General features: G+C 43.1%; 1 protein-coding gene across 1 annotated transcript; it reads right to left on the bottom strand.

Annotated features, from left to right (window-relative positions):
• Positions 1–38,933: 38,933 nt before the first annotated feature.
• LOC146856094 (chloride anion exchanger-like) lies at positions 38,934–143,878 on the bottom strand. Its single transcript, XM_085654114.1, has 21 exons — positions 143,774–143,878; positions 141,394–141,612; positions 128,794–128,933; positions 125,933–126,043; positions 125,338–125,510; positions 124,225–124,389; positions 120,301–120,453; positions 106,933–107,015; positions 100,100–100,247; positions 94,047–94,160; positions 92,061–92,138; positions 89,182–89,277; positions 86,879–86,985; positions 80,159–80,228; positions 79,976–80,068; positions 63,500–63,595; positions 61,773–62,009; positions 57,711–57,765; positions 56,429–56,574; positions 48,320–48,391; positions 38,934–41,791 (listed from the first exon to the last, which is right to left on the bottom strand). Exons 2-21 carry the CDS (start codon positions 141,522–141,524, stop codon positions 41,768–41,770), a joined length of 2,292 nt encoding a protein of 763 aa, XP_085510240.1. The 5' UTR covers positions 141,525–141,612; positions 143,774–143,878; the 3' UTR covers positions 38,934–41,767.
• Between the last annotated feature and the right edge of the window lie 301 nt (positions 143,879–144,179).

Genomic DNA, 144,179 nt, shown 5'->3' with positions numbered 1-144,179 from the left:
TGAAACTGATGAGAAAATAGATGGGTAGCACAAGGAATGAAAACCAAAAATTACTGAATAGTCAAGACTAGAGTAAATATACATCCATTGGAAACCAATACGAGGCCTCGTGATTCTATGCAAGCTTTGATAGTAGGATGCTGCCAAACCAATGCTCCGGCTGTGCATGCATGGTATGACCAGTAAGATGTATGCTGATGAGGTCTCATTAGCAGCCAACTCTTAGTACATGGATCAAATACCTCTTGTCGCTTCTCCTGCAACCTGGTGTGCAAGTTGTTGTGTACCTGAACCCACAGCCCTGATGTCAGTAGAAACATAAAAAGTAGCGAAATTCTTTGTCCATCTGTGGAAATATGGATTTTTCTGGTCAGTTATGTCCCCTATCTTGGACCCCAACAGTTCTATGTGCATGTCACAAGTACCTGTGTGTTCCCTCCAGTTCCAGTTATAAAGACGCAAACGCATGTGCGTCCACCGTCAACATGTCCTCTGTCAGATCCGCCATGAATAGGCCGGATATTCCATTCCTAAGTATGAAAAGCCATCGGCTTTATATGGTTCACTTATGCCATTTTTCAGTCCAGGCAAGTAGGCCCTGATTCTGTCATCAAAACTCCTCTTGCCTTCTGCCTCTGAAAGCTCCAGCCCGAGCCTGCATCTGTGACCATGAACTTTGTCTCATTCTCTGCGCGGCTCACGAAGCCTGACATCAGCCTACTCTCTGCCAAGAACTGTATTTCACCTTCGAATTATCTGCTTCCCCCTCAGCCGATGCATTCCTGCCTAGTAGTTTAAGTAAACATTCCTCCAGTTACCAAGCAAAAAGGCCCAACTTCTCTGTCCTCATGCAAGTAATTCATAGCCCTGTTACCATGGAATATTCCTACCCCCTCGCATTCAGTGTAGACACTTAGACGCTTGTACACGCACGCACAGTCAGTATAGAATAGATTCTGTCCGAGAGTCCTTCTTTTATGGATAACATAGTTCTTTAAACATAGGATGTTAGATATGATTTGGGATTAGGTTGACTTGACCCCCCAGACTTCTTGTCTCCACATGTGGAGCTAAATGTCAAGTCCCCGTCACCCCCTAGTTACACGTCAATTACACGTCATGCTGCTGCGCGCGCATCAATGCCAAATATTATCTTATAGATCCACCTATGTATTATGTCATAACCAATCATGTTCCTTTCTACTCATTATTACACCCATTTTTCGGTTACGCAAACCAAACGTCAATGTCCTTATCAATTGTTACGCCTACTGTATTCACTTCATTATAATGTATGTACTATAAAAGTTACTTTTTGTCAATAAAGTATGTACTTCACTTCCTGAACCCCCGTGGTGATGGAACTTGAGGCATCCGATTATAATCGTTTATTGGAATAAAGCCCATTCCGAAACTCTAATATCACGGATTCTGCCTCTCATTTTACTGAGCTATTTTATAATGTTTCTGTATCAAATTCAGTCCCGGTAAAGGAATTTTTATTTACCACATGATGGCGCCCGAATAGGGACACTTTCTCATCTCACGCGCCGGCGGTGCGTTGCAGGCCCGGTCTCCTACCACAGCTGGACGGACAATAACGCGTACCAGCAGGATTTCCTGTATCTCCCTCCGGTCAAGCGGGGGCGACTGAGACTGCGATCAACACCCAGACGAGGCGGTGAGAAGTGCGAAGTATCCCGACCAGAGCCTAGCTGAGAGAGCAAGATCCGAGGTATACAGAGACCCACCAGTCCGAAGTCAAGCCCAGTGTCCGACGAGTCGAGTCGAGTCGAGTCCGGTCCGGTTCAAGTTCAAGTTACTGAGGCCTTCCGTTTCCGAAGCTACCCGGTGAGTACCATTGCTGGGGAGGCATTTCTGACGTGCACATAGGTTGTGCCGGTCAAGACGGGTTTGGGTACACAAATCCGGTCTGCACTGTTTTAGCAGTGTATCTGTACTGTTTAGCAGTATATCAAGTATTCCGAAGTATTCCGAAGTGTCTAGTTATTGTCTAGTTATTGTCGAGAATTAAGCTTGGTGATTAGTTATGCAGACGATCATCATTGTTGTTTCAGTTAATGGTTTAATGTTAAATGTTTAAAGTGTTTAAGTATGTTCTGAATATCGTGGTATGAATGACTGTTCATTATCGTGTTTATTGTATTAAGTCTGTTCAAATTCAAGTATCAGGTCAAAATCAAGTATAAGGTCAGTTCTCAATATGCCGCTCTTTTCGAAATTAAGACAGATCACTACCAGAAAAGGGGTTCTTGAAGAAGCAGTCCCTATTCCTCCTAGGGACACTCCAGGGCACTTTATGTATCACAAACATGGCTTAGACGCTATATTATTTCTTGATTTATGGGTAGACTATACCAAGGGATTACCAGAAAGTCAGAGGTGGCCCACAGCGGGGACCTGGGATGCAGAGTGCATCATGAAAGTCGAGGAAGAGTTATGGAAAAGGAAAGTCAGACAGTCACAGAAAGACGCCGTTGAATTATGGCGTAAAGAATCTCATAGACGAACAGAAAAAGCACGTAGACAGGAAGAGAAGAGTAAAGAGAATTCCAATAAAGTTCGAGAGAATCTATTAATTGAGGAAGGTATCCGAGTGAAATCAGAACAAGTAGACAGACAAAGAAATGCCCTTATGAATGGTATGTATCCCCTTCTGGCCGAAGGATTACCTAAGGCTACTCCAGAGATACCGAAAGACTTGCCACCCCCATTATTCCCAATCAAGGTACATCCTAAGGGGCATCCTAGAACCGCAGAAGATGTTTTTCTTTCCTCATATTTAGATGACGCAGCTCCCGAGTATGCTAATTCCGCCCCACGTAGACCGCATACCAGGGAGGTTCAACGCCAAGATCCAGTGCCCGTATCCCTACAGCAACAAATCGAGTCACAAGTTCCGGCAAGCACATCTGTTTCTGTATCCGCTCCTACAGCTACTTCTATGGCTGTGTCCACACCTATAGTTGCTGTGTCACGTTCGACGAATCCTTTTACACCCGACGCCCCAGATGGGGCCGCGGGAGGAGCTACCAATATCTTTTCTACGCCACCCAGAATAAATAAACTTACTTTTCAAGAGTCAGCGCATTCACGTACACCCAAACTCCTTAGTGCCCGTGCGCTTAAGGAACTTCTTATAGATTGTAGATATGACCCGGTGCCTGGAAAAGAGGACGAAATGACCCTAGCATCATTGCGTATCAGACGAGCCGCAGTGTATTTAGCGAAGTTACCAGGAATGACTGCGCATCTAGATAATATATATCATTTTGTTCAAACAGGGCGAGATCCAGAATGTATTAACAGAGCTATGGAATACCAGAAAGTAGAGATACAGGGGGAACTGTTGCGTTTCCTCATAAACTGTGTGATCAGAAATCAAGACCGACCGGGGGTAGACCCGGAAGCAATGAAAATTCTTACAAGATGGAGCCAGAATATATCGGAAGGGAGACATGATAAACAAAACTGTATAATAGCCATGTGCCGAAAGATCCGTAAAGAAATAGAACGCCTACACGAAGAGCGATTAGAGGTAGACGAGTTCGAACAAAACGAGGAAGAAGGGTCAAGACTGCCCACAGGACAGTCGGACACCATAGCCTATGTAGGTAAAGGAAGATCTTGTAATAGGAATCAGACTAGATATCATACTGACTCAATACATCCGATATGTCCAGATAATAACAGGAATTTTCAAATACCTATAATTAATATAAGGTCTAACGAGCATTCGTTCCAAACCGCCGACAAACTACTCCGAGAACGAAGGGGTTATCATTTCCTCGATTCTATGGATGAACAAGATTTAGCCAGGGCAGCTGTCCATTGGGTGGACAGTCCCGGAAAATATAGTGATGATACAGTAGTACGCACATTTTTGAATCTTACCCCAGATGAACAAAGGTTAGCTGGGATTTATATGATTCAACAACTCATTATACTATATCGGAGTCAGCATTCGGACCCTGGTCCCTTGCCTGACATACTGACTGAATTACTTATGAATAAATGGAGAGGTCCAGGTACTGAATTAATTAAAGAAATTCTAGAATCAAGAAAGCAGTATATTCTTTTTGTATGTTCAGAACATGTTCCATTGTCCGTCAAGGAAAGAACTACGTATCACATAGATAGACAGAATCCCTTACGAGAAGTGCACCCAATAAAGGGTGAGGACAATCAGTTTAAACGCGTATTTGTATATACGCCCATATCGAAAATAGAATTGTTAGAAATGAAGAAAGTGGTACCCAGTCATGACAAAGACCCAGCGGGTTTTCACCGAGAAATTAAAGACATGTTACTCATGGGAGAGTATACCTACCCCGACATTATGACAATATTAAAGGTGTTGATGCCTGCTGGCATTTATGAGAAACTCAAGGAAAAAGAGTGGGAGATAGGTGATCAAAAGATAGAATGGTCAGCATTAGAAGCAGAAGAAAGGGCCCGAGGTCCAGGTTCGGGGCTTGGGGACAAAACTAAAGCACTACCAGGTCTACTAGTACAGGTACTGCCACGTTTATTAACTACGAAAAAGGAAGATTGGGGTACAATTTCAGCCTGTAAGCAGAAGCAAGATGAAGACACTAGTGATTACTATGCCCGATTTGAAAAATGTTTTGGTATAAATAGTGGCATAAAAGCAAGTAGCGAATCATACCCACATCTGTTTGTAACAAAATTAGTAGAAAATGCTCTGCCCCCAGTAAAGAATAGAGTATTAAAATTCGAGAGTACCTGGCAAGGTAACACTCCAACACAAATGTTACAAATGTTACAGTACCACCACAATAGAATTAAAGAGGAACAAGAACATGAACACAGACGCATGAAAGACACGAAAATGAAAATGCTAGTTTCCCAGACAGTTCCTGCTGAAGGACATAAAAAGGGTATGACACATTCCGATTCAGCAGGACCTGTAAAAGGGACATGCAATTATTGTAAAAAGCCAGGCCATTACGTACACGATTGTCCAGTTTTAAAACATAATATCGCCATAGGTAAAACACAAGAAAGATCACGGCCACTTAGACAAGATCAGAATGAACAAGGAGCTACGCAGCATGCCCAGGCCATACCAGCCGCACAACAGCCAATACAGTTTGTGCCAGCTGCACCACCGTTGCCTGCTGCTGCCACACAGACAACAACACGACAAATGTATCAGACCGCACAGTATGAATATCCCGAGTATCAGCGTTACGCATGAACAAGCCTAGAGAGGGAAGTTGACTTACCCCTTATTGAAATCCCGGTAGACCAAGAAGGACCTTATGTACATAGTGAATTATTAGGCCAAGATAGAAAATTTCTACTCGATACAGGGGCAAGTCGAACGACCATAAAACGTAGTGAAGTTCCAGGGGCACCCCTCTCAGGCTCACAGAATATTTCCCTTGGTTTTTCAGGAAAACCTATTGTTAATGAAGTGTCACAACCTCTGCCACTTACGATAGGACCTTTGACCCGAACTACAGATTTATTGCTTACTAAATCATGTCCAGAAAACTTGTTAGGAATAAAAACGTTGAAAGCCCTAGGAGCCATAATATGTTGTTCTCCGGAAGGAGTAAGGTTGTTTTTACGTGATTTTAAAGGTCACTATGTATCTAGAGACATGGATCCCCGACTGCAGACTTTACCTACACATCTATGGGCACAAGGCCCTACTGATGTTGGTTGCATGAATATTACACCATATCGAGTCACACTAAAGGCAGGAGTGGTGCTACCACGAATGCGACAATACAAGTTACCACCAGATGCTGTAACGGCTTTACTACAAATCGTTGACGAGCTCATTGCCCAAGGAGTAGTTGTAGAAACAGACTCCAATGTATGTAATTCACCGATAATTCCGATTCTTAAACGAACAGATCCTACAGCTCCGCCAGTATATCGATTGGTTATTGATCTGCGCGAGTTAAACAAATGCATTGTGCCACAATTCCCTGTGGTCCCAGATATCTCGTCATTACTGACAGCTATTGATTCCGAAGCGACATTCTTCACTGTAATCGATCTCAAGAATGCCTTTTTCAGCGTCCCAATAGATCCGGAAAGTCAATATTTGTTCGGATTTAGTTTAAATGGGCGTAGCTTTAAATTCTCCCGCGCACCTCAAGGATTTACAGAAAGCCCCAGCATCTATAGCCAAGCACTGAAACGAGAACTTGACAGTATCCACATGCCAGTTAACACTGCTCTGCTTCAATACGTCGATGATCTGCTGATCACCGCTAGAAGCGAACCTGAATGTGAAAAAGCATCACTGACAGTTTTACAATTTCTAGCCGAAAAAGGGCACAAGGTGTCCCCTTCTAAGCTGCAATTCTGTGTCCAGCGAGTTATTTATCTTGGACACTCGCTGTCCAAGGAGGGAAGGCAGCTTACACCAGACCGCATTCAGTTGATAGCTAACATGCCAATACCCAAGACACAAAAGGAGGTGCGGGCTTTCATAGGCCTCACTTCATACTGTAGACAGTGGATCCCGCAATATGCATTTCTAGCAAAACCACTCATTCAGTTGACAACCCAGGAGGCAGCCACATCGACTGTTCTCCCTTGGACTCAAGAACATACACAAGCTTTTGAAAGCCTAAAGAAAACTTTATGTCAAGCACCTGTTTTAGCAACACCATGTTACAGAAAACAGTTTACACTCTTTGTTACAGAACGCGAAGGTACTGCCTTGTCAGTACTCACACAGGAACAAGCAGGAGCACACAAACCATGTGCTTATTTTTCTAGTACATTAGATCCCGTAGCTCAGGCTTTGCCTGCCTGTCTGAAGTCAGTGGCAGCGACAGCTTTGGCAATCAGACAAAGCGATGCCATAGTGTTAGGACATCCATTGACAGTTCAAGTACCACACGCAGTAGAGGTTCTTGTAAATAGAACACAAACACAACACTTGACCATAGCACGACTTACAGGGTATGAACTTACATTGTTTCAGCCACATATAGAAATCAGACGCTGTAACACATTGAATCCTGCCACACTTTTACCAGTAGTCGGAACAGACCCACTAGCCCATGACTGTATTGAAGTTATTACAATAACAACAAAACCCAGACAAGACTTAACCGATGTCCCATTGTCAGATCCAGACCTGACCTTGTATGTAGATGGTTCATGCATGAGAACAAGTACAGGAGAGTTAGTAGCCGCCTACGCAGTCACAACAGATACTGAAGTCATTGAAACTAATCGTATAAATACTTTGTCAGCTCAAGCCGCAGAACTTATCGCTCTGACACAAGCCTGTATTCAAGCAATAAATAAAAAAGTCAACATATACACTGACTCGCGTTATGCATTCGGAGTTGTACATGACTTCGTAGTACTGTGGCGAGAGAGAGGTTATTTAACTTCCCACGGTGCCCACATTCAGCACGGACCCCTCATTCATGCATTATTAGATACAATACATCTACCCACTAAAATATCAATTATGAAATGTAAGGCCCATACAAAGGTTACTGATATCATTTCCCAAGGCAATGATCTAGCCGACAGAACAGCTAAACTGACTGCTCAAACTCAAACCCCCGATATGACAAAGACAATAGTCCCGACACCGACACATTGTATGACAGTTAAAGATCCTACTCTTGACGTAATTGACATACAGACACATGCTACACCAGACGAAATAAAGAAATGGACTGAATTAGGAGGGATCCAAACGGACCAAGGATGGATGATGAAGGAAAGGTCTGTATGGTTCCTTCCTGATTCAATGGTCCAAGTCATAATTAACACTATACATAGTCCAGCACATTTAGGAGAAAAAGCCATGCTAGACAGCATTCAACACATTTGGTTCAATAAACATTTACGAGCAGCAGCAAAACAAAAGGTCCGTACCTGTATGATCTGTTGTCAGTTCAACCCAGGAAAAAGCGTTCCCGTAGAACAGGGTGGATTTCATACCCCTAATCATCCTTTTGAAGTACTCCAGATGGATTATATCCAGATGGAACGATGCAGAGGATTCAAATATGTTCTCGTAGTTGTCTGCGCTCTGTCCCGTTGGACGGAGGCATACCCGGTTTCAGATTACACTGCCCCGACTACTGCCAAACAGTTAGTTCGAGAATTCTTCCCACGGTACGGTTTACCACGTGCTGTCTACTCAGATAACGGCCAGCCGTTCTCATCCGAATTAATGAAACACGTTTCACTTCTGTTAGGTTATCAGTGGAAATTCCACTGTGTCCGACACCCCGAGGCAGCAGGTCTCGTAGAAAGACATAACCAGATACTGAAAATTAGAATGTCCAAAATATGCAGAGAGAAAGGTGTCGACTGGGTAGTAGCGTTACCAGTTGCACTCTTTTACATGAGAATGGTAGCACATTCACGAACAGGGCTATCCCCGTATGAGGTGATCTTCGGTAGACCACCGAATATGTGGGGGACGCCTATACCACGCAAAATAACTGATATTGACTGTAATATGCTGACAGATTACTTGGCTTCCTTGATGTCTGCACTACAATCTTCTCGTTCACAGGTAGCTGCAGCTTTCCCCGACAACACTGAGGTGAAACCCCATGACGTTGTTCCGGGTAATCTTGTCTTTGTGAGGAATTTCGACCGAAAGACTCAGCTGGAGCCCAGGTGGAAAGCACCCAAGTTGGTCCTGTTGACCACAAGAACAGCCGTGAAGATCGAGGGCCGCAAGGGCTGGATTCATTCAAGCCACATCAAGAAATTTCATGGACTATCTTCGGATATAGACATTGTGCCCTGCACTCCCTCACAGACTGATACAAAACTCCCTTTTGTTGAACCTAACAAATCTGAAAATTACAAACTAAAGCTTAGGCCCAACCAGTCGAGCAATTTGATTGTTTAAGTCCTCTCCAAGGTGAAGCGGTTGAATTGTCTCTGACATGTATCCCTTGGACCTGAGTAGAGAAAATACCCGAAAGATGTTGAAACGACAGGCGTATTGTAAATCACTGCGTAGCCACTGCATAGTGACATTATTAATTTTGTTTTTATTGAGTCTTTTAATAATTATTACAAGTATGTTGTTGCACATATATTACCCTATTTCTAGACATGTTTATAATGTTGCTGCTGAACATTCTTTTAGTGACTTACCTCCGCATGAATTGTCTTATAGACTTGCGCTGCGCAATAACACTTTCATTAGTATGTTACATCATTCCCATCAGACTAGTAATGCTACTAATTGTTGGGTGTGTGGCCGACTCCCTCCCTATCAGAATTATGAAGGAGTCCTGCCTTTCTTTCCACATTCATTCACACATAATGGCTCCTGTGGAGCATGGTTCAGTTTAATCAATTCCATAGACTCAGACACAGCAGTTTACCAAGATCATTGGATATGGGGAAACCTGAACCTAGTTTTACTCAAAGTCTGCTACCCTGACAAGGAGGGTCGCCCCAAAAGAACAGGAACTGATCTAGAAAATGAAGTGTATGGATTAGGTAATTTTACACCTAATCTCATGATTCTAAATGTCGTATCCGAAGTTGAGCTAGTCTTACCCACCATGTCAGTATTCCCAGCAAAAGGTGAATTGTGTGTAAGAAAGGTTGGTTCCATACATATGGGCCATAGTAAATGCACTACTATAGTAGAATTCAGTGATCAAGGAAAATCTTCATTTAGAGCTTCTCGCCACTCCTACTTTATATGTGGTCAGACTGCATATATGCGTCTACCTCTAGATTGGGATGGTACCTGCTACATTGCATTCCTTTTGCCACCTGTTTTCCTAGCTCCTCCTGATTATTACAGAAATATTCATTTAGTACACAACAGAGAACGGAGAGATCTCCCCATTGTCGATTACACTGAGACGGCATGGGACAAGTATGTAGATTTTAATAAAGGCATCTTTCCCTATATAGGTACTGTTACTAATAGTAAGCTGATACGTAGATTAACTAGAACCCTTGAAGCAGTAGTGAATGAGACTATTTCCGCCTTAGGCAATTTAACGGAAGAGCAGTCTGCTATGCGGATTGTTGTGCTTCAAAATCATCTTGTCCTTGACGTCATCCTGGCTGATAGGGGCGGAGCTTGTAGGGTCATCGGATCAAGTTGCTGCGTATTCATACCAGAAAATTCGCCATCTGTATATAAAGCCATCACTCGCCTTCATAAGATTGTAAGCCAGATACACCAGAACCCAGGCACTTGGACTTGGTCCAGTTGGTTTTGGAATGCGGTATCAGCCTGGGGATGGAGAGTTTTATCCTTCCTAGGTATTGGCCTTCTCATACTATTCAGTTGCTGTCTATGTCTACAATGTGGACCAGCGATTTGTGGTCTGTGTGCCACATCGTGCATTCCACATCAAGATTTTCATTCAAGATCCCGGAAGAAGAAAGAAGAACAAATGATGCTATATGAACAGATCAATGGATTGATGAAGATTGATATCTCTTGAAGGGCAAGTAGGGGACAAGGAGGGAATGTGGAAATATGGATTTTTCTGGTCAGTTATGTCCCCTATCTTGGACCCCAACAGTTCTATGTGCATGTCACAAGTACCTGTGTGTTCCCTCCAGTTCCAGTTATAAAGACGCAAACGCATGTGCGTCCACCGTCAACATGTCCTCTGTCAGATCCGCCATGAATAGGCCGGATATTCCATTCCTAAGTATGAAAAGCCATCGGCTTTATATGGTTCACTTATGCCATTTTTCAGTCCAGGCAAGTAGGCCCTGATTCTGTCATCAAAACTCCTCTTGCCTTCTGCCTCTGAAAGCTCCAGCCCGAGCCTGCATCTGTGACCATGAACTTTGTCTCATTCTCTGCGCGGCTCACGAAGCCTGACATCAGCCTACTCTCTGCCAAGAACTGTATTTCACCTTCGAATTATCTGCTTCCCCCTCAGCCGATGCATTCCTGCCTAGTAGTTTAAGTAAACATTCCTCCAGTTACCAAGCAAAAAGGCCCAACTTCTCTGTCCTCATGCAAGTAATTCATAGCCCTGTTACCATGGAATATTCCTACCCCCTCGCATTCAGTGTAGACACTTAGACGCTTGTACACGCACGCACAGTCAGTATAGAATAGATTCTGTCCGAGAGTCCTTCTTTTATGGATAACATAGTTCTTTAAACATAGGATGTTAGATATGATTTGGGATTAGGTTGACTTGACCCCCCAGACTTCTTGTCTCCACATGTGGAGCTAAATGTCAAGTCCCCGTCACCCCCTAGTTACACGTCAATTACACGTCATGCTGCTGCGCGCGCATCAATGCCAAATATTATCTTATAGATCCACCTATGTATTATGTCATAACCAATCATGTTCCTTTCTACTCATTATTACACCCATTTTTCGGTTACGCAAACCAAACGTCAATGTCCTTATCAATTGTTACGCCTACTGTATTCACTTCATTATAATGTATGTACTATAAAAGTTACTTTTTGTCAATAAAGTATGTACTTCACTTCCTGAACCCCCGTGGTGATGGAACTTGAGGCATCCGATTATAATCGTTTATTGGAATAAAGCCCATTCCGAAACTCTAATATCACGGATTCTGCCTCTCATTTTACTGAGCTATTTTATAATGTTTCTGTATCAAATTCAGTCCCGGTAAAGGAATTTTTATTTACCACACATCACATGTTGTTTAGAAATGTTGGTTCTGATAGAGCGCCATGTTGTTCTGAAAATTGTAGGGGTGCATCATAATCACTGTTAGTCCGCACCCACATACTTAGGGGATCTATATTAACGTGTGCCTTAGAAATGTATTACTAAAATCTGCTTATAATAGTGTGATTAGAAATGCAATTATGTCATTTATGAAGAGCAGTGTTGTAGTTAATTGCAAATATATTTTAGTCAATGCATAATGATTGGTTTTCGTGTAATGTGATGCATTAGGTTTAAACGTGCACCATATTAAATTTTGCACTGTAGTTTGCTTATTCACATTTGAAGTGTAATGAAATCAATGCTTATAGTGTGATTCTAGAAGTGTGTGTTTAAATTGTGTAAAGGCCTGACCAAATATATCTTTAAGCGAAAGGCCTGTTGATTTCTTATGTTATCTAAATATTGTAGGCCAAAAATCATTTTCCTTGGTAAGGCTTGGAGTTTCAGAGACGTTAGAAAATCTCAGAGAAGTGGAAAGTTTCTCGTTCCCATGTTTCTGTTGCAGGTGCAAGGACACCTAGCTCGTTAGAGAAACTAACCATTTGTTTCAGGAGTTAGGACGGCATGAGAAGCCAATATGGTAGCATACTGGAATGTAGGGATGATACTTTCGGTGGAGAAGGTGCCTGGGACCCAAGGACGAGTAAACCGTCGTTGGAAGGGAGACAAGTTTCACTGGAAAATCACTGGGAGAAGACCTGGCTGAAGAGGTGTGCCGGAGGGCGTGTTCTATGTTTTGGGGATTTTGAATTAGGGACAGTGCCCTTTGGGTTGAGCAGTTTAGGTTTAGATGTGAAGCTAGAAGAAGCATCTTAGAACAAGCTCTGACTAAGTGAGTGTACTTCTAAGGAAGTCTTCACTTCTGACACCTTTTACTCTCTTGCCTGGGGAAAATGCTAAGTAGGGATGTCACCTTAGAGATAGAGTAGGGATAGACTAACTGATTTTCTTTTTAGGTTAATGACTTCTAATGTAGAGACGGGAGTGATTATTGCCTGCCTGTTGCTTCTTGAATTGACTATTCTTCTTATTCTGAGTCGGATGAGACTCCTGTGTAGGATATTCTTTATATTAGTGCCCATTTATTTTCTTAACCTCTTGTTGAGGTGCTTGTATGTTCAATTATTTTTGGCTTTGTAATAAATCCCTAAAAATTTGAGATTCGGAGTCAGTAGTCCTTTAGAGTTCAAAATTGATCCTGTTGATTATGTACTAAAGATTGTATTTCCTCCCCTCTACCCTATTTAGCAGATAAAAGATCCTGGCGACCTGAGAGGATTCCTGGTGATGGTAAGATAGATAAGAATCCGGCTTTATCAGTTGGTAGCAGAGTAGGATGGTTATCTCTGATAGGGAGGGTAGATCTAGATCAAGATAAGAGATTTTAGAGGCCCATAGAATTCGAGTATTGGTGAACCCATTGGATGGTGAGCGGCAGACGACGGAGAGTAGCGGTGCGGCGGAAAGCAGCAGTTCGTGGTGGAGTGAGTATGAATAGGGTGATGTGTTTTGTAGATTGCGGTATTGATTTGATTGTTTGATGTCTTGCGGAGTTGGAATGAGAGTTGAGTGATTGTGAGATCAGGCTGTGAACGCGCGCAGCCCGGGGATTCTTAGACTCGACGAGTAATCTGAGAAGTTGTGGTGTAGACACCCAAGGTAGACTTAGTTGACCATTGAGAGGGGAATCGTGAGACGTCATCGATTACCCAGACCGAGATAGGGGGAGCGAATGCGTGAGTGTGTGAGTAACCGACGCTGCTCGTGGGTTGTTGCATGTGGAACATTTGAGCGTTTGAAACCTATCAGTTGAGGCGATTGTCCGGTCATTTCGCAGACAGATAGTTGCCAGGTTTTAGGTCAACAATTTCGGGAGACTGTCGGAGGTAGTCAGAGTAGTGATTGTCCGGTCGTTTCGTGGACAGATAATTACTTCAGAGTGTGAAGGGACGAATGCAAGAGTGAGGAGTGACTTGTGAAGGAGGGGAACTGCTGCGAGTGGAGGAAGTGTGGTGCTGCAATAGGTCGGTTGGTGTAAGGCATGCTGCAATTGGTTGATTGACATTAGGAAGTGAACGAAAATATTGTGCATGATCAAAAATTTGTTCATCATAAAATGTTTTAAAGTTTTCTGAGAATTGTGTAGAGGTGACAGACAAGTGGTTACTCGTGGGGGAGAAGAAGCCCCTCCCGAGGATACTCCAGCGCATTATATGGGAAAGAATGCAAACTATAATTTGGCTTGAAAATTGGCATAAAATGACTCATGGTGAGGGAGAACTGATTTTCCCACGATATGGTACTTTCAGGTTGGATGTGTTGTATCAGTTAAAATCTGTGATGTCTTCTTTGTGACCTTTGCCTAGACCGACCCAGTTTGAGGCACTACATGCGTGGATTAGAGCAGCGTATGACAGGAAAAGAGACAGAAATCAAGAGAGAGTGAAGAAGTCAATCAGGACATTCCAAGATGCGAGGTGGGATGCACTAGAGAAGAGGTGGAGAGTGGAAACGATTGAGGGGGATAGATTGTACCCACTGCTAGAGAAAACAGACAGTGCGAAGGCAAAGAGCGTAGAAGAGGATGATAGTGATACGGATGATAGCTTGGCAGAGAGGTTGTTGTCGGAAAGACCGCCTCCGTTCAATCCAGATTCCTACGAAGGAAAGTCGGCTCCAGCGGAAGGGACTAGTGGACTACAGACTCAGTCAGATGTGAGAGTAGTAGGGAAAATCTCGACAGGAACGGAGGACATGAGAATCCAGTCCTTAGCCAATACAGAAGCTGCGAGAGGTGTGAGGTTCCCAGATGCTTTAAAAGTACCATTTACCATTGGACCCATAGTTTCAGTTTACAAGCCAGACCAAGAGAAAGTTGGTAGTCTAGGACAGTCAGCTGCTGGATCAAGGAGTGTCGGTGAGGGAAACGGGACAGTGAGTGAGATGGAACAGGCTCCGAGACCTATAGAATGGAGTACGCCATTGCCAGTCACCGCAGACTCCTCTAGAGGACAGGTGGATGTGAGACCGATAAGACCAAGGTCTCTGGCCGAGTCAAGATCAGATCTGAGAATGTGGGTACCGCCTGCGAGGAATCAGAGTGAGAGAACCGCAGGGAATGATGAGCAAGATAATTCAGGAAACCGACCAGTCTCTAGGAACATAACAGAAGAGAGTAGATCTCGATATCAAAGCTGCGAGTACGATGAACGGAATGGTGCAGCTTGTTGAGAAATATTGAAAGGCACCATGAGAACAAGGATGTTCGATGTAGTGAGATTGAAAGCAGAAGTAGACAAAATAATAAATGGAAATTTGCCTCTTGAAAGGATAGAAATCTATGAACAAGATGAGCTACTTTTTGTAGCGAAGGATGTGACTCGTAAGGCAAGTACTGCATATGAGAAACTGACCACGTTGGCCAAGAAGTATGAGGTGGATTTGTCCAAAACGAAGTTATTGCAGGGAAACCATAGGTTGCAGTATAGCGACCAAGAACTGGAAGAGAAAAGGGTCATAGGACTGAGAACACACATCAGAGATTTGATTATAGCGATGTGTGCATGAATCATGCTTGATAAATGGGAGGAAAGGTGGTCCAAGAAGAAGAGTTCCAAAAGAACTGTAGAAGAGACGCCGCCTCCAGGTGGAGGGGCGCTAGGCATAGGGAATTTCCCTTTTCGAGCGGTACTAAATGGAGGGCACGTACATGTGCCTTTGAGTAGGGGTGATTTGGCTGCATTTACGAATGATTTTCCTCTGCTGAGGGAGAAGCCTGTAGAATGGTACAAGCAGGTTGATCGCTTTGTCAAAATCTCAAAGGTGTTGTGGATTGATTTGAACACGATGTTTGACATCGTGGTTCCAGGGGACTTATGGTCTGCATGTAAGATTGCTGTTGAATGGACGACTTCAGAGCCAGAAAGGGATCCTGTCACGAATGGTCCATCACCCATAGTTATGAAAAAGTTTGAGCAAGTGATCACATGGTTAAAATCGAAAATCTTGCCCCAGGATATTTATTGGGTTAAGATAGATCGGACTGTTCAAGAACCAAAGGAGACGGTACACGAGTATTTTGAACGCCTTTTGCAGGCCTTCAAACAGTACAGTGGATTAGATGCCTAAGACTCTAAAGACATGGGACAGTTTGTTTCGAAGTTTGTGTTGGGATTGAGGCTGGAGGTTAGCCTTATGATACAGCAACATTTGATCTGTTGGCAGAACAAGTCGGTAGATGAAATCTTGCGGTATGCCAGATACTACAGTGATGAGGTAGATTCGAAACATAGGAAGTTGAAAGATAAACTGATGTTTGTTCAGATGCAAACAGCCAAGCTCAGCCCAATGGAGGGACGTTAGGAAGAAGACAGGGAAATAACCAAGGAAGAAACCAGAATGTGCAAGGTCAGGGAAAGGTAAAGTCTGTTGATCCCAAGACAGGGGTGGATGTGGCGACATTGAAGAAGACCACTGCATGTCATCTTTGTCACCAGATTGGACATTGGAAGCGCGAGTGTCCTTTGAACCCGATTAACCAAGTGCAGCAGGAAGTAGAGATAGTTCAGGTACCTGTACCTGAAGCGGTCCCTACAGTGACTAGACCAAGGTCGATGAAAGAGGGGACGTTCAGTCCACAGGCGCAAGTTCCCCAGCCACCTAGGGTTCAACAGGTTCAGCAGGGAACTCGGACTTATCAACAGATGCCTCTGTTCGAAGGGTATGATGAGTTCAGCCCAGACCCGTTGGCATGACGGTGCCTGAGAGGGGAGGAAGACTGCACACTTGGAGCAGTCTTGGAGGTAGACCAGAGGGGACCATTTGTGGAAGCAGATGTTGATGGTCACCCTACCACCTTCTTGGTTGACACTGGTGCTACCCATTCTACTATGAGATCTGCAGTAGTCCCTAACCTAACCCTCTCGGGACAATTGATCCAAGTTGTTGGAGTAGCGAATAAGAGAATAACCAGTCTGTTAACAGAGCAAATTCCTGTGAGAATAGGAACTTTCCGAGATCGACACCAGTTTGTGGTGTGTGACTCGAGTCCAGTTTGCCTGTTAGGGAGAGATCTGCTGTACAAGTTAAATTGTACCATCTATTGCACACCAAAGGGAGTTGAAGTACAGACAAAGGATGATGATGCGACCTTTAAAGTTGCAAATCAGCACTTGTGCATAGAAATGTACCCACCGCTGACAGTGGAAAAGCTTCCACTTGGTCTGAGAGATTCTGTGTCACACAAGGTGTGGGACTTCACCAGAGAAGAAATTGGGCTGATCAAAGGTGTAGAGGCAGTGAAAATTCAGGTCAAGCAGAACGTAGAATTTCCTAGGACGCCCCAGTATAATTTGTCACCTGAGACTATTGCTGGTATCAAACCTGTGATTGAGTCTATGATCAAGCAGGGAATCCTGAAGGAAATTACGGGTAGCCCATGTAATTCACCTATCATGAGATTACAGAAACTGAGTGGGAAATTCAGGATCGCGCAAGACCTGCGAAAGGTCAACACGATAGTTGTTCCATGTTGCCCAGTGGTACTGAATCCATCTGTGATACTGTTTCAGATTCCATGTGAAGCTGAGTGGTTTACGGTGATTGATCTGTGTCAAGCATTCTTCTCGATTCCACTCCATGAGGAAAGCCAATTTCTTTTTGCTTTCGGGCTGGAAAATCATGTGTTAACGTGGTGTTGTATCCCTCAAGGGTATACGGAGAATCCATAGATCTTTAATCAGATCTTGAAGAAGAATCTTGAGAGTCTTGTGTTGCCACAGAACTCAGTTCTCATGCAATACATCGACGACTTGCTCATTGCCTCAGAAACAGAAGATGCCTGCAGGATTGATACTATAGCTTTACTGAATCATTTGGCCGAGAATGGACACAAAGTGTCCCCAAACAAATTGCAGTATTGTCTGAGTGAAGAGCAGTATTTGGGTCACAGGATTGAGAAGGGCAAGAGGAAGGTGTCACCAGATCGCATTGAGGCAATTATAAACATGCCTGTGCCTACCACACAGAGAGAAGTTAGAATGTGCTTGGGGATCGTTGGCTATTGTCGCCAATGGATTCCCAACTTCTCCTTTGAAGCGAAGCCTTTACAGTGGCTGACGCACAAGGATGTGAGTGATCCGGTACCTTGGGACAACGACTGTTTAATGTCGTTTCTGAAGCTGAGAGAAGCTTTGGGAATGCCTGATTACAACAAGGCTTTCTTGTTGTTCTGTTGCGAGAGAGAAGAATGCACATTGTCAGTTTTGACTCAGAATCATGGAGGTGTCCGTAGACCAGTTGCCTACTTTTCAGCTACTTTAGATCCAGTAGCTTCTGCGTTGCCCGGATGTCTCAAATCCTTTGCTGCAACTGGTGTCAGCATTGAAAGGTGCGAGAGTATTGTCATGGGACATCCACTTCCAGTTTATGTGCCACACTCTGTTGAACTGTTGATGACGAGGATCAAAACACAGCACCTCACAAATAACAGATTAACATGCTATGAGCAAGTTATACTTGCGGCAGAAAATGTGACTTTGAAGAGGTTTTCTGTTTTGAATCCTGCGACATTGATACCTATTCCAAATGCAGATGGTGAAGATTGTGAGGAGCATGATTGTCTTGATGTGACTGAACTGTGCACCAAACCAAGACCAGACATTGTCGATGAACCACTCCCTGATCCTGATGAAATTTTCTTTGTGGATGGTTCATGCTTAAGGCACAATGTTGGTCCACTAAGAGCGTTTGCTGTATGTACCATCACTGGAATTGTTGAAGCCGCTCTTTTAGAGGGAGTACACTCCGCACAGGTAGCTGAAATCATTGCTTTGACCCGTGCCTGTTTGGCTGCTGATCAGATTCGGATAACGATCTACACTGACAGTCAGTACGGGTTTGGTGTGGTCCATGACTTCGGGCATTTATGGTCACAGAGAGGGTTCATGACATCTTCAGGTTCGCCCATCAGAAATGGGGAATATGTGAGGCAGCTGTTAGAGGCATTACAGTGTCCAAAGAAAATTGCAGTTGTCAAATGTTCTGCTCATGGGACAGGGACTGATTTTGTTTCATTGAGTAACAACCACGCGGACGAAGATGTCCGTTTCTGTGCAGAACAAGGATGCACATTTACAGGAGGTTTTACTGGAGAAAGCCAAGAAAGAATCGCGCTCAGCATGATGTTAGCAATGGCAGACACTTGGAAGGAACTAAAGTGATTGCAGGATGAGGTCACCGACCACGAATGAGATGGCTGGATAAGGTCGGGATGTGAGAAGGGAGATGTGGATGTGTGGGTCTCGAGTGATGGTCGAGCAGTGTTGCCGGAAACTTTGTTGAGCCCAATGGCAAAATTGATACATGGTGCAGTACATCTTGGCAGAGATGCAATGGTGCGAGTGTTTAGACAGACATGGTACAATCCGAGGTTTCGTGCAATTGCTGAAGCTGTATGCCAGAGGTGTGTCACGTGTCAACAGATGAATGCAGGAAAGAAGACTGCCGTTACCTTGAGTCACATTGGAAGGTCAGGAGGGCCTTTCAATAGAATGCAGTTGGATTTCATTGAGATGCCAAAATGTAATAGGTTGAGGTACATTTTAGTTGTGGTATGTATTTTCTCAAGGTGGGTGGAGGCTTACCCAACACATAGATGTGACACACTCACTGTAGCTAAGCTATTGTTGAGGGAGCTTATCCCGAGGTCCGGTTTCCCGACCTCTTTGGAATCAGATAGAGGGACACATCTCGACAGTGAGATCATGAAGTTGCTCTGTGCTGCATTGAATGTGGATCAGACGTTACATTGCAGCTACTGACCAGAGGCTTCTGGGATTGTGGAGCAGGTTAATGGAACTTTGAAAGCACGGATGGTAAAAGTGTGCACCTCAACATCTCTGAAATGGCCTGATGCATTGCCCTTGGTCCTTATGAGTCTTCGCAGTGTTCCAGACGGGAGAACTGGGTTATCACCCCATGAGATCCTGATGGGGAGGGCAATGCGACTGCCAGCAATACCTGCTACCGCTCTAATTAGCATCACTGATGACTTAATTCTTGATTACTGCAAAGGACCGGCTGACGTGGTCCGTTCTGTGTCTCAGCAGGTGCAAGCAGCAACTGTTCCAGCCTCGAGTGACCTGTGCCACGAGCTGTGTCTGGGAGATTGGGTGCTTGTTTGTAAGCACGTGAGGAAGAGCTGCCTGTATGTTTGGTGGCGTGGTCCGTACCAGGTAATACTGGTCACGAACATGGCAGTGAAGTGTGGAGGGTTGCCGAACTGGGTGCATGCCTCCCATACCCGCAGAGTTCCAGCAGCCTTGAACAGCCCCTCTCGTGAATGAAAATCCAGCTGAGGTGGAAGGGCCATCTGAGAGGGCAAGTCAAGCTGTAAGGTTTGCTGACGCAGTTGGTTGTGCACTGGATCGAGCTGAAAGGGGTTGCGTCAATCAGAGCCCCGAATTTGACTTGGACGGAGAAAGTATTGCTGTGGGTGGAGTAGAGTCCATTTCAGCCGAAGAAGGAAGTGCACAGGGTACCCAGAGGGAGAGCAGAAGTGCCACGAGAGCAGAAGAGGTTTGGCCCGGGAGTCAGAGGCAGCTGAACCTGAGGTTGGCACCTGAAAGAGATCTTGCCCCAGTTTCTGAAACGTCTGAATCTGAATAGAGTGATAAAGAACAAGCCAGAGGAGGTCTGAGAAGATCCAGGAGAGCAAGAGTGCCGTGTCGGAGATACGCCACCCTGGAGTGGGCGTACGTTGTGACTGATGCCAGGAGTTCTGAGTTCGGGGAGGTTGAGGTTCATGACTGTGGTCAGGAAGACGCCGAGTGTGAAAATAGACGTGGGACTGGTGGTCCCAGGTCTCGAAATTGAAGGAGTGCTGACCCTGACTGTTCTGAATCACCCACTTCTGAGTAAAGTCTGTGAACTGATACCGCAAGATTGATCTTTCCAATGTTTGGATTTGAGGCACTGACCCATGAGGTGATCATTCTTCGTCTTGAACTTTTGCAACATGTTTTAGAGATTCTGGGAGCTGATCTTATTTTGGACTGAAAGTGAACTTTGTTGTAAATAAAGGTCTATAAAGAAGATAACCTAGGCCCAAGTGGAAGAAGAATACACTTAGGGACGTTCCGGAGAGAAGACGAAAGAGGGCTAGGGAAGTCTTTTTGTGGACTGTGTAAATAAGAAACTTTAATTGCAAGGGGATTTCCAGCTTTTCGAAGTTTTGTTCAACTGGTCAGCAAGCGACATTTGGAGGAGAAAAGAGACTCTTAATTGTTTGCTGCTGAAACCAAGAACTTTTGAGAACTTTGCGAGATCATGGATGCTGGGAATACTCATCGTAGATCCAAATTAGTAGTAGGTACACTTGTAGGTGGAGTGATAGCTTCTATAATCATAATAGTTGTAGCTTTTTATATTGTTCCACATGAGCAGGAAGCGGAGGTACAGGGAACACCTACCCCTATCACTTCTAGCCAAAAGGAGGTCACCATTGGAGCTGAGAGAGCTTTACTAATCAAAGAAAGTCGTAGATTTCACATAGATTTGTCTAAAGGTGATTTTAGGCTTAATGCGTATGCGAGGCTCCTATACGAGTACGTGGATGCGAAGGACTGCAACGTGTGTATGCAGTTACCTGCCTCAGTGGACAAGGGTATTAGATAACACCATCTTCCACTGACGTATGGAATTTCATGTAGTTTGTTGCTTAGTATCTTTTACGAAAGAGGTCAGTTTGAGTATTTATTTTCCAATTACGATGCAGTGCTTCCTGAAGTTCCAGCTTCCAAGCACCTGAATAAGTACGACTATTATAAGTCAGAGGACAGACTTTGGAAGTATTTCATATCGTCTTTGGAACTGGATACGGCTTATGCTCATCGGCATAACCTGACCTGTTCATTGTCAGATGTAGAGAAGAAATTTGTAGATCAGGTAGAAGATAGATATAGAAAACTAACACAGACTCGAGATACAGGGGACAGTCTGGTAGATTGGACTGAAGAAGAAAGATCTCACAGAGCTAGAGGAAGTTATGGTCCTATAGCATTGGACAAGGAGCAGAAAGGGAAGTTGTGTGTGAGACGTTATCAGACCTACTATGAAAAAGTCCCGGTGGGTCAGAGTACGTGTGATCATATTTTCACATGGAAGATTCTGCTAAGAACTTTCTGCAAGGTTCTGTGCAAGTGATTCCAACTGTTTATTATGTCTGTAGGAAGAATGCCTATGTCAGTTACCTGCGAATTGGTATGGTACGTGCTATTTGGGAATTATTTTTCCGAAGATTTGCCATGCAGAGGATTTAGAGCTTTTGGAGGATGGACACCATTCGAGAGAGAAGAGAACTGAGAGTGCAGGAGCAGTGATTAGAGATATTTTTGGATCAATGATACTGAGTTTGGGTGTGGTTTTGAATGATGTGAAGATCAGACGATTGGCGACTGTAGTTGATGAGTTGTCGATGAATACGGCAAAGTCATTGCTACTTGTGGATGGAGAGATGTTGTCGATAAGGACGATGGTTTTGCAGAACCGCCTTGCTTTAGATGTATTATTAGCAAAAGAGGGCGGAGTCTGTAAATTATTGAAGGTTCAGGAATGTTGAACTTATATTCCAGACAACAGCAAGTATCTGGAGAAATATATAAGCAACATTACCACGATCCACCATGAGATATAGGATTTGACCGAAGAGGGTGTGTGGGAAAAGATTGGACGCGTGGGAAGTTGGTTTGCCAAATTAGTGAAGGGGTTCCTTGCCTTTGTGCTAAGACCACTCATCATTGTCGTGGTTTGTGTGGTTTGCTTGTGGGGATCCATCAGAGCTTATAGGAGGTATAAAGGAAACAGAGTTGAGAGGGAGCGAGTGAAATGCGAATGGCCCGACTGCAGGACAGTCAATATCAGAACCTTAAGAATATGGAGAGACTCCGATGGGGGAGGATGGCAGCAAGTACTGTTTAGGTCGGTTCTTTCTCCAAGGGAATTGTGAAATGGTGTGATGACACTAGTCATCAAAGGGGGGAACTGATAGAGCGCCATGTTGTTCTGAAAATTGTAGGGGTGCATCATAATCACTGTTAGTCCGCAGCCACATACTTAGGGATCCATATTAACGTGTGCCTTAGAAATGTATTACTAAATTCTTATAATAGTGTGATTAGAAATGCAATGATGTCATTTATGAAGAGCAATGTCGTAGTTAATTGCAAATGTATTTTAGTCAATGCATAATGATTGGTTGTCATGTAATGTGATGCATTAGGTTTAAACGTGCACCATATTAAAGTTTGCATGTACAGTTTGCTTATTCATATGTGAAGTGTAATGAAATCAATGCTTATAGTGTGATTCTAGAAGTGTGTGTTTAAATTGTGTAAAGGCCTGACCCCATATACGTTTAAGAGAAAGTCCTGTTCATTTCTTATGTTAGCTAAATATTGTAGGCTGAAAATGATTTCCCTTGGTAAAGCTTTGAGTTTCAGAGACGCTAGAAAATCTCAGAGAATTGGAAAGTTTCTCGTTCCCATGTCTCTGTTGCAGGTGCAAGGACACCTAGCTCATTAGAGAAACTAACCATTTGTTTCAGGAGTTAGGATGGCATGAGAAGCCAATATGGGAGTATACTGGAATGTAGGGATGATACTTTTGGTGGAGAAGGTGCCTGGGACCCAAGGACGAGTAAACCGTCGTTGGAAGGGAGACAAGTTTCACTGGAAAATCACTGGGAGAAGACCTAGCTGAAGAGGTGTGCCAGAGGGCGTGTTCTATGTTTTGGGGATTTTGAATTAGGGACAGTGCCCTGTGGGTTGAGCAGTTGAGGTTTAGATGTGAAGCTAGAAGAAGCATCTTAGAACAAGCTCTGACTAAGTGAGTGTACTTCTAAGGAAGTCTTCACTTCTGACACCTTTTACTCTCTTGCCTGGGGAAAATGCTAAGTGGGGATGTCACCTTAGAGATAGAGTAGGGGTAGACTAACTGATTTTCTTTTTCGGTTAATGACTTCTAATGTAGAGATTGGAGTGATTATTGCCTGCCTGTTGCTTCTTGAATTGACTATTCTTCTTATTCTGAGTCGGATGAGACTCCTGTGTAGGATATTCTTTGTATTAGTGCCCATTTATTTTCTTAACCTCGTGTTGAGGTGCTTGTATGTTCAATTATTTTTGGCTTTGTAATAAATCCCTAAAATTGTGAGATTCGGAGTCATTAGTCCTTTAGAGTTCAAAATTGATTCTGTTGATTATGTACTAAAGATTGGATTTCCTCCCCTCTACACTATTTAGCAGATAAAAAGATTCTGGCGACCTGAGAAGATTCTTGGTGATGGTAAGAATCCGGCTTTATCAGTTCTATGAAAATATTAATTGCGTGACAGAGATTTATCTGCACTTTATTCTGTCTGTGGAACTTTCTCTGCATGAATTTCACTGTTTACAAACCCTTGACAAGACAAAGCTATTTAAAAGAAAACAAGCAATTATTCACTAAAAACACATCTTTTTAACTACATACGTTGCTAATAACATTCTAAACACTAACAGTTGTTCATACAATGATAGGGGCAATACATGGAATATCATAATTACACAGGAATGTTTGGTATGTCCAAACTGCATACATATTTTTGCAAACTAAAAGTTGCTGAAAAACTTTGGAGTCTGTATATCATTCTGTACCTTTCCTTATGCCCTTGTTCTATTTATAGTTCCACTTCGTTATCACTAGTTTAATTAATGTTGACCAGAGGTTCATCCACTAATAACGGCAAGATGCTTCTGGTTGTCACATTGTATATTAGGCAGAACAACACAATGATGCAGCAAATTCTTTCTGGGGAGTACATGCTGTCCTCATCAGCCGAAGCAAACATTGAAATTGACTTTCTAGCAGTCCAATCATCCTATTCAATGGTATTCTTATTCTTATACGGCTCTGCTTTTGTTTTCCTCTTTATTGTTGTGTGGATACACTGTAGGGGTAGGATCCGTCACCAGTAGGGCAAAGCCAGGTCATTCTTAACGAGGCCACAACGTTGACACCAAGGATCCATAACATGATGCAGTAAATGAATGCAGAGGTCATAGCATGTTTCAGACAAAGACACAGCTTCACTTAAGTTTTCAATGTCACTCATGTTCATGCTTGCCTGCTGCATGCCCATCATGATTGGTGGAATGCTGCTACTCCATAAGATATCAGTCACATGTGTAGCTGTAGGTGATGAATAAAACTGCATCACAAATAATTTGCACATTAAAAGGTATGTAATTTTTCTATTGTGAATAATGTGTTAATTTGCTTTTAGAGTGTTCATCCATATGCACATGTTACCAATTGCACCCACCACATGAGGAAATAAAGGAAGGGTTTAGAAAATGTTGACAGCATTCAACTCTGCCTGTCTTTAGGGAATCGAATATAGCAAGCCATGTTTTGTAACATTGCTCTAAGAACTTGCTTGATTATCCTGCAGGAGGTTCAGCTGGGAAATTCAGTGGAAATATTAATAGTTCTTGGAACATGCTACTTGCACAGAAACGTAGATTAGCCAAGAGCACCTCCAAGGGGATCCAGTTAAATGGATACTTGTGCAGGGCCCCAATTTAGCCTTAATCTGAATGTCTAATATGATCTGCTTGTCCAGTTGGTAAATTTAAATAGATCTGCTCCTGTTCAAAAAATAAAGTTCTTCCTCCTCCTCTGTGAAAATGCTGGTCAAGGCTGTTCTTCAGCAAGCTGCTGAACCTTGCCTCCTCATGTGGTAAAACACTGTCGCCATTGTTCGCATTCCATCAGCAAGTTATTGATATATGTCAAATTCCAATACCTATAGTGCTAAACCACAGGAGAATGTTACTGCACTTTAATGAATATACTTTTTCCTCTCCTAGACAGTCATTTCATAAACTTAATTATGGTATTAAACAGAATATTGATCACTGGAATGAAAGAGTTGCCAAACTTAAAATAATTTGCAATTGCCACTGTAACTGCTGAAATCTTTTGTAAAAACATGCAAAATACAGAACTTTTAAGTAAGGAATGGCAAAAGTAATAAACTTCCTTATAGCTCTAAAAAATTAACACATGAAGATAAAGAGTGACAGATCCAAATCTTTGTTTATCACAGTAATACAATGTAAATCGGGAACTAAAAGGACGAGTTTGAGCACCCCTATAGTTGCATTTGTATTTGATAGAAAAGCAACTGCTTAGCCAATAAAGCTAGGTTCCTATTATGTTTACACCCAATGAGTACCATTGAAATCTTATTAGCTGGAACAGTGGTTGGTTACCCACTTTTGCCCGCACCCAATCCTTCACCCCCCCCCTTTGTGGTTTATGAGCATATGTGCAGTGTGATGCACAGTAGATTGTGACCACACAGTGGTCAGCAAATGAGTGCAAAAAAGATGGTAGAAAAACCTAACAATAAAATATACCTATGTTGGATTGATTTTTAGCTAGGAGTTAGTGCTATGCCTCAATGGCCATGGTAGGGCATGCCCTAATCCAAGATCAATCCACAAGATAAATTCATTTTATGAAGGATTGCTCAAATGACCTGCATCTGGGCAATGGAATGAATCGTCCATCGAAAACACACTTCTGTATCACTTATCAGAAGAACTGGAACAATATTACAACCTATCGCATGGTATGCATGCCAAATCTAGAGAGTGCTCATCTCAGCTGACAGAGAAATGCTCAACGACGGGTTAAGAAAGGGCTGATTGCTGAATGACCTACATGGCAACCCTCCCCATTCAGGCAGCACACTACCGATTTCAAGGCTAATCTCCCGCCTCCCCGATTCCTGCATTTAGAAACTCAATTTGGATTGCTGAATCATGATTCGCTTGAAACAAGGCAGCTTCAGCTTGGAAATATATATCTTGAGGCAGAACACTTTTCACTTACTTCTTGGAGGGGGTGATTAGAGGGTGTGACAGGCTTTGACATTTATTATCTTGCAGTTTTATATAGCGCATAAAAAAAGGAGCTTAGAACTCTGTTTTTGTTTTTGCTATGTTACTAATCTGCAAAAAATTAAATGCTCATTGTCACCAAATATGCCAATAGACCAATTCAGACAAATTGACTCTGCTTCAGTCTAAGTCAATGGGGAAAAGTGTCTTTACCACGCTTACCGTTAGCACGCATGCCTTTTCAACAAATTTAGGTGTAAAATCTTGGTTGCTAAAGGAATATTCCTTGTAAATTGCAGACCCCAGCTCCCTGCGCCCTAGCACTCGATACTCAAGCCCTGCAATCCGCCCCACCCCAGCTCTTAAAACTGCCCTGACACCGCAGCCTGAGCCCTAACACTTGGCCCCTGCCCCAAAAACTACCCGACCCCCCCGCCCTGAACACTAAAACCCTGCCCCCTGAAAAAAATATACCCCCGACCCACCCTGCCCAAGGCCCTAAAACCCTGCCAAAAAATGACACGCCCTATCTGCCCTGAGCCCTAACATTGTCTGCACCCCTGAAAACTGCCTGTTCCCCCACCCTGTGCCCTAAAACCCAGCCCTTAAAACTACTCCGACCTCCCCGCCCTGAGCCCTAAAACCCTGCCCTCTGCCAAAAAACTACCCGGCCCCCCTCAGCCATAAAACTGACCCCAAACTGCCCTTAAAACGACCCTGCCCCCAGCCCTGATCCCTAAAATCACCCCACCTTTTCCTCAAAACTACCCCTTCCCCTCAAAACTACCCCTTCCCCTCACACCCTCCCTGAGACCCCAACCCCCTCCACACTGAGCACTAAAACTGACCCCCCCCCACTAAAAACTGCCCCTCCCAATTCCGGCCCCAGCCCCACTTACCTGGCCACGTCCGCTCTCTTCCTGTTCCTCTCCCCGCTCATCCGCACATCTAGACCATGGTCAGCTTTAACCACACATATGCATGGTTTAGGCAAGCGTTGCTCCACTTGGTTGGAAAAGGCATGAGTGGCTCAGCCCCCATTGTCAAGGGTGTTTCCCAAATACATTCTTCTCGCTATTTTTTTTTTATTAATCTCCCACTTGCCTGCTCTAAAATGTTGGCATGTATGGAATGAATTGAAGGCACCTCTTAGACAATGTTACCTAACAGTGCTTGCTGAAACCTAGAACTACCTCTACTTAAAAAAAAAATAAAAAAATCAACATTCACAATTGTTTCTGGCACCTTGTTTTACATTGCTTTACCAAATACTGTTCCGTTCTCATTATCTGGAGGAAAATCTAGGTCCAGGAAACATTTTGTTTACACCAGTATAATCTCACTTAATTTTGGAATATTGCATTATAAACAATTTGAACAGGCAGAACGTAAATATCAGTTTTCTGCATCAAAGCGGTTTTGTGTGTGTTCTTATTTTTTAGCACAAACTATATCCGCACACCCTATAATACAGCAAAATGCTGTGTAGGCATTTTGCATACATTTGTGTACTTTTTTGGAATTTCATGTAATTTCTGCTAATTTAACCTCTTAACTTTTAAGAAGAAATATAGACCATCTCTTGAAGTGTAAGCCGATCACACGGGAGAGACAAAATATAACCAACACAAATAAATGTAAAATAAAAACATATTGAATAGTGAGTCAGTTTAGGTGCATGACGAGGTAATTCAGCCATAATCTGCTAATTGTGTAGCATTTGAGGAGATGTAGAGTGAATGACTGAATTTTAACATGCGCACTTACTACTTATCATGTGAAAACGTACAATGGGCAGATTTACGGATTAAAAAATCATTCTGGATTGGACCCCATAATGATTGGCCAAAGCAGACCACATTGGCTGGATGTGACACTCACATTTGAGATGTTCCTTATCAGTTTACCCCTACAGCTCGCTGCATTTCCAAAGCTGTAGTTAGATTACATTTGTATGCACCTGTGCCTATCATTGCTGAAACAGAAGGAAAAGCAGGGAGAGATGAGGGAAGAGAGAAGAGAGACCGAGTGATCCAGTACCATAACTGCAGGATTTCCACCAGTGGTTGCATAGGTGGCTATTAACCAGTGCTCGGTTTGAAAAAGAAGTGCTGGTGCCCAAAGTTTGTCTCAGATGCCCGCAGCCAGACTTGGCAGATGTTGGGAGTGCTAAATACCATAGTCTATTTTCCACACCATGCCTCTTTCTTCCACCACCATACAGTGGGAGACATCCATTACAATGCGGTCTATACACCTTGATACATTTACAACGTGGCCATTACAAAGCAAGTTTGTACAATGACTTGCGCTGGATGGTGCTATACACTAAGGCATAGGTCTTCAAACTGTGGGGCGCGGCCCCCTGGGGGGGGGCGCAGCATCCCTCCAGGGGGGGCGCGCACTTCACCTTCGATTGTTACTTTCAGTCGCCAGTCCTGTATCTCAGCCCGGGCCGCTGCAGCTCCAGCTGCTGGGGGCTCGGCTGAGAGTGTCTGGAGTCACAGGTCTTTAAAGGCCAGAGGCGCAACGATTTTGGAGGTGGTGGGGAGTGGAAGGGGGCTAATTCTTCCAGCAATAAGAAGAGTGGAAATGCAGGGGCTCTAAGAAGGGGTGAAAAACACAAAGCCTCTGTAACGCGTAAATGGTCTTTTAAAGACCTGTGAAGTACTCGGGTGCGGCTGGCAGCTCCAAAACTGTCTGTGTGTGTGAAACTGTCTCAGCCAGGGCTGACACACACTACGGGTGGGTTTGGGGGCCAGGGGGGTAAGGGCGCTGAAGCCCTTTGAGTCCTATGGGCGTTGCGCACCTGATGTGAAGGTAATTGTATCCCCAGGTCTTAGTCAGAAGCCCAGTGGTCGAAGTGGGCAAGATCGGAAGGGCACAGCGTGCCCCTACTTCTTCAATTCCTAGGATTCTGTTCCCCTACCTTTCTATTCTGAAAATGCGTCCCAGGACAAGAAATCACCATCGCCTTTAAATAAAGCTCAGCCTTTCCTGGCGTTCGAGGGCGGGCGGCAGAGAAGTAACAGGACTCTGTCTTTTCCTTCTTGCTCAGAGAAGAAAAATACAGTGTCCACTTCTGCTCTGCAGCTTCAGCTGCCCCCCCCCCACACTCTTTCATTCTTCCCTCTCTTTCTGTCTAGCCGTTCTTCTCTTACTGAAAGCGTGACTTCAAGATTGGGTTCTCACTTTCTTTCCTCTCCTTTCTTTTATTTGCTCCTCTGTGAAATGGATCCAAAAAAGAAAAACACTTTTGCTGGAAATGTCGTATTTTTCCAACATTTTAATTCCAAAGTGCAGCATCAGGAATAAAAGGTTAAAATATGAAAAATAACTAAATAAAGTAGGACAGAGTGGTAGCAAACTGGCCAGATTGATTTTATTCACACCCAAGCACATTAGTGCCACTTATACAGAGTTTGCCAGTGAAGCGCTATTTTTGTTTTCTTGTCTTTGTTTTCTCTGGACTTGCAACTAGTGCACCAATCCTGGAGGTACTGCAAAGTGTGGATCGGAAAACAAAATGTGTACTGCAGCTCTGGGTCCAGGGATGTGGTCTTTTTACCATACTGCTTACGTTTTGTAAGGATATAAGCAATGGACATTGACATGGGTCCATTCAGGGCCCTGTAGTCTTGTCTTTAACTTTTGAGGCAAAAGAACTCACTGATTTCTGAATAGTGAGTGTAAAAGCGTTAAGGTAACCATGTTGTTCCTGCTTAAATTTCACATGGCTTGCTAAATTTTGCATTCCCTTTGAGTGTTTGCTTTTTCCAGGATGTTGTTAATTTTTTTGTAGGCCGCATATTGCTCTTGTCTATTGTGTCATTTAAATTGAGCCTCATCCAGGTGTTTATAGTTGACAGCAATTGGGTTGTAGTTGAAGGCAGTGTGAGCTTTTCTCAGTGGGGCAGTATGGTGTTCAGTGGGGGAGAGGATGTGGCACTATGACCAGAGCTGCTGAATTTGGAACTGGGGAACCCGGTTCGGCCTTAATAACCATCCCACCAGATGACTCTCCAGAGGGAGCACAATCCCATGCTAGACCTTAGAAGGCCCCGCAAGGCCTTAGCAGCCCTGGTGTCTTAGCACCAGCAGGTGAACCCTAGCACTGGCAAGTCTGGGTTAACCTTCAAGGTTTGTCCACCACAATCCATACTGTTCACCTCCAGTCTTGCGGGCAGGCCTATGAAGCAGCACACCCAAGAACAACAGTGACTCTGTCACTGAGGTCACAGGACCCTTGAGAAGGGCCAGCGCTAGGGTCCTGATCTTTGGGTGGAGGCATTATGTTTGCAAGTATATTAAGGTTTTAAAAGTGCTTGCTGCCTCCTTCCTGGCCTCCAGCAATTTTCGGCAACAATAAAAATGTCATGATGACTCTGGTGTTTAATGTTCTTCCTAGAGAGAGATCAGAGTTTTGTCTAGTGGAAGTTTTGACTCACAGATAGGTAGCACAGAGGGTTAATGTGCCTGCTGCAAAGAACATGTACCATGCAGATCACAAAGTGCACATAATGTAAATAGGTCAGTGAGCTACTGCTTTTGTCAGAGAAATCCTTTTGTTGCTTGCAGTTTATAAGTTAAAATCCTAATATAGAACAGTGCGCTATTAACTGTCATCTAAGAGCTGCATATAAACTGCAAGATATAAATTAGAGCATTGTGTTTTTTCCCCCAGTCTTTGGATATCCCAATGTTGCAAAAAGTGTTCTTTTGGACAGAAATCAATTCTGATTATTAAAGAGAACCCCCAACCACTGTATTACGTTTTTAATTCTTAGCTTGTGTTTCTCCAGACCAATCACTATTAACCTATATGGCCTACTAGTATGGTTGTCATGTGACTCCTACAACTTGTAGTCCTTAGTCTTATGTAACATTTTCTATACAGTGATTTACACACATATTGATTGTCTCTGAGTAATGTGTGGGATGTAAACTGCTCTGACACCCTACACTGGTATGAGCAGCGCTGTAAATCAAGTTAAATGCATCAGAGAGAGTGTGGTTATGGAGACTTGAGGGGCACTGTTAAAGGGTGGTAGTGAGGGAATCCATGGCAGAGGTGGTCATTTGGGGGCAATAACAAACATTAATGCACAGGGCACCACCAGTGCTAAGGCCGGAGCTGCCCTTGAGGCCAGTCTGCCTCACCCATAGGTACCTCCATTGGCCTTGTTTCAGAAGTAGTAGCTGGAACTCACCAGGGATTGGCAATGCAGAATTTGCACGCACACCAAACTAAGTTCACAAACTTCACAGTCTCTCTGCTTCATTCACAAGCACTTTTAACATGTACTGCTTGCTGTGGGGCCACTGGAATTAATTCTGCAGCAAAGGAGGACAAAATTATGCCGCAGTGTTGACTAAATTATGCATTTAAAAAAAGGCTGCAGCGTAATGCAGTATATTTTCTGACACTTTATTTTTTGACATGTGTACACATGCTAACAGTCTTTGGAAAGATGTTGCCTTATTAGTACCAGTGTAACATACAAATGCAACAGTGAGAAAGGTGATCAGTCAACATTTGCAACAAGCCATCTACTCCGCAGCAAAACATGTCACATTTTTTATTAACTTTTGATACGTTTGAGCTATAAACAATTTATTAGTTTAAATGGTCAGATCATGCAGCAGATCTTTCATTATGAGGCAAATATGGCAGAGCCATAATTATATAGAAAACTTGCAAACAAGGATATTTTGCCATTTATGTTTGAACTGCTGTTGTGGAAAAAGGGAGAAGTGCTGATGACAAACTCCATGGCTCGGCGACAAATAGCTTGTGCTTCCACATTTTCTCGTATTTGGGACATTCTGTGATTAGAAGCATATCCCACTTTGTGAATGTGTTTTAATGTCAATAACTCATTATAACCTTAAATAATCATGTGTATCCATTGGTTGATTAAACTGGGCAGTGAAATGCCTAACAAATATTAAAAATTGGGATGTTTGCGCATTCTGGCCACACCTCCGGCTCCGCCCACTGATCCAATCCTTGGGTTATTCTCGCCCTCTGATTCTCCGCCCACAGTTCCCCTACTTTTTTCCCCCCACTTCGACCACTGCAAAAGCCCCTTTATGGGCGGCATCCCTTCTCTGGTCAAAATACACCACTGGGCCCAGCAGCTACCTCATCCCTCTGGTCTTCACAACTGCAACTTGTCAACAGAGTATGCCTTTGTTCCGTCTTTCTCTTAACTCTGATCCACACTTTGGGGATCCGCCTGCACCCACAGGGTGTGTCCGAACTGAGACCCTTTGCAAGTCAAAACTGGTCAGACGGGAGGTCCTGTATGTTTTTTAAGGCCTTTGACATGGCTGCCGCCACCGATTCAGGTACTGCCAAATCACACATGATAAAATCAGTGTCCATAACATATCTTACTGTTGTGTCCTGCCTCACGTACCCATGCTCCTCAGCTATGTCTGTGTGGAGGTGAGTGTTGAAACATTGCAGGGAGGGCAGAGATTGAAATGGGACAGCTCACAGGGGAGACTGCCCACTGGAGCTCTCCTCGATCCATGTGACATCTAAATCCGGAAGCGTGTCTTTCTGCTGCAACATTTGCTGAAGCGAGCAGTGTTAGGGTCAGCCCTGGCTGGGAGTCTTTGCCCCCCCCACCTCCCCGAAGTTCAGGTCTAGTTGCGCCCCATGTTGCTTCCCACGTCGGAAGTACGTTTCACTGCAAGGAGTTTACAAGGGCTGTAACCTTTCTGAAGTTTCCATTCTCTGGCAGGTAAGAGTGAAGAGCTTTTTGTATTATTTTTTTAAAGCCTCGCTCCTTTCCCCTTCGTCCCAATACTAGTGGGAACGGTGGATGTTTCAAGGAGGAGCGGATTTGGCATTAATGCCATAGGTGCTGACTTTGGTTCTGGGGACCTGGGTTCGAGTCCTGGTATCGGCTCAACATCTTGTGATCCTGGGCAAAATCACTTAATTTACCAGTGACTTACGAAAAAAGAATTTGACCTTGATTAAAGTCACTGGTGCTTGTTTAACATGTTCCAATCCCTAGAGCGGAGTCCACAAGCCTAATATAACAAATATTGTCAAGTATGCCTACCATCTGTCCTCGCTTCTTTCATAGACCAAATTTAAATGTTTTCTTGTGCAGTTATTTCTGAAGCTTTGGAAGGCGATCTTCCTTATAAGCCAACTATGCTAACAAATTGACTCTTGATGCTGCTAGAGAATAAAGATGTATATATCCTTTTGAATCACTTATATCACATGTGTATGATGTAAATGTCCCCTAGGCCTTCTTGGAAAACTGTGGCTGGCCTCCTACTGACATGGCAACACCTGGCCATACTCCACATAATCATGGATTTTTTAATTCTGTCAGAAAGCATGTTTTGTGGAACTTCTTTTTCTGATATCTTGTATAGGGGCAAGGATGTGGCGCAACAGCCAGAGCTGATGACTGTGGAGCTGGGGAGCCAGGTTAAATTCTTGATGTCTGCTCAACATCCTGTGATTCTGGGCAAATCACTAAATCTCCCTGTGCTTACAAAAAATGAATGTGTGCTTGTGTAATGTAAAAGATGCTCCTGCAAACATGACATGACCCAATACATTTGGGTCATGTTCACGCTATATAAAACTGAAAAAAATATATTACAACATTTTGTGAGCACTCCCGTTTCCAGTCACTGCTCAAGACTGGAAGTGGAGCACAACCTAAGGATGGCAGAATCAAGAATCCATCCACACATTGTCTCTGTGGAGAAAAACATGCCCTCTCACACCTGAGTTTTGGGAGTGTTTTTGCTAATCTATCCTAAATTTTGTGTTTTATGTGAAAAATAAAGCACCAATGAAATTTTTTGTGCTAATTGTTTTCTTTTTATTTGAATAAGCACATGTACTACAAAAACTTCAGTTTACTAAACACTCTTACTTTATTTATTATTTGCCCTATACAACCTGGGCTCTGCAGGAGGGAATGGCCATCAATGATGCAGAGTACCAGCTTCTAGAACTTTTTTATCAGGTGGTGGTGGGGGGGCTAGACGTGTAAAAAGGTTTAGATGGGGGGCTCGGCCAACAAAAGTTTGAAGACCTCTGCACTAAGGAATAGTATGATTTACTATTTCAACACCTTCCCTACTGTTACTTAGGCTGGAGTGGGAATAGTAAATCATACTATTCCTAAGTCCAGCATCTCTAGCACAAGTCGTTGTAATGACTTGCGATGTAATGACTGCGTTGTAAATGTATCTCGTTGTAAAGACCGCGTTGTAATATCATACATTCCCATACAGTGCCTGTTCCATTATTCCACTCTTTCAAATCATTTTCCCTCAGGTAGAAAAATAGAATGGAAAGAAAGGAAGTACCAGTGAATGAGAGTAAATGAGAGTTACGCAGAGAGAATATGAAAATAAGTCAGGAAAGAAGTAGTGTCACAGCTGCCTTAGGAAATCTTTGAAATTCTTTACAGGAAGCAGAAGAGCACAAAAAACCCTTATCAAGAGATTGTCATTTAAGAATGAAAAAATTTAATTTACTCGCATTCAAAAAGGTTTATGTACATTATTTACATTCTATACAAAGCACAAGCAATCATCCATCTACTGTACACAATATGCCAATCAAACCAGTTGTCTTAAATATAATTGTACATTAACAACACAGATTTTAATAACCCTGTACATATTTGTATTGCACATACATTTCAAGAGAGAAACATATACATTGATGTACACATGCAACTACAAACACAACTCAGTGTGTTCTTATGAAACCCTTGAAATTATGCAGCTAGTTCAAAATAGTATATTTATAATCTGGTAAGATGTTGTATGTGTGAGAAGCTACCTAAATTTAGATTCTGGAGTCCTCGTGCCTTGAGTGTAATAGTGTAATAATTGTAATATTTCACCAATATTTTCAAAGTGAGCTTACTTAGAAAAACCATAATTTAGTGTTGATATTTGCATATGAGTCCTTTTAAAACGATAAATCATTCAATGCCCTTTATGTTGACAGGATAGCAGCAACAGTCCTGCACCAAAGTAAAGAAAGTGCAATTTTTTTGGGAAAACTTATTTATGAATCGAGGTAGGTCCCTGGGGAAAGATATGTTTTTATTTATTTGATAGTTTTGGATAGCACTGGTTACTGCTTATGGGTTGCTTGAGATGACTTAGACTTTACTAGATATATTCAGAATTGATGAGTCTCATTAAGTAGCATATTTTAGCATTTGGCTGCAACTCGAAGTAGGTAGCTTTGTTGGCCAATACTAGACATGGAGCTAAAGTGTTTTTTTTCATTTATAACTAAGGAGTAAACCTGACATTCACACAAGCCACGTATATATATATACGTATATATATATATATACGTATATATATATATATTCACTGAAAAAACCATGGGTTTCACACACGTTATAGTTAGGAATTAGCATTTAAAAAACCTTGCAAATTCACTGAAAAAACCATAGGTTTCACACATGTTATAGTTAGCTGTACATTTCACTCGTAAAAAACCAATGAAATTCCCCCGTTATAGTTAGTGCAGGCAACTATAACTCACGCGACCGCAATCCTCTGCTGATGATGTCAGATATTACATCACTGATGACATATGTGTGTTTATAAAAAATAAATATTTGTAATATATGTATAGCTAAAGATACAGTATTAGCATCAACAGAGGATTGCGGTCGCGTGAGTTATAGTTGCCTGCACTAACTATAACGGGGGAATTTCATTGTTTTTTTACGAGTGAAATGTACAGCTAACTATAACATGTGTGAAACCTATGGTTTTTTCAGTGAATTTGCAAGGTTTTTTAAATGCTAATTCCTAACTATAACGTGTGTGAAACCCATGGTTTTTTCAGTGAATTTCTACGTTTTTTTAAATGCAAATTTTTTTGGGAGATTTTTTGTAAACCTATGTATAAAATAATATATGTACTATATCCTGCATTATGGAAAGGTTTTTTTTTGTTGCATTTTTTCCGTGCGCGTACGGTAAGCTGACGGTACGCGCTCCGTACGTCATAAGTACGGTGCGCGTACGTAATAGGATACGCGTACGGTAATCTGACGCTACGCGCTCCGCACGTCATAAGTACAGCGCGCTTACGTGATACGTGCGTGACGTACGCGTACACACTGAAGCAACGTCGCGGTTACGCAGGGGCGTGTAATGCGCATGCGCGAGTGCATCTTACGTACGCGCTCCGTAAGCGTCACGTTTGCGCATGCGTACTTGTTTACGAGCGCGTACCGTAAGTTTACGGAGCGCGCACGGTAGGTCATGTGATCCACAAAGAACACTTTTCATTGGTTGAAATTACTTTCAGTCCCAGAAACTTCCCACACCACACCCATTCCCCTCATTACTGCTTGAAAGAACACTTTTTATTGGTTGAAACTACTTTCAGTTCCAGAAACTTCCCAAACCACACCCATTCCCCTCATTACTGCTTGTGATTCTCTAGGAGCAGGAGCTGAATTGTCTTTGGGATACAATGGCAGAACAGCAGACCTCTTCTGAGAGTGAGGCTAGCAGCACCACCATCATCCAGAGAAGGAGGAAACAGAAGAATTCTTTTGTATGGGAGTATTTTACTTTTCCAGAGGGGGAGAAAAAGGTCAATGCTCCACTGGTCACTTGCTCACTTTGTGACCGTGTTTTATCAAGAAGAAATCCTAGGAAAAAGTATTCCTTTGGAAATCACTCTATGATGAGACACCTTAGGGATAAACATCCCAGGACCTTTGCTCGACATACTGGAGAAAACTCTTCAGTAAGTCACCAGAGCCCAGCCTCAGAAGCTCAGCCGAGTACATCATCGGCAGCTCAGCTGAGCCCTTCCTCTGAGGTGGGAGCATCACCTTTTTCTGCTCCTCTGGACGTTAACCCTCGATTTGGCAGGGTTGTAATGAGGTGTATAACGTGTTCTGGTCTTATTGTTTTTGGGGAGACCAGTGTTCCCCTTATTAACAATAAGATAGACCAGCACGTTTGTAGACGCTCATAATATTCCCATTCTTTCTTTCCTCCATCCCTCTATGAACCCAACGGCTCTTTTAAGAGCCAACCTTACCTCACAATTTTTTTAATTTTTTTTTAAGCTTTCCTTTTTGAAATTTTTTTTTTACCGTGCACGCACGGTACGCGTAATTACGCGAATTTCGCGGAATTTCTCCGTTTACGCCGTGCGCGTACGCTGCGCGCATTCGGCGATTTTTTAAAAAAAAATTTAACTTTTTTTTTTGCCCTTGGGGGTCCTTCTGAGACCCCCTGACAAAGGCTAGGGGGTCAGGAACTGTCCAGCCTGCCCCCTTTTCACGTTATCCACCTTTGTTTTACACCCCCTCAGACTGCGAGAGACAAAATGGCGGCCGACACTTCCTGATTTCGACCGATTCGAATGTTTACTTTGATCTAACAACCAATCAGAATCGCGCTCGCGCACGGCACCGTGCGCGTACGGTAAGCTTACGGTAAGTGCACGGAGTGCGCTCACAGATATATATATTGATTTAAATGCTATTTTCTCAGGAAATACTGAACAGATTTACACAAGACCTGCAAAAGGCACATCCCTGACCTGAGGACTACCTCTCTGCCAAATTTCACATAATTCTGTTCAGCCGTTCGGGCTGTAGCTGTGTCTAAAGGTCCTATGGAAAAATGCATGGGGAAAACGCGTTTTGGGACCCCCCTTTTTTCTCAGCCCCCGCTTGACGAATCACCCCGAAACTTTCAGGGTAGGAGCGGAGCGTAGCGCCCCATTAGTTTTGAAAAATTCGCCAGGATTCGTCAACCGACGCCAAAGTTATTCCAAATAGAATGTTGCGGATTTCCTATGGAAACACGGTCCTAACTATAACTATCTACTGGCGACCGCCAGTAGATAATATATATATATGTACCTGCAGGTTTCTTTGCTACTCTTATTTTCAGGAAGAATTAGCATGGTGTCGATGACTGGCGCAGAGCAGACAGAAAGGGGACATGTTATGTCTTGCTACAAAGGGGTCTCCAACTGCACGTAATGTGTTCATCTAACTATGCTGCAGTGGACATAACTTATAGGTAAGCAGCAATATGAGGACCCTGTGTGCTCACTGTGGTTATGTTCACAGCTTTGCTTTCTCCCACTCTTCCTTTTTCTCAACACATTTCTAACTTTACATCTGCCTGTTGCTTTTTTTGTCTTGCGTTTCGTCTTAGGTCTGACACAGGCAAAAACCTTTTGATTTTTCGAAAAATAGAAGTACGATATAATTGATTTCAGGGGCTTTCTTTTCATTCAAATTTTCTTCCACTGACTGCAGCATATAGCATGGGGCAATAGGTCAGACCACTTCAGCCGATTGCTAACTACACTATGAGTGACGGCATTCTACCCTTTCACAAGTAGCACATCCGCACACAAAGTAGTTCTCTTCAGTGCCAATGACTACCACGCTGATGTATGGATTTTGAGACTGGAAAAAAATGCTTTTACTACCCAATTTGTTTTGATTGATGAGGGCTATTGCTTTCCCAACAACAAAGCTATGCATACAAATGACAAAATAAAGGAAGCATTGACTAACCCAAAAGGCTAGCAGCCTATGCAAGAACAATTGGCTTTGTCAGTGCATGTTATCCTTTTGTTTATTTCTAACTTCTCTTCATATCCCTCCATTACTTACTTTAATCTTCTCTCTTTTTTAACCCATTTTATCTTTCAGTTTTGCTCTCTTTTATCATTGCTCTCTTCCTACACCTTTTTTCTTATTCCCTCTGCACTTATTATACTCTATTAACATTGAAACTTCTTTCTCACACAGGCTGACTTGCCTCTGCCTTTCTCCATTATGTCTTCCTCTTCATTAGGTTCTAGGGTGCAAGGCAGACTTGTCATCAGTGCTTTAAATGGGCCGGTACTCACAGGTACTGAGTACCGGCACTTCTTATTTTTGTCACTCTGAGTACCGGCACTTCTCTACTGCCGAGGAGGGTACCGGTACTTATGAAAGGATAGGTGCATTGACTGCTAGGGCTGGTAGCTTGTCTATGACAGTTAAAACATTTCTGTAGCTGTGAGCCGAGCCCCGCTGAACTATTCAGTGTGGGCTCATTTGCATGATGTGGGTGTTCACAATCATGCTGTGTTGTAAGGAATTGAGGCCCCACTCACTCATCACATTTGAAAGTACCTGCACTATTTTTTTCCCATTTAAAGCACTGCTTGTAATGTGTTGGTGGGGACTAGGAATTTTGGTGTGTACTTGCAGGACTGCAAGTGTTCTAGTTTTACCTGTGGCACATTTTTAATACCCTGTCTGATCTCTCCCCTAGACTCTGCTTTTGCGATATTTCATCAGAAAATTCCCTCTTCTGTATATGATTTGCTTATTCGCCGGACTCACACCCCAGTCCCTTTTACCTCGCTGTTCCACCTAAACATTTCAACACATGTGCCACATGGAGTCATAGTGTCAGCTCTGCGTACAGTAGAAAAAAGCTGTGACAATTCTCAGCAATCTATCTTAGTGCAGGGGATTGAGGTAAACAGACCAACCAATGCACGTAAAATACTTATTGCCAAATTGAATAATTGAGAATGGACACATCAGCCACTAGCCAATGCGCCTAGTCCTTGTGCAAGGTCATAGAAAAATATTCACCTTCTAATAGCTAAAGAAATCCTATTCAAAGGAATTGACATCGCAATTGTTTCGAGATCCCAGCTAAATGTTTTCAGAGTGGAATTTTGACAGGCCTATGGAATTAATCAGCATGTCGTGTCGCAGAATTTATCAATACTAGCTGCACTGTTCATCAGATTAGGTGTTAGGTTTGTCAACGATACAATATTGGAATATTGTATGCTAATTTACTGCAGACAGTTGTGTGGGGTTTACGGGAATAGTGGTCTTATTGGAAGGATGTCTGCTTCAGTACTATACAATGACAAGTGAGAGGTTTCAATATTGAGTGAAAAAATATGAATAACTACAGTATAGCGAGAATATTTAACAACTTAATGCAATCAAAACTCTGAGTCCCCCCTGTCACCTACTTGCCCCCAAACATTCCTGTCATATTCATGCAACATGTTTAGTCTAAACTGAATGTGGTTTGGGGGTTTCAAATATATGTCAAATAAATATATGGATTAAAAGTGTCAATGTGATCTTCGATGTAACATCCAAATGATCAATTCATGTGTGTGCAAGTCCAATTCTGATCAAATGTGCTTTTTGATTAAATCGTTGGGTCCTGTGTTCGCACACTCATGTCTGGAGTCCTTTGGCAAACTAGGAGCATATTGATCAAATTTACAGCATAACAGGGCAATGTTGTCAATAAGAAGTAAAAAGAAAGTAATTTGTTCTCCATGTGAAGACTGGTTTCTCCACAGACCTGTTTCTTGAGATATGCAGAAAGAGTTGAAGAGAAATATTGTGAGATCTTCTGAACCACGATACAGAGATGCTGTTGTATAGACAAACTGAAGAAGATTATTACCCTCAGATTGTTAAGAAAGCATCCCTTAAAATCCTGCTTCTAAAGGTACTTCGGAAAAGGAGCTCCATTATTTTGGCATCCTTGTAGAGAAACAATACAACACAATGTTTTTGTACTTTGTTGTGTAAACTAGTCAGGAAATTTATAAGGTAGCAGTGGTCGCCTCTGTAATCGGTTGGATCATCTGGAACTTGTTTACTCTTGAAACTGGAATGTCAGATGTACAGAATTTAGCAGATAATAAAACTTGCTCTAAAATAGCCCTTGATGTAATGCTTGTCATAGCACTGTAACTAACAAGTTATTGTTAACTAACAGCACTATTTTCTTTCAACCCTGAAGAAAGAAAAAGTGAATCGGGCCACTGCGTTTTCATATTGAGATCCGCATGTTGCACAAGAGCATTAAGGTAGATGTTTCCAAGTCAGCCTTAGAAGAAAGATCTTTTACGTCTTCGGGAAACCGACTCTAAAGGACATTGCCTTATGTCAATATTGGAGATATTGTTGCCACTCTCATGTCTGCTATTACATCTTCAAAGTGTGGACCTCTCTGTGCAATGTCCCGCCTGCCATTCCTTAGATGGGAACCAGTGTTGTTTTAACAATTTCTCTTAGAATCTTGTCTCAGCTGGCCCCTAGAAAGAAAACATAAATGCAATTAGTATACTTCCTTGTAGAGAGAAACAATCAATCTTCCTCATTCCCAAAATCACAATAGCTCTTGATGACTAACAGTTATATGTGTACTAATTAATTATTTGGGGGAAGTGCCCAAAACAAACATGCCAAACTGGGCAGATCTTCAAGTATATATGTTGCAAATATGTTGTACATATTCTAAATGTTCTAAAATTCAGGAGATGTGATATTTTTAACCTTTTTTAAGAAAGTATGAAACATTATTAATCTCCATCATCAAAAATACTGGGAGCAAATGCTGTTGGTGCCAGATTACAAATCACGGGTTCCGAGCAAATTACAATTAACCCCTGGTTTTTGCCATTGCAGTTTCTTCCAGATAATGCCTAGAGAAATTTGTGTGGCCAAATTAATACCCAAGTAGGGAACTATGCTTTACTGCTAGTTGCACACATTGTTATGACATGTTAGTCCACATTAAAAACTCATAGTCTGATGCCAATAATGTCTGATACTGTGGGTAATGGTATTTCCCCTGTGCATTTTTTTCACTCTATTTTTTCAATAAGACCAAAAGAGTATATTATTAGCTTTCTGTTCAGCAGTATTGGAGGGCATCACACCTTAATAATGTTGCCAAATAAATCATAATCTAAACCAAAATAAGCAAGTTTGAATTGACCACCTAAATAAAGGCTTCTTGTGTCATCTTCCTCCATGTGCTATCATATATCTGGTAGTTTCAGTAGGATTCTGCTGTTACAGCAGGGTGTATGGCTAGGGTTTTAGGACATATCCCTTTGAGTAAGTGGAATCGAGGTCGTAAAAGATTCACAAGTCAACGCTGGAACCTTAAACATTCAGTGGCAGACAATGAAGTATTTTTTAAGCATGTTGGTGGCTTGGGACATGCAAAACTCAGCCCCTTCAAGAATGATTTCTTTCAAGCTTCACCAAGTTGGTGCGTTTAATGGCCTCGTACTTAAGGTAGTGTTAGAAGATTCATGTAAATTGCGCAACAGGAAAGTAGTATTTTTGGTGGAAGAGAAAAATGGGAAACCTTGTAGCCTGGATAATTCTTCAGCAACATACATTTTTGGAGAAACGATTCTACCAACATTTTTTTAGGATGATTTGATTGTAGGTTTTGCTGTGTCAAGTCCACAAAATGTATACATTTTGTATTACTATATCAGTGAAATATAAATCAGCAGAGCCCTATTGGTACTGGCAATTGCTGCTATATTCTGAAGGGTTTTGAGTTTAACATTCTCTTTTCCCCAAATCCCTCTTAGCAGAGGATTATGATAATTTTGCGGCCTGTGATAACTCTTGATACAATATCTCTTCTTCTAGCATAAATGGGTGAGAGAAATAAATGTTAATTAGACGAAGCTGTCACTGCAATTGACTGTTTCTACCCAGACATCATAGAGCCAAATAATATACCTGTCTTCTTCACATTCTTTGTATGAGTGAATACATTACCAGCAAGATGAACCTTTTCATAAGACTCTTTGGCATTGGGAAGTTTCTGAATAGAAACTACACTAAGTAACTAATTTTTCTTGTGCAGTTAGAGCTGTTCATGCTTTATCCCCTTCTGTTAAAACTGACTGGATATATTCGACATTCATAGGTCACTGATCTACACCATTTGGGTTTGGTCTTGACAAGCAAGACATCACAATTTGGTAGGACTGGCCAGACAAGGAGGTTTAGCAGCTCAGATTTGCTGCTGTAGTCACTGGGTTTACAGGACAGATTTATGGAAGAGCTTTAATGTGGCTTTTGTTACTTTGATGTGAAAGCCTTGGATGAGGAAACTATATGAAGAAAAACTATCTCACTACTTACATATCTGGGTCTTGTGCGATTACTGTGTTAACTGAAATTGATGTAATGGTTGCCATTAAAGGTTAAACCACACAGAAGACTGACTAAGATCCCGGGGAAAACTGTACATCACTAGCTAAGCTCTGCATGAGAAGCAGCCTAGTTTAACCCTATATAATCTTTTGTATAACAGTGGGTAAGGCACGTTTTAGTGTCAGAAGGGACACAAGGTTCCTTGGAAGGAACCAATGCCAACTATTTCTCTACTTTGTGAAAGTACACATTCATACACGTGGATAAAAGGATCCTCACTCGTACATTAAATGAATATTTCAAGTTACAAATGGTTTCTTTGACCATATAGAAGAATAAAGCTGAAGGCTGTGTTCCATAAAAAAGTCAAGACATGCAAGGTGGTTTTAGACATATGGAGAGATTATGCCAAGGAATGCTCTGTCACACCATTGGTTATACCCTGGAAATGCTTACATCGTTGGACTGTTACCCTTTCGGACTAAAGTGACTGTTTAATTCCGATATGTAGAATATATGCATAGCTTGCAGTGAATATGAATATGCAGCTAATAATATGTTGCAAAAACTAATTATATGCAGATTATTGTTTGTCACATTCTAAAAAAGCAGCACTCTGGAATGTGCAGAATTATGCTGCACTGTTGCTTTTGTGTAATGAATTATTGCTGTGCAATAACACCTACTGCAATACATGTCTCCTTACTACTAATTTCCTTTTATGGTCTTAGAGAAACACATTTCAGAAGAGGTGAACAGCTATTTGTGTATTTTTTTTGTTTAAACAAGGATTGTAATTCTGGTGTGACACATCCTTTACAGTGCCCTCTGGCTTTGAAAGTAGACATTGGAGCATCACAACTCAACTGTAAGGGTAAATTATTGCAGATTATGTCAAGAAAATAAACTATGTATTTCTATACATGTATTGCAGGCTTCCGTGTAAGATACAAATAATAATACATTTGATGGCTAACAGAAAAATATTTTTTGGAGCTCTTTTGTTTTTTTAACACTGTATATGTATATGATAAAGCCTCGAAACCTGCCAATTGTCAGGTCACGAGACTGTGAGGTTTAGGAAGAGGCAAACATTGAAGAGACAGCACATAACAATGGAAATTACCCTGTTCGACACATAAACCTACACATTTCCCAGAGTAGGAGTTGCAGCCTGCGACACTAGAGGATATCTAGACACGCTTCGTGGTCAACGGTGCTTCTCACGCTGAGCTCACTTGTCTCGCAATAGTGGTTGCTGTGACTCCTTGCTACTCTAATTAGTTTTACCTGGCTTGACTCGCTCCCTCATTTTGTTGTTTTTTACCGTGGATGGTGAAGTCAGTTCCCTTGTTATCCTCACTCTAATCCTTTTGTTGAGATTGCCTTTCCCATCCAGTCACCTTCCTTCCGGGTGCTGCAGCGGTTTTTATCTTCAGCACCCATGCTGCTTTCAAGGGTGCACCGTGAGCTAGTTACAGCATACCATTTGCCTGCACCGAGTATGTCTCTGTCTATGGTATTTGTGTCTTATACTTCCCTTTGGTTTGCAGACCCATGTAGCAATTTGTGTTCTCTCACCCTTAGGAGGAGTCCTAACCTTTACCTTACTAAAGACACTGTGCCTGGCAATACAGGCCAGATCTTTCAAGAACTGACCTGCAGGATTGCCTTACTTTCTCTCTGCCCCCATTCCCTCGACCCTTTTCCTCTTAGCCTGGGTCTTCATTGCCATCTTTTACGAGGGAGTTGATTGGCGTCAACACATCATTCTTGTAATATCAATTACTTAATAGTAATGTACTCATGAATCAAAGTCTCAAAGCCCAGTAGGGATGAAAAAGAGCAAGAGGGCTTTAACCTCGATGAATCAACTTATAGTACTTATCTGTTATTAGGAGAAGATGCAGCGATAGGCATCCTGACCCAAAGGAAGGAGGGCCAGAAGATGGCATCCAGTAAGACCACACACGTGTTTATTGTTCAAGCAATGCCTTCGATACAGGAAGAGGAATTGTTGAGGGCATTTCCAAAACAACTCGCTTTGGGTGCGGGGCACTTTTTTAGGTTATGTGTCATGATGGCACAACAGTGTTCCACCCCAGTGTTTACAAATTGTAGAGTCACAGCCTGCACTGATTTCACTGCTCCTTCTTTCCTCTACACATTCATTTATGCAATGCCCTTCCCTGGCCATCTGCCTCTCCCTGGCTCCTTCACACACAGCTATGTGTGAGACTTCAACTTCACATGGTTAAAGTGCAAAGCTTGCCATATGTTTTTTTCAGGGAGATCTGGGACACCCTCAGGCTCCAGTTTTAATGGAACCATTGCACTGCGTGAGGGTCAGGCATGGTTTGCAAATATACTACAATTCCTGCTTCCATTGAGCAGTGCAGTGTTGGGATTACAGTAGGACCGATCTGGTATCCCATAATAGGCTTCCACTGTGATAAAAGAAGCATAGGAGTGGGGGTGGCTGATTTACATAGTTGCACCTGTCTGAGAATGACACATGGCTTGCATGAATACATAGATAGTGATCTACTGCCAATTTCTGCGAATAATGTATCGCCAAATGGGCTTCCTACTCTAAAAGCATACTTAAATTTATGAAAATGTTAAGTAGATATTGTGCACGTGCCAATGCAATATGTGCAAAGTTTGTAGCAAAGTTCTGGAACTAATAGGTCCGTACTTTTATCCCTGGTTAGGGCAACTTTTACAAGTGCGGTTCAGGTATAAAATATATGGCAGCCATACTATTACTACTTTTACTACTTAATTGCTGCTAATGGGTGCCACAGCTTCTTTCACAGGCTGTGGTGGAATACAGTGATTAAGTTATTGCACAATTCTCACAGTTGGGTCTTCAGTAAACCTTGAAAATACCTTGGATTTGTTCAAGTTGCACAATCAGGAAGAGCAAAGCATACATCGTGTTGTTGCATACATAAATGTTGTTGCAGTCCCATTTGTCCCTCTATTAGCTTTACCACTGGTGCTCAAAAAGGACTCAGAAAGGTCCATGGCTTCTCCTTACTCCCTTGTCACATCCATAATGACAGAAAGTCAAAGGCTATTAATAAACACAACTTCAATATAACAGGAGATGAATTATCTTCAAGAATGTTATAGCCAACATTTGCAACATTTAAAATTACTTTTTATATTCTTACCAGAAGTTGATACCTGATTGCATAGCGCTTAGTACTTTAAACACAGCATATATATGGGATGTGGCAGATTTTCCTGGGCCTTTGGGAGCAGGCCAATGTTAGAAATTGACCAGTAGTTTCTACTGCAGATGTGGATATTGCAAGATTTGATTTTGTTTGTAAAAGTTATGCAAAATCACCTGAAACTTCTTTGGGTTTGCTAGCTAATATTCCATGTAGAGTCTGAATACTAGTGCATACCTTGCATTCAAAATGTACATGAGATTCCAGCATAGATTTGGTTCGAAGGTAAAATGTCTTACAGCTCCAGTTTTATTGTTCTGTGATACATTTTGTGTTCAAGCCAGTTTCCAAAGGGTGAAAACTACCCAAAATTAAAATATCAAATTCCATAAAATGTGGGTAGTTCAAAATTGATGAGTTTTGCTTGTATAACCAGAATATCACCCACATCTAATTGATATTTCGGGGAACTAAGAAAATTCCTTGTGTGTGATCCATATATGCTTGCTTGGGCCAGGATCTGGCCCAGTATCAAGGAGCAATTAATGAAGAGGGTGAAAATTGCAGAATTTAAAAAAGACATCGCTTAACGTCAATTGAGAAATTGGGACTTCTCCTGCAGTTTGTGATGCTCAAATGTAAGCATTATATTCTGTAAGATAGATTAAGGTTTTCATGTATGGTGTTTATGAATTAAATCCTCCTTGCCCCTGTGCACTTTGGAATCAAAAGAAATGTGTAGCCTTGGCAAAACCCAATGCTTCTTCGAAGAGGCTACACTTTTATAGCCAGCTTCTTCATGGGGAAATGTTCACAATTAATTTGAATGACATGGTAAAAGAGGTTGTATCACTGGTCATGGATGGGAGGGCACAGCAATTGACTTCTCAGGAGACAGCCCTGGAGAAAGCTGTAGTTGACAAATGTGTGGGGGCATGAGGGTAGAAGTTGGACTCCAGGACTTTAGATAGGCCTATTGTGGATATGTAATTGCTTTAGACTGTAACTAGGGACTAGTAGGTGAGGTTTCTTTCGGAGGGAGGCTGGAAGAGAAATCTCTATCGATGACGATAAGAAGTCAATGACGAATGTGGTGATTTTCCACATTTTGTTTTCAAAAACAATTTTAGGCACATTTTCACTGGACACTCATTTAAGGTGTCTGAAAATTATACTAAACTATGGAAAGTTCAAAGCTAGTCAGTACAATATGAGGAATTTATTCTAAAACTCAAAACACGGCACCAAATCTTTCAACCACTAGTCATAGGGAAGGAAAATAACTATTATGCTCATGACAAATAATTCTATAGGTCTGTTCCTTTCAAGGTCATTCAAATCAGACATCTATGAAGCAGTAAATGGATGACTGGATATGCTAGTACCAAATTCTAATTAAGGGTTATCACTAGTTGCAAAATGAAGACCATTAACAATGACTTATGCACCATAAATAGAAAAGTGAAAACTTACTGCGTGTTCCCTACTGCGGAGGTTTCCATTTTGGAATTCAGCCACGCTATCATACATATTTGTGCCTTTCTCCTGTTGTAAAAAAGAAATAGCATTTCTTTTAGCAAAGTATCTACCTCTTACATTTATTAGCAGTTTTCATTCAGAGATCATCCCAAAATTCTTTAAAAATACATTTTCAAAATGCTTATTATCTTTATTATTCTATGTACATTGTTGTGAGACAAAGAAGATGAGAGCTGCTACTTGCCATCTGAGCGGGCCTAGCGGGATGGATGGACTTAATCCAAAATGAAGGGTCCAACCTTAATAATTATCATTAATCATTCAGGAGAAGTTGGTTTTCTACAACTTGTGAGACTCAGAAATAAAATTATGTACCAGCATCCTCGGAAAATGAAACGGTGTGCTCCCAAAGAATTAGCTTACTAAAGAAGTATTGCATAACAGTTAAAAGGCTTTCCCTCAAATTTCTTTGGGACATTCATTAGAGCAATGGAAAAATGATTTCAAGGGAGCTCTCAGTGTTGGTTTGGTTGTTGTTATTGCTGTTGGAAAAGCAAAGTGATTTATGCTCATCTTCACATGATGTCAGCTATGTTAAGGGCCTCATTATGAGTACCCTGAATTTTGGTCCACAATAAAGGAGTTAATGATAGCCAGAGCATCCTTTTTTTTTTTTGATTTTGACAGAAATTTTCAGTGCAACACAGCTGTTCGCCCACAACCCGGAGGCCGGCAGCATACAATCCATTATCAGCATTACCCTCAAGACACGGCTTGTATGCCTACAACCCGGCGGGCCGGCAGCGATGTATCGATCACAGGTTACAACATATACTATGTTCACTCGACAGCACCTTGCAACGTATGACGCAAATTTGTGCTTACATATATCTTGCAAAACAACAGCCCCCCATCCCTTCTGCCTTACCCAAAATGTCTGTAATGTCACACCGCATGTCTCTTGGTGTATGTGGTTGTCATGGTCAGACACGCCCCACACTCCCCTCTATGGCTCTGGTCTCGAACTACTCTCCCCTTGCGTCCCTTCACTTGGTACTGCAACCCTAGAAATGTATCAATGACCCTATTTTTAAAGCCACCCCACCCACGCTCCACCGCTTAACCCCTTTGAAGGTCTGAGCCTCCAGCGTTTAACCAGGCCACAAATGGTTTCCAAATGTCTGTCGGCCTGGATCTGCTAGGCATTAATTCCCAATAGTGTGACAGTTGGTCTTTACAGTATGCCGCACTATTCACCCACGCCGCTTTTGTAGGTGGCCGCTGCTTCTTCCAATGGATTGCCACCTGCCTCTTAGCCAGCAGCAACAGCATAGCCGTGAGCTTTCAAGAGCTCTTTGGGACATCAAAAACAAAACCCAGACTCACCGTCAGTTGAGTGGCCTGAAACTGATGCTTCGTGATTTGACGAATGTACCCCACTACCTCCACCCAAAACTTCTCTATCGGTCCACACGCCCATGCCAAGTGTGAAAATGTGGCGTCAGGGGCCCCGCATCTGCAACATCTCGTGTCCAGATGTATGCCCATGCGATACAGCTGGGAGGGCGTTCGATATAGCCTATGTAAAAAGTTGAAGTGGATTAGGCGCAGCCTGTAATTGGGTGAGAGTTGTTCCAATTGCGAGCAGCTTTATTGCCATTGCTTATCCGTGATGACAATATTCAAATCTCTCTCCCACTCTGCCCTGGCCGTCCATACCGTGACCGGTGATTCTTGTTGTGTTATACTATAGATACGCGTAATCAACTTACGAGGAGAAGGGTTAGACAGCACATTTTCTAACGCAGGTACTGCAGGAGGCACCTGTGGGAAGGACACATCTCTAGCACACCAAGCTGCCCTAATCTGATAGTATAAGAGCGTGTCTGATCCAGTCGGTGTTTGAGAATTGCACATCTGCTGTAATGTCAGGAATGTATCATCTGTAAAGAGATTCCTACCCTTCACCAATGCATGCACCGTGGCTCTTCATGTGACTGCTTTATCCATTAGTGGAGTTAGCAACGGGTTACCCCCCAGTGGCATGGACGGTGCGTATAGCTCCTCCAGATGAACCCTCTTAGCAATCCCTTTCCATGCCCATCTCATGGTTTCAACCGTGTCAATTTCTAATTGGGGCCTTTTATAAGGCTGGTAGATCGCGGTATTCAACGGAATGGGAGCAACACTGTCCATCTCTACCGCCACGTGGGGCTGAAAGAGTGTAGGATGCTGCCAGAAATGCAAATATTGTGCCTGAACACTATAGGCATAAAGTTCGAAATCAAGATCCCCTAAGCCTCCCTGGGCAAAAGGCAGTGTCAGCAGCTTCCAGGACACTCTGGGCTGCTTGCCTGCCCATACCAAGTCTAGGATATGAGATCGCAGTTTCCGAAAAAAATGTGTATTAAGCGGCATTGGAATATTGACAAACAGGTATAGGAGCTTGGGTAGTATCACCATTTTTACAATGGCTATTCGACCCATCAAGTACAGCGGTAAATGTCTCCATTTCTGTACTTTGCATTCAAGCCAGTCCACCACTGTTGCGTAGTTTGCCAGCCATATCTCATGCACCGATCTACTCGCCCATATTCCTAAATATCTGACTAACCCACTTGCCCACTGTATGGGATATTCTGTGTCTACCTGAGTGTTGTTATCGGTGAGCGGAAAGATCATGGATTTAGACCAGTTTACCTGTATGCTCGTAAGCCCTCCATATCGCACGATCTCTCTCATTACTGCCACAAAATTGTCCCTGGGGTTTGTAAGATAGATTATCATGTCATCGGCATACATTGAGATCAACAGTCCTCTGGACGTGAGTCCAATACTCCTTTGTGTATGATGCTGGCGGAGCCGGGCAGCCAATGGTTCCGTTGCGATGGCAAATAACAGTGGCGACAGTGGACAGCCCTGTCTTGTCCCCTTAGTTATGGCAAAAGACTCCGATACCTGCCCGTTTTTCCTGACCCATGCCATAGGCTTTGTGTATAGCAACTGAATTTGTTTGAGAAATAGGGGGCTGTCCCCCATACGGGGCAGCAGCACAAAGAGGAATTTCCACTCCAACGAATCGAATGCCTTTGTGGCGTCTAGCAGTGCAGCAATTGCTTGTACATGGGGGGGCCAGATAGTGCAGGACCCCAAACAATGTACGTAGATTATGTGCAGTTGAACGGCCTGGGATGAAACCAGACTGGTCTGGCAATGCTATCTGCGGCAGCATTGGTTGCAGCCTGTTAGCAATGAGTTTGGCATAAATCTTAGCGTCCAAATTAATTAGGGAAAGTGGGCGATACGAGTCTGGCACAGCGGGGTCCTTGTCAGGTTTCAGCAGGGCGACTATAGTGGCCTCTCTCAGCATGGGGGGCAGGATGCCCATCTCCATAGCCTCGAGGTATACCTGTAAGAGTCGAGGTGCCAGTATATCAGAGTATTCTTTATAAAAGGCCGCTGTGAGGCCGTCCGCCCCAGAGCCTTCCCCGCCGGCATACTGCTTATTACTTGCCTAATGTCTTCCACCGTAATGGGGAGCTCCATGTATTGCCTGGCACTGTCGCTAAACCATGCCAATGCCATGGTATCCAGGTAGTCCACTATTTCAGACTGCGGCGGGTCAAACTTGGAGGTGTATAATGTTTCGTAATAACGGGACATTGGGTTTAGAATTTCTGGCGGTGTTCTAACCAGCTCCCCATCCTCCGTAAGCATTTCAGTAATATAATCTGCTCCCCTTGGTGGCCTGAGCATGCCCACTAGTGTTTTCCCAGCTCTTTCCCCCTCTCCATAGCGCCGTGCCTGAGCATTTTTATATAAATACACCGTTTCTCTCTCCCCCTCTACCTGAAACTGCGACATCTTAGTCTGGATCTGCACCATAACTCTCCAATCTCACGCTCCAGTCTCTGCAAAGTGGAGCGTATAGCTCTCAGGACCCCTGTTTTAAGTGCTATGCAATCTCCCCGAATCACAGCTTTAATGCTTCCCATAACGTACCAGGTGAGTCCACCTATCCCTCATTAAGTGTGAAGTAGTCTTCAATTTTCCCCCGTATCTCTACCCTAAAAACTTGATCTTGCAATGCCCCTGAGGGAAATCTCCAGCTGAACGGAGAGATGTATGGAGCGGGCACTTTAATTGTCAGCTGGGCTGGTGCGTGGTCCGATAGTGTACGTGGGTGGTGTGCAGCATCGGTCACCCAGGTGTGCATATCTCTAGAGATCAGCCAAAAATCCAGCCTTGACCAAGCGCTGCAGTGGTGTGTCACACATGTGCCCTCTCTAAGAGTAGGGTGTAGCGCTCTCCAGGAGCCTACTAGGTGTAAGTCAAATATAATCTCCTGCAGCATTGCAGTTGCCCTCGGGTGGTGTTCACGTGATGCCCCCTGCCTGTCTGCCACGTCTGAGAGTACCGCATTGAAATCACCACCCCAGATGATTGCAGGGCTATTCAATGCCTGCACCGTTTGTCCAATGTGTCGAAAGAAATCAGGGTCATCTATGTTAGGGCCATATGTATTAATTATCACCGTGGGCGTATTGAACTGTGTGCCCTGTAGTATAATGTACCGCCCCTCCCTATTTATCATTGTGTGATGTGTGCGGCACTGCAATCCCCTGCGCAACAATATAGCCACTCCCCGTGAGTAGTTGGAGTACCCCCTGGCAACCACCTCCCCCCACCTTTTGTTTCTAAGCACACCCGCGGTACTGTTCGTCAGGTGTGTTTCTTGCAGTAGACATATGTCCGCACCATGTCTGGAGAGGTAGGAATGAACTAGTCTCGACTTCCGTCGATCATTCAAGCTTCTAACGTTCCAGGTGAGACATTTTAGATGTGGCATAATGAGAGTAGACTATGGATACACGTACAACCTGTAGCAGACGTTGTGCCCCCCAGGCCAACTGTGAAGAAAAACTCAGGCAGAGCGCTTTCTGTCTCAACAGCCTGTCTGTGTCCACATGTGTGTATATCCACTCGCATCCCCCACCTTCGACTGCTGGGTGTACATTTATTGTTTGGCAGATACCCAAAAAAGAACTGACCCCTCCCCCCTTCCCCTCCCACACCAACCCCCCAAACAGGTTGTGACTCCCCCCCCCAACTTCCCACAATTGCAAACAGTAGCTCCATGGAAGGAGCCATAGGGGAATCATCCCATGGGGTACATGGGTCCACCGGCATAAAACCCCTGCACTCATGGCAGGGTGGCTGAACTTATCGCTGACTGCCCCAAGTCCTGCCAACATCAAATGCATGCAACTAGGTCAACATGTGCGCCCGGAGAGCCCGACACTGCAAGAAAAATTGTAATTGCCATCTATTACTATCGCAAATCCAAAGGACTCCCCAGCCAGCCACATCACCCCCCTTCAATAAGTCTTAAATATGGACTTATCTGCCCAGCTGGTGCAGCATGCCGGTGTTCTCAGTCATTATCGCTCAGATTATTCATTGCATGTGAATCTTCCGACTGCGTTTTCTGTCTCTGCTCCTTAGCCATTTGTTTTGCGTAGGTCAGCGCAACCTTCGCATCCGTGAAGAAAGTGGGTTTGCCAGGACTTTGAATCCGCAGCTTGGCAGGAAGTATCAATGAATATTTGGTGCCTGCCGATCTGTTGGAAAATCTTCTTTGCTGGCAGGAACTCTCTGCGGGCCATTTGGACTTGAAGCATGAAGTCGGGGTACATTGCAATGTTATTCCCATTGTATTGCATGATCTCCCGTGCTGATCTGAGGATCGCATCCCGATCTCTATAGTTGAGGACTCTTGCCAGTATAGGTCTCGGCGGAGTACCTGGTCGCGGCCTAGGCCCTAGCGTTCTGTGGGCCCGCTCTATTGGGAACATGGGGGACAAAACAGGGCCGAAGAGTTCTTGCATCATGGTCTCTATGTACTTCTCCATATTTTGAATGTCTGTAGTTTCCGAAATGCCTATGATTCTTACGTTGTTCCTCCTCGATCTTGCTTCCAAATCCTCATTCTTTAACTTAATCACCTACAGCACTCCATCCATTTCTCGCAGTTTTTTGTCCAGTTCTGTGTGTCCCTCTTCGGTCTCCGTGACTCTAGTTTCCAGTACACTCGTACGTCCCTCCTGCTTTTCCATCCTCTGCGTTATCCTGTCCATTTGCTCTGACAGGGAGTCCATTTTGGAGTTGAGGCCTTGAAGACTTGATTTAAGCTCCTTGAACATAGATCAGATGTCATCTGCCGGCAGCACCGATGTGGCACCCTCCTCCGCCAGACTCAGCTGGCTGGACTCGCCATCCGCCACCTTGTTGGATTTTTTGTCGAAATTGATCCTGGGTTGCCGCGTATCCGGTTTCCCCATCTCGGCCGGCTTTCTGGTTCCGCGTGGCAGTGTTTACCACAAGCAGTCTTCACGCGTACCGGGTACTTCACTGCTAGCCCCGAGGTTCAGCTCCGATGTTAGCCTCTCAAGCCCGTCAAAGATCGATGACCGCCACTCAGTTCCACTGCAGTGTTTTATTCTCCTTTAGATGAGCAGCACCGGCATGCCTCTAGCTCCTCCTCCGCAACTCTCTTGGGCTCTCGCGGGGTCGCCGCCACTATACACAGCTACTCCACTGGTGTTCTACCTTGCAGATGTCGTCTCCTGCCCCACGTGGCTCCCCACGCATGACCGGGTTACTGCATTTATTTTCTGACGCGTTCTGTGTACTCCAGAGGCCGACCCCTCCTATCCCTGCGCCTCAGGGAGCGCTCCGCGCTATTACTCGGTCTCTGCACCCCAAAACATCATCGCTGTCCTTCACGTGGTTACAGTAACTGGTCTTCCACGTATAGGATCGACGGTGCACCACTCCTCAGCCGCTTTCCGCACCTCTGCCCTCATGCAGTTATCTGCCACCTCCAATGTCCTTGAGGCCGCTGCACTGAGCCGACGATCCTGACCTCTGTCTCCTCTGCCGTCTTGTGCTGCACTATCCGCTGCTACCCTCCGTATTCTGTGCACCTGTTCGGCATCACCCGGTGCCTCCACTCAGATTCCTCCCCAGGCAGCCACTTTCCAATGTCAGGCCCACTTCAGCCTTCCATCGACGAATCTAGCAAGCTCTTTGGCATCCAGGCAGGAAGCCCAAGGTACGGTTACCAGCAGCCGGGTGTGGCCTCCCCCACAATGTCTTCATTCCCCAAGCGAAATGTCCTATCTTCTGGCCACAGCGTGGCGGGAGTATAGCGCCCCTCTCTCTCGTGGTGGGTGGGCTATATCACCACAAATGCTCCCATGCAGCTTAGACCAAGCACTCCGCCACGTTTCACTGCCCCGCCGCCTCTCCCGATTACAGTTCGGGCCAGGGGGTCTCCATGCAGTTTCCCCACCGAGCTCAGTTCAGCCGGCCCCTCTGCAGTCACCTACGGCCGTCTGCAGCAGTGTGCACTTTACAGCATAGGCCTCTGTCCACCCTCCATCCGCTGTCTCGCGCACTTCTTTGCGCCGCCCCTCTCGCCTCACGGAGCCTCCCGGGACAGCACTCACCCGAGGCCCCGGCTTCATGGGAGACGCGCACCGGTAGGCCACACACGCGTCTTCGACACAGCCATCTCCGGACGTCACAGTTTCGCTCACCGGTGCTACCGCCACACCCACAGGACAGGCGGATGGCAGCAGGTTCGTTCTTTAGGCAGTTTTAGCGGATCGTTGTCGGATTAATTCAGTTCGGCCGGCGGAGCCGCTCTAGCTCGCGGCCATTCCGCAGCTCGGCAAAGCCACACCCCCATAGCCAGAGCATCAATAACACCTGGGATGAGGTTGAGTGGAAGTCATTGGAATTAAGAGAGGAAAGAAACTGTGTAATCAGGAATACTGCTCTTAATTTCCTCAGTAACTCCCCATTTTCCCACAGAGTTTCACAGAGAGAATTCACCTGCCTAGAGCAGGCAAAGTGCTTGAGAGACACAACTGGGATCCGCAGGATCTTACAATTTCGATGGGGCTGCTATCTTTTGGCACTAGCCGTATCAGAATTAAAGGGTCACATGTAAGGAGGGGTGTAATGAAATCCCTGGGACAAGTGCAGAGTCGTCAACATCATTTGAGCAGCTATTATATTATCTGAAATTAGTATTACCTTTATGGAGCTGTACTGTGGTGGACATGCCATTTCTCTTTTCATGAGTATATGTAACATTGCATCATGAATGGTGAGAAAAAATATGTCAGTAGTGACTTCTTCATCGAAAAATCCAGATCTTTGAAGTTTCTCCACAAGGTCATCTAAAAGTAAAGAAGAGGAATTTAAAACCGGCAATCTTGAAGATAAGGGATATGCATGTCCACAGTCTGCACACACCTCAAAGGTGAATAGAAGTTCTGAAAGCTGATCTTAGCTTTGTATATCGGCTTTCACTCGAGGAATCACACACATAATGTACACTTCTGTGGAATTACTTTTACCAAGAGTGATCCTGTGTAATTCCATTTCTTCAGGTCATGTGGTAGAATTTCCAAATGTCTGCCTAATGTGTGTTCCTTGAGAAAGGTGTTATCACCAAACATTTGAGTGAAAAGCCTTACACAACTTTAAACACTATATAGGGTGTTTTATCAAAATGTTACATATAGTTTCTGCAACGTTTTGACAGTGTCAAATGTTTCATGTTAAATAGATATTTCTATATGTTTAGCAAACAACAATTACGTTTTTAAACTCTCAGATAGTTTAGTTGGGCATGAGAAAAATAAAGTTTAATAAAGCTGACAACGATTGAGCTTTTTTGTTTAAAATGTATAGATAGATTTTGGTACTGTCTGAAAATATTATTGTTAAAACATTTTTATTTTTTCAACAACTATTACTAATGTTTTTCATAAGTTTAGAACTTTAAACAACCGTCTAAAACCTTTTTAATAATGGTAACACAAAGTTAATGTAACTTGAAAAGTCTAATGAATAATTAAACTTCCAGCAACCACTTATTACTTTTAAAAACATGAAACTTATTAAATAGTTTTTTTTATCAAACAGGTAATGTAAAAATATCTATTTACAACTATTAGGCAAAAAAACAAAACGTTTTTAAAAAAAATGAAAGGGGTATTTATAGTTTGAAACAGATTAGAATTGTCCATTTAAATATTATGTATGGTATGCACAAGTCGTAACAATTGGTAATTGTAGAATTCAGCTAAAATTCAATGTCACTTCTTGGTGGATGAAAAGCCTCCCTTTCTCCTGGAAATAACTACCTACCGAAAGCACACTTTCCTTAAGTATCAGTGTTTTCTGCCACAGTTTTCACCAAAATGGATCTGTTTTCGTATTTGTGCAGGACAAGCCACTAACCCTGCCCTCTATAGGTTCAGGGATGATATAGAACATTAAAACTGAAATTATAAGATACAATACTTACTGTCTACGCCCACAATATAAATGTCAACTTCAATCCTGATGAATTCTTTGACAATCTGTGCAAAATAAAGAGCAAACATTTAGACAAAGGCGTGTGTCGACATGCTGTGATTCCCAATAAATCAGTGACATTGACTGTCATCGCACTTATATTTCGGAGATCTGTTATTCTTATTCTAAATAATGCGGCCCAGGCCTGAATCCCATTACTGGAACATGATGTCATGGTCTCGGGGTGCCAATACTGCTGTGCAGTAAACGATTAGTCATTAGAAACAACATGACTACAATGTGCAAGTCTGTTGAACTTCATCAACTTTTAATAGAAGCAGTATTATTTCAATATAGATACAATAACAAGAGAAAAAAGAAAATACACTAGTGGTAAATAATTCAGTCTTATATTTTTTAATACTTTGTTTTACTTCTCAGAGAAAAGAAATAGGACAAGGCTGCTTGTTTTCTTTTGCACTGAAGTGACCTAGTTGGGCATGACATAATGTTTTGTGTTACCATTAACTAAACCAAATAGTGTTGTTTTTTGTTGAGTCTCATTCAGTTAATTAGGAATGCCTGGGCACAGACTCCCTTGTTCATGGTACCTGGCTGCTATGCTTCACTGATGAAGACCATCAAGCCTGAAATATGTTTGAGTTTGTTTGTTATAATGTGCTGTGGGAGGAGCGGCATGCCATTCTTCCAAACTCTGTTCAAGGAGGACCTGGTCTGGCAGTTTGGCTGATCTGTTCCTATTGGGCAGGGTTAAAACTGATTTGCATATAGCTAGGTCCACACTAAGGTGGCATGATTGGCAAAAGAATGATGGGCTAGAATGCTACCTAGAGTGATTGCCAGTGGTTAGACTTATTGTAAGCATCCTCCCATCACCTTTTGTGTGTTTCTTGTACCACCATAAGTGGCCAAGGGCATGCCTAGACATTGGTCCTGAGCTCACTGTGCAACTCAAACCAAGCTACACCCGACTGAAGAGTTCCAATCATGGTGAACCCAGTCTTTGGTTGCTTGTTTTCCGGTTTGAGGAGGATCTTGCCTGGCAGTTCGGGCTGGATTGTTCCTATTGGACAAGAGTCAAGAATGCTGTGCATATGGCTGGGACCAACAAGATTTTCCAGATTAAATGGGCATGCACTCAGTGCAGCCTGGGGATCATTCATGCAGACCCACGTACTTACAAATAAAGCTACGAGGTGTCCCTTGGTGACAAGGTGCAAGAAATAAACAAGCTCAGCACAGCCAATACATCTGTCTTGCATTTTGAATACAATGCATCTGTGAGAGAAAGAATTTAACCTGTCTTGAATTAGTGGACTCCTGAGATGTGAACCGGTTCCTCAGGTGTTGCAATGCAAGCACTTCATAGGATACAGTTTGACACATCAAACAACAAATAATATGAGATGAGAGAAAAATAATCCTATTGGTTGAGATAAAGCCCACTTTATGTATATTGAAAAAAAAGAACTGGTGACAATAGGTATCACACAAAGGCGGTGTCAAACCAGATCTAAAAATGTAAAAATATGTTTTGCACTCTCAGTAGAGCTTTGCTTCAGTAAACAGCTGTACACTGACACGGATTATGGTCACAGCTGATTGCCCCCTGTAAAACATTTATCACGACACACTGATAAGACATTTATATAGCAGGTTTATTGTCACAAACAAAACTGCGCCTCACTTGAGAAAGAGGTCACGGCCATAAACGTATTAAATGTTCTACCTTTGCTCCTTAGCCTCACATCGCTCCATACTTATCATAAAGATGATGGTCTTCAAACCCAGAATAAGAATGCATTGTTTCTTAAGCAGGCCTGCGTTTAGTAAAGCCTTAGGAAGCATAAAATGGAACAATAGGCTGAGCAACCACTGGGGAGTATTGTTGCCGAAGAGTGGGGCAGACAGCTCTTTTCTAAAAAATCCTATATAGCAAGGCCTTTTGATGATGTGATGTCATATTTTCCCGGTTCAGACAGTGAGGTAAATTAGCCTCCGTCCGGTTAATTCCACGTTACCATGGACAGCCGATCTCCCCTAGCTACAAGGCTATTTTGAGACCAGTTTTTGCATTCTGGTGCCTTTATGTGCTCTCTTCTGGAACATAGCTGCAAAGGTTTCAGATAGGTTATGAGTGACATTTTCATAATTTGAGTCTAATTATGAGTGACATTCAATGACTAGGAGTGACACTTTCTCACAAGCAAAAATCATGCAATCAATATGAGAGAAACATAAATATCAGAAATGAAATCCAGTTGAGCAATGTGAAACTCTAAGAAGATCTTAAAACTGCTGCAAAGAAGCAGAAATGGAAGGGAACTAACAGGAGTCTGTCCAGGCTCTCCACGTGGGACCCAATGGTAACCAGACTGAAACAGGATCATATTAGAGAGGCCCCAGCATGATTCTCAGCTGCCTGAGCCTGCTAATAAATCATGATAATGCTAGTCACAACAACTGACAGACTCGGAGCGCGGCTGCAGCAGTGGGGAGGCCTCAGGATTACTAATTTGCCAAATAAGTCTGTCCTTACTCCTGTGCTGATATTTCAACATGTGACAGGTGCAGCATGATTAGTTCCAGATTGTTAACTAGGCCCAACTTGGCATTGGCATTTACCCTGAATCTAAGGAGTTTGGTCAATATATTTTGGCAAGCCTCAGCTATCTCCCTCCCGTGAGAAAAAACAAAGGTCACGCCATCTCACGCCTTTTGGACTGCAGCAGCCCAGGAGGAACTGAGTCCTACCAAAAAGAGCTTCTGAGTTTGTATGTTTCTGGCCTTTCTGTTATTTTGTTAGTTGAAGCAAAAAAAACAAGCATTGGCATAGCCATGCAATAGTTGCATAACTAAACACTTATAAGGTCCCAAAATCGAGACCTATTGGCTATGCCAATGCTTGTTTTAACTGCTGCAATCTATTGAAGCCTCACGGAGAACATCAAAGCGGCCGTGGGGTGGGGCCCCGAAAGTGATCGCGATCGCGATCAAACATTAAAGCGGCCGCAAAAGTGAAAGTAATCGCGGTAAAGCCCTGCGCGCGCCCGCGCACATGCACTGTGGCTCTAGGCTGGCCTGGTAGCACTTTTTGGAGCCCTCACAAAATGCCTCGCCAGACCAGCGTATGCGCTGGGTCAGGCGAGACCTAAAAACACGTGGAAGCCCCAAAAGAAACACACACCCCAGCCCAGGTTGCACTTCGCTCCAGACTTGGCAAATTCCTGATGTGTTACAGCCAAGAACGCAATACTGATAGCAACACGCTCTTTGAAGGCATGTGACGCGTGTGATTGTTGGGCTGGAAGAACATAGTAGTTCCACATCATAAATACCGAGAATCCTAAACTGTATACTAGCGCCATCTTGTGGCCTTTGGAAAAAAGCTCAGCTTTATGCATTAAGTGAAGTGAGAAACTGGAATTTACATGGTTTGGGACACAGTTCTTGTGCACGAAAATCTCGGGGACTGTGGGAAAATTACCCAAAATTCGTTATTCGAACTCGAAATTCATGGCACTTGGCAGGGCTGCTGGAGGCTCCACAAGATATAAGGCTATAGTGTCCTTAAACTAGCACCGTGTCCCATGACCTGTTTATGATCCGCAAGTTATCTCTGTACCAAAGTTTGACTATTAACCCATTGGAATGCACATGGAATAAAGTGCAAATAAACTCCTCATGCAAACTAAGGAGTTGCATTGATTATCTGATGAGGAGATCACAACTTTTGCCTGTTTAAAAAATGAGTGGATATTGAAACCATCACAGACAGGAGGATCACCGCAAATTTTTTTTTTTACCAAACTATTTGATGGGGCTTGGTCTGGCTGATCCTGTCTTTTACACTCAATGGAGTCGGAGGCCTTTCCAGTTGATGGTACGAGCAGGAGCAGGGGGCTGCTGTAGCACCATACTAGCTCAGAGCAATATCGCTGGCTCTTATTTTCTCCTTTGCTCTGCATTTTTACCAAAGTGTCATAAGTCCATCCAACCAACCCACTCACCACCCTAATAGCTGTCCCAACATGGTAATAAAGTTAGTTACCGATTTAATGCCCTTTGTGCCAGAAAGATCCATAAACGAGACCGATGTGAAATCGAGGATAAGGCTGTGGACATCAATTTTGGGAACAATGATGTTGTTTGGCAGGTCGGAGTTCCAGTCAATGTTAATGGGGAGGTCGGCGGTGTACGTTGGCTGGTCCAACTCCTCAATTTGGTTATTGTCGATTTCTTCATCATCAGAAGCTTGGTAGTCATAACTAGTGCAGATCACCCCTTTCTGTATGAAAAAAAAGAATATATAATTTAACCAATAATTCGTATCCATGTAAAACATTTGTTCTTTCATTGCGTAGTGCTCAACTTTGCCTTTCCTGTCCTAGGTGAGATATTTGTTGTATCTGGTGGCCCGCTCTCCTTGCTCTTTAAATGCACCTATGCAGCATGTCTCACTTTCCCGTTTTCCTGAGGCTTGTTGTTATCTTTTCAAGGGAGGGACAGGATGTGGTCCGTCGGCTGGATTGCCGACTTTGGTGCTGGAAACCAGGGTTCGAGCCTCGGGGTCGCGTCCACATCCTGTGATGCTGGGCAAAGCACTTAATCTCCCCGTGCCTGAATGTGTAACCTAACCGGTGCTCATGTAAAGCGCTCCAATACCTTCGGGTCGAGTTTGTGCTATATAAATATGCATCTTACCCCAGGCCAAAAATTATTCGGGGCCCCCTGCTCGGAACAACTCTGAATTTATTATCTATTTCATCTCATTCAAGAACTCGGCAATTATGGTCTGATCAATGACAGTCTTCTTTGCTGGACCTCAAACATTTAAGGGAACCCCAGTACTTTGGGGTGGGGGCAAATCCATTGAATATTTATGAGATATTGAGACCTGGGAGCCCCTTTTCATATTGTGCAGGAGGTCCTATCATTTTGTGTTATGCCACTGTCTGGGACTGCCCTTAAAGCTTATTGATGGGGCCCTCTAGAAAGGTGGCAGCCCTGGGCCCACTTTGCATATACCTTAAATCAACTCTGTATCTTATCTGTCAATCCCCAGGGTAAGAGGGAGGGTTGTAACTCATGTCCAGCGATTAGTTTGTTAAAACAGAATAGTGTAGGGACCCATAGTGACCCCACAGCGCCTTGAGACACACACGGGTGAGTAGTGCGCTTTATAAGCCCCTGATTGATTGAAAGTTCTGCTTAGGAGTTTGTCAGTGGTTCTGCCAATTGCCAGGGTTCTGAATAAAATGGTTTCCTTGATTCTATTTTCCCCTACTACCCTACACCATCTGTACATTTGCTTCACTCTTGCACTTTTTCCTGCATCCATGCTTTCTCCCTTTGTCATTGTTCCCCTGTTTTTATTTCTCTTTCTCTCGTCGTGCTCTTTTCTGCCTCTCTCTCTCCTTTTCTCTGGTTTGGAGTCTGATGATGAAAAATCAGTTCAGTCCCCAAAAATCAGCATCAGCTCCCACACAGCTGCCAGTACCTACACAAATTAAGTATTGGTCATGTCCTCACTCATTGCATGTTTCCTTTGCTTTGCTATTACATTAAATAATATGGTTCTCCTTCAATTGGAGATTGTGTGTTTTGTTAATGTGAGCAAGAACGATTGGGAATAGAATATGTGGTGGTTTGGAAGGGGAACTGTTTGTGATATAATTTTTGTTAAGAATCCTTACTGCCCTTTCCATGTTAGGTACGTGGATAGTGTACACATTTTAAAGAGAGCTGTTGCTTATAATCAAAATGACATGAACTTACAGGAGTCAATTGCAGTTCTCCATTCTTCAAAAGCTTCCTGAGTTTTCTGAGAGCTTTGTTGCGTTTACGCAATATCCTCAAGGGACTGAAACCAACCTGAAAAAAGAAATGGTGAGAGCTCTGTCATGTGTATTTTTTGCATCCCTCATTTTCAATATCCCGCTAATTCACCTAAAGCCATTTTGGGAAAAACAAAAGTTGTTTCAAAGTCACCGTGTCGCAGGTTGACATTAGCAAACTTGTTGAAACGTTTGTCCAGAAAATATTTTATCTATGATTCACAGGGACGCGTGAAATACAGGAAATATTTCACGGGTCCTTGTGAAATATGGCTCTCCTTCTCATAATAACATCTCCCATGCCACTCTGCAGAGCTTTAGCATTATCAAGAGCCGAGAATTATGCGGCAACAAAGGAACAATTTTTACCGAAGGGCAAAAGTTTCCGGTTTAAAAACAAAAACTGTAATAGATTGTTGGTAAAACAAAAATTAATCGTCTAGGTTAGAAAAAATTATGATTCTGAGGCACTGGTATTTACTCTATAATTATGGATTTACCACACTTGCCATATAACTTCCTGCATATTTTGAAGATTTGAAACACATTGTAAATCAAATGGGCCAACATAATGCTGCCAGATAATGTACATCATGATGTATCATAATTTGTCTTCTCCTGCCCCATACCGCATAATTTGGTGTCCCATTATGACATAATCACAGTGGGAGCAGTCATTATGATGATGAAACCCATGTTTCACAGAGACCCTGTAAAATATTTTCCACATTTTTCATAGATCCATGTGAATTTGCTTTTGTACAATTAAAAATACTCCAAACCTGTAAAAGTTGTAGGCAAGTCAAAACATGCCTTTTCATTCTAAAGTTGTCCTACACAGTGGCGACTGTGAAACATACATACACTACCATTGCATTTAGACTATACTTTATGGTTTGCGTGGCTGTTGTGTGTGCTATGAATTCTTATCCTAAACATAGCTTGCAAATTTCAGTGTTGATTGACTTTTAATTCATAACCATACATGAATTTATGTGGATTTTTTTAAACATATGTTAAAGTGTCATAACAAAGGCAACCATAACTTCACTTTAACCTTTGTTTTACCAATGCATTCCTGGGTTTGTTTTTTAGTCATATTCCACGTCCAAGAGTTCCCTGCAGGAAGCTGGTCATTACTTTTCTAAATCCTCACCCATCTCCACTGTGTATTGCCCAGCTCAGCCAAGTTGGGCGCCGTACATGGCCACCTGCACGCTTCCCACCAAAAGACATGCAACCATTGCTGTGTTCTGCCTTTAGTTTGGCAGCAGGGTTTAACCGCAGGCAACAAATCCCCACCGGGCAGGTCTTCAGCTGTGCACAGTGGTGCAACATCTTGCCTCCTACATCCGTTCCTCCACATGTGTGCAACCCTGCTGTGTTCAGCCTCCAGTTTCACACACACACTCTCAAACACACATATACGCTCTTACACAGACATATACACTCTTATACACACACACACACAGACATATCAAAACTTCAGCAGTCGAAACGTGTCATGTCAGGCACTGGCTTGGAGTAGATCTTGTGTCAATATTGATATTCAGTTCTCGAATTAAAGCACTTTTTTCGTAAAGCAAAAACATCTGGTTGTCCGTAACTGGGAGGTCATATATATATATATATATATATATATATATATATATATATATATCGACTCGTCAAATGGCCCCAAGGGAGAGCGCGCTATCGCATAGCGGGTGCTAGTGTCGAGGACGGGCCAATCCTCGATTCAATTATTCACCAATTTCCTCCAAGGAGGAATCACTGCACACCAAGGAAGTTATAAGTTTAAGGGTTTTATTCTTTTGCGTGCAAATTATCACCAACTCCACCACCAACGCGTTTCAACCACAATCGGTCTTGCTCACGGTATGTGAGTCTTTTTTCAATGTCCTTTATTTATAGTTTCACCCATATTTAGCCATTAGGAGGAATTATGGGAGTTGTAGTTCGTTTTTCACATATATCATTTCACATGTTTGCGATTTATCGATATCAAAGCAATGTCATGTTTCGGGGTATTATGGAGTACATCTGCATCCTCTGACTATTTACATTATGTTTATGTCAATAATATGATCATACATTGTCGTATGTTATCTTAAGGTTCATGCTGTTGATGCCAATATAAATGCTCAGTGCATTTTCAGTCGCAGAATCTGGGCTAAGTGCCCATTTTTATTCGCAGAGTCCGGGCTTAGTGCCCATCTTATCATGTTCAGTTCAGAAACTGGCAGATGTAATTGTTTCGAGTTCATACCCCTTCAACGTTGTTCTAATGTTTTTGTTGTATGGTAGGCTCATAGATGGCTGTGTAATTCTTCATCGCCGTTGAGGCCAAAAGGGGCCTTCGTCTTGAAGCGTATGATCATCTTGCTTTCCATTCTCCTTAGTTTCAGTGTTCTATTACCTCCACGTTCGTTTTTCGGGACTGTTGTTAATCCGAAATATTTTATCTTCTGTTTCATGTTTTCTTTGTGAATTTTTAGATGTTTCACAATGGCATAGTTCGTGTCATCATTCTGAATTGCCCAGATTCTGCGACTGAAAATGCACTGAGCATTTATATTGGCATCAACAGCATGAACCTTAAGATAACATACGACAATGTATGATCATATTATTGACATAAACATAATGTAAATAGTCAGAGGATGCAGATGTACTCCATAATACCCCGAAACATGACATTGCTTTGATATCGATAAATCGCAAACATGTGAAATGATATATGTGAAAAACGAACTACAACTCCCATAATTCCTCCTAATGGCTAAATATGGGTGAAACTATAAATAAAGGACATTGAAAAAAGACTCACATACCGTGAGCAAGACCGATTGTGGTTGAAACGCGTTGGTGGTGGAGTTGGTGATAATTTGCACGCAAAAGAATAAAACCCTTAAACTTATAACTTCCTTGGTGTGCAGTGATTCCTCCTTGGAGGAAATTGGTGAATAATATATATATATATACATACACATATGTATGTATGTATGTACCCTGCTGCTAGTCGCCAGCAGATATTTGTAGTTAGGACCTAGTTTCCATAGGAAAAACTTTTTTTGTTTTGCTAATAACTAGGGTGCCATTTGACAAATCATCACGAAAAGTTCAAAACTAGTTTGCAACTCACTTCAGCTGCTGTTTTGAAAGTTTCAGAGTGATTTGTCAAGCGAGGGCTGAGAAAAAGGGGGGCGGGCGCAAAATTCATTTTTCCCATGCAATTTCCCGTAGGGATTTTAGACACAACTACAGCCCAAACTGCTGAACGGATTTACACCAAATTTGCCCAAAAGCTTCATTTCGGTCCAGAAAGAGTGTTTTTTGTCATTTGGTAGACATCTGCTCAGTAGTTTTCAAGTTATTAAGAAAAAAGTTTTATGTATATCTAGAGATATGGATCCACTGCAGACCACGTTGCGCATATCTGTGGGCTTTGCATGGTAGGAGGTTAGTCTTCCGCAGAGCGTCAGGGTCTGACTGTGTTCGGTGGGGGGGTTGACCACCCACGAGGAGGATGGTGCAGGACCTGCAAACATACCAGGCCCTGCACCCAACTCCACACCATGCACGTTCGAAGTCCATGTGTGGTGGAGGGTAGGCCATGCCTGGGGCAGTGGATATGGTTATAAGATCTTACTTTATATTTTTTTTAAACCTAGGAATTCACTAAAAAAACAAAGGTTAATGTAAAGTTAAAGTTAGTTAGGTAAGGTAATAATCTTGGCAATTAAAAAAAACCCTGGGAATTCACTAGAAAATCAAACGTTAAAGTGATGTTATAGTTAGGTAAAAATGTCAGAACGTAATATTTTAAACTAAAAAAAAACTAACATTTACGAGTCACAATTTACTGAGCTTCCTAGAACTTGTGCCCCATCATACTCTGTTTCAGGCCTCCCACATTTCATCATTTACGACTTGCTCAATGACATCATTGTTGACAACACTGATAACATCTGAAATTACATAATTAATCACAGCACCAGGCATAGTGGGGCCAGAAGATTCTAGTAAGCTACTTAAACTATAACTGGTGAATGTATATAGGTATATATATTCACTGAAAAAAACAAAGGTTACAGGGACGTTATAGTTAGGAAATTGATTTTTTTTTTTAAAGTAGAAATTCACTGAAAAAAACCAAAGGTTATGGGGACGTTATAGTTAGGCTCAAGTTTCACTTGTACAAAATGATTGAAATTCGGCACTTACAGTTACCTGAGCAAACTATAACTCCCGTGCCCTCAATGCTCTGCTTATGACCTCACGAATTACATCACCCATGACATAGTCAGTGACATCATTGTTAAATATATATACCAAGGGGTGAATCAGTGGGTGTATTAGTGCCTGTATGGATGATTCAGTAGGTATGTGACTGACTGTATAAGTGAGTGATTAGTTGTCTCAGTAAATGTGTGGGCAAGTGACTGGTTGTGTGAATGTCTGTATCGGTCTGTCAGTTGGTGCATAAGTGGCTATGTGGGTGTGTGAGTAGCTGTATGGGTGAGTGATTGGGTGAGTCAGTGGCTGTATGGGTTAATGAGTATGTGTGTGAGGGGCTGAATGGGTGAGTGAGTATGTGAGGGGCTGTATGGGTGAGTGGGTATGTGTATGGCTGTATGGGTGATTGAGTGGATGTGTCAGTGGTATATGTGTGAGTCTCTGGGTATGTGAAAGGCAGTCTAGGTGAGTGATGAGGTATATAAGTGACTATGGGTGAGTGAGTGAATGTGGGTGCGTGTGTATGCTTGTATCACTGACTGTATAGTTGAGTTGAGTGAGTATGTGTTAGTATCTGTATGAGTGAGTGAGTATGTGTAACTGTATGTGTGAGTAAGTGGCTGTGTGTTTGGCTGTATTGACGAGTGAGTAGGTGTGTGAGTAGGTCTATGGACAATTGGCTCAGTGTGTGAGTGGTTGTTTGGGTGGGTATGTCAGTAGCTGCATTGGTGAGTGAGTGGATGTATGAGTGAGTGGATTATTGAGTAGATCTATATATCAGTGAGTGGGTGTATAAGTACTGGTATGGGTCGGTGAATGGTTGTGTGGGAGTAGGCATATGAAATGTTCTATGGGGGTGTGAGTGGGTGCATTAGTGATTCTGTGGATGATGTCATCAATTATGTAATTTGACCATGCCATGAGTGATGTAATATGTGAGGTTATAAGCAGTGCATTGCGGGGGTGTGAGTTATAGTTAGCTCAGCTAACTATAACTGCTTAATTGCACTGGTTTGTATGAGTGTAACGTCCTTGTAACCTTTGTTTTTTCCGTGAATTTCTAAGTTTTTTTAAATTCCATTTTCCAACAGTAACATCCCTGTATTCTTTGTCTTTATTCTTTGAATTTCCAAGGTTTTTTAAATGCTAATTCCAAACTATAAAGTACCTGTGACCTTTCTTTTTTACCCCTCCTGTTACCTCCAGTAAGTCTCACACAGCAGGATTGCTGAAAGATTGTAAGAGGCCATGCACCCTTTCTCCACCACTCTGCAAACGCACCTCCTGGCACATATCTAGTAGGGGGATAAAATCTGGATTGCTAAGAGGTTGTCAGGGACCACGCCCCCTTCTCCACCACTCTGAAAATGCCCCTGCTGGTGCACTACTGGTTGGGGGGAAGTAGTCCACTTTAGTCCTGAGTTCCTCAGGAGTAAAGTGGAATTAATTCCCCAACTAGAAGTGCGCCAAGAGGCGTGTTCGCAGAGTGGTGGAGAAAGGAGGTGTGACCTCCAAAGACCTCTCAGCAATCTCACTGTGTGGGACTTACTGGAGGCAACAGGAGGGCTTGTTGGCCCCCCCAAGGACCTTCCGTACCCAAGGGGACTAAATCTCCCACCCAGCAGTGCACCAGGAGGCATGTTTGCAGTGTGGTGGTGAATGGTGCATGGCCTCTGGTGAGTTTATTTTTTTCTTTTGAGGGAGGAGGGCTGCGTGGTCCCCTTTTCCTGGGCCATTTTCAGCCCTGGTGACCCCATCCCCAAAGGGGAGGCCTTTTCTCAGTGGGTGAGGCGGGCTGCCATTTCATTTGTTTATTATTAAAAAAATAAGGGGAGTGGGCAGCACGGCCACCCTCCCAAACCAATTTAGGCCTCAGGAATAGCATCCTCCAGGGCCTATACTTCATTTTTGGTGCCCTGGTCCCACCCAGGGCACCCATTGACATTTGTTAGGGACAGCAGGGAGCCTCAAGGCTCCCACAGTCCCTGGCAGCTCCCCGCATCCTGCAGGAGCAGGCACTGATTTCACAAACAGTAAGCTGCTGGAAAGGCAGCTCCCTGTCGGTGAAACTAATTCTGCTTTGCTTCAACAAGCATTTTTTGCTCTTGCTTGCTGAAAGAGGAGCGGTGTTTGCTCTGGCTTGGTGGGAGCGGGGCTCCCGCCAAGCCACAGCAATCAAGCTATGTACTGGGGTTGGGCACCCTGGGACATAATGGAGCAAGCCCTGGAGGTGGCCGTCCCCAGGGCCATTTATGGCTCCATGATAGGGCCATGCGGACCCCCTCCACAATTGATTTTAATGGCTGGGGGTACGCAACAGACTCCCTTAATTGTTTACATTTTGCCCCGTGGGATGGTGCTCCCTTGGTCATGCAGGGGGGTGTGCAGCCCCCTACATTGTTTTATTATATCCAGCCCCGTGGGGTAGCGGTCCCTGGAGCTGTGGGGGGCCACATGAGCCTCCACGCATTCAATAATAATTTGCCCAGGTCAACCCCGTGTAATTTTCAAAATTCCCCAGGGCGGGTGGCGCCCCCAAGGCTTAATGCTCCAAGGAGCCAGAGCACCTCCTCCTATTATACACTGGTCCTCGGGACCTGGCCCACCCGGGGCAGATTTTCAACAAAACGCGGGAGCAGCGCTTCAGTTAAAAGAAACATTTCTGCAGGACTCACAAACCAAGCGACTCCTGCTGAATTGTTTAAAGAAAAATGCTTTTTTTGGTACTCCCCCAAGAGGTCTAGGGAGTCAGGGTGTTTCTACCCTGACCCATTTTCTTTTTTTAAAAGCTTTTTTCTATGACTTGTTTAAACCGAGTCAAAAGATTGCTGCCAACACTTCCTGGTTTGAAATGTTGGTAGCCAAGCAGATCTCAGCATGAGATCCGGAGGGGTCGCGGATCCACTGCGTCCCTATATATACAACTGGAAATTTCTTTACATTTCTCTGCAACTACTGAACAGATTTACACCAAATCACAAAAAGGCACATCCCTGATCCAACATTTACCTTCTTGCCAAATTTGGTGTAGTTCCGTTCAGCAGTTTTGGGCCATGTCTGAAGTTCCTATCGGAATTAACATGGAGAAATTGTGCTTTTAAGCATCTCGAGGTTCTCCGCCCCCGCTTGATGGATCACCCCGAAACCTTAGAGATAGCAACTGAAGTGAGCATAGTATCAAGTTTGAAAATGCAGTGAAGATTAAACAAACGGTGCCAAAGTTATTGGCATGAAAGAACATTCTTCCTATGGAAACTAGGTCCTAACTATAACTACCTACTGGTGATTGCCAGTCTGTAATATATTCACTGAAAAATTCAAAGGTTACAGGGATGTTATAGTTAGGAAATAGAATTCGAAAACCTTAGAAATTCACTTAAAAAAACAGGCTACAGGGACGTTATAGTTAGGCTCAGATTTTATTTGTATAAAACCAATGAAATTCAACAATTATAATTACCTGAGCTAACTCTAACTTATGCCACAGCAATGCTCTGCTTATGAACTCACATATTAAATTACTTATGACATGGTCAGTGACATCACTGATGACATCTCAAATGACATCAGTGATGATATCTCAAATGACATCACTGATGACATAATCCAGAGAATCACTCACACAACAACTTATCAAAACATCTTATATATCCACTCCCACTGAACCACTGACGTACCCATTCACAGACCTATACAAATGCTTACACACCTACTCACTGATCCATAAAGCGACTCGCACATCAACTCACCAATAGAGGCACTAACACAACCACTAACTCACATATACAGGCACTCATGCACCTATTTACTGACTAATACAGGCACTCACTCATCCAGACATGCACATACTTACACAGCCACTCTTACACCGATACAGTCGCTCACAGAGTTAATCAGTCAACAATATAGCTACTCATATCCTACTCACTTACCCATACCCATACAGTCACTCACACAGCCACTCAAGTAGTTATACAGTTACTCATACATCCATTAACTTACTCATACATATAGTAACACATGCTCTGCTCTAACTCACTATACAATCACTGGCACAAGCACATACTCTCCCTTACAACCTCTCTCACACACACTCACCCATAAAAACACGCACACACACATTTCCTCACCCATAGAGCCACTAGTGCCAACTCACTCACCCATATACTTACTTACACACCATTCATACACCCATACAGTCACTTGTGTACCCTCTCACTCATACAGACATTTATGTATTTACTCATATACTCTCTCATTCACCACTTAGTCATTCACACCTGCTCACTCGCCCATGCAGCCACTAATTGAGCATCTCATTCACCATTACAATCACTCACTTACACACCCACCCACTCATACAGATACTCACAGAGCCACTGACTTACTCATACAGCCACAGCCACTGACTTACTCATACATCCACTGACAAGCCCACTTACTCACCCATGTAAAAACGCATACACCCACCCACTCACTCACTCATGTATACAATCTATCACATACCCACTCACTCTTCTATACCCCACTTACACACCCACTCACTAACCCATAAAGGCACTCCCACAGCCACTTATCTTACTATATATGTTTAAAACTCAGTAACTTTTAGAAAACACTCACAATCACTGGATGATGTCATCAGTGATGTAATTTGAAATGTCATCAATGATGTCACTGACCGGGGGTGTGGCTTGCAGCCAAACAAAATGGCCACCACCTAACGGAGCTCCGGAACCCCTTCCGGTGTCTCCGATAATCTGCATGTCAGTCCATCCACCCTGGTAGTCACCAAGCAGCGTAGCGAATGTCGGAGTACACCAAGCGCACAGCGACCATCCTGTAATGGGACAGAAGCGATCGGTGCCGCAATATCGCCAAGTGAAGGGACTGCGGCCTGCGTGCTGGGAGTAAGCCGGGGTCTCAAAAGAGCAGAGTGCCCGCAGGCGCGAGATCCCAGGTCAGAAAAACCTTGCCAAAGCCCTGAGAAAAACAGCAGAGGCGCCCAGGAACTGTCGGGGTGTGCCGGCAAGTGCAGCGACACCCTGAACTCTCCACCACGACACAGCCGGGCCCTCCCCCTGCATGATATCACACCTACAGTCTGCGGTGGGGCACTGGCTTGAGGAGACGTGGACCCTGGAGCGCCGACCGCCGGTGAACGCTTGACAGGGGTCCGGGGCCCGGGAACCATAAAGAAACCTGGCAATGGCGAGTACTACTGCCTGTGTGCGTCAAAACAGCGCAACATAACTCCAGAAGGGAAGATGGGGGGCCGAGGGCAACGTACAGTGCAGCAAACTAAACTGGAAAAGTTTGCTTTCATGAAAGACCAACAGGACTTGACAGACCAGTCAACTGGGCGCGCAGCAGACGCGTCCTCCAGAGAGGGACCCGTGGTCACATTGCGGGTCATACTTACCACGCTGAATAAAGTGCATACAGCACTAGATGGCAGAATTGGCACAATATCAGTCGAACTCTCCCTGCTCAGAACTGATTTCAAGAATATGAACGCACAGGTCAAGGATGTAGAGATGACCACCGAGACTCTGTGTGGTGAGACCAAGGAACTTAAACGTCAAGTACGCCAACTGGAGGCAGAAACCAAAGTACTGACTGACAAACTCGATGATTATGAAGGCCGGTCCCAGTGCAACAATGTTCTTATAACTGGGGTGCCGGAGGAAGCAGAAGGGCGGGCAGCAGACCTGTTCGTATAGGAGCTCATCAAACAACACCTACAACCCAATGGCCTCTCCAACTATTTCTCATTGGGAAGAGTGCACCGAGTCCCTGGAGGTAGACCGAGACCAGGGGCGCCACCCAGACCGATCCTTGCCTGCGTTTTTAATTTCAGGGACCGGGACATAATCCTGCAGCCTGCAAGAATCACCACACCAGTCTGCTTAGAAGAAAAAATAATTACCTTCTTCCCCGATTACACAGCGGCAGTAACCAAGCAACGGCGCACATTCATAAGGGTCAAGAAAGAATTGAGAAAGAGAGAACTGAAATACTCTATGCTGTTCCGGGCACGACTGAGGGTGGAAGCGGAAGGAAAAGTATGTCTTTCAATGCACCAGAGGAGGTACAGGACAGGCTGGAAGGGTGGCGTCCAGCCGCAACATCGGGGAATCAACACGGAAGATTGCGCCAAACAACGAAAATGAATGCACGGCCCGGAACTAAGGAAACAGGAATAATGCAAGAAGAATCACCAGAAAGGCGCTGAACTAACAAGGGACTGACACCCCGGACAGACCAGCCTCAAAGCATGACAGCAGCTTTGCCCACTCATTGACTCGTGGTATCTCAACAACATGGGCACACTTGATGGACTGGAAGCACCCAGGCGACATAGACTTTCCCAGAAGAGACAATACCTATGTTGACAATCATGCTACCATACACTCATTTACCTATAGCTTCCATATCTAAGTTGTAGTGATAACTGGCTGGCGAAGAGACAAAAGGGGGGGATGGAAGGAGGGGCTGACCCCTACCAAGGTAACGGGTAATGGGATATAAGCGCTCTGCAGTGTTGGGGAGGCGGATAGTTATAAGTCCGTCATGCAGGGAGGCAGAGAGGGGGGTGGGAAATTTTATAAGGGACACTAGAAGCTCGATGAATATTTTTTTAATGTTTAAGTTGTTGTTGCTGAAGACCTGCGAATAATCATGTACAGTCTCAGCAAAAACCTGTCCGTATGCCACCTCACTGACCTGGTCCACTATAGCGATCCCCACTGCACACGACCTCACATAATCTAATGACACATCGCACCAAAATACCGACGCTAGCGCCAGTAGCGGTCCATGGAGGGAGTTCGGTGAAGCAGTGAGGCGGGGCAGGGTGGGGAAATTTAAACACCGGAATATGGATGAACGGAGGTAAGTACACATTTAAATAAATAAAACGAATTCCTTTGCGCGCGCTGCATCGCAAAATACGATGCAGGGCGCGCAACAAAATTTGTTTTATTTATTTAAATGTGTACTTACCTCCGTTTATCCATATTCCGGTGTTTACATTTCCCCACCTTGCCCCCCCCCTCCCCCGCCCCGCCTCAATGCCCCACCGAACTCCCTCCACAGACCGCTACTGGCTAGCGCTCATCTCCTGTAATGTCAACGGATTAAGAGATAAGGTAGAGAGAGGGCTGGTGCTGCAATATCTAAAACATAAGGCTCCAGCAGTCATAATGATGAAGGAAACACATCTAGTGGGGGCGACCTGCAAGGCATTGATGCCGATGGGGGTTTAGGTTGGCAGTGCAGTCTGAATTTACCTCGGGATCCCGTTGGGTGGGGATTCTGGTTAAAAAACAATTCCCTCTCATTGTTAACCACACCTTCCGGGACGATCAAGGCCTGTTTACGGCGATCTCCACTCAATGGGAAGGCCGCCCAATCAACCTTGTGACAGTGTACATCCCACCTGCGTTGCACTCGATGGCCTTTCAAGCATTAGGTACATTCCTGCTGACATTGCCAGAGGGAGACCTGATAATTGGGGACGACTTTAACACTGCACTAAATGACGCAGAAGACCGTACACCCCTCCGGCCTCAACACTGCGCCAGATCCAGTTTAGCAGATTTCCTTGACGCGCACGGCCTGCTGGACATATGGCGATTTAAAAACCCACAAACAAGACAGTACCTTTCACTCCAGGGCTCACAACAGCCTCTCAGGTATAGACTACATCATTGCGGCTTGGGGCAGTATCGCACCTACCCAGGGGAATTTCTGATCACTCCCCGGTGATGGCGGAGTATATATATCACACACCCCCACGCAATGTATTATGTACCCAATATACCCAGGATTTTTACATAACCCTAAGATCAGAAAAAGTCTGCTTACTACAACAACACACTACTTTAGGGAAAATGAGGCGACGTCTCCTCACCGCTGGTCCTGTGGGAGGCGTATAAGCCGGTCTTTCAGGGACAGGCCATATCCCTCATTGTAGGTCACAAAAAAGAAAAGAAGAAAGAGAAAGAGGCCTTGGAACAGGAGGTGCACCACTTAGAGTCACAGCATGCCAGAGACCCATCAGACGCCAACACACACAGGCTATGCACAAAACAAGAGTATAAAGAATACTTATGGGCAGACGCCAGAATCCGCTTGACAGCAGTCCGACATAAGGTCTATGAATCAGGGGATAAAGCCGGCAAACTTCTAGCTTGGTTGGACAAAAGGAAACGGGTAGATAGATGGGTGGTAGAGCTCAGACTAGAAAATGGAGAATCCACATCGGACCCACAAGAGATAGTAACTGCGCTGGTGGCGCACTCTCAGCAGGTGTATATTCATCCACGATCATCACCACGGTGCACGATGTGCTGAACTTCCTCAAGGACATACGTTTACCAACACTCACACAGGCCTAGGCCCGGTAGCTAGACTCTGACCTAACAGTAGAAGAACTCAAGGTGGCCATCCACAAGATACAGTCCGGAAAGGCCAGCGGCCCAAATGGTATCCCAATAGAACTGTACAAACGTACAGCGGATAAAGGGACCCCCTAGCTACTGAAAATGTTTGAAGAGAACCTGGTTCAGGGGGAGCTCCCTAGGATACCAATGCATTGCTACCATAGTAGCTATCCGCAAACTGGGCAAACCCCTTCTGGGAGCACTTCCTACTGGCCTATCTCACTGATTAACACAGAAGCCAAGATTTTGGCCAAAACGTTGGCACTCCGACTGACCCCCTATCTCACGAAATTAGTTCACCCGGATCAATCGGGATTCATGCCGGGAAGAAACACAGCCCTGAACTTCAGACGGCTGCACAGTGTCCTCGGCCGCAAACATACAATACGAGTGGAGGCGATGGTCCTGTCTCTTGACGCGAAAATGGCCTTCGACTCCGTAGAATGGTCATTCCTTTTCGCAGCCCTCCAACATGAGGGGTTTGGGCCTACGTTCTGTTCCTGGGTTCGCCTAGTATATACTAACCCTATCGCGTGTGTAGTAGCTAATGGACATATCTCACAGGAATTTTCTCTGGGACGCGGAATGCGGCAGGGGTGCCCGCTGTCACCGATCCTTTTGACACTGGTCTTGGAGCCATTGGCTGCATGGATCAGAAGAGATCAAACAATCCGTGGCCTACGCTGGACGGAGGGATGGGAAGATCGGATCTCCCTCTACGCAGACAACATTCTGTTATATATCGCCTCCCCCACGCGATCCATTCACAGACTACTAAACATATGTTTAAGGTACGGGGAGGTCTGGGATATATAATCACCTGGGAGAAATCTGTACTCTATATCCTATACGGGCCCATCCAAAATTACCAAAGAATTGCACAGTTAGAGTAGTAACAGATAGCTTTAAATACCTATGGATTCATGTTACGTCTGATCTGGATGACTTCCAGGCACTAAACCTCCAAGAACCACTGCAGAGGCTGAGGCGTGATACCAAACACTGGAAAGCATTACCGCTCACCTTACTGGGTAGGGCGGCACTTTTTAAAATGATGACGTTACCCAGATTTCTCTATGCCTTGCACAACACGCCCTATCGTGTCCCGGAGTCATATTTTAGAGCAATTGATTCAGAAGTCACTAATCTCCTATGGGAGAACAAACCGGCTATAATAGCTGCGGGCCAAACTGACTAGGAGTTGGTACGATGGAGGCATTGCCCTACCCAAGGTTCAAGCGTACTACTAGGCCTCCCAAATGGCAGTAATCAATTAGTGGATCCACGCACCCTACACCGACCCTGCTTACCACCTAGATAGATTAGCTCTGGGAACAGGGGGAGTTAACCGAGTGCTATACAATAAACAGAAAAAAATCAGGCCTATTGGGACCAGCAGCACATACGGTTCATGTGTGGCATACAGTGACACGGCACCTGGGTTGGGATGGCAAGCTGACACAACAAACCCCATTATGGGATACCGGTAAGTTAGGCACACTGGGCAAGAGCAAGGGGTTCCAAAAATGGGATAACCTCTGGAAGGGGGGAAGGACGTTACATTTGCCCACCTGCAGGAACAATACGAGATGGCTCCAGCCGAGATGTTCCGGTACATGTAGATAAAACATGCGCTAGAAGCTGCTATTCCAGCAGAGGAGATTCTCCATGAAGCCTCCCCCTTAGAGGACCGGCTATTAACGGATCACTTAGACAAGAAAGCGATCTCCCTTACATATCAAAAAATCATTAACAATCAAACAGACCCCATGTGAACATTACGGGCTAAATGGCAGGAAGAGGTGGGAGAACTGGATGACACCGACTGGCAGGAAGTGATGGAATCGCCCAGGGTGGTGGCGGTGTCCTCCAGATTATGCCTGGTACAACTTAAAATACTGCATAGGACATACTTCACAAGAGTGGCATTATACAAAATATGGAAAGCCACGGACCAGCGCTGCATGCGTCAATGCAACGACATAGGCACCTTCTACCACATTTTGTGGGACTGCCCAATTATTAAACTTTACTGGACAGCAGTAATGAACACTATCACAGAGGTCAGCGGCAACCCAGTCCCACCTGAACCCAAACGTTGTATTTTGAATAAATGGGAACCAACAGATCTGAACCACGCTGGTCAAAATTGGGCAACGACAGGGATGATAATAGCTAAACGAAATATAGCCCAGAAATGGGGGGCGGTACAAGCCCCAGTTCCTCGAAGATTGTTGCAGGGATATGGATATGATTATGGTGGCAGAAAAGGCCATGTATATCCACAGAGGGTGCCCCAAGAAATGGGAGATGGTGTGGGGTAAATGGAATATCTATAAAGGGAATATTTGCACCCCCCCCCCCCCAGCAACTGACCAGGAATCAGAAGAGGAGTTGTAAAAGTCATAATAAGCATATAGCTGTAATATATTACACACACTATCGCTCAAAGTGAGACTGTCATGGTATTATTCTGTCAATTGCAAAGATGTGAATGCAGATCTTCTGTTTAATACTTAAACAAAAACTAATGTCACTGACCATGTCATGAGTGATGTAATATGTCATAAGCAGTGCATTGCAGGGGCATAAGTTATATAGTTAGTTCGGGTAACTAAACCTGAATTTCACTGTTTTTTTATGAGCTAACTCTCTGTGACCTTTGTTCAGTGAATTTCTAAGGTGTTTTTAAAATTCAATTTCCTAGCTATATCATCCCTATAACCTTTGCTTTTTTCAGTGATTTTCTATAGTTTTTGTTTTAATGTTATTCCCTAATTTTAACCTGAGGGTGAGTGTGTGAGTGAGTGCCTCAGTGGGTTGTGAGTGGGTGCATGAGAATCTGTGAGTGGGTGTGAGAGTGTCTCCGTGGTGTTGCCAGTGCCTCCATGAGTGTATCAGTCTGTGAGTGTGTGCATGCGTGTCTGAGTGGGTCTGTGAGTAGGGCAAGTCTCAGATGGGGCTTGTGAGTAGGTACATAAGTCTGCATGGGTCTGTGACCGGGTGCATGTGTCTCAGTGGATCTGTGTATGGGTGTGTGGGCCTCTGAATGGGTCTGTGACTGGCTGTTGCTGTGAACAAAGGCCTCATGGAGCCTGATGGGATTTCACCACATCAGGCTCCATGAGGCCTTTGTTTTACTAATTAGAATATTCTGCCCTCTAGGGGCAGAATGTTCTAATAGCCTTAGAGCCCTCCTTAGGGACTTTTAACGCTGGAGCGGCCCTTTAATGGCCATTGGAGCTTAAGGCTATATTAATTGTTATTGCGTTTCACATAGTCATAATCCATTGGTCCGATATATTGTATTGTGCAAATACGCTAAAGTGCAATTAGGAACCCAACTATAAATGTCACATAAAATTGTCAATTTCAAAGTCAAACACACTTTGATATCCAATTGAAATGTGCAAACTATGGTTGAGGTGCAGAATAATCTATAAAAAAAACGTATAATTCCAATAGTTCTCTGGCTGATGCAAATCATAAATATTTCAGTGTATTTTCAATATATATAGATAGAGAGAGAGGGAGAAAGACTGATATACATCCGCTCACTGCACAATAGGGATGGGCATGTATGTGTTGAATAGAATAGCATTTTTGATTGTATGATATTCCAATAAGGAGATCCATTTATTTGAGTTCCTTATTACATACAACAGTTCTTTAGTACATTTCAATATTTTTGAATCAGTTTTGCCAAAAACCATCTGAAAGGAAGAACTTACTGCAGCAACAAGCTTGCTTCTGAATAAATCAATATTGGCAAAAAACACTGGGGCTGGGCACCTGAAGATCTTAACGCCTTCTGTCTCATAAATCTGAACAAAAGAAAAAATTGTATATTTGCATTAAGTCCTATTCATGCTTAATTCTCCTAGCATGCAGTATGCAGCATATTGGTTATTTACCTCAGCGAAGTCCTTCCTGTTTTTGTAGATGTTGTTCCCTCCAACATTTGCCAGTAGAGTGAACTTGGGGCTGTGAACAGAAAACAGACAATGTAATTATTTTGTACATGTTAACAAAGCACCAACGGCAATAGGAAAGGTAATGCCAGAGAGGGAAGACAGGAGAAGGTGAAATTAATGCAATCAATTAATCCAATGCACAAAATATTTTAGAAGAGGAGGGTGAGGGCAAATAATTCTTCCCCTAAATTGACTTTTTTGTCCAGTTTTCCACTATGTCATACTTGGGGAATTTTTATGTTTAGGATTTCTATTTATTTGAAGAGTGATAAGCTTAGGTGTTAGATCTGTGTGATTCCAAGTACGCTTTTATAAGAAATGCATTCAAGACAAAGAACAAGAGAGGAGGTGAGCTCTCAGCAATTTCTAGCTGCTAGTCCATATGTGGTGGTGTGGGCTTATGATAGGATTGAAAAGTGGATCAAGTTGTGTAAAGTTTAACTAGACATTGGGCCTAAGAATGAGAAATAAGTGAGTGGTGTCAAAGCAGGGAGCAGTCAGTTCGATTTATTCTTCATTCAGCAGATAAAACAGCCATAAAGGTATATAAAAATACAATAATAAAGAAGAAGCTCCCAATTTGAAAACAAAACATTAGAGGTAAAGTAACAACTCTTCTGGATCAAAGCTAGCACGCCATACTTTTCCTAAGATGAATGGCCACTTCTATATAAAATGCAACATTAAAGCAAACATGAGGGTCTTGGAGTACAAGTAAATAACTCAATGCTGATTTAAAAACTCTAATGTGAAGTGCCAAGAGGACTGGCTTAATATAATAACTCCTTACGGCAGCAGGTATCCCATCTGGGGCAGGAGCTTTCCCAACTATGCTTTGTTGCAAAGCAAGCAAAACCACCTCGAGAGTAATACCAAGTGGGACTAAGTGGTTAGTAGGAGCCTTTACCCCTTTAATCAAGCTAGCTGGTTGGTTTGAGCCACAAATTCCAGCTAAGTGGGCCACCCATTAGTCACATAGGAATTAAGCTCTGAAAAATTATCATTTTTCAGAAGTGGGGGGGGGGGGGGAGGGCATTGACTGTACTCCAGAAAAATTTGGAATCCTCTGTTTCAGCAGCCTGGAGTAATGTTGTCCAGGCCTCATCCTGAAGAGTCTTCTTCCTAGTAACTTGAGCCTTGTTGTAATTGTTAGTTTCAGGATCCCTAGGGGAAGTATGTAGTGCTTCCTTCAAGCACTTTAAGGCATAAGTACACAAATGATCAAACCATCCACGTGTGCTAGGTCTGTTGGCTCAAACTGGGGGCAGTCAATCAGGTCCCCTGGCAATAGGTTTGTCACTATGGTTGTAGCACACTCTGAAGCTCAATGGTGCTGTTAATGTACATAATGGAATGCTGTAGGAGTGGTTCCATTGTGTGTTCGACAGTTTGCATTGCATAGCTGGATAATCCATAATTTTCCTAGAGAAAATAATGCAATTAACCATTTTGGGAGCTGCAGATTTATATTTAGCATGTTTACAATAGTACTCCTCATACAATGGTTGCAAGGCAGTAAATTGACACACTAACACATCATACAGATTGACGCCCAGCAGGCATGTACTGGCAGGTCATCTGTCTTTTTTCAACTGCATAAGACTGATTTCAATTCCTGTGCAAAGAACAAATCTAACAGGAGTAAATTGAATCTACGTACCAACAGTTCGTATTAGTTGCATAAATACCTAAATGGGAACAGGTTGGTTCTGTGGAGTGTTCATTGAAATATTCTGAGCAAATTGTCTCTCAGGAATACATGTTTTTACAGCCATAAAACATTATCGTTTCCTTTGTCTTTTTACTTTGCAAAATATTTACTTTGCATCAATAAAGCAGCCTTATGGATTCTATAGTGTGTCCATGGGATTTGATGGCGAATGAAAAATCTTGATTCATTTTGAACAATAATTTTCATCTTCCAGATCTTTGAGTCAGATGAAGGCGAGGAGTCTTTAAGATCTAAATTCCAATTGGGTTATTAAGTATTTGAACATTCCAGAGACACTGTTTCCATTTGGTCCAGTTCTCCTGAACGCCTTAATTAAATCTAAATAATAAATTCATTGATTCTTTTTCTTAGTTTAAGGAAGTTATGAAACTCAATATAATTGAAATTATATCAGGGTCATATGTGGCCAACAAAGAGAGAATTTGGACAATTCCAAAGCTCTGTAAGTAAATATGTCTGCATTCTTTCAATCTGCCAATTCAGAGGTACTCTGTTGATTCATATCTTATCTTTTGTTATAACATAAGGGGATGCAAGATGTTTTGAATATGTGGGCCCATAGAGCAAACCCTCTATCTTGTAGTTTAGTACTAGCAAAATTGTCTGCTGTTGCTTCTTTCTTAGCAGACGTAAGATTGTGTGGTAAAAGGAGTTGCCAACAGACTTTATAGACCCAGCCAAAGAGGTATGTTGTCAAAGGAAGGTGTGGTTATGAACCAATTTCAGCTTTGAGAACCCTAGAAGGATAATTGGTTATCAAAGTTCATTTGTCCGATCCATCCATAATGGTTGCCTACTCAAAATTTAGCTATACAATGGCTAGGGATTTAGAAGAACTCTGATGAAGTCTTTGTTATAGCATATTTAATTTATAATTTTTTGTAGAGGTAGCTTCATTTTGCTGACTTCTTCCTTGCCCCCGGTGCAGATATATTAGAGACCATATCTGTATTAGATAGTCTATCTTATTATTGTAATAAAAGGCATTTAATTCTACAGTTTCCTACATTTCATTCATATAGAGCAGTCCCATGTATTTTATGAAGCTTTTTTGCCATCATATACTTAAGTCCTCAATCACATGTTTAGTTCAGTGTATGTTTGATGGTTTGTATATCGATGTGGCTTATTATGAGTGTAATCCAAAACCAGAGAGAAGTTTGTTGTGAATAAAATGCCTGCAAGAGAAGTTTCAACATTTGAAACAAAGATGAGGTAATGCCAAAAAGCAGCAAATTTGTAGCCATGTTGTATCCCTAGATAAGTGTTAAATTGTTCTATATTGCGGGAAACCTTGCTGTATACGGTGATGCAATCTGAAGGAGGCAAAAGAGAAATCATTTGTTGTGCTGTGATGGTTGCTTTTGGCGGATTATAAATAGCCATTGCACTCCTGATAAACTTAATGGTATGGGTGAATTTTTCCATCACTGAGTGAAGAACAGACCAAGATGTGTTTTACACCGCCAAGAGAAGCAGTTGTAAAGAGGTGTGGAGAAGGTTTGGCATGGCAAATGGTGTTTCCAAGTAATCTTGTTTTGTCACTTTAAAGTATGTTTTTGGGAAAACCTGCTGGTATGGATGAATTAATGAGTTGGACACTATTTTTGCTCATATTTTGCTGGTAGTATCAGTATATATTATTAGTTTGTTCTCATGCCTTTTAGGCAATACAAACCATATATCTAAAAAAATTAATAATAAAACCAGGAATTAATAATTTCAGAAAATACATAAAGTGGGCAATAAAAGCCACTAATATTCTCATACAACTGGAATCCTCCGATTCAGGAAAATATTGGCCGGGGTGACCATCAGAAAGGCTTGCACACATACAAACAATAACATTAATTCAATGTGAATACTCATGCTAAAATGAATACAATATCAAACTCCGACCCTATTTTGAATATCTAATAGTTTTTTGCAGTCAGACTCTTGTAGAGAGAAGGCAGAGATTTAAATTGCTATAATATTTTAGAACCACAACAATTGATGAGGAGAGGTATCCTTTTGTGCTTTGCTTCACCACATTCTTATACTAGTGCTCTAAAGTTGGCAAGCAGTTTTGATATGAATATTTTTAAAGAAACAATATGGAACTTCTTTGGACTGTGTGGTTTTGTTTTAGAGTAGAGACCTCCCATTGCCCCAGAATTTCCCGAATTTCAATTACAGAATGTAACTATGCCAGCCTACCGGCTTAAATATAGTTGGGAGAGTAACACTTTACAGGTTTATATTAATTGGTTTTAATTGTGATTATACCAATGGGGATATTATTTAGCACCAATGTTTTTCTCTGGCATAATAGTCTAGATAAAAATGTCAAATGTGACAATATTAGTGTGTTTTTATGGTAGTGAAGTAATGAATGGTTGTCCTTTTTAACTTTAAGTGAATTTGCAAGAAAGTGGCCTGCTTTATGAGCACCTCAAAAGAATTTGATAACATGCTTGTACCGAAAAGCATAAATTATAAAGGCTTTAATAGGATCCTAAAACGATTTCCTGAACACATTCAGATCTGTTTTCTGGTCAGAATTTATAATGAAGAAGTCACCATTTTCTGGATTTTAAGGTGGCTCTTGATGTTCAATAAACGACCTGACAAAGGCATAATCCAAGATGAAGATCAGTTTGATAACTAGAGATTCTGTTTGGTCTAAATGTAAATTATTGACAAGTCAGTAATCTAAAGGGGAAAACTTTGATGAGGAAATTAGTTAAAAGTCAATCCATGGCCAACCTATGGTTTTTTTTGGTCTTCAGAGAGCTTTATGGTATAAGAGCCTGATTCGCAAAAAGTAATGGGAAATTTAGTTCTGTGGGTTTGCCTGTATATTTGAAATCTTTCTGACCACCATGAAATTTACAAAGGATTCCACAATGCTTCCTAGAAACCTGGAAGAACCACACGTTTTTAGGAGTAGATGTGTCATTATTTTGTGAGTTGCATGTTTCTCAAATGCCATACCATTTACGTCTGCATAGATTTACATATATGTAAATGTGCCAAAAATCTAAGTTTCAATTTAAAACTGTTTTCTGTCCAGGAATAACATTTATCCTTGTGGCAAAAACCTTTCCTCTCTACACTAAATAATTAGTGGTGCTACTATTCTGTCGCTTCTCTGGGTACAAATTCACTCTTTGCACCTGACAGGAGTAAATCCCCAACCACATCCAGGGATGGCCTGGAACATGTTTTACAGGGCTTCATGAAGACACAAACTCACAGGTTTTGTGGTTGTTCGCCAACTTTCCTTGGCATCTTCGCCATGGAAGGCAAACCCAATACCTATCTGAACAGACTGAGTTACAAGTAATGCTGTGCCACAACAGTGCAAGATTACTTGTGAATGCATCCAATTGCCAATGTAAAGACTTGCATTGAGAATACAACATATTAGTTTACACTTGTAACAGAAGCCTTTTCACACCTAAGTCCAACTTAGGTGTGCAAATGCCTTTATGAACAAAAATGTAAGTCTTTGTTGCCATGATTTGTGAACTTTGCTAGCTTGTTTATGGTCAAGTATTCGATTAAAGACACTCCAATGATAAGTTGTGAGTGTGCAGTGATCAAGAGCAGTTTTGCCTGTATTATATTTATTTTAACAGGTTGTTTTGCGTTATGGCCAACCTTTTGTAGACTTTTGTAAATTCGAGAAAAGCTAAGAAACCTCCAGCAAAATGAACCTGGAAGTGGAAGAAAAATTGTATTGTTTAAATTATGACTTTCAGGGCATGAGACTCAGAAGTACTCTTAAACCATCAGCCATTACTTTATAATGTCTTCCTGGGAACCCATTGTACTCCTTGGCCCTGACAGGGACTCTAAGAAACCCTGCTGTCCATCGGCTGCTCATCCTACTATTTTTCTCTCTTACTAAACAAACAAAAACGTAAGTAAGGTGAATAGCACCACCTGCCACCACACCTATTGTTTTTGGTCATCGGCATCTCTTACTTTAACATGGTTGGTAATGTAAATAATTTAAACTTCTCAATAGTAGAAAGACTCCAAAAATGTTAGACATGGAATTTTATCATTCCCTTCCCTTTAAAAAAATTGCTTGTACTGTGGTGTCTGCTATATTCCATGAATACACATAAAGGAGCTTAGCTGTGCATGTATAAGTTGTATAGGAAGATAAAATAAGGGTTTATTTAACACTGATGCTTCCTGTTTGCATCTAACGTGTGTGAATGGTCCAAGCTTCACTGATTGATTTTTGCAGGATTATCACAAGTCACTTCACCACAATACCAAGGTGGTGGAAGCGGTATCACACACTCTTCAAAACCCAATGTATTAATTTCTTCTCCCACCCTTCAATCCTCAAAAGCCTCATGTTTTTAGTTGGAGGTCTATGGGGAAAGGCAGGGTATTACAGTTATAGAAAGCAAAGATGACTTTGCGAGCTATCCCAAAGAGGTCTCCTAGCGGACTCTTTCTCTCCCTTCAAGACCACTGAGAGCAGGAAATTTTAGGGTAGTGTCAAGGTCAACAAGGGGTAAAACTGGTGTAGCAGCTGTTACAGCTGGATCCTCCCAATAGATGTCCATGCAGCAGTGTGGATGCGTATGTAGTCAAAAGACTCTATTAGCTCAGAAGAAAAGATAGAAAAAGAGGCAATAAAAGTTGAATGCATATTGTTGTAGAGTCTGAGTTGTGTGAGTTAAATGGTTGTGACTCTAAATTTTGAGGTACTAAATGTACAAAGAAGGGAAGTTTCTAATGTAATCTTGGATTCTTTTCACTTTGCTTGAAAGCAGAATCAGGAAACTGTTAATAAAGATGGGCAATTTCTAGCTTTTGGAATTAATATTCACTACAATGACACTTCTTAAAGGCACTGACATGGTTGAGGTACAAATAGTCATTGTGAAAATATGGAGTGACCATGGTGCATACTGACTTACAATTGTGCGCGGAACACGACAGTCAGGAGCTCAAATCCTACCCCAGCCGCAAGTCCTAGATCAAGGCCAAGTAGAATTGCAGCAATACAGGTGACAACCCACACAATCTGCAGAAAAAAAGCATATAACGTCACCACTTACACCACGTGAATACAATGTACAGTCACTCCACTTCAACTTGCTAGAATATTTTGTAAATGTAAATATAATGTTATTTATATTGCACTTCTTACACCCGATGAAGTGCTGAAGTGCATTAGCTGATAGGTCGCATTCTGCATCTTGTCAAGAGTATTCGGTGGGATGAGGGTTGAGTTGAAGGGTGGGCTGTGTTGGAAGTGTTTTGATGTTGTGCATAAGTGACCAGTGTGTTGCTTTTTTCCTGTCTTAGTTCTTTTAGCCTATACCTGTTTGGGCAGGCTGCCAGAGTTAGCCAGGAGCAACAGCTCATGACATGCCTTGGATGCCTGCATAATCCCCACAAAGCATCAGGTGAATAATTAGTAGGCATGTATACAGCAAGCCGAACCGAAAGATCTTGAGTCCATCTAGTAGATATCAGGAGGAACACAATGACATAACCGGGAGAATGCTATCATAGTAAAAGCACTTTAGGGAGTACCCACAGGACAAGTAAAGGCAAAAGGCCTGCCAGAGTGCCCTCATTACCGACATACAGAGGTCAGCCTATGTAGGGTTAGTCCAGGGGTGAGGGGGCAGTGGTACTTATGTATACATTTGTTTAAGGCAACAAGCATAAATGCCTTTAATGGTAGAACCCATAAGCAAATACCTATAGTTATGGGAGGGTGGATGAAACTTTAACAGGAGGTGTCAGTGGACATTCTCCCCACCTGAATATAATACTACATAACTAATCCAATCCTAGGTCTCCCCAAACCCAACGCACAGCAATGAACACTCTAGACAGCAACTGTTTAACACATGTCCCTTGATGGATTTTCTCCTTCAGGACATGTGAAATCAAATCGCTTGGAAGCTTAGGGTAATAAATAAATTATGCAAAATAGATGTGGGATCTAGTATAAAGAATTACAGGTAGAATGCACCAGTCCACCAAAATTACATCTTTCGGTCCACTTAGATATCTGTAGTCTGAAAAAGTCTTCATGTTAAAGGTAATTTCTAAATGGCATGTACACCTCGGAGGGTTTCTTAGCACTAAGAATGAAAGAAACTATGCATCTGACCGAATTAAGAACTAATCAAGTTATCTAGAGAAGGGCTATACTTTTGTCAGCTTTCAAACTGGGTCGAGGTACAAAGTATCGAATAGGGAATATCGATATACCACAATATTGTTGCCAACATATTGAGGACAAAAATATCAACAGGTAAGTGTAAATAGAGAAGTACAGATTTATAGTACATAACTTCACGTCTACGTACCTAACAACATATATGTTTTTATTGTACATAGATATGGGGTCAAGAATAGTACATCTACACTTGCCTAGATGCACTGACAGCCTTGATATTTTGTCCCTCAAACGTTTGGCTTTGAAATTCTAGTGGGACGGAATTCCCTACTCTATATTCCGCACTACAGACTTCAAAATGTAAACAGCTGATGGATGCTCCTTAATATCAGGAGGGTGCAAATTTCAAAGAGGCAGTGCCAGGATGGAGAAGACATGACTGCCATTGGTGTAGCTGGACCTTTGGCCGCCCGTGGTGGTCCTTGTGTTTGCCGCCCCAAGTCGACCACATGTAAGAGTGGGAGGGGGGTGCTGGCGATTCCTGCGTTTGCCACCCCCAAAACCCACGCTGCCCGCCCCCCTGCCTGCTGCGCCACAGATGACTGCCTGATCTCTAGCCGATCCTGATCCATAGAGAGTCAAGTCCCAGGAGGTGTATAATTTCCCATGTTTTTTTTATTTTTTAAATGAGGGGCAGTGCAATAAATAGGTCAATGGACCTTGCACAGCGCTGTTAAAGAGATGCATGTATCTATCCATGGGAAGTCATTGAAATGTTTTCAGTAGTATTATGGTATGACAACATCGCCAATGACAAGTTATAAAATGATTTAATAAAAATACTATTGAAAACCAGCTCTATTTCGGGTTGCTTTTGCTCGGCGGGGGCGTGTGTGTGTGTGTGTGTGGGGGGGGGGGGTGACTGGTATATTCCCACCTCAAAACCCATTATACTTTTCTTGGGATGGTTGATGCTTAGGTCAGAATGCCTGCTTTTAAGCTGGCCAGAATTGAGGGTGGCTGGTAAACTGGAGCGGAAATAACATGAGGCAATGTAGGAGGGCAAACTTAAAGACTACTCACGCAGTCAACTCTGTCCTTTCGCCATAAGATTGGAATTTGAGTGAATTGCATCAGCATCCCTTTCAAGTTGACCAGAACCAAAGCGGAGAGCACCGACTAAAGATGGAGAAAAATCATTATCATTGTCAAAATACTGTTGAAAAGAAAAACGAATTGCCCAATAATGGAGTTCATTTTGTGTGATTCCTCACCTCTAAGTATCTTTCAGTGAAACACTGGCAGCACCCCCCAACTGGCTAATATTAGACAATTATTTTTAAAAACCTTTTTCTTCAGAAACTGATGAAATACAAAGGTACATCCTGCCGCAACATGCAGTACCGCTTTGGAACCATTTAAGCAGAACTACAGCAAAGATATGTTTAGTGCTGTATTTGCCTATGAGAATTATCGATTTTAAAGGAGACTGAGATGTATTACAATAAACTATATTAATTGATAGAAAAACATACTATGACAATATGCAAATTAAGAGCTCAATTAATACAACATCGGTTTATGGGAATAACTTTGTATTAGAAATACAAATTTAGGTACAAAAACCCCACATCAAATTTACAATATTTCGATTTAACAAAGTAGGTTAAAAATAGATAAAAGAGACCAGGTATGAAAATCTGTGTCTGAAGGAGAAAAATGTAAAAACAGCTCTAAAACTTCCCAAATCCTACAAAATAAGGAATAGAGAGCTGTGCATAATGTTTCAGCCTAAAAAAGGTGAATATGAAAAATAATTTTGAAAAGTCTATGGTGTATTGTCCATTGCATCAATAATAATGTGGTGTGTTGTGTATTTTGACCCTGTGATATGAGTGGCATGTGCAGTGTGACCACAATAACACGCACAGTGACACAGGATCTTACTGTACAGCGGTGTTGTTGCAAGATTCAGTACAGCACTGCAGTGCTGTACTGAATATTCACTATCTTGCTGTTGCACGATGCTGAACAGCACAAATGTAATGAATTTTGGGCATATTGCTTTCAGCTGAAGGAACTTTATCTAAGGCCACCAGGCCTTTTCCTGTTTAGTGTAGTGGAACACAGTGCCTTCTGATTGAATGCATCAAATCTTAGTGAATAGCTACCACTGATTCATGACACCCCAATCACCATGAACAGAATTCTCCTCTAAAGGCCTAGAGATTGTAAGACACTTGTAAATTGACATTTTGTGAGTATGGGCCCTTCAAAGCGGGAGGCTGCTCTAAGCCTCCACCAGACCTAAATGTACCATAGTGCAATTACATGTTGTGAAAATACTTCCACCAAAGCACAAAATTAATTTAGAAAGTGATTCATGATTACTCTTTGAAGGGTGCAACTGAAGCAGGTTTCCAGGCAAAATCTGGAAAGATTTTGTGATTTGCATAAAGTCATAAATCGCAATGGCCACAACGTTGTAGATTTGTGGGTGCAGATTTGCAACTTTCTTTGTGAATTAATCCCAAGGAGCCAGGCCCATTGAATAGCAATGTTAACTGTCCTACAGATTAACCCACTCTCGAGACTATCTGGTTTAGGTCTGTTTGGTAGCGAAGAAGCCACTCCTTAGTAGAACAAATGCAAAATCTCAAAATTTTCAGAATTGTATAACATTCTGGGCCTCATTTAGAGTTTGGTGGATACAAAAGATGCTAGTTTCTGATGCAAATTCTACATAAAGAGTAGACACACGCTGGATTTCTTCTACCATTGGAATAGTATTGTGGCTGAAATTCAGCTTTTATATTTTATTATGTGTCTAAAGTCTCCTACACAATTTGGAGGCATTTCAGTTACCACAAGACACTAAATCTGGCATTCTGTTTTTCAGAGTATATTTTTGGAGCCATTTAATAACACTAATATATTGACGAGAGCCTATTAAGGATTCATTTAATGGAATACTGACAAATGTAATATGCTTCACAATTCAAACGTTCCAGTGGAGAAAAATACAATTTTTTGTTAGAAGCACCCTTTCAACTCTGGTAACAAAACACAACGAATATGAGACTTTCTGCAAAGATACTCTTGGACATGTTAAAAATCAGAGATTAAAAAAAATGTCTCGAACCAGCATTTGAAGAGGGTGTGATAAATGTAGGATTTAAAATCAAGAACCAAAAAAACTAAGTGAAGCAGACACTTTCCCAGTCACTGAGACTGAACACTCTGCGCTTCTGACTGACAGACAGTGCTCCTTACATTTCCGCGAGGGGATATTACTAGCACACTTCTCCACAAGAAAATATTTATGATATTGGAAGATTCTGTAGAAATGGATTCTCTTGTCCCTAGTGCCATACTGGGATTCCCCAATTTACAACAGTAACAGCCCAAGACTTGTATGAGGCCACTGTAATTGCCATATTTGATCCAATCGAAATTGGTGAGCAAGATGATTCTGTTTATCTGCAATTTTCGGTTCTGTTTTTTATATAACTAAGGAGTGTAGTTTTGCTGGATTTTGGGTGTTTCTTTCATTCTCTCTGCCCGATGATTGGCTGAGTCTCCTGACTTAGGCATACTTGCAAAACTAGGAGTATGGATAATGAAGAGAGCTCCTGGTACACACCTCAGCTTGTTAATAAAGAGGATTAGATGTTGTGAAAGCTTGCTTAAAGTCCTGTCAGTGTTTTCCTGCCAAAGTATGTTTGTGTTTGACTTCAGTGCCAGGAGCTGCAGCTGGAGTTAATATGTTAATAATAGAGAGACCTTTGATATCCAATGTTGTCAAATTATACACCTACATGGACAGACTCAGTGCATGTAAGTCATGCAACCTCATTCAATGTCACATTGAGCAACATCAAAGCGGCAAACAACATACCAGAACAATCCAGAGGAAAAGTAACAAAAAGATATATTAAAGAAAAAAATGAAAGAACATGTACCTTCTGTAAAGGTGCAATGAGGAATCCGATGGCCAGAGTGACAATCATCACGATTAGAGCTGAGATGAGTCCTGCAATCTGAAAGAGTACACAGTTGTCTTCAAGAAGTGAATTCTCATGCAGTGTCATATTCTTTACCTAGATATGCAACTGATATCTACTACTCAGTTTCTGCCATGGCCGGTGCAGGTAAGATCGGTGGGCCAGTGGGGCGGGAGCCCGGCAGGGGGGAGGGGGGGGCAGGGGGTTCAACAGACAACAGAATAGGGAAAATAAAAAATAAATAAAACCATTTACCTTGCACTCACAGCATCAGTGATGCTGCGAGCGCAAGGTAAGGGGTTTTATTTCTTTTCTTTATTTTATTTTCCCTATTCTGTTGTCTGTCGACTCACCCTGCCCTGCCCCCGCTCCACCACTCTTACCAGCACAAGCCGCGCCTGCCCCGTTTAATAACATCTGATTTGGGTTGATGATGGACTGCCTTCCATACAACAATTCAGAAAGTCAAAGCCTCCTTCCAATTGACATGTCTTCATCAACTACATGCAATGATTCAAAGATGTATTTAAATTTACCATCGAGAGTGTATCCTACAAAGCCACTAAACTCCTAATAAGGGTTGCAATGATATCATGGATCCTTGTGAGGGGTCATGTGCAAGATGCTTGGAAATAGTTAGCAACATGTGCCTCTTGGTGCTTTGATACAGTGTAAACCTTCCTCCATATCCCCATGAGAGACTTTAGCTAAAAAGACCTGAACATTTTTCCATTTTCTTAAAGACTGACTCCTTTTGTTCGGCTCCTCTCCCACTTACACTCTCACTTACTTAGGGTTCAATCTAGCCACCTACTACTTTCAACCTAAACATGGTTCACCAGCATGGTAGTTTAGAAGAACAGTGCTGGCATTAATCAGTAGTCATAAAACACCTGATTTTGAGTATTGACTCATCGGACTGGGCAACTATGTACAAACTGGTAATTAATTCTCCTCTTCTGAGGTGTGCAAACTTGCATTTAACACACTTTGCCCCTGCAATTTACAACCGGGTTTTCATTCCACAAATCATCTGCTCAAACTCATGCCTCTGAAGCACTTTGCCTCCAACGTGTTAACTTATGTTAGGCACTAATAGGAGTTTTTGCCTGTAATGGGATTAGCAGCCTGAGTATAGTCAGGGCTTAAAACTCACAAAAAACACCTTTGTGCTTTACAAGAACGTGGAACCTCCTCCTGAAGAGATCTGTAGTGTGATATAACACAACAGCCGAATACATTGTCTCGTCCCATCTTGTTGTAAATTGTGTAGGGAGGGAAGAAGGTTAATAAGTCAATTTTACCTACAAGTCTTGTTCTTTTATATCATACTAATCCAACCCTGATTTTCAAGGGGAAAGCTTTTGCTTTCTTCCAAATTTTTATGATTTAGACATGTAAATCCTGATCATATGCATTGATAAAAAACCCCAAAGAGTTCATATCTTGCCTAGGACATGACCACTTATTTGCATTTAAGTGCTAGGAGCGTTTACTTAGGAAGCATCCTTCACATTGAACAGTGGGTCTAGGATAACCGCAAAGCCCCAGGCTTCAGAGAAACCATCACTCCATTCCAGTGAAAGCTTGAATTTACTGCAACATCCATTACACTTGGTTGGTGGTCATTCACCCACTTACTGCACTCAGCCACATTGATCTTAAAGCACAAATTTCCAGGCCCTGTCTAATCTTAAGACACCCAAAATGGAGGGGTTGATTTGGAATGGCTTCTGTGAATTTAAGTATCATTGGCGACCTCACCTCAGTGTTTTGACGGTCTGTAGAATGTACCTTCTTACAATTGAAGGAACCATCTTTCTCTGCCTTCCCTTTACAGTGAATAGTTATATCAATAAATTGTACCCTAAAGCTTCAATTCTTTTTGAGTTTTCTTCCCTTAAAGGATACACAAATTCATACAACAAAAGTTGAGTTTCCTACCTGTGATTTACCGCCTGTGCTCTCCTGAACAGCTGACCTAGACAGAGAAGTGGCTGCTGCGAATCCTCGGAATCCACCGCAGAATATGTTGCTGACCCCAAATGCAATCAGCTCCTGCAATTCAAATCAAGCACATATCTCATTATGGAGAGTAACAATTATACTAATCGATAATCAGACAGATTACACAGTGCTTGAGCTGTAAAAAAAAAAAGAAAATGGTCCTAAAGTTTTTTTGTGGGAGCTTACCACTGGAGTTGCCTAATGGCAAGGATGTAGAACACAACCTTCCTAGTCTTGAATACACCTGATGCTTCATTCATTAACAGCACTACTCTTCCTGTCTCTTTATGTGAATCGTGCAGCTTCCTTTTCAGCCACACTTCCGAGATAGTGACTGTTTCCTAGCTTTTTCCTCCTCTTCTCATCTCCCTTTTTTGCCTTTCGCTTGCTCTCAGCCAAAATCTGATAGAAAAAAATGTATCTCAATCCTCAAAAATTGGTGCCATGCTCATCACCTCCAACCATTTGCAAAGTTAAGCAGTGAGTTTATATACTGCGGTCCTACGGCAAAGTGTCTCTGGTGGCTGCTCGTCATCATTGAAAGGATATACAGAGGCCCTGAGGCTCAGTTCTTTATGCAGAAGCAAATGGAGGCACGTCCACCATATTCTAAATAACGTCCTACATCTAACATACAATGAATAATGAAAGCATTTTAGTTCCTTTAATCTATGCTGCATTCCAGCATTTGTATAATAGCATATTATCATGATATTGTCATAACCATGCATTTTAGCATTCAGGAAAAGCACATATAATTTGGGTTATTGGGCATCAGAGTAGTTTATTTGGGTTCTTTTTCCGTGCATTTCCTTGTAGTGAGGACAGATGTGGTCCAGTTCACAACAGCTTTTTCGGATGTTTGCCTGTGAGCAGATATGTTATTTGCGTGTAATTCCTGTCTGGGAGCCTAGAATTACCTTTAGTTTTGCGATATTATCTGCGTGTTGCATACTGTTTTGGCTTTTGACCGCAGATCAAGGTTGGGTGCTTCTGCATTGCACTTGTTCCTCTACTCAGTACTTATCAGAGCCCTTTGTGTGTAGAAAGTCTTTGGGCCTTATTATTTGGTGGATGGTGCGGGCGTGTGACAGTCCTGCTTCCGCACTGCCAAACCCATGTTCGAACCTCCTGCTAGCTTTGGAGTTTTCTCCTGTCTGGCGGATGGTTCTTTGGCATTCTCACAGTGGTGCCTATGAAATAGGCACTGCAATGGGAACGTCAAAATTAGTACCTCCACTTCGTGGACTGCTGCAAAATGCGATGCAGTGCATGCGAAGGAATTCGTTTTATTAATTTAAATGTGTACTTATCTCCGTTCATCCATATTCTGGTGTTTACATTTCCCCACCCTGCCCCTCCCCCGCCCCGCCTCACTGCCCCACCGAACTCCCTCCACGAGCCGCTACTGCTGCAGATTCTCGTATTAAAAAGGGTTCATAACAGTTTTGTAGGGTTGCTGCTTGTGCACCTATTTGATTACTTTCTAGCATCCATAGAGGTACCATCTTTATATGCAGGAATGATACGCCCCTTCAATAGGAGCGGCCCGGGCAGGTAAGAGCGGTGGGCAGGAGTGGGTGGGATTCGACAGACGACCATGAGGGAAAATTAAATAATTCATTTTCCCTCTTAGTCTATCGAAATATTCCCCCCCCCCCCCCCTCCACCACGGTGCCCCACTGCTCTTAACTGCACGGGCCGCTGCTGCCCTTCAGATATGGTTTGAGGATTTGTCCACGGTGGAGGACCAGTTTGGATTCGCTATTGCAGATTGCAGTCTGAAGGTGATGTATTTAATTAATCTGTCTAGTGATTGATTCATTTTAATTGCAAATTCCAGATCATGCAGCCTGTTAATAAAATCCTCTTATCTGCTGTGAGATGCAGCTTTTCCTTGGATATTTACATATTTCAGCAACATTGCTGCAGCTTCTTGGTATTGGTTTTGCCTAACTGACTTCCGCCATCTTTATGTACAATTTTCCTCACTGTCTCCTGAAAGTGGTTGTCTCCTGAAGCCTTCTTTAGTACGTCTTTGATATCCACAGACTTGTATCCCAGCTGAGATCTGACTGTATTAAACTTGTAGGAAGAGCTCCAGGGGCTGCAGTTCACTGAGTGCAATGGGAGTTCTGTGATTTACATCATGCTGGGGCTACAAGTGCCGCCTACGATCTCAAAGTGGACTGTGGTTCCCCAGTGGCTGCTGGTGAGATTTGAAAGTGGTGAAGCGTAAAATTTGTGTGGGAGTGCACCTCGTTGAGCGAGTGTAGCGAGCGAGCCTGAACAGACCTAAGGAGGGTTCAGGGGTGTTCTCCTCCGACCACATTTTTTAAAAAGAGTGGGCAAACTGAGACATCTTAAGGATTTTGGGGGTCCTGGGCCAAACATATTTAGGGGAGCCCTGGTATCTGTTATGAACAGCTTTGAATATATGGTCTAGTTTCAGCTGTTTCATTCCCTCTTTGACCAGGTCACTGACAGAGCACAGCCATTCCTCCAAAGTCTAGGGCCTCACACATTACATGGGGGAACTAGAAAGATCTGAATAGATGGTGTGAGACACTCAGGTACAACCAAGAATAGGCTGGGTGAGACAGTCACACCTGACATGGGGTAGGTATAAAAAAGTCTGAATATGTATTGTGAGAAATTCATGTCTAACCTGAGACATATATTTGAACAGACTGAATGAGACACTTGCAATGGACTAGAGACAATATTTGAACAGCCCTGGTGAGACGAGACAGTCACTGGATATGGGACAGTCTGGATCTCTGATTAGAACATGGTAGACACACCGACAGGAGGACTGCCAGAGCCCAGAACAGACTTAATGAAACACACACACACGGCACAAGACAGACTGGGATCCCTACATTGACAATTGGAGACACACCGACCAGAGGACAGCTTAGATCCCTGTATAAAGTTGGTGAGACACACACCCCTGACACGGACCAGCTTGAGGTTTCTAAAAGACTGGAGTGTGCGCCTATCAAAGCACAGCCATGAACAGGCTTCACAAAGAAATGGGCTCCTCACTGTAGCCTCTCTCTCTCGACTTGAGTGAGGTGGAGCCAGTAGGTGGCTGTGCCAGACCCTGGCCCCACCAGCCTATCTGCACTTCGGCACAGTGAAGACTTCGGCGTACATGGCGCAGGTCACCATGGTGCTGGCATTGAAGTCCATAGTACAGGCAGGCATCCCTCCTTCATTCTGCTGGGGTCACAGTGAGGGTAACCGCGGGTGAGACCTGCACAGTCACAGCTGCTCCGGGGGTGCGGACGTCGGAGGCCGCTCAACCCTGTCCTGCCTGTCTGCACAGCCCTCTCCAGTACCCGAAGGTCTGTGTGAGGTAACTTCAGATGGGTCCCTGGAGAGCGGTGCAGTAATGAGAGACCCCGGCGTGGAGGTCGATGTAGAACGATGTACGATAATTTCAGATGCAGCCACAATCACACAGCTCTGGCAGGGTGCACAGCTTCCCTTGGAGCATGGAGATCGGTGTGCGGTAACTTCAGACCGGTATGGGTTCAGAAGATTTGCATGTGACATGAAACTATCTAAACACAGTTGGGGAATTCAGAAGAAAGTTCCTTAAAGTAAAATTGTCCCCTTCTCGCACAGATTTCGAAAGAATTATCTAATCTAATAGCAAATATTTTGGTATCATCATCAGCTTTCCTCGTGGCAAAAACGTACAGCCATCTTTACTATGAAGGTATCACTCGAGACTGGCTCAAGTACTGTTCACATACTACTCCAGAATTGAAAGTGAAGACTACATCTTGTATTGAGAAAACATGATTCAATGGGTTTTGCTGCATTTTGACATGTAAGGAACATTATATAACTGTCAACGAGGTGAGTATGTCTCACACATAGTTGTTTTCAATGCTATTTGAAACCTCCTGTGACGTTTCTAGGACTAGTTCCCATGTATTTTGCCCTATATAGAAACCAGGAGCACCGCTAGAGAACGCTATCAAGAATGGAGAGCCGTCAGCTAATACTTTGATAAAAGGTCGCAATTAATACCCATTGTTAATTAAAAGCGATAGGCACAATAAGATATGTGCTTCAGCGGCTTGTGTTTTACTTTAGAGCGAACTACACCCAATCTTATAAACGGCTTTATGGATCCCACTGACATCTGCAGTAACAGCACCAGTTGTGGCCGGGTATGGGGGGGGATTGCATGGGGGGGTCACGCATTGGTCAGGGGGGAGGTGGGAGGGGTTTAAATAAAATAAAATAAAACTTACCTTCCCCCGGGTCTTGCGTTTTCCTGCTGCCGCAGCTCTCCTCAGAAAGCAGTCACCCACAGGCAGCCTCCCTCCCCTCTGCCAATCACAATGCTGTAATGGCAGCGTTGTCATTGGTGCAGACAGCGCCCAGCCGGGCGCCTAATGGGAGGTCATTTTCTCTATGTAGGATGCATGCAGCCTATATAGAGAAAAAGGAGAGTGCGCATCCCTGCTTTGGGTGGCCCCAGAGGGCCGACCAAACAGTCAGGGCCCACAACAGTGGGCTAGCCACGCCGCCCCTGCTTTCCAGCAGAATCCTGTCCACAACCAGGCACTTCTGCTTTCTCGCAGTGTGAGAAGCAGAAACATAAAATGGTAGTTTAGCATTTTATGTTTCTGCTTCTCGCACTGCGAGAAAGCAGTGGGGTAATGCCCCTCCGCCCTAACGGAGGAGCCGCCCCTGTGGTTCCCTCATTTGCATGGGGAGTGGTAGCTTTCAAATGAGAGAACATTGCTTCTGCACCCGCGTATATAATACAAACCTACAAACAGGTGGCGCACGGCCAGCAATCCACCAAAGGTGCCTCTTGGAAGTGGGGAATACAGATAATCTCCACACCTCCCCCTTCAGAACAGTGCACTCCATCACTGTCCCCCTTTCAATTGCAGGAAGCATTGCCACCTAGAAAGTGAAAGAAGAACTGACTGCTTTAAACAGCTAGTCTGTCTCTCACTAATGCACTGCCCCCAGGGCTGGCGCGTGTTTGCACCTGCTCTTGGGTAGGCACATTACCATGCACTAGGGCACATTGACCAGGTCTGTGCCCAGCACACCCAATTAAAGGGGCGCTGCAGCACAGACCATGTCAGTGCACCCTATACATAACAAAGCCCCAGGCAGCCTAGTTCTGGTTGTCTGGCCGTGTTGGGCATATGTCTGTGCATCTACAGTAGTTGCAGAACAGAATGTGCATTTTTCTGTTTAGCTGGATTTCCCTTTGGTGTTGTCATTGGTATACGCCAATCACAAATTATACTCCTAGTTGGCTTCTAATGAATATTTGTACAGCCTTCTCGTGGAGGTATTTCATGACTTGAGTGAAGTTTCCAGATCTGTTGACTTTTCTTCCCAAATAAGCAACATTGGCACTTTGCTCACAGGTGACCCCTTTTGTTGTTAACTAGTATTGGTTGGGTTGTACTTATGAATTGTACTGAAAGATTATATGCTTGTATATGTGTGTGTGTGTGTATATATATATATATATATATGTGTGTGTATATATATATATATTTTGTTTATGGTAGAAGAGGTTGCAGTAGTTATGGAACACCAAGACTCATTCAGCCTTCCATTCTCACTCTCTTTTCTTTTTTTCTCACTACCCGGTTCCCATCTCTAATTTTCTCCCTCTTTCTCTGCCCGATCCCTTTCTCTCAGATTCTCACTTGACTTAACTATCTGGTACTCACCTGCTCTACACCTTCTCCTTGTTGATTTTTCTTCCTCTGCCCAATCTCTCTCCTTCTCTCTCTTTTCCTTTTTCATTCCTGTCTTTTCTGTTTCTTCGCTTTTCCTTTTCCCACTAGTTTTCAATGTATCTTTGTGCTAAAATATCAGGGTGACTTTTATATGTACTTTCAATTGAGAATGTCACCTGATAGCTTCCACAATATTGAATGTGATGAAAATGAAATATTAACTCTATTACATATGTAATGCAAACATGGCCATACCTGATTACCATCTATGACATAATCATGCTTGATTGAGTACACTTTTGCCACGGAGTATGCCACAGCAAATCCAACAATTCCAATGGAAAACCCATCTGCAATGCATTCTGTAAAGACTTTGCTGCTCGGCGTAATAGGTGCTTGATATCTGTAAAATAAAAAGAGATATTCAGGTTAGCACATGCTGATTAGGGTACTTTAGCTTTGAAGACAAACCTGTAGCTTTATGTCAAAATGTGTAAATTACTCCATCTACAATAATGCCCTTTTAGGTGGAGCCTAGGCAGCGCAGATGCACTGTCTGCAAGACCTGATATAGGTACAATATGGGCTTTAACCTAGCCCTTCAATTGCCATTAGGTCTTTATGGGGCAATCAGAAAATAAATGCTGCCTTTTTAGGTCTCGCCTACACAGCGCGCATGCGCTGCATAGGAAAGACCTTTAGCTGTCGGTACAGCTTTGAGGGCAAAAAACATGCACGCGTTGCATTGCTTCCAAAGGCAACCCGTGCACGTCTGGAGATTCCATTGCGGGAGCGAGGGAATTGCGTAGGCCCCCTCCCCCTGCTGCCGCGCGAGGCATGCACCTATGCTGGTTTTATCTTTCCCAACTCATTGCAACTATGCCCGGCATGTGTAAAGTGCAGCGGAACTGGCTCAACTGCGACGGGCTCTGAGGTGGTGGAGCACTCTTGAAAACACCATGTGGTAAATTGGGTACACCTGAACTTTGCTTGATTTTAAGGGACAAGAAGCAGGCATTACAAAGTGGCAGGCAAGAGGGGTTTTAAACATGAACACAAGTGATTGTGAAACTGGTAAATTAGGTCTCTCAATGTTCTGTTGCAAGGCCCAGTGAGGAGTGGGGGGTGTCTGTGGGTGAGTGTGTGCCTGTTAGAATAGTGTCTACGGAGCACCCACACCCCGCCGCTCTATAATCTGCAGGTATTCCCCTACACAGGCTCACCGCAGACAAGCAATGTATCTGTTCTTTGGAAGGGCTAGCATTCGTCCTGCATTAGTAATAGCCGCTGCATGAAAATCATTCATGCCGAAAGGCTGCAGAAGGGTGTGCTGGGAATGTCCATGGATCTGGACTCATACTTACAAGGATCTATGGCGTCGGCCACCCTGGGACTCAGAAAACATCTGTCCACATCATCACATGAACCTGATGCATTGCAACCTGCTTTCAGTTCTAACTTAGCTGCCGGCTGCAGCTGAGGGTTGTCCATCACAATGCACCAGCACTTGGAATCACAAATTACACTTTAAGGACCTATCATGGTTTCACCCTTATTCTCTCTGGCCTAACTCTCTAATCAGCCCCTCTTTGTCTCTCTTCGGCCCCTCTCTCTCCAGTGCCCTGTCCCTCCCTGGCCCCACTTTCTCTCTCTAGTCCCTCTGTCTTCAGTTCCCTTGTGTCTTTCTCCCCCCCCACATATCTCTTCGGCCCCTCTGTGTCTCTCCAGCCTCTCTCTGAATCTCTCAAGCCCATCTCTGACTCTCTACAGCCTCTCACTCCAGCCATGCTGTCTCTCACTCATATCCATTCCCTGTGCTCCAATGGGCCTATTCTATACCTGACCCCTCGGTCCCTCTCCCCATCCCTCCACGTTGCCCAGTCCCACCCCCCCATTGCACGGCCCAACTTTCCGTCCCTCCCGTTGCACCAGTCACTCCCTCCGTCCCTCCTTTTTGCCCCGATCACTCTCCTGTCCCTCTTCATCGCACTGGCCCCTCATCTCTTCACGTTGATTATGTCAGCACTTAAAGGCACAATAAGGCACAATTCTATGCCCTGGTAAGGTTACATGCTTCTGACATTGCACTTTCTAAGTGTAACATTCAAAAAGCTGTCAAAGGTCATTAAATCACAGATACTAATTCAATACTACAACACTAAATAAATTAATAAAAATATCGCCGTCCCTGTGGCTTACCTGATGCTCATCTGTTGAGGAAGTGGCCTTACCAACAAGCTCTACTTACTGTAGCAGGTTAGCGGTCTTGCTATCCTGCAATGTGCGGAAGTATGATACACCACATTTTCTGGCCAGACGTTGCCGGAGGAGATAAAACAAGCATTGGCATAGCCAATAGGTCTCGCCTTTGGGACCTTATAAGTATTTAGTTTTGCAGCACAATATCCTTGGTGCAACTACATCAACTGTTGCATGGCTAAACACTTATAAGGTCTCAAAGGCGAGACCTATTGGCTATGCCAATGCTTGTTATTGGTGCATTGTCCCTTCTTTGGGCGCTTGGATCCCTCCCAGGCGATTCCACTCATTGTTCAATTTGGTTGCCCATTACAACGTGTTCCTGCTCCTGGTACAGTGCGCAATGGCCCTTCTTCCTGTGTTCCTCCTGGTCGGCCACCACACACAACAGTAGTCGTCCAAGTTTGTTTGTAATTTTGAACAGCTCTTCACGCACGTTCCTCTTCTGTAGTGCGGCACCCGCTTCATCTTTAACCATAGCAGTCGGGTGCCCACCATACATTTCAATTACTCTGCGTGGCTGGCGCTGTGCTTTAGTGCCATTCTTTTGTTCACAGCCTGGCCGCGGGGCTCGTTTAATGTTTCTTAGTTAACTTTGCAAGCTAATCATAGTGGATGCGTACCCACGTTACATTTTAGCTGGGCTTTAGAGCCTTTCTTTTGTGGGGCTCATTTAATTAATTAGGAAAGCCTAGCATGGCTTGTGACAAGTGGTGCACTCTCACACTACCTTTCAGTGTACACTATACTGTCTCTAGAAGGCATGTTCGGACTCAATGCACAGTCAATGCTGTCGCAAGCACAGTGGAGTAGGTAGGGAGGTGCGGGGGTGGGCGGTCCGCCCCGGGCGACACAGGTTTTGGGGGCGGCAGCCTCCCCCGGTCTTACCAGCCGTCTCAGCGCAGCAATAACTAGCACCCCCCTCCACTCCTCAATGTGTTTATTGGGCAGCAAACGGAGAAAACTCGACAGCAGCAACCCCCCCGCTCTTCACTATGGCCACCGTGGGGCGACAAACGCAGGGACCACCACTGGCGGCCAGAGGGTTAGCTACGCCACTGGGCAAGCATGCTGATAAAGTACTCACTTTATCACTACTTTCTGTTTCGTACAGCAGGATTTTTCAGTAGTCCTCCCGTGCTGTCCCTATAGCCTGTGCGATTGATCACAGTGATGCTGCTGATGCTCTCTCCTTGCGTCTCTATCACCTTCAGCTGAAGGTGAAGTGGGGAGCAATGGCTACGCCCACAGGTAACCTTTAACTGCTCTGTCCTCAGAATATGTCGCTTGCTACTCTGCAGAGAGCCATTTTAACGTAGATTTGCACTGTTAGGTAAGATTATAGAAAGTAGGGCTCATGCAACCTATTTTATTAGGAGAAGAGAGCAGAAAGCATTTAAGGTTTGTAACTTATACAAAGGAAGGAATGTAAACTGTAGATTACCCATATATGGCACATACAGGTTTTTGGCCCTAAAACATGGAAGTGCCTGAAGGTGGAAAAATTGTAAAGAAATAATTTTATACAACTACAGGATTATGTCATCTTCCCTGACAAGACTCATGTAGTACATGAGAACTGTATGAATGAAACACCAAATACAAGTTCGTCAGAATTCGGGACCAGCCACTTGCTTCTACAGCTCAATGCTACAGTCATCCTCCAGCTTCCCAATTTAATATCAAGGGACATGTTTTCACTGCCAATCAGACAGGATGAACCATTTACAAGAATGATTGCAAACTACTTCTTTCAAAGTGCCCAACCAAGTACTTCTATTGGCCACGATGGCTTTAAGAAGAGATACAGCACAGACAGCAGCACAACAGCACAGCAGGTAGCACCGTGTGGCAGCAGCAAGATAAGCTTCCCTTTTCTTTTTAGGTCAAGCCTAGACAGCGCTTGCTGGTCTTATCCATCTCACTTTACAATGGAATTGATGGGCTGAGCTTCAGTTCATGTTTTGGGATCAGCAGCCATGATATTCCATGCCTAGAATGTTGGGAGTCATTTCACTTCTAGAGTACACAATGCTTCCATGCATTCATATTTGAGAGAAAATAACTCCCATGAGAAAAAAAGTCAGTAGTTAGGTGAGGCTTATTCAGAACCCTCACAACTCATGGTTGTCAATTCTGAGAGAGAAAAGGAAGGCAGAGGGAGAGCAGGGAGGTTCCTGGGAGTCAGAAAAAGGGTAATATGCAATTACAAATGCAATAAGTTTCACTTTGACTGACCCTCACTTCAAAATGCATACTTGCCAGGTAGATGACAAATAACAGGTTGCATGTTGACCCCTCACACACATTTGGGTTGAAGATTTTATTTTTAACCCTATCCCTTGGGGACAGAATAAAGTCAAGTCTTAGATCCATCAACAGGTAGTTTTAATTTCACTTCCTATACCACTGCACTCTGCACCATCACCTATACAGTTTTCCCACATAGGGATTACCCATCCAAAGAGCTCCCCTCCTGCGGGGGAGTTGTAGCCCACACCATAAGGTGTGGTGAGGAACCCTATGATAAAGCATGCCACCTAAAGGTCGGTGAGGGTTTTCTTCCTAACAGAACATTTTTTCTGGAGCCATCATTATGCCACCATTTAAACCTTGAGTACCTTGTGTGCTGTTCGTATTATAAACCAATCTATTCTGGCATGCTAAACAACAGCCAAATCCAGCCTGTATTCAACCTTGTATTCAACTTTTCCACACAGGAGGGCTACCCTCAAGTTAACCGGGACTTAAAGACTTGCACCTCAAACATCAGAGCTATCTCTCAGGTTACACACAAATTAGAACTAGTCCTCAAATAGCAGATCTATCTATCTATCTATCTATCTATCTATCTATCTATCTATCTATCTATCTATCTATCTATCTATCTATCTATCTATCTATCTATATGCTGCACAGCACCCACGCTGCTTTACAGCATAGCTTAAAGACATCAGCAAAGCCAATAGCTTTGGCTAACCACTTATAAGGTCCCAAAAGTGAGATATATTGGCTATACCAATGCTTGTTTCTTTTCTACTCCCTGACTTAATTTCTGCACCTTCATGAATTCCTTGAAGTGTTGTGATCAAGGAGAAGTGAAACAAGATTTATATAATGAATTAAAAGTTTTGAACAGGTCTATGGGAAGCTTAGCAGCCACTTGAAATCCTGTCAAGTACATCATGATATCACCGCGCTCTAGCTGTTTTCTAAACACAACCTGTTGTTTTAGGTTGAAATCCATGCCATAATGCAAGACGGCGTTTATAGTAATCTGAGATTATTTCCACCTCCTCTCTCGGCCAGTGGCGGCCGGCATGGCTCTCGGGTGGCGGGGTTGCACATGTAAAAAAACAATTACCTTGCTGCCGTGTCCGCGTCTCTGCTCCTGCTCTCCTCGAGGAACAGGATGCACAGCAACCGCCACTGACCAATCACAACATACCAATGCAGCATTATGATTGGTTTTGAGCATCCTGGTTCAACACTCAACCAGGGAAAGGGGGCCTGTGGCATGTTCTCCACACAGGCTGTAATGCTGCCTGCATGGAGAACGGGGAAAGTGCTCATGAATGGTTTGGGCAGCCCGAGAGCGCTGACCAAACAGTCATTGCACATTTAGGAGTAGGCAAACCACCCCTCCCCTGCTTGAGAGCAGAGCAGACCCACCCGCCCGCAAAGCAGCACAAAGCATAAAATGATAATAATGCAAAGTTGGTATCATTATATGTTTCTACTACGTACGCGCTGCTTAAAAGCAGTGAGCAACGCTCCTCCGCCGTAGCGGAGGAGCCGCCACTGCTCTCGGCGTCTCCCCATGTCTATTTGAGTTGACTCTGACTGATGCCTTTTAAGAAGTTGAGGAGACTCACGCTTTTGGTTTTGTAAAATATGGTCTCCATCTTGAGTTGTTAGAATTGTGACTGCTATTATGAGTCGTATATGCTAGTCACAACAGTAATCCGTGTCCATCTTTGAATCCTGAACTTGGATATAAGTAATGTTACATATCAAATTTTACTTCAGCGATCAAGAAAGAGCTTATATAAAACAGGTCTTATCATCATGTAGCTGCTGTAAAAAATGGTAAACCTGGATACAATGCCTCAGATTTCTGGACTTTATAAAAGAGGTTGAGAACATTTTAGTAAATCTTTTATAAAAATCACACCAGGACCTGCATTTCTTTTTCCTCATCAGGCTTTGACCCAGAGCAAGAGAGTGAAAAACACACACGGGGTAAAAGGAGGCAGAGAAAGAGAGAAAAACATGACAAAGGAAGAAAGCAAGAACCTGCAAGAATGGGATAATGGATCAGGGAGTGTCTGTCAGAGGATTAAAGTGGCCTGAGGTGGAATCAAGACTATGCAGCCTTGGTATTTGACACACCAACATTCAATAGCACCAGCAGTAGGCTTCTGAGAAAACCTTCGGACTACAGCACTTATTCTTTTTTCAATCTAAGCCGTGATGATATCGATATTTATGTAACGCTTACTACCCCTGTCGAGGAGCTGAAGTCTAGGGCACTGAGCCTACGGAACTGTGATTCATTAAGTCTGTTGGGTTCAAGGGACAGGAATCACATACCTCCCAAGCAGGTTCTTCACATAATGTGTTAGTAATGACAGACCCAACACTAGAGTAAATTAAAACTAACCGAGTGGATTGATAGGGCAATTTTCTAAATTAAAAGAAGGTGTTTCTAAAGGAGCTCAAGAGATCGAGTGGGGAACCAATGACCATATTTCAATGCGATATTCTCAAAATAAAACACTGAATGTAAACTATACGCAGTATGAAAAAAAAGAATTGTGTACACTTACCCTCTTTCGATATTTCCGACTATATCTACTCCAAATCTTTGTTCAAAATTACAGGCATATGATATTCCTGTTGCAACCACCGTCTGTTAGGAGAGAAATATAGGTTTTTGAGGATTGTATGTGTTTGATTCTTTTAAGGTGGCACATAACCCCATTATGTGTGCTCCATTACTTCTCATTCTTTGAGATTTGTTTTAAGAAATATGCACAGCATGTGTTTTCATCCTCCCCACAAAGTTTATCAGCAATACAAATGTGGTTTAAGTGATAGTGGGGTTTGTCTCTAGCCCAGTATGTGTAGTGAGACGTGAATTCTAATTGCACTCAGTGTAAGGCCTTATGACTTGATTTCACTCCAATCAGAAGGCTCCTATTCTAATTATAGTAAAACATACTAAGGTGTTTTAAAAAGTAAACGTATTTTCTTGGGTAGTTATAATAAATCTAACCTTGGCAAGTTGTTGGATTTATTCTATCATTTTAATACATTGAAGTATATTTGTAGCTCACTCCTCTCAATAGTTATACTTTAGTAAAGTATTCCCATGTTAGTCCATGGAGCCACTGTGGTACAATAGGGAAACATGAAATTGACTGTTTTTCCCTCACATAGGCATATAAAACGTCTTTTAGAATGCCCTTGCTTGTTTTAACAGAGCCCCATACTAAGGGGGGACCAAGGGTAGACCTTAGGGGTGACTTATATATAAAGATATGGTACATTAGGACTTTGAACAAACCTTCCGTTCCAAAGTCGAATTTGCCTATAATTTTATTTTAAAAGCAGCCTGAAAAGCAGAGCTGCCTTTAAAATGGCAGCATACAACACAGCAATGCACATTAAAGTGCATTAAATCTACTGGGCATCTAAACCTACATGCCCTTCCATAAGGTTGGTTCTCAGTACAAATTGTAATTATACCTAATTACAATGTATGTTTAATCAGAGCACAGGCCCTGGGTGTGGTTGGCAGTGCCCAGGGCACAATCAGAGTCAGAAAACCAACATCTAGTAGTCAACATGGGGGCAAAAAGTGGGGGAACACTGCAAAAAGCCTTGGTTTCTCACAAGAACTAACTGTCTTCGTTTAGGAGGGTGGCATCTGGAAGTTCATAGTCACACTTGCCAAAGTTCCAGTTTGGATTCTAAGTGAGCGCTAGGAGACAGGTTTGAACCGCTTAGTTAGTAGCAAAAGTATTAAGTTACAGAAGCCCATGGTTCATTTCTAGCAGATATGAGTAATATGTCCTGGTACCTGTGGTACATTTGGAATCCCTCCCAGCCTTGCAAAGGACACAATACTGGATTAAGCATCACCAAGAGAACAAGGCGGAGTCATTTGCTCAAAATTGCCTGGTTCATGGCCACAGCCTCTCCAAACAGCCTCAGGTATGGTAGTCAGCTGATAACCTATTCACTTAGTAGATGTAGAAGCAAGCTCCCAAGACAGAGTCACCACTCAAGCCCATCAGAGGGATATGCCTCACACAGTAACAAGACACAGGGCAAAGACCATTCAAAACCATTTCTTAGTCTTCACTAAGGGCCTTATATTTGGAATTCTGTTTGTACCTGAGATGGGATAACACATAGTACAGATTCACCACACCCTCAAGTCAGTTTCTTCATGCAAATGTCAGCAAGCAAACCTGGTGAACTGTGCACTGGGAAGGATGTTGGAAAAGGATGCTGTAATCAGGTGCCCAAACTTCGATACTGCATTTTATGCATCATTCTAACCTGCCAAACTTGTAATCAGCTGTTAATTCCCACCGGTACCTGCATTCTGCTGTATTCGTATAGACTCGCCACAGCCACAGTTACAAGCGCACTCATAATGAAACCATCATTTGCAAACCATGACTCTGCAAATATGTCAGATCTCAGATCACACCCTGGTTGTTTTATTAAATATTTAGTGGTACATTTATCTCGGTCACTTTTTAATTGTGTGCTATGACTCTTTTACCCAAGGAATGAATATTGCAAGAGGGAATGAGTAACACCTGCGTTGATCTACTGTGACATAAGCGGGCCTTTCCATGCAGATACCAGTGAAAATATGCAATGACACTAGGCTAAGAGACCTTAGAGCATTAGATTATTAAACACCTATTATTTTATTGCCAAGAAGCAATATCAATTAAGTTTGTGTGGGGTACACCACACGCTACTTGAGTATATAACACATTTTATTTGTAAGAATAATGGGACAGCTTCTACTGCCCTAATAGAATGGGAAACATTTAAAGTTTAGTTACAAAACGGTTGGATACCGGAGGGTCAGAGGGAGCAAGTTTAGAGACCGCACAGGATTGGATCCCCCAACAAAGTACTTATAACACAGAAAAATCCTGAGGTCTATAAAGGCAAAGAGAAAAGGTGGTATGTATAGTGAGGGAAAGAAGCCTAATGTACGTGGTGGAAGGGCAAAAGCTCCGAAGACGTGGTCATACAATCACCCTGGGTAACTAACCCCATCACATGGGATTTTCATCCCAAAGAAAATCTCAAACTCCCAAGGGGCAACAGGACCCTCAGCGAGAGGTGAGAGCTTTATGCTATTGGTATTATGCACTGAGAAGTAGAATGAATCCACATATGAACGGGATGTGAGTGGGGGTTGCAGTGCTAGTGAAATAGTAGTGCAAAAAGGAGTGTATTAAAACTAGTGACGGGACGGCCAGGAGAACTCTGTTAGGCAACGCCGTACCGATGCTAGATTAAAAGGAGTGAAGGCACCACTGATCCGATGTAATCAGTGGAGCAATGTATGAGATAATGGTCGACATGTTTCAGCCGTGGCGCCTAACTAGGCTCGGCTTTCATCAGGACCTAGTAAGCTACTGCAAGAAAGAACGTAACAAAGGATATAGGGGACGCCCTCAAGTTGCTTGTAGGGTGCACGACTCCTCAATGATACATACATCACCCGTATAAACTGGGTGGAAAAAGGACCTCCACCTGGCAACCGCTCAGGAAGGAACACCGCTCTCTCCGTCGGGGAACCGGGCTGGAATGAGCTGCGGAGGCTCATTCCAGCCTGGTTCCCCGACGGAGAGAGCGGTGTTCCTTCCTGAGCGGTTGCCAGGTGGAGGTCCTTTTTCCACCCAGTTTATACGGGTGATGTATGTATCATTGAGGAGTCGTGCACCCTACAAGCAACTTGAGGGCGTCCCCTATATCCTTTGTTACGTTCTTTCTTGCAGTAGCTTACTAGGTCCTGATGAAAGCCGAGCCTAGTTAGGCGCCACGGCTGAAACATGTCGACCATTATCTCATACATTGCTCCACTGATTACATCGGATCAGTGGTGCCTTCACTCCTTTTAATCTAGCATCGGTACGGCGTTGCCTAACAGAGTTCTCCTGGCCGTCCCGTCACTAGTTTTAATACACTCCTTTTTGCACTACTATTTCACTAGCACTGCAACCCCCACTCACATCCCGTTCATATGTGGATTCATTCTACTTCTCAGTGCATAATACCAATAGCATAAAGCTCTCACCTCTCGCTGAGGGTCCTGTTGCCCCTTGGGAGTTTGAGATTTTCTTTGGGATGAAAATCCCATGTGATGGGGTTAGTTACCCAGGGTGATTGTATGACCACGTCTTCGGAGCTTTTGCCCTTCCACCACGTACATTAGGCTTCTTTCCCTCACTATACATACCACCTTTTCTCTTTGCCTTTATAGACCTCAGGATTTTTCTGTGTTATAAACATTTAAAGTTGACACAAGAGGCCAGTGTATCAAGATAACAGGGGAGGTGGATGGACAGTTACTAGAGAGGCCCTAAGGTTAGAGACTGCCTTGCAGAACTTGGCATGCTAATCCCTACACACCTGGATAAGCTAGCAGAGCCTTGCTCAATGAAATATAAATATTATGACAAACTTAAAATCTTTAGATGCCAAGATTATTCTTCATATTTAACTAGGATACATAATGAAGGTGATAAATCTAGCCACCTGTTAGCTTGCCTCGTGAAACCTGCAACCTCACATGCCATTCCCTTGCTCATTATCTCACCCTCTAGTGTAGATGCCCATACACAATCATATATACATACTACCGTTTATGTATACTATACTGATTTGAATGAACCACTGTGGATTCTACTACTACCAAAATAAACACATTTCTTCCAGAGAACTTGTTGTCTGAATTTAGGGAGTCATTAGACTTACATATTACAGTACAGGAAACTAAAGGGATCATTTGCTACTTACAGAGAGGGAAAACATTAGGCTGGAATGGTATACCATTCAAATTCTGCATGTTGTGTTCTTCTTAATTGGTACTTAAATTACTTAGAACCTATGACTGTGGGTTCCCTTCTCCCCTCTGTCAGAGAGGCATTGATCACTGATCTGCTGAAACCATATAAAGACTCCCCAGATATGGCCTCTTATCAGCCTTTATCCTAAACTTGGATTATACAATCTTAGCCAAACTCTTGGCCCACCTACTGCTTCCAGAACTCCTCTGATTGGATCTTATTCATCAAGGGAGCTTTTATACTGGGCCATAACACGCCTCTCAACCATCGGAGATTATGGGACATCAAAGTAGTTTCTGTGGGTTCATTTTCATGCACTGAGTCTACCGCCCTAGACCTGGAAAAGGCCTTTGATTCGTTCAATATTCATACATTTCTTGAGCTGTACAGGATAAGTTCATATTTCCATAGGTGGGTGCATGTCCTTCATACCAACCCGACTACTAGAGTCAAGAGGGGTCAGAGTGTATCTGACACTTGTAAAATTGGCAGGGACACTCATCAAGGTTAACCTTTATCGCCATTACTAGCTTACTCTGGCTACTTAGCAGTTGGCTGCCTGCGTATGGCTCTTGCGATTACATTGGGGCGTGCCTATACAAAGGGTAATACATGCAGCCCCCCTGATGAAGTTTTATTTGTTAGGGATGATATGGCAATTCTCTCTATCACAATGCAAACATCAGATAAATTCACACTAATCTCAGGTTTACAGGTGAATTGATCAAAATCTTGCATTTTAACCTTACATCCTTGATGCACTTTATTACTGCAACCAATTTTAGAAGACAGATTGACAAAGGAAACTGCAACATTTAAGTATTTGGTGATAAACATTTCTCACACAGCCAAATATTGCCAAGGTGGGAACCTGGATAGAGCAGTACACTCTCTCCGTTCACATATGTTTTTGACTTCAGTGTCACTCTCTGTTATGGACTGTATAATGCTATGGTGGTGCTTCCATGACTGCTATTTTTGTTATTTTTGCTTATAGAAGCAATGCTATATTGCATTGCTTCTATAAGGAGTTTGATGTATTACTTAACAAGGGCCATTGGATGACGCAAAGTTGCCTTTCGACTTTAAAATTACTTATAGAGGCTGGGGCTAAGTCTCCCCGACTTCAAACAATATTATCTAACTACAAAATTACAGTGGGTATCTAGATGGTGGTCAGAGCACTCTTAAGCGGGCCTCCTGAAGGAAAACCAGACAGAAAGCACCTAGCAGAGAGATTCTGTTTCTTATTAAACATTTTCGAACGAGACAGATCACCCTGTTAAGTACTGCATTAACTTATCTGAAGCACAGTAGTATGATAACAAAACATGCACTTCCTTATACCCCAGCTATTCCACTTCTCAGCCTTCCTAGACATACAAGATGGCTAAATATTTACCAAGTTTAATCTTTGACAGAACAAGAGTTACACTATTGGAGATCTCTTCTCTAATGGGTGTAATAATGGATTTTACTGCTCTTGTAATATACTGCAACATTTCAACAGGGCAATCCCTTGCATATTCTAGAGTAAACATGCATTACGGAAGATATACCACATTAAATCCACTGAACCTCATGTGCATGAATTTGTTCGTACATTGTACAGTATGGGAGATAGTAATAAACTAGGCTATATGGAGCACATGTACAACACATGGATCTGTCACATACTAAACTTCCTGCTTTATGGAAGTCAGACATCACCAGATCCTTAAATGATTTTACATGGCAAAAAATATCAATGCACCCAATTTAAACTATTGTTCAAATGTTTTAAATATATCCAATTTATTATATTAAACAGATCATATTTGACACCCAAATAAATTGACAGAATGTATACAGGTGCTAACTCGAGATGTCCTAGTTGCTTGGCAAACGTTGCTGATTTAAATCATATGCTGTGGTCTTGGGGCCTACTGACGGTTATTGGGACGAGATCATTGAAGTAGTATGGGGTGTTGGATAAATAATACATTGGCAACCTGTGTGCTGGGCCTCTTTACACATCCCAAAACCAATAAAGGATCTAGGAAGTTCTTAGACAGTGCATTACTCTTAGCAAGATGCAATGTTACGATGAAGTGGAAAAATGTTAAGAAATTGCCGGGTACTTACCAGTAATTTGGCCTGTGTGGAGTTCGCGGAGTTATGTGGTACTCTGTGAAGTGACCAAAAAACTCTGCTGAGCTACTTGGAGTTCTGCAAGCAGAGGAGTGCATTAGGTTGTGCCGTTTGCGCCAGGTGTTTGTCCCGTGCTGGAAAATCAGTGCAAACTGCACCATGCGCAGCACAAGAGGGTGCTGCTTCTTTATGCCACTCGGGTAGATATTCTACTTGAGTGGCAGCTTCCTCAACGCGAACAGATGGTTTCTCAAAGTGAGCGGCCGCAGCCATCCGCGATCGCCCACATTGAGAAATCTTGCCAAAAGGTGTTCTGGAGTAATATTTTCCTCGCTCTCCAACTTAAGATTGGTGAGCGAGGAAAAAAGGAGCAGAGTTCACCACCCAGGTCTACCAGTAATCTTTATTACTCCAAGTCAAGAACCTCCCCATCACAGTCATTAACATATGAGCACATGCTCCTGCCAACAAAACAATAACCAAGTGGATGTGAAACATCTGCACCCCCGACAACATATACCAGCTTCCCAGACTGGCTATAAATACCATAATTACCAATCTCTTTCTGGATTTCCGAAGTCTAACTAACATTGAACCCGACAGTGGGGGAGAGCAGGATAGGAAAGGGGATTGTGACGGGGAGGTTGCTGACTCAGAATAATGAAGATTACCTGTAAGTAACCGGCCAATACCTCCCTTTCGGACCTCACCGTATCAGTCATTAACATATGTGCTGATACCCAAGAATTCAAACAGCTTTAAGGAAAATATTTCAGTTGAAATGATGCTGTAAATGTATTTATTATTGTAACAAAGTTTATTCGCATCTCAACAGTCTTTCAGGGCATTCTTTCTCGCACACAACCTATAATGTTTCATAAAGGTATTGGGAGAAGCCCGTGCAGCCGGTTTACATATATCTGCCATTGAGGCCCCTTTCAATGCAGGCCAAGAATCCGCCACCGTTTCGTTGAGCATCCCTGAATAACACCAGGAAAAGTTTCACCTTTTGCCTCATAACCAACATGATAGCCCATTTTAGCCATCTTCTCAAGGCATTGGACGTTTTTAATCCCTAACCAGCAATACCAAAGATAACAAGCATAAATTCACCTTCCTCTATTCAGTTGTTCTCTCAATTTAAACTGAAAGAGCTCTTCTCAAATCCAAGGTGTGAAGATACTGCCCTTCCTGAGAGTCTAGGAAGGGATCAAAAACTGGGAGGTCAAATCCGCAGAACAACGAAACACTGATGGGAGTATAGGAACAAACTGTGGTCCTGGTCTAAGAACCACCCTATCTGGGAAAAATCTCAAAAAAGGCTCAGAACATAACAGCCCAAATTCCCCTATCCTAATTTCCGATGCAACAAAAACCAGAAATATCAACGTCCGAACCAGTAACTTCAATGGAACCTGATTCAAGGGCTCCAATGGGGGGAACTCTAAAGGTGCAATGGGAAATCTATACATTGGTCTTTTAAGGATTTTTTCTTAAAGTCTAGTAACTAAAGGTACCAGAGACTCACAATCCAGATTCCTAAATGCTCTAATGGCCACCTATTGGGCCTGCAAGGTGGAACTAGCTAAGTCCAAGTTGAACCTTCCTTTAAGCAATTCATAATTCTGACCTTGTCTACCGCCAATCCAGTGATACCATTTAGATCACACAATTTTTCAAAATATTGTAGATGTCTTGTATAGGTGTTAAGCGTTGCCGCGCGCCCGGACTGCTGAATAAACAGAGCTAGCTCTTATGACCACCCTTTAGGCTCAAGAGCTATCAGTTCAATAGCTAAGTCTCCTACTGGAGGCGCCTCACACTTCAAAGAGACATCTGTGGACAAACCAGGGGGATATGGACCTAGAGGAATTCTCCAAGCTGGAAGAATCACCAGCTGCAGCATTAAAGGACGACAAAACCGAAATGAAACCACAATCGAGACCCTCGTCTGATCTTGTTTTACCTTCAACAACACCTTCTGAATCAAAGGAAACTGAGAAAGGCATAGATCAATTCCTTTGGCCAACGGAATGACATCACAACCACCTTCCAGGCTTTAAAGGAGGGCATAATCATGCAAAAAAGAGAAATCTGAGCATTCTCCTCCAAAGCAAACAGGTCTGTCTTGGGAAGACCAAACCTCTCTACCAATATTCCAAAACCTCCCTTTTGAAAGACATCGATGAGAGAGCTGAAAATACCCTGCTCAACGGGTCTATTGTGACATTATGAACCCTGGGAGATGGCTCGCTCCCAATGACAACAAATTCAACACGGCCCATCGACAGATCTGCTGTGCTAACCCATCCAATGGTGGGACCATCGCCTTGATGTTTCAGGTAACATACTTCTACCATGTTGTCCATTCTGACCTGAACCTCTTGTTGAAAAATCAGGGGTGAAAAATGAAGGACAGACAGCTGTACTGCTTTCAGTTCTATTCAATTGGAAGAGGCCTACATATCCTGAATAGAACAAAGATCCTGTACAGTCTGTTGGCCCAGAACTGCTCCCCACCCCACCTCGTTGGCATATGTTGTTAATACCACTACTGGACAATGGGTACCCCGGGTCACGTTCTCCTCCTTCAACCACCACTGCATCTGCTGGGCGATATGAGGATTCTCTGGAATGGGATTATCATAATTCGCTGAACTGGGGGACTATTTTCACAACAGATAATTCACCAAGGGTTACATTTGAAGCCTTGCCCAAGAAAGAACTGTCACTCTGGAGACCATCAACCTCTGGTTCCTTAACCATTGTCTGGCTGTGGGATTCTGACTTGTCAAAAGAAGAGTCAAATCTGACTGCAATGTCCGTTTTCTCGATGTATGTAAAAACACCTCCCCCAAGCTGGTCCAGAAGCAGCCCCAATGAATGGCAGATGCTGAGATTTACCCTGGGCGTAGTTTGCGAAGTAGCGATACACGTAGCTACGCGAAGTGCACTTCGCACTACGCGAGCTACGCGTAGCTTCGCAAACTGCATAGTGCACTGCGCAAGATGCTGTTCGCACTGATTGCACAGTGCCGGATGCTTGTCCGCACTGTGCAATCAGTGCAAACTGCATCTTGCACAGTGCAAGCGGTCGTTTTCTGCCGCTCAAGTACATTTCTACTCGAGCGGCAGCTTTCTCAATGCGGACTGGTAGTTTCTCATCGCGAGCGGTCGCGAGCATACGCTACCACTCGCAATGAGAAACCTGACCTCCCCGTGTTGAGAAGCTCGCCGGGAGGTTTATGTTCCACCCTCGCGATCGGCAACTTGATGTTGCTGATCGCGAACGAGGAAAAAGTCTCGCCGGGATGTCATTTTGCTTGCTCGCGGTCGCCAACTTGACATTGAGGACCGCGAGCAAGCAAAAAGTGACCGCTGCACTACACTACGCTACGCTACGCGTGTTTGCGCTCTGCTATGTGCAATTCGCGTAGTGCGAAGTAGCACAGACTTCGCAAACTACGCGAGCGTAGCGTAGTGCTTTGCCCAGGCTTACCTGAGATGGTACTATATGCTATTTATGTTGGTTGATTAGAAGTCCGTGTTGTGTCACAGCTCTGCAGACATTCTTGGTCTGAGTTTGCATCTTGGAGAAAGAAGATGCACAAATTAACCAATCATCTAAATATGGCACAATCTGAATTCCTTTAGCATGTAAATATCTCACCAGTGGTGCCAATACCTTAGTAAACACCCTGGGAGAAGATGAAAGACCAAATGGTAATACCCGAAACAGGTAATGTTCATTGTTGACACGAAACGTCAGAAACTTCTGTGATGCCTGGTGGATTGGGACATGAAAATGTGCATACTTCAGATTGAGAGATGTCCAGTAATCGCCCTATGACAGTAAGGGCAGGATCATTGCAATGTCAACATTTTAAAGTTCCTGTTGGGGGAATATAAGTGTTAACTAATTTTATATCCAGCACAGGCCTGAACTCTCCATTTTGTTTTGCAACTAGTGAAAGAATAGAATAAGTCCCCTCTCTTCTCTAGTTTAGTGGCACTTTTACCATTGCATTCTTCTGTAACAGGCTCTGGACTCCTGCCAAGAGCCTAGTTCTTTTTGCTGGAAAAGTGCGTGTGGTGCTGCACACAAACAATGCAGGGGGTTCTCCTGAAATTCGATGAGATAATCGTCTTGCAGAGCTTTCAACACCAAATTGTCTGCTATGAATTCCTCCCATACCCTCCAGAAATACCTGAGATGGCCTCTCACTCGCAATGCCTCGTCCACAGTGGCATAATTTGGACTTCTGGTTTGACCGTCTGACTTGTCTGTTGAATCCGACTTTTTCAGAGTGAGGGGCACCACAGCCATGTTCCCTTTCTCAAAATGGCTGGACTCCTGCCTTTGACTGCTACGACAGCCCAAACGCTCTACGTGCACTGAAGAATTTGTTTTTTTTCAAGATGGTGGACTGGAGCTAATAACCTTTTATCCTCAGCTGACTTCTTAAGCATGGTCTCTAACTGAGCTCAGAAAAACTTTGAGCCAAAAAAGGGAATCTTCATCTGAAGATTCTTCTGTGATGCTTCCATCTTCTGCAGTCTTATCCACAGTTTTCTGTGGGCTGCAATAGCAGAGCCAGCTGTAGCTGAGGATGTTTTCGAAGAGTCATAAGACAAGTCTGATAAATAACAAACTTGCTGTTCCATTGTGGCCGGAGTACCCGTGATGTCAGCCTCTTGATGCACCAGATCTGGTAATCCTTGAAACTCCTTTACCAGGGTGAACTACATAGCTGGAAAGGGCTGCTGTTCTAGTAGCACAATTAGCAGCTGCATTGGATCTTTTTACTGCTTTACCAATTCCCCTGCCAACAGCATCCGAGGGAAGAGCATCCCACAAAATGATAATTTTCCTGCGTAGACATAGCAGCCATCAAAGAATCAAACTTTACCAGGGTCAGGAATTAATCAGAAAAACCTTGCAAATTATACCGTTTAGCCAAAAAGCATGGAAAATAATATTTTGCCTCATCCCTCCATTCTCCCTCTATAACATTCTGAATAGCCGGGACTCTGGCTCTTTCCATTGGTAATTAGCATAGCAATTCTTGGTCTCATCCACCACTGGGGAATCAGAAAATGGCCCTATTAATGTTCTTCAAGTGAGACTCCTAAATCATTCTCCCTTCGACCTCCTCTTCCACTTCATCATCATTGCGTTCCTGGGGTACTGCGGAGTCCATTTTAATCATTTGGGAGACACTGCAGATTCCCTTGCCTTAAAGGCAACATCTGCCGCCTGCTGATTCATGAGTTATAGGTCTTCTACCATAGGAATGGCATGAGGGGCCTGCCCCTCCTCAACCTCGAGAAGCTTACGCCTCTCTGACTGCTTGCTTTCCTCCATACTGCCAAAGGAGAGGCTTCGCTGGCATCGGTGAATAAATGGTTACCTGCTGCCACAACAAATCAAGAACCACTAGCTTAAGCCAGAAATTCCAGATCATTCCTCCAACAACTAGTTGCTAAGGAATACCCAATCACCAAGAAGAGGAAGTCTTCCTGGAGCCCATTCCTCTACTTCCTGGTGCATACCCTTCTACTTCCTGGTGCATGTGCGAGTAGTCAATCACAGCGCGACCCTCTGAGGCCCTGCACTTGTTTAAGACACGCAGCCTCGGTTCAACTTTCCGGCAAAAATGCACGGTAGACTGTGGCTCTCAACCCTACTTGCTGGCCCCCTTCCTTCGTGGCGATTGGCTCTGCTTGGCAAGAGCTCTTACGTCAGGGGCCTTAGCAGTTAATGGATCCACCTAGTAGGACCTCTTACAACGGTGACGTAGGCACTAGAGCGAACTACCAATACCCAACACATAAAAAACTCCCAAACTTACCTACTTGATGGCCTCTGGAGCAGAAAAACTGAAATAGGAAGTGAGGTTCGTGATTACGGTATTTATAGCCACTGTGGGTCGCCCATTAGGGGTGATGCGAAATAGGTGTTTCAAATCTACTCTGTGACTCTTCTGGTAGAAAGAGCATACGCTCATGTGCTAATGACTGTGATGGGGAGATCGAAGAAGGTGGTAGCGGCACTCTAAAACCATTATGGTCTTGTGATGGAGAGTATCCACGGGTGTAGAAAAGAACAGGCAGCATTATGAAAAACCTTTATAGCACAAGCATGGGATTCACTGTTATACACTTTACAATCGCATAGTAAATACGATGAATTTCCTTCATAAATAACCCCTTGACTAATAATATATACAAGCTTGTTTATGACATAATGCTTTGTGCGCTTTGAGTATTTGTGCAGCGTTTGCTGAATATCATATTTAAAGATAAGTTGTCTAGCTACATAAGAGAGGATAGTTTAACTATTGGGGTGTAGTAGCTTTGCAAGCACATGCTAAGGATCCATTTGTTTTCCTTACTGTTCGTTGGTTGGGTGGGTGAAATGAAACGAAACGCAGATTTATAAAGCGCGAATTGCTGGGAACGGGGGAGCTACAACTACTTGTTTTAGAAAAAAATATTTAAGAACACAGTTATAATCTTCAATGCAGAAGCATGCATGTACATGGATTACAGTTTATGGTTCCCATGTTGTATTACCTTCTGTCGGCCTGACTATCTGTGCTAATAACATTTTTTTTAAAAATAGTTTGTGTGGGCTAAATAAACATATTCTGAAGAAAGTACCCAGGGAATTTAAAGGCATAATATAAATGTGGCACTGTAGGTAAGTACATCTAATCCCGATTTGGGTACAGATTTCGTTGTATAACCTTGTATGCCAGCGACCACACCTCTTTCACGGTGCGAGTGTTAGAATTTCACACAAAATGTATGACATTAGCGTTTAATCAAACAAACATTTCTGCCCTCTCTACGGGTGCGTGAGTGCACATGGCCCGACTCACCCAGCAGGAACTTTGGACTGCACCATCAACAATATAAAACAGGGGAGAGTTAAGGCAACAAGCTAGACCTTACCATGATAACTTCAATGGGTATTGGCACCGGAAGCTTCGCCTTGAAACGGTCATTGATTTCCTTCACCGCAAACACAATGATTGCTATGACAATCGATGAAACGAGGTCGCAAACGTTTGTATTCGTGATTTTCCCAAAAATGCTTTCCAAAGTCTGTGAAATGAAGCCAAAATCAATATTACACACAATACTTTACACACAAAAAATCAGCAAGGTCTTTTCCTTCATTGTGAAGCTAGTGGTAATATAATGTAACATTCATTACCATTGCCACATATTAACTACTGAACGCAACATACAGTAACTGACTGCACATTTGACTATATGCACGTGCTCTGGGGTACAGTGAGGGGCGGGGAGATTGTCGGGGGGTGGGGGGAGGAGGGAGGGTGTTATGGATTTACGTCAACAAGATTAGCCTGCATGGTCGGTGAACGTGACACAGGGAGCGCGTGGGGCTGCAGCAGCCTCATGGTAGAAATTGTATCAAAACCTTCGAACATGAGTCCCTCGGATAACGACAGATCTCTGCATGTCAGGCCCAAACCGGCCCCCACACGTTCGGCGCACCGGGGAATTGCCCGGTGCCCGCTACGGCCTGTCCGGCCCTGCTGCACGTTATGGGCTACGCGAAATCCCACAAATGAATGAACGTACGTTCATTTGTGGGATTTCGAGAGCCAGCCAGCTACGTTGCTCTTGCTTCGCGTCGGACCGAAAGCAGTTGCTTCTAAAGCTCGTTACGTTTTTAATGCCCAGAATTCACTCTGATCACAAGGTGTTTATTCTTAAGTACACAGCTTGATAACAGAGTTTTAGCTCGCACTGCAGCTGCAAACGAGACCTCACCATAAGCAAGTTCTCGAGTCTGCAGTGTGTTTTAGAGAGTTCTGTAAATCAGAGACGTTTTAAGTCATGGGCAAAGTGGCCCCAGGGCCCCCACCTTTCAGGTGGCCCCCTGATGGATATAGCTCTGTCTTGCCTTGATGACCTTGAATAATTCTTAACAGCTTGTTTCAAGTATTGTTTAACTTGGGTATGTATTGAAGTCTTTATACAGACATTTCATAGAGAAATGTTTGTTTTCAACACCATGTGACAGCCATAAAAACTGAGTTTTGGATCAAAACTGGACCTCACATATGAGAAATGGCAGGGGGTCGCCAAGATTATTAGCAATTATATTAGTGGGCTGCTTCTGAATTATAATATTGAAAACACACATCACTATCCCTGAATATTAGATGTAAATGCATTTAGAATTTGGACCAGTGTGCCTGTGCACTGTCAGTGACCTGGCCAATGAGGGCGTGAAAGAGCTTAGATTGGATCATAAATTCAAAGCTGTCACAAACAGGGGCCCCCAAAATACGTTTAGCCCAGGGCCCCCGAACTCCCTAAGAAGTCGCAGGTTCTGTTTATCATGTTGTACAAACCGCTGCCGGGTTAATGCGCATATGTTTAAGCTCGCAGGCAGAACTTGTCATAAAACCCCATGCCGAAAATGTTGGAAACTGTCTCTTGTAGGAAGTCTAAATATCTGTATGCCAAGAATGTCTATCATGAAACAAATGTGAAGCGACATTTAGGTGGAGTTGCAGGCCTCTTTGTTTACATTGCACTGTTTAAAGGTCCTTCTGGAGTGATTAGAATGACGCGCCTTTAGATGCACCCGCCCACTTTGGAGTGGTACTGACCTGCAGCATTTCACACATCCCAGTAGAGATCAGTTACTTCCTGCTGAACAAGCACAATCCCTCAAAAACACGTCTAGAAAAACCAGTACTGTCTGCACCAGCTGATGATGAACACATTGTTACCTGTGAGTTACTGAAATGATCATAAACTGCATTTACCAGAATGCAACAGGGCAATTTTGCTTAAATGCCAACAGTGTGCTACTTACCACCACACCTCATTTACACTGTTTCTTATTCTGACGATAAAATGGTGGAATAAATAAGGGAATGGTCTATCCCTAGCTACTCGACCCACACCCCTCTGAAAGGCAGAAGAAACAGCTCCAGACATTTGACAGCCTATTTAGGGCTCATCACTGAGCACGCCATGGTACCACAATATGGGCATCCCCATTTTCACTTAGGTTTGCTTCTTTTAATTACCAAACAGGCATATATCAGAGATGCTGTACCGACTTACATCTATGACCTGCCAAAGCCAGCCCTCGGAGGGGGCATTGCTACTTATAGAGATATTGATAGTGTAGGATTATCAGTGCACCACGGTCCAAAAACCGGTGTAATAATTGAGTGGGTTAATTCACCTGTTGCAAAGTCTGAAGTTCACTTGGGCAGTATAAGTACAACTTTATATTTTAATTAACTCTAAATTCATAATCAATTCCTTTCAGACAATGGTACGTATTAGTAAAAGCCTCCATGGTTCTTGTGTTCTCTTTCTCTATCTGCTAAAGATGGGCCCAGGAAGGGTGTAAGGCTGGTAACAGGTAGCCTTAGCTGTCGGTTACCAGCCATTAATGAAAGTGATACAGCAGCGCCTAGCACAAAACACAAGTGGGCGAGCAACAGTTGCTCACATTCCGGCCATTCACATTATTCCCAAGCCGTTATGGTAAAATGTTTTGGGGAATTTAGCGAATTCCCAAAATTACAGGGGTGTAGTTAGTTTAAATTTCGCCTAGGCCTATCCCTAACTATAAACTTAAAAATGGGGAAAATGTACATGCAGTTAGATTTTTCACCATCATAAGTGCATCTTCCTGATGTGGTGATTCAGAGTGTGGAATTTCAAGTCTCACTTTTTATGTTAGAGCTCCTAGGTTACACTTAGATTCACAAAAAACATTGTGATTTGGTTCTAGTGAGGTCCTTCTTCTGAAATCACAGGGTCACACAGTCATTCAACTGATAGGCTCTCCTCACCCCTGAAGAAGGACATGTCCAGTGTTACAATCATTCCGTTGACTGGCACTGACACAAGTGTGTGGGTGCTTCTGAAAATCACAAACATGCAAAGGGTAGCTTTGGCTGAGGTGTGTGATTGGTCAAATAAACTGAGATCAGGTCTCTAAGACGTTCGGGAGAGATTTGTTAATGGTGGATTGACTTAATCTTTAAATATTTCAGCAGGCTTTCTAAAATTTCAATATTTTAGTATGCACTGCTATTCTGGGCATTATAACCTAAAATCTTCAAGTACTTTTTCACTGCTGATTCTGCAAATTTTTCTCATACATTTGAGCATATTTCCTCAGATGTCTGAAAAACATTGAGACTAATGTTGACATATCTTTCTAGAGATTTGAAATGCCTCTTTTTCTGAGGACTCCCTCCATCTGTCTCTTTCGACATCTCTCTTGCTTGGTCTTCTCCTTCTGTCTCTTTCTCTTTTTCTTCCAACTATTCTCTCTCCTTTACTCACTCTCTCTGTCTCCCTAATCTCTTTCCAATTGCTGTTTGTGTTATGTGCCAAAACTCCACAAATGTTCATAGAGTGCTTTCAGAGACCTACTTTAGGTGTCCTGTTCTTATTCTTTTTGTGATGGGTTCCCGCCACCAAACGCTGCCTCTGTTCTTTTCGTCTTTGTTTCTAATATCCTTTATTACATGTTCTATTATTAATGCTGCTCATATTTCTCCTTTGTGAGAACTGCTCTGTATATCATACCATTACCACGCGCCCAGCAATGAAGCTACTGAGCGGAGCATATGGGCACCGAGGCAGACCGCTGTGACATAATGTACTGATACTTAGCCTATCTCTGATGTACTGTAAATTGCAAGGTTAACATGTAATGTGATATCTGTGCTGTATTGCAATAACAATAAATTTAATAAAAGAGTGCTTCAAAGATTCTTTCCTAATTCCTTGTGTGCACCTGTGTGTGCTATAGGAGTGATTGAGGGAGTTGTCCTAAGCTCTTAATATGAGATTGAAGCTTACATAAAAACTTGCTAAAGGCCCACTGAAGCTTGGAATTGTAAGCCCAAATATGAACTTCAGCTGCGAAATAAAGACGTGGATTGCTGCCGCAGTAGTGAAGCCGCTTATCAATGACTCGGATAAATAGACAACGATGAATCCAATCTGAAGTACTCCCATGGCCAGCTGAAAATACAAAGAAAGACTTTATTAAGACACTCGTTGGTGACTCGTTTATGCTTCTAGGCATAAAGTAAACAGAAAGTATGGACTAAACAGGAAATGTAAGATAACAATGTATCCCTATGTCTGACACAAAGAAGTAAAACTTGCAGAACATGCATGAATCTAGTCAAATTGGTTAAAATGCATGGCAAAGTACATTTTACCTTGTTTGGTTTTGCGATTCTTCCCCTTTTACAGTACTTCAATGTCTTCTTTTAAGTTTAAAAGGATGTTTTGTTACAATTAAAAAAAAACTATTTGTAAGCCAGGAAAACTGGTCCATATATTGGGCAAACCAGTTCAATTTTTGTCAGTGTCTACTGTTCACCTACTCTAACCAATCACAGTATTTTAGTTCACAAACGTTCTAGACGTTCTACAGTAGTGGTGCTGATAGTGTAACGCCTCTTATTTTATGATGTCTATTAAATAATATGGCTGCACAGTTTGCCAGAAGAGAGAAAGGACCAGATTAGGGATTTATTTTCCCGGCAATATGTGAATTTGCCTGCGGTTAAAGCAGAGGTTGGTATTTGAATTTGTCAGCAGTAAGTTGAGCTGTGGCTGGAGTTCGCAATATTGCACCGTGTGACATATTTTTTTTTGTCACCCGTGATATTTTAATGAAATACAATTTTTCACAACAAATTGAAATATTCTCAACAGATTTTACTGTTGACATTTAAGTGCCGTGCTCACAAATCTGTCTGTCTACACGAAGCAACCAATACCATGAAGAAATTCAACTGTTGGTGGCGCAAAATAGTTTGTGATTCGACACACATTTATTATTTTGGAGTTACAGAACATGAGAGGAGATTAGAACCCTTTCAGCTACACTTCCTTGGAAACAGCAGCGAGTATTAAATCCTCTAGCAATGACTGATTATAAGTGGATTCAGTACATACCTGGAATATTCCTGCCAGCATGGTTATGGATGCAGCTGCTATTACTTTCTGTTCTTCATAGGACAAAGTCCCATTGGCGATGCTGCTGTTCCCAACCACTGGATCAGTGTTAGGGTTCGGAACCATGCGGGATACCACTGCTCCCACCATCAGACTCAAGACAGGAAATGGACCTATCGATTGATGAAGAGTGCATTAATGTTTGATGTTAAAGAGGCAATAATGGATGCAAGAAGAGTTTTGGAATAGATTAGCACTTACAGTGATATGAGTGTAGAACTGATTATTAGCCATGGCAATCCCCAGATATATTTAATGCAAGCATATATGGCACCTTTGCACCTATAAAGCAAAGCATTAAATGGGCAGGCACTCTAAGGTACTGAGTACCTGCACTTCTTTAATTTAAAAGGGAATATACCACAACTTCTCAGGACTGGTACTATACTTTTAATGGGAGAGTACTTGCACTTTTCGGTAGCAAAAGGTACTCTGGAGTAGTGAGTGCCTGCATGTCTATATTTCCATTTAAAGAACTGCAAAAGGGACATACATTACTTTCAGAGAAGACTTTGTTGCTGGTGTTTAAACTTACCAACTGATATGTGTTTAGAAGTTCCAAGGAAAAAATACGCTATCACTGGGAAAAAAGCTGCATAAAGTCCATACCCGGGAGAAATATCGACCAGCAGAGCAAATGAGAGACCTGCAAACCACCAAAAGAGTTCATGCTTAGTAGTTATTGAAAATGAGTCATTGCCAAGATCATAGGAAAGCCTAGCTATAGAAATACAGCAGAACCACCCTCCTTTTTCAGAGATGTCATTTCGCAGACTGGCAGACAATGTTCCATACAACTCTGACTTATACTTGGACTCCATTGATTGACCACTTGAACAACCACATCACAACATCCAGAGAAGACAAAGACAGACACACTAATGAGCATGAAGAAATCCAGATGCTATTCACAAAAAAATATGAAAACATTACAACAACTTATAACCTTTTGATGTCCTTCTCCTTTCCTTATCACCAACTCTTACCTACTCTGCAGAACTTGACACCCTCTTTTTCAGCTATGCCACATGCCTTGTAATTGATACTCTACTCTCTATTAGCATCAACCCACTTTACAAGTTACACAGCAATAAAAATTGCTTAAACTAAAAAAGATTCCCAAGGAAAGTGAGGAATACCATGAGAGAATTGAGGTGTGATAGTAAAGTGCCTCCAACTTATCATAAATGCAGAGGTTTAATGAAGATCAAAGGATCCATTGATAAGTGCCCATATGCTTTGGGATGATGATCCCCACCTCCCACATGGAGTCTGACGTGGAGTAAGTCCTTAACCCATGAACTTAATAAATTCCAGAGATTCCCTACCTACATCTACAATGTGCATGGGTACCCAAACTCAGGAGTGCTGTATCCATGTCGGTTGTTCAGAATATCAAACGACCATGTAAATGAGATTGACTCTATGTACATCTATCTTATGTTATTTCCTGAAAATCTGTATGGACCCTGTCTTTCATGAGGTCCTTCGGAAAACCCCAGTCGAGGCTGGTTTGTGAGAATCAGTGCTGCAGGCATGCACATGTGCTCCACAATTCCCTGCATGAAAACAAACCCAGCAGATGAGATTTAAATTGAGAGCCTCAGGTCTTTGGGAAAGCACCATCTTACTTGCGAGACAAGATCAGATCAGATCGGTAAAACGTGTAAGGAGATCTGTGGCCATGATCTTTCTAGAGAGCACTTAATTATACCTGGCATGCAAGGGTGGACAAAGCTTCTTAGGAGAGAGCCATATTTTCTAGAGATTCTTCACACAACCCTGCAGCTTTCTACATTTCTGGATAAGCCCTACACCCTTCTCATTTCATTTTGGGCTGGTGTGGATACCCCAGCATGCAGTCAAGTCAATCACTCTAGGTTTACACCAGAGGTATATAATGGTGGTCCAGGTGGGTCTGCCACTTGCAACATAACCACTGACTGACTGTATAAATGTCTCCCACTTTGATTCATGTTATGTTAATTTATCTTGTGTGGACCTACGCCATGTGCAGAAGGGTTGCCCATCCAAGGAAGGTGTAACATATGCTGCATTTAGAATATAATTTAAAAAAATTGAAATTCACTGGGAAAAAAAGGTTAAATTGTCTTTATAGTTAGGCATGGTAATAATATCTTAACTTATGAGAACAAACATAGCATAGATCAGGCCCACTTGAAGAAACATCGACACCCATGATTTGAAGCACTGGTACTTAAGACCAACTTAAGACTTAGAAAACATAGGGTTTTTCTAATGCATCCTTTAAGTGGAGACATTTGTTTGTCCAAGTTGCTTCTTTCTGTTCCCCAGCATGTACCTGACATGCAAAATATGCAAGGTAGGCAAGGGTGGACTAAATACTGGCAAACAATTCTACTCCCTTGACTTAATTTTCAGTTTGTGGGAAGAGGAAGGTAAATGATGTGTCACACACAATAAGGGAATACTTAGGTATTTACCTCCTATATAAGTATTTGGACATTTAAAAAATTGGCTCGGGATTCTCATTGAGCAGAGAATTCCTAAATGGTGAGATGTTCCTTTGAAGAGCATAATGTTGCGAAAAGCGAAATAACAGAGGGCACTTTCCCCTTCATCCTTAAAGCATCGCGTGGCAGTCATTGCAGGGATCCTAACTACCAGTAGGTGTTCCTGTCCTCATTCTGTTTCCATTACTTGTTGAGCTGTTCATGATGGATTTCACATGCTGGTCTGTGAACACATAGGACTTTGTTCCCTGAAGATTCCATCTGCGCCGGGCTGTTGAAACATGTCAGTTTAGACCCACAGACCAGTCTAAATGTAAGGAGCAAACTTCTGTGTACACCAGTTTTAACTACTGCACCTAACTGGGTATGAATGCAAATCTGCACCAACCTTTACTTCTAGGTCCAACTGGGAGGAAATTGACCACACAAGCTAGAGTGCTAAAAGTAATGCCACATGCAAAATGGCGCAGATATCTTTTCAATGTGTTGTTACTGATTCTAGCCTTTATCTGTAAATTATGTGCAAAATCCAGGGGTGTTTTGGCCCAGATTCAACTAATGCTGTCTATACGACTCCATTGCCGAAATGCATCTGGGGTTTCTGATTACCATTAGAAGGAACATCATCTGGTCCTTTTGGGATAGGGCTGGACGACACCACTTTAGGATCACTCCTTTGTATAAGGGCAAAGGCGCGCTAAAAATAAAGGAAATAGCTTATCGATGTATTTCCGTGATTAAAGGGTATTTATTCCCTGTTTCGATTTTGATCACCTCTGCTTGATCACTTGATTCAATGTTGTTCCTTTACGCTGTGTTCCCTGGCCTCTGGGTTCCCTGGCCTCTGTCTGGACCACAGTTTGATCATGGTTTTGCCTGAAAATCTTCAGGAAGAGTTTACCTTGTAGGACCGCCACAAGCCCCGTGCTGATGCCGGAGACGATGTCGCTGACAAGCCACTCCTTGAAGCGGTACATTGGAAGCCAGGATGCGATTGGCAGAAAGGTGTAGGCGATTTTCTTGGCCTTTTCGGGGGAGCAGCTAAAACAGTTTCAGGGGGAAAAAAGTAAACAAATGTGTAAAAATGAGCATTCTTGCCGAATTTTATATTTCCATATGATAACTGTAGCACTTCCCTGCTACCACTGTGATTTTACCCCACCCTTTTTCACATGCATTTAGAAACACAATTGAATTCACATCGAAAGTCCTTCTCAGTGTACCGAGGTCGCCTCAAAGGACATTAGCTTTAACTTGTTTATGTGTGCGCGTGCAGGGGTGGGGGGGCATTTTGATTTCTAGATGAACGAGCTTTATTGTGCTTCTTTACAAAGTTCATGTCAAGTGACAGAGACTCTGTTGCATCCTGGTGAGAAATGAAGCTGGTTAGAAGGATGTAACTCTTCCTCCCAGCTTACAAACAGCCAGTTGCTCATAGGATTGTTCCTACAGCTGAAGGCTGCCAAGGTTGCATCCCTGAAGAGGTTCAGGTGGTATCTCCTTTTTAGCTAGGGCTTGATAGCACAGCTGTCAGTAAGACATATTGGTATTTACATTTTTAAAGTATACATAGTGTGTGTTTGGGCTCCTCCCAGAGGAGTATATCTTTCTCATCTCATGATGTTGGCTCTTTGGTGCCTTTTTCTAAGAGAAAAATGCACTTAAATGTTACACATACAATTATTTACCTCATACATGCATTGGATAAAGCAAGCAATCCGTTCGGTGTTTTTTGCTGCAGTATGCTTTTGTATGAGCCACTACCATTACCACCACCCACTACCACCATTAGCACCACCCAGTACCACCATTACCACCACCCAGTGCCAAACCACCATTACCTTCAAAACCTTTACCACCATGATCTCTACTACCACCATCACCACCTCCATTATCACCACCACCACCACTAATTACCGCAATTACCATCACCACCAATGCCACCTCCACCATTATCGCCCCCATCATCCCATTGGCATCACCACCACTTTATCACTGATGTTATTATTGCCATTACCACCACAACTACCACCACCATTGCTACCCCCATCATTACCACTAACAGCATTACCATTTTCACCACACACTTGTGCTCACCTGCGTTTGCCTCCTTTACTATGTAAAAGCCAGACCAATGCCTGCTGTTTTTTGTTTTTCCCAGTCTTGGAGAACGCGGCCATTTCTGTTTTCCTATGCTGAGGCCAGCTCATTCCAGAGCTGGGTATGGGGAGATTAGTAAGTCCCAGCTTGGAAGAGTGTCCCTCCTCAGCGGAAGTGAGGTACTATTTTTGGTTATTCACAGTATTTTTGAGGCTGACCCTGTCCCCCTTCGACAAAGTGTCACAAGCCAGGCATCACTCCCGGAATCTTGGACCGGGGTAGTTGTGGCTAAACATTCGTATCGGTGACAGATTGTTTCAGGCCAGGTAGACCCACTTACCAAAGGACAGGTCTTGGATTCCATTCATCTTTTAGCTATCTAGGTATGGGAATCAGGGCCTGTACACTTGCAAGATGATTTGTGTTAAATTGCGTCGGATTCGTTGCGTCGGGCTATTTTTTCACTAATACCTGATATGCAGGAAAAAAAATTCTCACCATACGTATGCATGGATTTGCATTAGCAAGGAGTGCTAGTGGCTGATTTTGGTACCACACGGTGGAAGTACTTTATGTTTTCTGTTAGTGTCAGTCACTTTTGAGTTAGTTTGCTTTAAGTTACCAGTAGCCTCACCTGTAAGGGAGCTTGCTGGGGTTGAGGCGGGGGTTGCTGGACCCCAATTCTGTTTTATTTTTGGCCCTTCGTATTGCCGCCTTTCATGCGTTCTGGTATTCGACCAGGCAGGCCTCACCCGCATCCCGTTTGACAACCTTCTTAGAGGTACGACCAGTGTGTCGATGCAGTGGCGCGCAGTGGCAAAGGCAAGCCCGACTGCGCCCGGACAGCTCCAAGTGCCAGGACCCAGGGCCGTTTGCCCCATATACAAGGAATGAAATTATTGGCTATCGGTCAGAAATGTAAGTATAGTGACTGTGAAACCCATGAATGTAACATGACTGCCAGTTTTGTTTGGATGTCCTCATTGCGGTTTCTTTTTTGAACCGGTTCTTAAGGACAGTATGTATCAGATGGAGTTGACATCCTTTAGTAAAGGAACGCCACCGTGAGGGAGCTCAGGTGCTCTTCTCAGCTGTGTACTCTTGAATGTTAGATCTCTGGCAAAGAATAATCAGGATTTTGCTGACTTTATATGTTCTCACCAACTCGATCTTGTAGTCCTCACGGAAACTTGACTGGACATCTCATCCGACCTGGTAAATGCTATACAGGATGGCAATGAGATATCCCGTTTAGATAGACAAGTTAAATGGGGAATTGCAGTGGTGTTCCGCAGTCATTCTAAGTTTTCTTTTACTCCTGCTCGCACATATGCGATGAGACCTATTCACTTTTAGTTTTAATGAGGTCTCCACAATCCATGGGGCATTAGTCTATTGCCCGCCTAGTTATTATGGCTGTTCGGACTTTTATGAAATCCAGTGTTGAGTTTGCAGATTTTGCATTATCAGGAGATTTTAATTTTCATTTCATTTAGAAAATAATGTTTGCCCATCTACAGCTCAGCTGCTTAATTGTCTTAAGAGTTTAGACCTGCATCAAATAATGAACCATCCTACGCACAGGGCCAAGCCTACTTCGGAAGGCATATTTATCAACAACCCTGGGCTGTGCTTTGATAGAGTGATTCCCCTGACTTGGATGGACCATAAGGCAGTCTGTTTTAATTTGGCAGCCCCTAATAAGGGTAATGGTATCTCCTATTCACTGAAAATGAAAAAGAAACACCTCTGGCAGAAAGCTGAAGGTGTAGTTTTGGATCAGATGTTGAATCGAAGGAAACCTGACCTAACTGTAATGTTGAGGTTGCTATTGGCACCTTTAATAATTGTCTAGAATCGGCAGCCTTGAAGATGGCCCCTTTAAAAACTTTTAAAGGTTTTCAGAAAGTCTCCACTGCCCCATGGTATTCCCCAGGGCTGAAAAAGCTTAAGCAAAAGTGTAAGGGCTTTCGAAAGAAGAAGGAGAATTGACTACAAAGAGGAGAAAAATGTGCAATACAAGCGGTGATAAATGAGTGTAAAAAGTTCATTATGTTGGAGAAATTCAATTTTTTACTGATAAAATATGTTTGGCCAAGTATTCTACTAAAGAACTGTTTGGAACAGTCACTTTCCTTCCTAACTATAATAATGCACAACTTATTGTACCCTCGCAAGAGTTCTGCAATACGCTGGAAGAAAACTTTCAGTCCAAGGCATCCAGGGTATATAATGAATTTTCTTCCATATCAAAAGGGACTGGTTCAATTATGGCATTTGGCCCCTTCTTCCCCTTCTAAGGAATCTACAGATGGCTTTGAACCTAGTCAGTCTCTACTGGATCATTTTGCCCCTCTTTCAGAGGATAGGACTTTGGATCCCTTGGAGACCATTAAATCAAGGTCCCTGCTAGACCCGTGTCCCCCTTCGTTTGTGCATATGGTATCTGGTACGGTGGCTAAACGGCTTACAATTTTGCTTAATAGAGTCTTGACATTGGGCCATTTTCCAATGGATTGGAAGCGGGCATCAATCTGCCCACTGCTGATAAAATCTACCTTGGATCCCAATGATACAAACACCTATAGACCTATATCACGACTACCTCAGCCAGCCACAATTTTGAACAAAGCACTTAATACGGAATTAACGGCATTCATTGACACCCAGAAGATTTCTAATTCTTCTCAACATGGGTTTAGACTTTCTCACTGCACTGAATCGGTATTGCTGGTTGCTACCGAGGAGATTCGTAGACAGGTATATTCAGGTTGTAGGACTCGCTAAGTCTCCTCCACCTCTCAGTCGTGTTTGATACAGTAAATCAATCACTGTTAATCAGCCGGTTTGAGAGGTTCGGGGTTGGAAGTGCAGCCCTTGCCATACTGAGTTCCTTTCTTACAGGCAGAAAACATAGTGTGACTCTTGGTGATTTTATTTCAGATCCCTTTACCGTGCCTTGAGGGGTGCCCCCGGACTCCTCACTATCGCCTACACTCTTCAATATATACTTCACTCCATTGGCAAAACTCAGGTCTTACAGTTTTGCTGTGCTGTCATACGCAGATAACACAAATTGTAGCGTCCATCTCTTTTGATGCCAATGTGGTAGCTTTTAAATTCAAGGAATGTCTACTCAACATTGTCAACAAAAATGGGGGGAGATGGAGGTAGACGTTAGGTTCATCCTCCAGACTGTGTATAGTTATTAACAAATCTGTAAATGACAGATCAGAGAACCTAACCAAAGGGAAGGGCTTCCGCTAAATGTGCGAACCAACGCCCCGAATCTAAGAAGAGAAAATTCTCTTCTTGAGTCCCCTCACTCACCAAGGGTTGCCCCTAGATGACATGCTTCATCATTGGGGCCATCCCAGACAGCTACTGTCTGGGGCGTGCTGCAACTTGCGAAACTACGTAGGAGCACTTTTTGTGAAAAAATGTGTAATGCAGTGTTTGGGGGAGTGGTGATGGTGATGCTAAAAATACCTAGCTAGTGAGCGATTAATTTATTCCTGCTCCTAGTTGGTATGGATAAAAAGGGGTTAATAGTAGGGAGGAAGTGTAACTGTTATGTGCATACTATCCCTAGTATTTGGTCGACATGTTTCGAGGTGTCCCCTACACCTCTTCTTCCGGACCACATGGGGACCAGCCCCATGCGTACCACTCCGTGAGAAAAACTATACTAAAGAAATAATATAATAAAGAACAGATGCACACCTAATGTGTCATTGACGGAGTAGTGCTGAGTTTGGTTTATTGGAATTTGTCACCGCTATTAGGTGCTATATGTATGTGGGCTACGTCCCTGCTTGGATGAGACCAGCTACCCCCTTCATTTTGCAGATACCATTTAACACCGGAAGGAGACTGATAAAGAGCACAATCTCTCAGAGTCAGATGATAAAAGTCTACATGACCAAAACTGAATTTACAAACTTGTAGCAAAGAAAATAAAAAATAAATAATCTCAAATATAACGTTAAATATGTAGCTTTAATTTTTGGACCTGGCTAGTGCTGCTGCTTTGCAGACATGAGTATAGGGTTGGTGTACATTTCGCAAAGGGGTCCCCTGTTTAACTTAAGCGGACATCATTTAGCAGAATTTACAGAATCTAAGCCCGCCCTGGAACCTGAGAGGGGTTTGCCCTTACCACGGGATGACTCGGTGAGTTCACGGAATGGCTCGGTGAGTTCGCGAAATGGCTCAGTGACTTCACAGAATGGCTCTGTGAGTTTGCGGAGTGGCTCGATGAGTGCACGGAATGGCTCGGTGAATTCGCGAAATGGCTCAGTGACTTCACAGAATGGCTCTGTGAGTTTGTGGAATGGCTTGGTGAGTTCATGGAATGGCTCTGTGAGTTCACGGAATGGCTCTGTGAGTTCAACGGTTGTTTTTGACAATTGCAATGATCTTCAACTCACTCACTCAATCCCCGCTAAGCAGCCTCAGCCTCGCGTCCGTCTGAGGTCAATTTATTGAGTGCCATAAATTAGATACCAGTAGCCCCTGTTATTTACAGCACTGAGAAGTGCAGTGTGATGCGCTATATGAAAGCAAGTTACGATTAATAAGGCTGGCAGATACATAAGTACACTCTCCCTTGTATAAAGTCACAACTTTTGCATTATGTATCCGTCATTGTTGCCGATGATTTCAGTATCACATACATCTTCGAGTACAAAGTGGAAAATGGCTAAAAATAACGCAAAGTGGAAACATTCAAGGTGTTATATATATCAAACTTTGGTCATAAACATAAAGTAAGCTATTACACGGCAGATTAAGTTTACCATGGGGAATGGCCTGTGTTAAATTTACTGTTGTAAATTCCATCCCTCAATAAGTGAGTTAAACTCAGTGATAAAATGCACAGTTGTAAGTGTTCTACCAGACAGTAAAATTTTACCAGCTGGTGGTAAACCAACCCCGAAATTTAAGTTAAGAAATTACGCTGGATAAAGCAATAACCCCCATCTCACAATTGAGCGCTCCCGCCCACAGACTACGGCTCCCCCCCACGCAACTGCATACTTGTTTGCTGAACGGTGGGAGTAAAACTGAATAGGACATCTCAACTGTATGTTAGTCTAGTGCACCACAATATCTGTATGTCCTTTGAGCGTCTTCTCAGTACTGGGGCTACTTCAGCAGTGTAGATCTGATGGAGTAAGCGAGAACTAACATGATGGGGAGAAATGATGCATCCGTGACCAGGCATCGACCAATGAGCACCCTGCAACGGCCTGTCGCCAAGGTGAAGCTTTAATTCAAGGGTGCCCACCATTGGTCTAAAAGGGACAGGTCCAAACCAGATTTTCAGGATAACCTCTAACTGCGCAATCGTGGTGCGTTTAGATTCGTGTGTACACTTTTTATGTAGTTAACTCAACAATATTGTAAAATACAGGGCTCTCAGAGCCCTGTTAGACACCCCGTTTATATGTAGCATACATTTGTTACATTTTACCTAAATCTAGAACGGCAGGAAGCCAATTGAAACGAGAGACGCCAGACAGTATGCCGATGAACTGTTATCCTCCTTATTGAACGATTTGCTGTAAACCCTCAAGAGGAGGTGATCTACATTCTCAGTATCAAAGACCAAGAGAAAGTGCTCCTAAAGGCCAATACTTTTTTGATGATTAGCTCCAGGGCTTTAAGTGGGCCTGGTCTCACCGGGTCTGGGCACTGGCAGTTTTTTAAAGGGGGGCCTCGAAACGGGTCTCTTTCGGGCTCTGTTTTGTGCCTGCTGTCACTGCAGTCCGTTTTTTACCAGACTGCAGTAACAGCAGGCACATTGATGTGTGCCGCTCACACTGCTCTCTTCTCACTAGTGGAGAAGTTACGGCATGACGTCATGCCAGGTGAGCGTTCTAGGGGAAGGGAAATCCTTTAAAGAGTCATTTTCTCGCTGGATTTCCCTTCTCTTTTTGAAACGCAAGAGCAGCAACATTGTCGTGGTGTCACCGGGGCTTTAAATGGCAGCTTTTTTCAATATTATATATAACAAGCAATAGTTGCTGCTTATTTATCTTACGCACCAAACAACCATTGACAAAGCCAATAGTCCTGGCTTGCTGTAGGATAATGTTACCTGTTGTATCATATATCTGGATGCAATGACAGAAACAGCAAAATACCAGTCGGGCGCACACTATGCTAAGCACAGATTTTGAGTTTATGTGTTTCAAGTCACGCCCTTAATCACACTGGCCACGCCCCTTAATGAGACCCCCCAGTTTTTTCATCCCACTTAAAGCCCTGATTAGCTCTAATGTGGATGCAGCAATTAACCAAATCTTCAATATGCCGAAAAAATGCAGTGAATTTTCCAGTTATAATTGTACTATTTCTGCTAAATTTGAATATTAAACCCCCTGCCCCCCCCCCCCCCACACCAGCAAATTCACCTCTACTCTGCTGTGAAACACATATGCTTTGGATAGTAATGAATGCTAGAGAATAGAGTTTTATTTTAACACATTGGGAAATAAACCAACATGTTTCAGCTCCAATAGCGAGCCTTGGTCATGGTTGTATGACATTACCACACACTACTTTACCACGCAGGGTTTTACAACGCAGGTTTTCAAACGCATACCACTAACACACATTTAAATTCACTCATATCTGACATACCTTTACCATGCAATCCACTACCATGTACACTTTTACAACGTTTACAGGTGCATAAAAATCCAGTCATAGTCTAACACTGCCTCCTACTGTTCAAAAATTATACAATAATCTTAAAATAATATTGTAAACAAAATTATATATTGAAATAAATTACATTTATGTCGATTACAGGTTTACTTTTTGGGGGGGAGACCACCCAACACCCCCTTTTTTATTTACCCTTAAAATATACAAAAACTAAATATCCCATTGTCACCAATTCAAACATACATGCGGTGTAAAGACTTGCTTGGTAAAAGTAATGCAGATGTAAAAAATTAGGTGTACTTGCATTTCGTGGTAAAAAAATTGTAGTAAAGGCTGTTCCCCCTTGGTCATGTTCCGGATCTGTATTAGCACCCGGATGCATTCACATTTGTGGTCGGAGTGGTCCTACATACCCTGAAGGTAGCGCAACCTCCCCCCACGCTCATTGAAAAAATAAAGTGAGCACCACAAGTCATTCGGCATGATTTAAAATAGACTGGAACCTCAATCCCTTAGAAGATAAGAAATGGTAACATCTTGTTGTAAGTTACTGCTTATTATTGGGAAGCCATGTTTCACCTTTCCATCCATTCAAGTAGCAAACTTTTGTAGAAGATTTGGAAACCTTCGGAGTAAGAGTTACTGCACCATGGCTTCAAAAAAGTTAATGTATCTTTAATTTGAGATAATGACTAGGAGATTATTTCCCCGACTGTACTTCTCTTGGGGAGGACACAGAATGCAGTTGTTGGCCAGTCTTAAAAATCAGAGATCACACCGCGGCAGCCAGGGAGACCTTACATAGGTTGCCCGTCATTGACAAGTTCCACTGTTCCATTGTTTGGTCTACAAGTGCCGCCATGGCATGGCATCTTCCTATTTGATGCAGAGAATTATGCATATAGACCTTGTAGAGCTCTCAGAAGTACACATGGTGGAGGGACCATTCTTTAAATTAATCTGCAGAGGAGGCAGCAACTTTTAATTTGCAGGAGCCCAAATTCTGGAATGCACTCCCCCTCCATCTGAGTCAATGTTACTCTGTTATTGCATTCAGGAACATTTTTAGATCCCAATTGTTTTAAAATGTTTGGTTTGCTGGTTAGGAAGACTGGCGAAAGAGAATTGTAACATTAGCGAGCACATTATAAATGCAATTAGCCAGCAGACAAAAGATCAAGAGGGAGTGACAAAGGAGATTTGTCTGGATTTTGAAAACAAGTTATTCATTATATTTTACATTGTTCAGTTATTCATCAATTGTTTGAACTTATCCAAGGGTTGTGATTGAGCTGGAAAAGGTGCTACCTGGAATGTGGGTGGCAAACATGTTGTAACTCCTGTGGTTGTCGACATGCAGCGGGAGGGCATGCAGACAATCTGATGCAATTACCAGAGACTCACAAAGCATTTTAAAAATAAGAAGAATGTAAAAGGGTCAAAAGAATATCCCAGAAACACGGTTGAAAACCAAAGTGACAAAGCCCTAAGTTATGTCCTCGTTTTGTTGACATTCGGGATAGGAGGGTTAGAAATTGGCGCAGAAATAAGATCTTGGTGTTGAATACTCAAGAAGGGCTAAACTAGGACTGCGCTGAAGAGTGGCAGCCACAACTCTGTGGAGACCTGAAAGAGGTACAACCAGCAGGAACAAGGAGGTTGTGGTCCCAGTGGACAATCAATCACAAGACCTCTAATCAGAAAAAGTGCATCTAAAGTTGGAGGCCAATGGGCCACAAGTTTAACGATGAATTAGTGATAGTCCATTGACTGGATACTATAAAGAAGCGGGTTTGAAGTCGAAACTGAGGAGGGAAGCGACACTGTGTCAACACAGAGATGAACAGAAGCAAGGATGTCATCAAAAGATAAATGGAAACAGTCAAATTCTGAATATAGATATTCTCAGCAGCAATATTTCATTTTAAGATTTGAATTCTGACATGAAACATCTAAATCAATTTACAAATGTCCATGATCGTCAATTTTAATTTTAAGTTCAGATGCCTGTAAACCTGGTGCTTCCAATCATTCACCTAGTTTACCAAAACCTGGAATGGATGTTTTTAAAATTGTGTGTTTATTGGCTCTAAACAATAATTTCATCTAATTATATTATGCAAAATAACTTCATGGATGATAGAACGGATACATTATCCAGGTATAGGAATCAAGACACAGAGGGTATATGAGCCCTCTTAAAGAAACAGAATACAACTTCTTTGTATCTTAACTTGTAAAATGTATGATTATTTCTTTTTAATTTACAGAAAAAGTGCATATTGTAATAACTATAAACATCAACATAAGAATGAAACTTCATTTGAGATAACAAAAACATATCAAAGCTCATTCTGCTATTGCACTGTATAGAAAAGCCTTGAATTAGAATGATAATATTTAAATGGATGTCTATAACCAATCTGTCTTCAGCAATGCCTGTACAATGTCTGCAGATTGGAGGTGTACAAACATACAAGCTGGCAAGCTTACTGTTCTGCAGTGGTAAGTCACGCACATGGAAACTGGAACTGTGGTGATAAGCAGAGCATGTTCCCAGTGTAAGATATGAATCAAAGGAGTTTATTAACAATACACTGTGTACAAATATTGTTGTTTTAAAGCGTGTGTAAAATATAAATCCATAAACTTAAAAATTTCAATATTTTGAAAAGTTTGTCACAATACGTAACCTGGGTAAAATCCCCCGCAGAAAATATGTTGCCGGAGAACTCTCCAAAAGAAAGTAGACATTCAGGGTATGGTCTCCCACTACGCCCAGGTTTATAAGCTTTAACAAATATGGCAAACGCTGAGATAATAAACTATGCACTGGCCTAGTTATTTATAGTGACAGAAATGTGTCTGCCATTAACACGTCTGCTCTTTCTTGAATAACTATTATTTTTTGAGCTTCCATTTAGTACCTGGTATTTGTAAATACTTGGGGACAGTCGCAACAAAATACTGCCCTATTGATTGTGTTTTTTCTATTTTTTGGCCCTTGGTCATACGTACCAATGGGCTATTTCCCTCTCCCCGAATAAACATTCCCAGTTGGCCAGATGGCTGCAGATCCTCACTCACTCCCAGACCTAGGCATCGCTACCGACCCCTTAGCGCATTAACTGACCACATATCGGCTTGACCTTGTCCTGATAGACCTTCATCGCCCTCCCTCTCTCTCTTCCAAAACCTTCAATATCACATGATGAACCTTAAGCTACCTTTAGCGTTCAGACTCACAGGGTGAAGCGCATTCAGCAAATTCTCCAGGCCCTGAACTATATATACTGTTCATACCATAGATCTCTGACTTCCCCAAGACCTGCTGATCAAGTTGCATCTATTCTATTTAAAATGGAACTAAAGGATGAAGGGTCACCTAAGCTACATTATAAGGATGTGGCAAGTCAACCAAGTGGCTGCGTCAAAGAACGAGGAAGAAGGCCAAGCACCTTTAGAAAGACAAGGAACTCCAAGGTGTCTGTCAATATCTCATGGGAGTCTGGCAGGAGGTATTTTATTCCTTCAAATGCATGAGGGCCCCATAACCTACTCCTCAACTTCAAGATTACTCCTTCGGGTTTTTACTTCGACTTGTGAAACTGAGAATATAAGTGACATCTGAAAAAAGACTTTACCACGTGGCTAGTGATCTATTGAACAACTTATTTACCCAGTGCTATGCACCCCACTATGAAAACCAACTGTAGGTAAAACTATGCAGCAACGTGCAGTGATTCTGCTTTCGCGTAATGCATGTCAGCATTTCAATAAATTCACATATTGTCAATATCTGTCGTTTTTTGTGAATGACTGCATGTTCAGTGAAAAAATAGTTCCAAAGAGAGAGCTGATCTCTACTGGTGTCTTTCCTGGTTTAAGCAGCAGCGGATGCTCTGCTGAGTGACGAGCCCTTCGCACAGGTCTGGTCTGGCCCTGCCATTGGGCATTGTGATGTCACAACCTCACTGTAATGAAAGGTATCAGTAGAGTAGTGCTGTAATTTACCTATTACAGGTTAGTAGTAATGTCTTAATAGACTGTAATAGGGAATTTCAGCACAAGTTGTATTCAGCTATTTCAAGCTTCTTTTACAATGTTTTGACTTTTATGTCAGCATCAAGGCGCGCAATCAAGGGGCCTGGGCTTTCCTGGTGTAGGACAGTCTTAAGCCTGCCATCTTAACCATTCTTAAGGACGATCAATGCTCAGACTGCACTGTCTGAGGCTAGAACAAAACTCTTCCTTTTAAACGAGTCACATTTTCGTGCTTTCTTAATGCCAGGAGAACATTTAACATCAATTCCATTGCTTCTATTTGGAAAATAAAGGAACTTTGCCCTTCGAAGTAAGCTGAGCTTGGATGTTTGATGAAACGCGAGCATTGCATTTTGGCAAACGGCAAAGATAGATTGTTTTGGTCTGATGATGAAAACCAGCACTGGCCTCCGCAAAAAGAAAAACAGCAAAACTAACTCCGCGTGCACGTAGGCATTGCGGTGCCCGGTATCATCTTGGTTTACGCCAGAACAGACCTATAAAAGCACCGCATGTACAGTTCGCACAATGTACCCCTACAGTTTTTGAGCTACAACATTGTGTTGTTTTTCGTTCACGGCACACCCAGCCCATGTTTTAATCGCACCACCTCTGAGGGAGGTGCACATCTGTGCATTGGGGGTAAAGGTCAGCGCAGAGGTCAGTCCGCGGCCTTCCTTACTTGAAGCAGAGCCGAAGATGGTCCAGAAACTTCTTGTGGTAGCGGTCTATCTTGTGGTGCTGGTCGTTGAAGGCGTTTTCCGAGTATATTGGCCTGGCCACCACATACTGGTTCCCCACGGTTTCGATCATTGTGTCCAGCGATGGTGGAAGAGGCGGTGATCACCCGGGGTCCCTTGGGCTTGTGTTTGATGCTCTTTCGTCCAAGCCACTCCGGGGTCTGAAAAACAAACATCTTTAAGTTCAAACTAAATTTGGATGCAAGGGCCACATTACAACAAAAACAAGCATTGGCATAGCCAATAGGTCTCGCCTTTGGGACCTTATAAGTGTTTAGCCATGCAACAGTTGCATAACTAAATACTTATAAGGCCCCAAATGCGAGACCTATTGGCTATGCCAAGCGGCCGTGCGGCCACGAAAGGGAAAGTGCTCGCGATCAAACATCAAAGCGGCCGTGAAATTGAGGCGCGGGCGCCCCCGCGCACATGCACTCTAGCTCTAGGCTGGCCTGTAAGTCTGGCCAGACCTGCGCATGCGCTGGGTCAGGCGAGACCTAAAAAGGGAACATGGTCTGCAGTGCATCCTTAACTGAGTGAGGCAGGCACAGAATGGGACATTACAACCTAGTATTGTCGTTGTTTTGTTTGAAGCCCAATACACTGCATATTCTGTATCTCCCTCCCCTCCTTGTTCCCTCTATAGCGCCTTTAAACCGTTTGGTGTGAGCACGCGTTATTAACTCACTACCATAACACATAGCAAAGTCTACCTTTCAATCGCAGCGTGAGACCCGCCATCAGTTAAAAGGGGCTCTGGGATCCACCGCAGGCAGGTACAGTAAGTGACTGGGGGTTTACCTGTGGGGTACTGGGTCCTTCTGCCCCCCGTCCAAGGACTGCAGTCTTTGAGATCACTGTGTCTGTGCCACTTCTATGCGCCATGCAAATAGCGCGCCCCCTAACAGCTTCTTTGCCATTGCGCCCCTTCTGTAATGTAGCAGAAATCTCTAGGACGCTGTTACACAAAGTGTCCTGGGGCGCTATTGGTGTTTGCACCCGCTGCGCTGTTTGTGCTCACAATTGAGGTAACTTCTTGATGGAAAGAAAAATTAAAGGGCTGAACATATTTCTGTGTCTGTATTCCACACAGTAGCTGCCACCACAAAGTTGTGCCGTTTTAAAATATGGGTCGCTGTCACCCATCCCCACAGTACCCACCATGACCACAATAGAGGAACAAACGCAGGCTAAACTTGTTTGGGTTCGAGCTGCAGATCGCCAGGTTTCACAACGATTTCTGCAGCAGGCGCATTGGCCCACCGAACTGCCCCAGCAGTTAACACAAGGAGCTGCAGCATTTTACTTTTACATCCTATACGTGAGATAACATTAAAAACACATACCATTGAATTTGCCATGTGGGTGACACATTAAAACATGAAAATACAGGCCAATTTTAGCAAGACAATTGTTATTTTGAAAACGTCCGAAATGAGTATTTCTGAAAGACCTTCGTCATACTGGGGCAGACTTGATTCCATCTGCTACAAGACATCTGTTATGCCGTGCTGCTTTACATATTCATTTTTAATACGAAAAGCATAACAATGCTACTCTGCCTTACAACAATACATAAAACGAGGTTCCATTCTAGCATTAACGTTGTTACTATAGCATTTTTCAAAATCTCATTTAAATCCATCTAAAAATTTGGACCTTCCGATTAAAATAATTTCCATCCATTTACCGTTGCTTTTAATCGCGGTGGGGCAAGGTCTTATCAATTCTCAAATGCATCAACACAATCCTTATTTGAAAGTGGCTCTGTTATGTAGATCCTATCAAGGCCGGGTCTGTATCACCCTGAGCCAGATAATTCAAAATGCACCGGTGCTGGACAATTTGCACCAGTTATGGTCAATTTTGCACCAGCTAAGGTCAATTATGTACCAGCCTTGAATCCACATTAGCACAAAGGAATTGGAGCAAATTGACGTTTTGCTTTAGTCACTGGGTGCAAATGTCGTGCTTGCACTTTTCACTGGTGCAATTGTCACTGAAACATGGTCAGGTACTGATGAAAATTTGCCCTGACCCTGCGCAAAATTGCCCAGACCACTTTAACATACCTGCTATCCCCCTTGGACTTAATGTAGTTCACAAGCAGATGCTATCTCAGATTCGAATGTGTAAAGCAATGGAAGAATTGCACAGATGTACTTACCATAAAAAAAGACCAAGGGCTTAGCACAAAATTGCTCAGCCCCACAGAAGAACCCGCGCAACGCTTAGTAAATCTAGGCCTGAGTTCCTTCTCATCCATTGGCTGTGTAATATTCTCTTCAGGTCCAAGGCATGTCCCACCAGATGGAAACCTACCTGTGTCAGAAAGCTGTCAGGAACTTCATTCCAGCAGGCCACCAATAAAGGCTCTTGGAAGAAACACACACAGGTTCTGCAGCATGCGCGCCTGCACCGCCTTCCATATATGCCTGCGGGAGGTGTTATCATGCCTCCAGCAGTAATAATTAACTTTGATTAACTTTTACAAGTACAGCCAGGTTTCACCAGCAGCCTTGACCATTGAGACGAGAATCAATACAGGTGATAACCAAGCTTCCTTGAATCTTTCTCAGGATTGCTCAACTTTTTACACACCTTTGCTGGATGTTCTTAAAAGCCAGAGCCATAAACAGTGTTTGTTTGACACAAAATTCTCCAGTATTTTCCATGAGGTGCTACGTCATTCCTTCATGAATTGCCCCCACTCAGCTGAGACAATTGG

This window comes from Triturus cristatus, chromosome 4_1 (genome assembly GCF_964204655.1).
Source record: "Triturus cristatus chromosome 4_1, aTriCri1.1, whole genome shotgun sequence".
Lineage (NCBI taxonomy): Eukaryota > Metazoa > Chordata > Amphibia > Caudata > Salamandridae > Triturus > Triturus cristatus.
Note: the sequence above shows the minus strand (reverse complement) of the source record. Positions and strands in the feature narration are given on the sequence as shown.

Excerpts from the sequence above, each read along its gene's own strand:
- LOC146856094 (XM_085654114.1), bottom strand. The coding sequence starts at position 141,524 with ATGATCGAAACCGTGGGGAACCAGTATGTGGTGGCCAGGCCAATATAC. Across the intron at positions 63,596-79,975 it reads GAAGCAAGCTTGTTGCTGCA|GTTGGTTTCAGTCCCTTGAG; the intron begins GTAAGTTCTTCC and ends TTCTTTTTTCAG. Across the intron at positions 41,792-48,319 it reads TCCGCAGTAGGGAACACGCA|GGGCCAGCTGAGACAAGATT; the intron begins GTAAGTTTTCAC and ends TTTTCTTTCTAG.